Below are 144,179 nucleotides of genomic sequence, written 5' to 3'. Positions count from 1 at the left end.
TGCCACAGACTAGGTGGTCTAAACAACAATTATTTTCTCAGTTTGAAGTCTAGATGTTCCAGATCAAGGACCTGCGAGACTGATGTCCAGTGAGGACTCTCTTCCCGGCGTGCAAACAGCTGCTTTCTTGCTGAGCTCTCACACTGGTGAAAAGAAAGAACGAAGAATGCCTCTTCCTCTTCTTCTATGTGTACCAGCCCAAGCCTGTGATCTCATTTCACCTTCATGACAGGATTCTTCATTATCACTATGTCTAAATACAGTCACATTGGGGGTTAGAGCTTCAACATATGCATTTTGGGGAACACAAACATTCAATCCGTAATAGTCATTGATATAATATTTTCTGTTGATTATTTGACATAGTTTCCTTTACTTCTTTGAACATATTCATACTAGCCACTTTGAAATGTTTATTACTGAGTCAAACATCTGATTCCACTCAGTCAGTTTCTGTTGACTATGTTCTTTCCCTTGAGTACAGACTGCAACTTCCTGTTTTTAGCATGTAATTTTATTAAAAGATTCTATTTATTTATTTGACAGAGAAAGAGAGATCAGGCAGAGAGAGAGGCAGAGAGAGAGGGAGAAGCAGGCTCCCTGCTGAACAGAGAGCCCGATGTGGGGCTTGAACCCAGGCCCCTGAGATCATGACCTGAGCCAAAGGCGCCACCCAGTCGCCCCTGCATGTAATTTTTTTAATGGAAAACCGGACATTTTAGATAATATGAGGATTGGTGATGTTGTTTTAGTAACTGCTCCCTGTTCATGTGCTTCTGGTGACAAACCTGGCTTACGAGGGTGATGTGTGCCTTAGGATGGAGACCTCACGGTACCGTGCTCAGTTCTTGAGGACACCCATTCAGTGTCCCTCACAAGATGTTCTTGTCCCAGAAGAATCTTCACTACACTCTCCCCTGGCATTCTTAGCAACTATCTTCCTTGTTGCAGTTACCCAGTCTTTGAGGTGTGGGGCATTCAGGGCCGGGGTTCAGGAAAGCTCAGGGGCTAATCAGTTTTCCTCAGTTGTTATGTGTGTTCACCACTCATCCCACTGGCTGCTATTGTTGCCACAAATTTACTTCGGTGTTCCCTCATCACAGGGGCTGTAAGGCAGGCATCAAGCACCCAGGTCCTATGGAGGAGAAAGGAGCACATATTCGCCTCTTCTCCGGTGGTGGTACTATGCCCGCCTCTGCCCAGGCCGCTGTGTACCAGATGAACACCCCCTCTCCCTTCCCTAAGAGTAAGTCACTGTCTTTACTTCAGTACTTCAACTTTATACATTTTCCTTGCAGATCTCTGGCATCTCCAAGGTTGTGCTTGGTGAAGGGGCTAGCAATGGGCACTGGTTCACCATCTTTTCAGGACTTCCTACTTCCTTGATTCATGCCTGTCTTCTCTTGTAGACTGATGGCCTCGTGAAGGTTGGCCTTGTCCCTCACTGCTGGGGCCTAGAACAGTGCTCATTACACAGGAGATATTCAATAAAAATGTCCCAAATGAATTGCCTACTTCCTTTCGGAAAGTCTCTGTTGTCTCTTGATTTTTTTTACTCCTTTTCCGGCCCTTCTCAGACTCCCTCCTATCACAGGCCCGGAAGTATTATATCTAGGTTTTTGTCCTAAACTACATCCTTTCTCTTTCCCTGGGAATCTCATCCATATAAATAACTTAAATTACATGATGATGACTCCTGATTCTGGAATTTGTGCAAACTAAATTTCTTTCTTGAATCTAAGACTACAATTTAACAATGATAGGCCTGGCTCATGTCCTACCAATGATCCAAGTTCAATGTGATCAAAACCAAATTAACATATTTCCCTGAAACTGGAATCCATCCTGCCATTCCTGAGTGGGGGGGTCTCCGTGGACTCTTCCCTCTCCGCCATCACTTTCATGTCATGTCTTTCGTGAGCTCATGAAATCCTGTAGACTCAGCCTCCTTTATGAGTTTTGTCTTTATCTCTTTCTCCGCAACCCCATGACCACGGCTTTGGATCTGACCTTGATCATTTTTCACCTAAGTTACTGCATGGACAATAGTCATCTTGCCTTTAGTTATTGCTGCCTCTAGCTCATTCTCCGCATGGGTCCTAAAGAGAACTGTTACAAACGCCATTAATTAATTATGCCTTTATGTGATTAAATCCTATATCACTTGGCGCCCTGTGACCTTTTAGAGAACTTGTAGAGAAACTCCAAAATCTTCATATGTATCTAGGATAACTCTGTGATCTATAAACTAAACTGCAGGAGGGTAGAGAGCATGGCTGTCTCATTGCATTCTTGCACACCACTCCAGCTTCATTTCTTTTTTTTTTTTTTTAAAGATTTTATTTATTTGTTCGACAGAGAGAGAGATAGAGAGACAGAGAGCACAAGCAGGGGAAAGGAGAAGCAGGCTCCCTGTTGAACAGGGAGACCAATGTGGGACCCAATCCCAGGACCCTGGGATCATGACCCGAGCTGAAAGAAGACACTTAAGTGACTAAGCCACCCAGACGTCCCTCCAACTTCATTTCTTGATGTAGCCTCCACTCCACTTTTAACTACACTAAAAATTAGTATACAGTCACATATAGCTGAACACATCATCTTGAGACAGCTGAGATTAGGGACGTCTGGTGCATGGAGTGAGTGATATCTCTCCCCACCCACCCTATATATCTATGGCCACTGATTTAAATGAGGGCAGAGAAGCTCCCTCTGGAAAACACTCAAAATGTGTCTGAAACTGAGCTACACACAGTTCAGGAGTCTTTAGTCATGAGGCTGAGACCAGGTCATGGAGATGTGCTGGTAGAAGGGAGTCACAGTACAAAGAATGGCTCTGAAGCATTTGAGAGAATTCATCAGTGGATCTGTACAAGACAGAGGCGGGTAGTGTTTTTAGGAACAGCCTGGAGGCTGGCATGTAGAGCCAGCCCTTAGGATAAGATGTGAGCTCTGGGAAGGGAAAGACCTCGAGTGCTAATCTGTAGAACAATTCCCTGAACGTCAGCACTTTCCAGCAAGCAAACCCAATAGGGAGCCATTCTCATTCTCCATTCTCAGGGTCTGCCAAGATGTTGGGTCACATCAAGTCTGGGATCCATCAACAGAGATCTACAGTGTGGAGCAGTGGAGGCTGCACAGAAGAGCTGGGCTCAAGGGGGATACAGGTAGTGAGCAGCACTCCAGATTGCCTATGAGGAAGCAACGGACACTGCTTTGGGATTACCAGAAAGGAATGGGATCATGGAAGGGACCTAATAGTGGAGGTGGGAACTGAGAACCATGGTTATTTGGATCTTAGTTCTGTTGCTTGCCTACCTATAGCCACTTTTTCTCTTCTTTTTTGCTAAAGAACCCTGGTTTTGTTCAGTTCAGCATTGGTGGAAGTATACATGCAGAAGTTGGGTTTAGTTGTGGGGGATCAGTCATGGTTGCTTGAGGCATCACAGAACCCCGTTTTTCTTTGGTTCATGGTTCATGAACTGGTAGTGAGTGGGTACATGACTTAGTTCTGGACCATGAAACAAAGAGAGGGACTGCCAGGAGGTGTGATGCTTAATTTTCTGTGCCAACTTGCCTAGGCCATGGGGTGCCCACATTGTTAGCCAAACATTATTCTGGGTGTTTCTGAAATGGTGCTTTTGAATGAGATTAACATTTAAATGAGTAGACTAAGTAAAGCAGATTGCTCTTTGTAATGTGGGTAGGTCTCATCCCATCAACTGAAGGCCAGAATAGAAACAAAAGCCTGCCTGACAATCTTCAAGCTGGAACATTGGCTTTTTCTTGCCTGCAAATTTGAACCCAGACATTGGCTCTTCCTGGATTTCAGAGTCCACCGGCCTTTGAACCAAAACTTACACCATTGACTCTTCTGGTTCTCAGGCCTTCGGTCTTGAACGGGAATGACATCATTGTCTCTCTCCGGTCTCCAGCTTCTGACTCCTTCTGCAGATACTGGCACTTCCCAGCCTCTGGGACTGAGCCAATTCCGTATAATCTTTCTCTCTCTATAGCTAGGTAGATGGGTAAATACGTGTATCTATCTGTCTATCTATTTACATACATATCATATATATTTGGGGAGAAAATTATAATATAATTAATATAATATATGTAATACAATAATATTAATATAATTAATATAATAATATTCTGGGAGAGATTTTCCTCTCTGGTGAAAAGAAAGAGGTGAGGAGAAATGCCCTTTGTTGTCTTTGATTCTGTTGTGGGAGGGTGGGAGGTGCAGACTGTAATGGCCATCTTCTGATGATAAGAATATAAGATGAGGGGCTCCTGGGTGGCTCAGTGGGTTAAAGTCTCTGCCTTCAGCTCAGGTCATGATCTCAGGGTCCTGGGATCGAGTCCCGCATCGGGCTCTCTGCTCAGCAGGGAGCCTGCTTCCCTCCCTCTCTCTCTGCCTGCCTCTCTATCTACTTGTGATCTCTCTCCGTCAAATAAATAAATAAAATCTTAAAAAAAAAAAGAATATAAGATGAGGGGTGAGGGCTAAGGATGGCAGGAAAGAGAGACAGAAAAGCCTGAGCCCGTGGTGACATTGTTGCGCCACCAAACCCATCATGGGACCCCCGATCCAGGTATTTTGCTGGATATTTTAAGACTTCCCCTTGACGTTCAATTCTTGCTGCCCGAGGTGTGGTCCACAGCTCATAGTGATTATATTATCAATTACATTCTGCATTTCTTTCTTTCTTTCTTTCTTTTTTTTTTTTTTTTAAAGATTTTATTTATTTATTTGACACAGAGAGAGAGATCACAAGTAGGCAGAGAGGCAGGCAGAGGGAGACAGTGGGAAGCAAGCTCTCTGCTGAGCAGAGAGCCCGATGTGGACTCAATCCCAGGACCCTGGGACCCTGGGATCACGACCTGAGCCGAAGGCAGAGGCGTTAACCCACTGAGCCACCCAGTCGCCCCTCTTTCTGCATTTCTAATGACCTTGGCCCCACACCAGATCTTCTCACTCCGTATCTTCATTTTAACAAGATCCCTGGTGATTTGTGTGTGCACCGAAGTCTGGAAAACCCTGGCTTGAGTGATTTTAGCTGGGTGTTATTTTTCTCACATCCGAGCACTAATATAATTGATATGACCTCATCTGGATCTACAGACTGGGGTCTGTGACTGGATTATGAAGTGTTCTGGCCGGGTGGTGCCCCTTCTCTCTTGCTTGTTGCTTTGGACAGGCTGGTCTCTCTCTTCCTTCCACTTATTCATGTGCTAACATACCTCCTTCAAGACTCAGCAAGACCTCACCTCCACCAGGAAGCCCACCTGACTCCCACCAGGTTGAATCGGAAGCGCTTCTGATTGAGGGTATGGTGTCATCCTTTCTTTGCATCGGTCCTTCTTTCACTCTCCTAGAACCCGAGTACTTTGAGACAATCTTTATTTACTCTTCGTACCCTCCACGTCTATCTACTGTCGGGCACATATTAACAGCTGAATAAGTGTTTTGGGAAGACTGAAGTGTGCTTGGCCAACCTGCTGCTTGCTGCCATGCCCTGCCCTACAGGGCTCCAGGCATCCGAGGCGCTGACAGGGCGGGCAGCCCAGGCTGGATTAGAGAATTAGGGGGCCTGCTGGCCCAGCAGCTGTCTCTCCCTCCCCTCCCACCCCCTCGCCCTCCTGGGAGCACACTCATCAGAAACAGCTGCTCTCTTTCCCAGGAACAAATGTCACGAGGCACCCCAGTGACAGCTGAGCCAAAGGAAGACCCCACAGATAGGAGCTTCTGGAGCTGGACGGGCTTCTTCTCCTGTCTGCTCCCTGGACTGGAGCCTGTGAGTGCCGCCAAGCCTCTCAGGCTCTGGCTGTCCTTCTAGAAGCAGAGTGGAGTGGTAATAAAAGTTAACGAGGCCGGGGCCATGACAGCACTCTGCCAGTTACACCGTGAGAGCCTAAGTGCGTTTAATGGCACTTTCTTATTAAGAAATGATTAAAAATGGCATCTTTCCCCCTTGCTAGATGCGGTGCACCCATTTTTATGGGCTGAGGTTTTTAATCACAGCAACCTGGCTTTACTGTGGGGTAAGCCTGGGGCCTTGGCCAGGAGCAGGCTCCCAAAGTGGGGGGATGCGGAGCCCAAGTCTGGGCCAGAGCCAAGGGCCTCTCCTGGCCAGGCATCGGTGAGCAGCCTGTATGGCTCATTTCCCAGCGGGCCGTGGCGCCCGTGACTTTGCCTCATTAGCTGGCGTGTGGCGGCCATCTGTGACAGGCACACATGGCAGGGTGTGCTTGGGAAATCAGCTCCTGAGCTGAGCCGCGTCCCCCCAGCTGGTGCCTGCCTAGCCCGATGTGCAGATGTGCTAATGGCCGGGCCTGACTTCAAGCAGGGGAAAGTACAGAGGACTCCGGGTGAAGAAGCATGAGTGTCTTTCCCCAGAGGGGCCCACGTGGAACATTCCTTTGGGAGGCCGTGGACATGGCAAAGCCATGAGTAATTTATTTACTTTCTAAACGTTTTTGGAGTGAGCTGCTGTGAGCAGGAGCCCGGGTCTGTGGTGGGTCATCAGGATTCAAATCTGGAGGTCATGTTCTTTCCCCAAAAGACCCATCCAGCGGGAGGGGGTGGGAGGAGTTGGACAGACAGACTGACAGATCTAAGCTGGTGGGCTAAGTGCTGAGATACAGGTGACCCGAGGGTTTGAGGGGAACAAGGAACCAAGGTCAAGGGGTCCGAGAATGTCCTGAGGAAGGAACACTGAGCTGTTTCTCAAAAAGACAAGGCTGGAGAGGAGGAAACTGACGTCCATGCAGAGCCCGTTACGCCGCTGGAAGCTGGTCTCATCACCCACATCTTGTCCTGTGACCCTCCATAGATGGGGAACCAAGGCTCAGGGGTGCTTCCTGGCCTACCTGAGGCCACAGGGAAAACTCTGGAGCCTTAGGCCATGACATGCTTTCCACCAGTTATGCCAGGGATGAAAGGAAGGACATTCTAGTCTGTTTTAACCACATTTCCTAGTTTCTGTAGTTGATGTTTTGACATCTAGAGCCTTGCTGACCAGAGGAACCAACCCTCCCGGGGTGAGCTGATTCCTAGGGAAGGAAAAAGACGGACCTGGGAGTTTGCCTTCCATATGCAAACCAGTCAATCAAGAGCCCCCAACCCACCCCCTTTTATTGGCTCCCACACTTGGGGCCTCTATCCACCATGCCTGAATTTATTTAAATTAAATTAAATTAAATTAATTAAATTTAAAACACAGGCAAAATGAGTTGCTGGTAAAAGGGAACTAACAAAAGCAAGTCATACACATTCCATGAGCTATTTGTGGGGCTGGAGCCCAAGGGTGTGGGGGGCCCAGGGAGGTGGGCAGGCATCGGTGGCCGTGCTGAGAAGAGTCTTGAACCCAGAGGCATGGAGGTGCCATTGAGGTTGGGAGACAGACCGTGCTTTGTCATAATCCCTTCCTCAGCAGCTAGGAGAATGGTCAGGAGAGAGAGACAGAGAGAGAGGTGAGGACCCTGTGTAGTAACCCTAGTGTAAAAAGAAGGGAGGTTTAACTGGGGCCATGTTGGTGGGAACGAAGTGGCGGGGACAGACCTGAGAACCATGGAGGAGAACACAGGGACCAAAGCTTGGTGACTAGTTTGGTGGAATAAAAGGGAGGACATGAGTTTTGGCAAAGAGATGAATCAATGGTGGCTCCTTACCAAGATTGGAACCGCTGCGTCGACTGCCGCGGACATCCATTTGGTGGGAGCCATAGACCACTGGGCCTCTGGATTCAGAGCTCAGGGAAGCAGATTAAACCAGAAGATTTGAGTTACATGGGAGGCTTGCCCTTTTACATAACAATGTTAAACTCCTTTATCTTTTGTAATTGGTTATTATTAAGCATTTCTCACAAAAATTGAACAGAAAATCTAATTGAAGGAGCTTCACGTATCTTCACACCCGGATCCCCAGAACTGTTAATAACCACGTGACAAAGAACAAGTGTTCCTTATATAGTCTAGTTAGGGAACCGCTACATTCTACATAGGGAGCTCAAAGGTGCTCTTTGTCCGCCATCCTTTAAAAGACTTCCACCACCACGTCAAAGGAGCTGGGAAAGCGGACGTTTGGGAGGCAGAGAATTCTGATTTGTAATCTGAGGTCGATTGGGCAGGCATCCAATACTCTGGAATCACAAACACTCAAAGGTCAGGCAGGCCGAAAATGACTGATGAAGAAGAGAAACATCTGTGTGCTGGTTGGGGATGAAAGGGCCGTGGCGGACACTCGTCGCTGGGTTCCTGTTCTGCACCAACTCCCAAAGCCCTGTAGGAACCGTCCATCCCTGGCACGGGGATCAGGTGTGATATGGGATCCTGGGAACCTACCTCTAGGCCCCGGGACCTGGCGGGGAGCTTCCCAATAGACTCGACAGATTAAAAAACGTGTGTGTGCACAGGTGTCGTGGGAGTAAGCGGGTGTTCATAGAATGTTTTCGTACTAGCGAAAGGGTCCACAGCGGAGAGCCTCCCATACTTGGTGCTTGAGAGGTCCCAAAGCAGGTGATGCCATCCTTATTCCCAAGGACCTTCCAGGCACTCGGAGGTGCTCAGCCCTATGTGAAGGACCTCCAGACACCTCCAGGGTCTAATAAACACGAGTGTGCGGGATCTGTTCTGTAGCTGGAAAGGCCAAAGAAATCGAAAGTGGGAGCCTATCCCCACGGATGGCCCAGGGGACGCGATGGAAAACGATGGACTTCAAAGCAGAGCGTGGCGTCTTTATTACCCTCACGTCCTTCTCGGAGGGGAACCGGGCCTTTTGCAAGGAGTTCTCTGGCCGCGGATGAGTTCAGACCCCTGAGAGCCTGAGCTGTGAAAAGTGTTATTTATAAGCTCTGGCACCTGTAGGGGACAGTAGAGTACCACTCAGACCCGTAGAGGACATCGCCCGCACCTGGGCCTCGGCCAGTTGGAATGGATTTTGCTTGGTGCTTTCTGAGAGGGGAAGGGAGGCACACTAACGCTTTCCGGTCTCCTGAACAATCATGGAGTTCATTTGGTACCTGGAAAACAGAAAAGACAAAAGTAACCGTAAACAAAATGAGAAGGCGGACACACTAGGGAGCAACACTGGCTGCACAATGACAGACGAAGGGTGAGCGTCCTTACTCTGTAAAGCTCATGCAAATGCTCAGGAAAGTAACAAGACTGCAACAGGGCCATGGGCACAGGCATACGTGGGGATGTCTTTTCCCTGCTGGGGAAGCCCACTCTGGAGGCAGAGGCAGAGAAATGCCAGGAAGCCTCACTCGCTGCTTGCCTAGCAGATGTCATATTGGTGTGTGTCCAGCTCTGACCGATGAGACATCATGATGTGGACTCAGGCTTTGGGGAAAGTATAGGAGAAAGAGGTGCAAGTGGGACTCCCTTCCTCTTTCCATCTTGCCGGTGAAGCGGGCTAAGTCAAGGGTCCATCCGCTGGCTGCTTGGAGGGCCACAGCAGCCCGTGACCGTGAGGATATCCCAAAGAAAATCACAGAACGTTTGACCACGCCCTTAAGTCACTGATGCTCCGAACCAAGGTTCCAACAAATGTATGTTGCTGAAGCCGTTTTTAGGTTAAGTATTCTGTTGCTTGGGATGGAGTCATCCTCACTAAAAAAAGATGAAATAGGTAATTTTGGGAGGAGGAAATGACAGTCAGCTCACAAAGATATGCATAGTGTTTTGCCTCACTAACAGTTGAAGGAAATGCAAACCAGAATGACGCTATTATTACTTGATTATCAGATTTTCAAACATAACGATGTATGTGTGCCGGGACGGCTGCCTTATCCACACGTGATGAGAGAGCTCATTGGCACGATGTGTTTGTAGAGCAGTTTTATGATACATATGACGATGTAAAAGTTCTTCCTCTTCGAGTCATATTCTACTGCTGAAAATCATCAGAGATTCGAACGAAGGTGTCTTGACAATCCACTTGACGTCTGTACATCATGTACATGTTTTATGGGCTATTTTAGTTTTCTATTGCTACTGTCGCAAACGATCACAAACGTCGTGGCTTAAAACAATACAAGTGTATTATCTTACAGTTCTGAGGTCGGAAGTCTAAAGTCAGGATGTCGGCAGAGAGCCACCTTCCTTCTGGGAGCTCCAAGGGAGGATCTGTTTCCTTGCCTTTCCAGCTTCTAGAGGCTGCCTCTGTTCCTTGGCTCCTGCCACTTCCTCCCGTCACTTCGACACCCACTTCTATGGCCACAGCTCCTTTATCTCCGGGTTTCCTGCCTCCCTCTTAGAAGAACTCTTGGGTTAGGGATGCCTGGGTGGCTCAGTGGGTTAAGTGTCCGCCTTTGGCGCAGGTCATGATCCGCGGGGCCTGGGGTTGAGTCCTGCAGCAGGCTTCTTGCTGAGTGGGGGAGCCTGCTTTTCCCTCTGCCCGCGACTCCCCCCTGATTGTGCTCTCTCTCTCTCTCCCTGACAAATGAAACCTTAAATAAATAAATAAATAATAAATAATAAATAAAATCTTAACAAAAAGAAAGAACCCTGGGTTACGATGGGCTCACCTCAATGACATCCTCATCTCTAGACCATTAACTGAATCACACCTGCCAAGTCTCTTTGCTGTATAAGGTCGCAGTACAGACTCTGGGGATTAGGGTGCGGACACCATTGGGAAGGCATTGTTCCGTCTGCCACACAGGCATTTCCAACTTAAAATGTAAGAAACTTCGGTTCTGTGTTCTTTTTTGCCCCAAACACTGCCTCTTTTTTGCCTCAAATCTCTGTGCCATGATCTACACAGTGGTCCAGCCCCGCAAACTGAGTGTCAATCCTGGCTCTTCCCTCTCTTGTCCCCCATGTCCTGTTGTCATCTGGGAGTGTAACCTGTGCGGCCAGCACTGTTCTAGGCACAGAGACACAGAGATGAGGGGACACATGGGGTCTCTGCTCAGAGGTGAACACACAAGGAAATATCACTGAGCTATCAAAGCTTTTAAAAATAAAACCGAGGCAGTGCGATGTGTAGATTGGCTGGGGAATACGTGGTCGGAGGAGGTCTCTCTGAAGGTGTAGGATTTAGTCTGGGATTTGATAAGGAGTCAGTCACACAAAAGTCTCAAGGTGGTGTAGCCCAGGTGGGGGAAAGAGCTTGAGCCAAGGCCTGTGGTAGGGACAGGCTTGTGTTGCTCAGGGATCTGGAAGAGCAGAGAGATCAAGGGCAAGGAGAGATGAGGCCAGAGGAGAAGGTAGGACCTGGTAGACCAGAGCAAGGACTATGGACATTACTGTCAGGAAGCAGACCTCTTGCTTCCATCCTACCTCTGCCCTCGTAACCGGACCCACAGCCACCTCTCACCTGACCACCATCATTACCTTCCTCTTGGCCTCCCTCCTTGACCTTTGCCTCCACCGATCCATTTTCTACATGATAGCCAAAGTGATAAAGTACTTTGGCAAATTTAATGTCTGTCCCAACATTCTCCCACTGTATCTTTCTGTCCTGCAGCGGCTTGATAACTGAAGACCCTATTTCCCGGACTCCATGCGTCTTGGCTTCCAGCTTAAATGAGAGCTACTGGTGGACCATGTGAGTCAGCACAAAGAGAGGCAGAGAGAAAGACACACCCTACAGGTGCGGGTCTCCTGGGGTGGATTTCACAGGTGGGTCTCGTACATGTGGGTCTAGTAGGTGTGGCTGACACAGGTGCAGAACGGCTCTGCAGCTACAGTCGAAGCTGTGGCTTGTGGACCCGGGATCGCTGCCTCCACGGTGTGTTCTGGAACCACCAGGTGCCGCCTCACTTGCCCGATTCCACAGCTTCCTGACTGCAGCAGACCCAATGGCTTCCCTGGCGGGCGAGCTCTGTGGTGATGTTCCGGAAACCCCTCGTCTCGCGAGGCCCAGTCCACAGGCTGCCCTTCCAGCGCTTCCAGACGAGATCGGGCGCGTTCAGGGTGGTATGGCCGTAGACCCTTCCAGCGCTTCCAGTAATCTGCAGGCAACTAACTCCCTGGGTTAGATTTCTTTCCACATAAAAGAGCGAGAGTGCTTTCTGGGATCTTCTGTGGACTTGGAATACAAAAGGACCACCCTGATCACATCACTTTCCTGCTTCGTGACCAGAGAATAAACCCCAACATCCAATGCCTATGAGGACCCTCATCTTAATGTCAGCACATTCTCCTTTCCTCTATCTCTACCTGTCAGGTCCCGGCTTAATGTTACTTCCTCCGAGAGGCCTCGCGTCTAGGGCTGCCGTAACCAAGGGGCACAGACGGGGCGGGCGGCTTGAACAGCAGTAATGTACTGTCTCAAGTGCCAAAGGCCAGAAGTCTGCAGCCAAGGCACCGGCGGGACTGGTTCCATCTGAAGGCTGTGAGGGAGAATCTGTTAGCGTTCTCTCCCCTTGGTTGGTAAGTGCTTGTCTTCATGTTCATGTGGCACTCGCCCTGTGTGTGTCTGTGTCCAAATTTCCCCTTTTAATAAGCACACTAGTCATATTGGATGGAGGCCCCACCCCAAAGACCTCATCTTAATTATATCTGCAATGATCTTTCTAAATTCTAATTTCATTCTGGGGTCCTGGGAGTTAGGGCTTCAACATACGTATTTGGGTGGGGGAACACAACTGATATCACGGCAGTCAGCTTTCCAATTAAGCTGTTGTCAAACCCCACCTCTTCATCCAAATGGTCAGCGCAGTGTACGGCAATGTAGGCATTTGGCTGGCTGATGTCTTGCAACCAGACCGTAAACTCCATTGGCTGGGAAGACCGTGTCTGCTTTGTTGGTTGTTGCATCCCAGTGTTTTGCACAGTGACTGGTGCATAACAAGTGAGCAAAAACGATTCATCAAATTAGGAAATTAATGAATTGATAATAATGATTATCTCTAATAGCTAATGAAAGACCTAAGAGGCCAACGATAGGCAAATGGCCAAATCAACCAAGACACAGCTGTTTATTACATAGCTATTATAGCTGTTTATTACATGGCTGTTAACGTCTATTTCTGAAGAATTCCCACCCCCAGCCCTTTTCTGTTAACCATCAGTTTGTTCTTTGTATTTAAAAGTCTGTTTCTTGGTCTCTCTTTTTTTTTCTTTGTTTTGTTTCTAAAGTTCTACATATGAATGAAATGATGTGGTATTTGTTTTTCTCTGACCAGCTTATTTTGCCTAGCAGAATACTTTCTAGCTCCATCCATATAGTTGGCAAATGGCGAGATTTCATTCTTTTTTATGGCTAACATTCTATTGTAAATACTTACCACATCATCTTTATCCATTCCTCTATGGATGGACACTCAGGCTGCTTCCATATCTTGGTTATTGTAAGTAAAGCTACAGTAAACGTTGGATTGCATGGATTTTTTCAAAGTCATATTCTTTGCGTACATATGCAGTAGTAGAATTACTGGATCATATGGTATTTCTATGTATAACTTTTTGAGGAAGCTCCTGTTTTCCACAGTCGTTGTACCAGTTTGCATTCCCACCAACAGAGCATGAGTGTTTCTTTTTCTCCATATCTTCACCAACACCTGTTGTTGCTGAAGAATTTTTAATGTAGGGAAATGCTTACTATTTTTCATTGAGTGACATAATAGAATATAACTGTTTATGCGATATTATTTGAAAAAAGAAGAGGAAAATGAGGTAGAGTCCAGCATTGACCTTGGCAGTAATCGGAAACACTGATATAAACTAGAATCAAGTTTGTAAGTTTCCACATTGAATTTATTCAACAATTCTGATTATTTGCTAGTGCCTTCCAGTCAGAGCAAAAAAATGATTCAGATCCTATTAACTATCCTATATTCTTTGGGGCATAAAATATGGCCCTATGAGGAAATAAATAGGGCCTTGTTTGTACTTCTCTGGGCTAAGAGAATCTTATTTTTAGTCTCTCGTTTTGCCATTAATAAAATAATGTCTGATCATATGTAGAAATGATGGGTTTGAACTCCTTATTTTGCATATCTGTTCCTTAAAATTAAAACTTTTTTTCAGATTTCAGAACTAATATGTGTTTATTATCAAAGATTAAATGTCAAAGTAAAATAGAAATTAAAATATTCTAAAATTCTGCTTCAAAGCAATAATCATTGTATCATAATCCTGGTAATATTCTTCCAGAATGTACTCTTAATATACATATATGCATACATTAACAGCACCCAAGCACTGTGCAGAAAGGAACCCACACTATATGATGGTCTGCAAATTGCTTTTTCATTTTTAAACATTTCTTGGCCACTGTTTCACATCAGTTTCCATGCACCTCTCTGGTTCCTTTTATCCAGGAGAGTCTCAGACTTTGACTTGGTCACTTAGGGTCTGAGAAAACGAACAGGAAGCGACTGGTTGTCTTTCCAAGGGCTGAATGGCCAGGGTCCATGTGCCCAGATTGGTTCATACTCTCTTGCTTATTGCTTTTCCTGGCATGGAGGCCAGGTTCACCAACCACATGTGCTGGTGTGATTGGACGAATCGTGTGTGGAGTCCTTTTTGGGTGGAAGCTATTCCATAAAGTAGCAGAAGAAGAGAACCAGGGCTATCCTGTGCCTGCTGCAGTTTAAATCCTACCACTCTGCAGAATTTTCTGGAGCTTCCCAAGATTGGAGGAGTTATTTCACCATTGTTCAGAACTGTGACCCAGTCTGTGAAACTGTGTAGTGGGGCTAAGAATACAGTCAAATCTTTTAAGTGGTGTGGTGATGCTGTGGGGGGTGTGTGTGTGTGTGCATATGATCTCAGCGTCATGAGGTCGAGCCCTGTGTTGGTCTCCTCATTTGGCATGGGGGTGGGAGTCTTGCTTGAGATTCTCTCTCCCTCTATCTCTCTCTGCCCCTCACTCCTTTCTCTTTCTTTCTAAAATAAATAAATCTTTTTTAAAATAGAGGTTATTATAGTCTGTAAATAGCATTTTTTTTCTCACAAATCTGGAGTAGCGTGAAGCTCCAAGACGGATTTTCTGCTCTGTTTTCCCGTCTCCTCTCTGAGGAAGCGCTTGTGCTGGGAAGACCCAGGGTCACCTTCCCAGGGAATGATGAATCCTGCGACACTCAAGGTAAACAAGGACGGTAGCTTCCAGCAGTGGGAAGACAAATCTCTGTGGAGAGGAAACCTGCAATCTGAAGGTGTTGTGGGGTTTTTTTTTTTAAAATGATTTCATTGCCTTGTATTAAAATATTAATAAGACAATCTATCAATTATCTCATATTAGGACAGTTTTTCACCAATTTAACAGAACAATTCTGTTCACTTTTTTCAGGGTATAGTACAAAGTTTAACAGCCAGCAATTACGACAAAGAGGCTCTGGGGAGCCTTATTTCTGTCCACAATGCATACATCACCCATGTTTATTGGCTTCAACCCCGAAACTAAGCTAGGCGCCAGACATGTCCTTTTATGTCAGAATCAGGAGATGCATTTCCTGGAGCAGCGATCGCACATTATTTCATGCGGTGGAGACTTACGTGAAGCAAGTGACGAGGATGCACAAAGAAGGACCTTGAGCCTGACCCTTGATTTTGAACCCTCACTGACGCATTATGATGGTATTTTCCTTGTCTAGCATCTGGGCAGCAGACCGCTGGAACCTGTCTGCTGGCCCATGTCCTGGGATCGCTCCGCAGTCCACCTTACTGTGAGCCCTGGGGCAGGGAGGGGAGCACTGGCCCAGTCAACCTGCAACTGGAGCAAGGTTCTGAACACAACAGGAGTGTGCTTGGCAAACGTTGCTCTGTCACTTAGTCTTAACTCGCTTGGAATTTCTTTCTGTTTCTAGCATGCTTTCTGAAAGGAGTTCAAGAAACAGAAGCAACTTGAGGCTGGGGTTAAACCTGGCTCCGTCTTCACTGCATGTATTGCTCTGTATGCATTTTTTTAAAAAAGGTTTATTTATTTATTTTGGGAGGGGGAGGGACGGAGACAGAGGGAGAGAGAGAATCTCTAGAGGGAGACACCTTGCTAAGCACGGAGCCCCATGCAGGGCTCGATCTCATGACCCTAAGATCACGACCTTGGGATCATGACCTGAGCCGAAATCAAGAGTCGGATGCTTAACCTACTGAGTCACCCAGGTGCCCCTCAAACAGCTCTTTTTCTACAAGAATTATTTGGAAAGTGGGGGGAGAGTCTCCTGGCTTTGGTATTAGAAGAAATGACGACTCTGATTGTTACCTTCCGTTCAGAGAGGGGGGTGGAGTCGAAGATGAAGGAATGACAGTCAGTGCGCAAATGCTGGGACTGTGGCAGTAGATGAGAACACATTGCATAGTTCAGTGGAAAGTGCAGGAGCCGGAGTTGAATACCAGCTCCTGGTGCCACCTTTTCTGTTTTTTCTTTTTTAAAGATTTTATTTATTTACTAGAGAGAGTCAGAGAGAGTGACAGAGAGCATGAGCGGGAGGAGAGGGAGAAGCAGGCTCCCCACTGAGCAGGGAGCTCCATGCGGGGGCTCAATCCCAGGACCCCGAGATCATGAACTGAGCTGAAGGCAGACGCTTAACCAACTGAGCCAGCCAGGCGCCCCTTTTCTTTTCTTTTTCCTTTTTAAAGATTTTATTTTCATGGTGCCATCTTGATCACTGACAACCACAAGCCTTCTTATGTGGCAGAGCTGTGGTTTGAACACAAGCTTGGCTATGCCAGCCTAAACTTGTTTATGCTGAGACAGGGCCAGTAAAAGCTGAGAAGTTGGCTTAGTCTTCCGGATGATGCAGGCTACACATGCAAGTATATCATAGTTGTTACTTTGGAAGAGGCAATAACTCATTAAAGGAATTTTTTTTATCATTTTATTTATCTATCATTTTTAATCTCATTTTTTTAAAAAAAGATTTTATTTATCTATTTGACAGACAGAGATCACAAGTAGGCAGAGAGGCAGGCAGAGAGAGAGGGAGAAACAGGCTCCCTGCGGAACAGAGAGCCCGATGTGGGGCTCGATCCCGGGACCCTGAGATAATGACCTGAGCTGAAGGCAGCGGCTTAATCCACTGAGCCACCCAGGCGCCCCTTTATCTCTTTTTTAATCACTTTTATCTCATTTATATTTTTATATATTTCTATATAAATATGTATTTATATATAATAAAAAGTATATATTTATCCATCATTATTATCATGATAATATAATGTAATGATATCCATTATTATCATTGATCAATATTATTAATGGAATATTTTAATCTATAACTTCACTATATTCCATGCGAAGTGCTTTCTGTGCCTTATCTCATCTAATACACACATGTACACAAACAGGATCTGGTAAGGCAGATGCAAGCATCATCCCCATTTTACAGGTGGCGAAATTAAGGCTTAAATACTGTATCGCCCAAACAGTCTTGAAAAAGAACAAAGTTGGAGGACTCCCATTCCCTGATTTTAGAACTTACTACAAAGCCGCAGTAATTAAAACAATGTGGTTCTGGCCCAAAAACAGATATGTTGACCGACGGAATAGAATAGAGAGCCCAGAAATAAACTCTTGTGTTTTTGGTCACATGAACTGCTGGCAAGGGAAGCCAAGAGACACGCAGTGAGAGGAAAGACTGTCTTATAGACACATGCTGCTGGGGAAACTGGACATCTGCTTGCCAAAGAATGAACCTGGACCCTTACCTAACGCCATATACAAAAATTAACTCCAGTTGGAGCAAAGGTCTCCACGCAAGAGCTACAATGATAAAACTCTTAGAAGAAAACAGGACAACAGCTTCATGAGGTTGGACTTGGCAATGACTTCTCGGATGCAACACCAGAGTCACAGGCAATTAAAGAATCGTACAAACAGGACTTCGTGAAAATGAAAAAATTGTGTGCATTGAAAGACATGGTCAATGGAGGAATGAGGTAACCCATAAAATGGGAGATGATATTTGCAAATCATAGCTGATAAGGGATTAATACCCAGAATATATATATATATATATATGATTAAAACACAATGACAGCAAAACTCAAACAGCCCAGTGGACAAAGCACTTGAGTAGATGTTTCTCCAAGGAAGATATACAAATGGCTGTTTTTCACATGAAAAGATGGCACTGATTAGTAGGGAAACGCAGATCAAAACCACAACGAGATGACGCTTCACACCTGTTATAGGATAGGATGGCAATTATCAAAAAACAAACAAACAGAAAATAACAAGGGCAGAAGAGGATGTGGGGAGATTGGAGTCCTGTGCCCCTGTGACGTGTTCCAGTCATTGTGCAAAACTAGTCGGTAGTTCCTCCAAAAACTAAATATAGGATTATCATAAGGTCCAGCAATTTCACTTCTGGATATATATAAAAGATCAGGTGAAATCTCCAAAGATCTTTGTTCACTCATGCTCAGAGCAGGATTACTCATAATAGTTAAAAGGCGAAAGCAACCAAAAGTCGAGGAACGGGTATACAGAATGTGGCGTACGCATACAAGGGAATATTAATCAGTCCCCAAAGAGAAGGGAATTCCAACATATGCTACAACATGAATAAACCCGAGTAAAGTAAACAGTAAACCAGTCACCAAAGGGCAAATACGGTATGGTTCCCCATATGGAAAATGCTGAGAGTAGTCAAATTCACAGAGACAGAAAGTAGGACGGTCGTTGCCAGGGGCTGGGAGGAAGGCAGAAGGGGGAGTTAGTATTAATGGTGTGATGGTTAATTTTATGGCCACGGGGCTGCCCAGATATCTGGTTAAACATTATTTCTGGATGTGCCTTCGAAGCTGTGATTCTGTATCTTTGGAGAGCCCGGACTAATATAAATGGATACAGGGTTTCTGTTTTGCAAGACGAGAAGGGTTCTGGAGACGGATGGTGGGGAAGTCTGGATCGCGGATAATGCCACTGAACTGTGCCCTGAAAAATAATTAAAATGCTAAACTTTATGGTATATGTATTTTCCCATAATTAAAAAAAAATTGGGGGAACAAAAGAATAGCGCAATTTGCTCTCAGCCACACAACTAGCAAATGATGGAGTTTGAATTTAAAGTTGGGTCTTTGGAACACTGAAAAAAATAAAATAAAATTAAGATGTTAAAAAAAAATAAAGCCATGGCTTAAACAGCTATGTAAAAAGAATAAAAATTAAAAAAAAAAAAAAAAGTCGGGTCTTTGGGATTCCAAAGTTCTGATTCAACACCAGGCAGTGGGTCTGCCTGTGGGACTGACGCTGATCATATGTTGCTTTATGGCATATTTTGCAGTTGAGGTGGCTGGCTTTGTGGTGTGCTACTCTGAGAACCCTGGGAAACAACCACCCACAAGGCAGAGAGAGCAGGGGGGCTTGGGGAAGTCTGCAGAACCCGAGATGGGAAGCCATAGGGATAGTAAACGGGTGGGGCATGGACCCTGGTCACCATTCCCTCTGTGCTCCCCTCACGTATCTGGAGCTTCCAGAGCACAAGGCTTTATCTGCTATGGCCGGTGGGAGGTGGGGAGGATGGGGGCCATTCCTGACCCCAGGCTCCTCCTCTCTGCAGCTCAGCTGCCGTGCCTTCTGCCCCTGCTGCAGAGCATATAAGAAAGAAATTAGGATCTGGTGGGGGAAATGACCCGAATGAGATAGAAATCCCTCACGGCACCTGGAAAATTCTACTGTCTAAGTGGGAATATGAAGGATGGTGACAGAACAGACACCAAGTTCACAAATGTGGGAAAATGTCTTTCTCTCTCTGTTACCCTTAGTTTTCAGGGACAGACACTGGGGTAAGGTGCCAGTAGCTTTTTAGCAACAACAACAACAACAACAACAAAACAACAACAACAACAACAACAACAAGCTTTTTAGCTTTTTATGAATCTGCTGTGTGTCAGGTAGCCTGTTGTTTGCCCTCTCCCTGGTCTTTCTTCACCTTCAGGAATAGTGGTTGGAAATTACCAGTTGGTTCCTCTCTGCCTTGGATTCCATGACATACCACAGAACTCCCTCAGTAAATTACTTTTTTTTTTTTTTGCTTAAGTCAGTTTAAATGGATTTCTGTTACTTTCAAGGGTCCGTGACTAAAGTGGTTTATACTCATTTTATAGATGATGAACCTGACTCGGGAGGAATGTAAGGATACTCCCAAAGCCAGCAAATGGCGGTACCAGCCTGTGACCCCGGGTCTGTTTGGCACTAAGGTCAGCCTTTTCTGTATGCTGCCTCCCCGAGGGGTTGTCGTCACAGGATGTGGTCCAGTAGACAAATGGCGTCACTGCTCTACCCGGAAGGGAGAGGAATGGCCTGTGCAGGACCTGAGGTAGGCGACTGGCCAGGCCTGCCAGGAGAGAGTGGGTTGGGGGTGGAGGTCCATGAGGGGCATCCAGGGAAAGGCCACCTTGAGGAAGAAACTTCTAAGACAGAGGCTCTTGGCACTCAGAACATTCTGTTCAGCCTTGACCCTTCACCATCAGGGGGAGGCTCCCCTTCTAAGTTATTAATACCACAAGTACTGGCACAGGACTTTCTTGGATGTAGTTTTGAAAGTAGGATTAGCAATCAATATTTTATATGGAAAATCATTAGCTTGAAGGCAGCTTTTGGCTGGCAAGCTCTAGGTGGATTTTGATTTCCCACCTTCCTATTCCCTGCCTTGCGCCCCCCCCCCCCCCACCATACACACCTAAGTGGCAGAGTCCACGGGTGCTGAGGCCAGAATGTCCCGGCTGAAGGACAGACAGCCTATCCGAGGTGCTTTTCCCAAGCATGCAGATTCTACTCTGCAACACGTAAGTCTCAGTCTGGGTTGTTGGCTCCCGGAGGGGACGGGACCACCAACGCTGCCCGCCGGGGGCTCAGGGCGCTCCAAGTGAGGGCAACTGGGGGGCAGCCTTGGAGAGATTTCCCACACCAGAAGGACAGTCTGTGTAGTTGGAGGATACCCGCGCTCTGTGGGAGGAAGCCTGCTTTGCCCGTTTCCTTCAAAGACACCCAGACGTGTCTCTAGATGTGGAGACGGCTTTTCTTACTGGCTGGGGGGGCTTCAGAGGGTTTGCTGAGGTTGGCCTGAGCAGAGTGAACTCCCCCCTTCCCCGGCCTTCTTGCCTGGACTGCTAAACTGGAGACAGAGGCCGTCAGACGCAAGAACCTTTCTGTTGTGGTGAAGCAGGTGACTTCCCTCTCCATTTCCTGCCTCCTGCCTTCGTGCGTTGGTGACTGACCTGGAACCATCTGACCGTTCCGCCCTGTCCTCGGCTGGTACAGATTCCCACCCTACTCTGGTTGGCATTCCGAGATAGACCCATCCTGGCCACTCTGAAGACATGGGGGCATAAAGATATTGTTGTGTAATTAAAATACTGAAAAAAAAAAATCAGTGCCCAAGACTCCATATTTAAATATATTCCATGAACAAAAACAGCTAACGCTGTGGATTCATCAGTCTGACCGTCGGATCTGTGGACCGTGGCCGAATCTCCCCTAATTCACTCGTCCTCAGCCCTGCTGATGTCTCACACTGGCTAGTGCAAGGGGTGGACATCTGAGGTATCCGGGGGCCAAGCAAGCCATTCATTCCCCGCTCCTCGTCCCTCAGGAGGACGAGCCACTTTAATCGGAAGAATCACAAATTGCTGTTTGAATTGAATCCGTAGAGCAAGTCATCTTAGTAGAGAAACCCTTGTGGATTTTAGCTTAAATGGGCCTTTCAGTGATTTTGAATTATGATTCTTGTCACAGTATAGAGTAATCCAGCTTCTGAAGGTTGTTTTTTTTTTTTTTAAAGATTTTATTTCTTTATTTGACAGACAGAGACTCAGTGAGAGGCAACACAAGCAGAGGAGTGGGAGAGGCAGAAGAAAGCTGCCTGCTGAGCAGGGAGCCCGATGTGGGGCTCGATCCCAGGACCCTGGGATCATGACCTGAGCTGAAGACAGACGCTTAACTGACTGAGCCACCCCGGTGCCCCTCTGAAGGTTTTTAAAAAGTATCCGTTTATTTATTCATACAGCAAACGTTTGCTGAGCACCTAGTTGATGTCAGGCGCTATGCTGGGTCCCGTGGCTGGCCCTGTAGCCGGTCAGGGACCATCTGCCCTTGCAGAGGGCTACTGCTTAGGGCAGAGAGCCAAGTAGGAGAACCCTTGCTGGAGGGGATGTGCTCTCCTGGCAAGCATGGGCTGTACGGGTGGCGTAGCTTGAAGGACTCAGGACTCCTGGGAAGGTGTGTGGGGGCTGGGTGTCTGTGTTCAGACCTGACAGGTGACTGGGAGTCAGCGAGCAGCAGGAGGAAGGTGTTACAAGCAGAGGGATGTCAGTGGCAAATGCCCAGAGGTGAGAGAATATGGCGCCCACTTCGGGGACTGAACTCCATTGTTGGTTCTGGGGGGCATGGAGGGTGGGGAGAGGGATAAAATGGTGAGAGCTTCTTCTGGAGAGACAAGCCTGGTCTAGATGACCAAAGGCAGAGAGAACATGGTCAGAAATTTGGACGTTTGTCCTGAGGCCAATGGGGAGTCACTGAAAAGCTCTTAGCCGAGAAGTTATGTGATCTAACTGACATTTTAGGAAGGTTGCTTTGGCTTCAGGATGGGAAGTGGGTTGGAGGTGGTGGGGAAAGTGTGGGTGGGAACCTGGTTAGGAAGCCATTGGAGGGATGTAGGTGGAGGTCTGGGAGCCTGAGCCAGAGAGGAGAGGGACCAGAGTGGGCAGAGGGAATATATTTGCAGCAGGAACCATCCATTAGACCGACGATGGGAGGGAGAAGGGGTGGCGGAGGGTGATCCCAGGACTTCTGTGTGAGCAGATGGATGGAGGTTGGTGTGATTCTCCAGGAGGTGGGACACGAAGAGAATCAGACTGGGGGGGGGGGGGTTGGGCTGGGTTGCCGTGGGGAGACGTAGTCACCCTGGTTTTGGACAGTTGAAGCGCCACATGATAACATCCAGAAGGCAGGCAGGGCTTCTGAGGCCGCAGGAAAGGATGGTGAGATCTATCGCCACAAACCTAATACCTGAAGACATAGGGACAAAGGTGCTGGCCCAGGAGAATGGGTGCATGGAGAAGTGGGGAGACAAAAGCCTCAGACAGGACTTCTCAACCCCAGCACTGCTGACACCTTGGGCTGCGTAAGTCCATGTTGGAGAGTGTCCTATGCATTACAGGGGGTTTAGCAGCATCTTTGGTCTCTACCAGTAGAGCTCCCTACTTGTGATAGACACGATTTCTTCCGGTCATTGCCAGATGCCTCCTGAGGGCTGAAACTGTCCTCTCTCGAGAATCATCGGCCTAGGACAAAATAATGAGAAACATCAATTTTTAGAAAATGGGAGGAACCTGAAAAGGAGAAAAGGAGGAACCTGGAAAGGAGACTGGGGAGAAATGGCCAGAGAAGAGGGAAGAAAATCAGAAGCCCGAGAGTTTGAGGGACTAGAAAGTATTTAGAGGGGGACGAGTGGGTCAGAGCTGTCAAATATGCTGAGAGGCTGGGGACGACGATAAGGACCCACCAGAGGTAGGGTCAGGAAGTGGCCCACCTGTGCACCAGGAGCCCCAAGAGGAAGTGGCCTGAATGGGGCAGTGTGTGGTGGGGACAGAAATCAAGATGGTGAGAGTTTTCTGTCGGGATTGGGGGGGTGGGTAGTGGCTGGGGAGGGTGACTATGGACAGCGCTATCAGGAGGCAGGGTTGGAGACGGGAGACGTGGCTCTGAAGGGGGTGAGGGATCCAGGAGGTTTTGGTTAAGATGAGAGAGACTTGTCCATGGGCCAGTGGTGCTGGGAGGGGTGGGTGATGATCGTGGGGAGAGGGGAGGGGGCGAAGCTGCAGGAGAGATGGCGGCAAAGGACAGGAGGGGATGGGAAGCCAGACGTGGGGGAAGGAAGCCGCCTCTGGGAGGGGAGGATAGGAAGCACAGAGGCTGAGGACATTCCCGTCTGGAGGCTTCTGTTTACCAGAAAAGCAGATGAGCTCATTTGCTGGTGAGGCCACAGAGGGCAGGGTGGGCAGGGGAGTTGGAACAGCTGTTACTGAGAATGGGTGAGAGAACGCAACAGAGAGACCAGAGTTTGTGGGGTGGGGGCGAGGGGGAGGGTCAGAGCTGAGAGGCAGTGCAGCTGGAAGCGGTGGCTTTACAGAGACGCCAACCTTCAGAGTCTGCAGCTTCCTCTAGCGCAGCTCAGTTGCCTAGGGGAAGCATTACCAGCCCAGGGTCCTATGTGCTGTCTGTCCCACTCTGGAAGAGCCGGGGAGCAGAGGGGACCGGGGCCCATGTTAATCATTGGGCTATTCCAGGTGGCTTCCCCATTTGATCAGTTCTGCTTCATGATCCAACTGGTTCACACCTGTAGGTCACGTCTGAAGACCCCACTGGCCAGAGGTGTAAGAGACTCATTCTATGACCTCAGCCTGTCGGATGACCCGAGAGCTGTGGCCAGAACCCAGCCAAGTCTCAACAGCCTGGCCACGTCCAGGGCTTTGTGCCCCAGTGCCTCTCTATTGAAGCCGGAGGGATTCTTCTGAAAGCACTAACCAGAAGGTGCCCGTTCACTACTTAAACCCTCCTGTGGTTTCCCATCGCATCAAGATTGAAATGCAAACCCACCGTCAGGGTTTCCCTGGGCTTGGGCTCCGCTTCTTTTGGATCTTATCTGGCTTACTCTCCACCTCATAGCTGTACTGGCATCCACTGCTCAGTCATCCTACCCCAGGGCCTTTGCATGTGCTGATTCTGCAGGCGGGGACTACTCCCCCATCTTCCCAGGACTGGCTCCTTCTCATTCAGACTGGCTCACATGCCATCTACTCAGAGGCTTCTCTACTCAGCATCATGCCATTCAGAGCCGTCCTCCGCAGCCAGGCAATCCTGATCACATTTCTTGGCTTATTGCCTTTATGGCATTTACTATGCTTAAAATGACCTTGCTTTGTGTTTGCTCATTTACTGATCGTCTGTCTCTTCCATGGGAATGTCAGATCCCTAAGAGCAAGGACCACGTCTAGTTCCATGTTTTGTCCCTAGGGGGGAGCCCAGCTAGGATCACTTAGATGGTTAATGATACTTTCGATAGTGTCTCACACACAGTAGGCACTCAACATATGTGTGGGGGAGATGCTGAGTTATTAAACAGGATTTCCTAGAGTCCAACCCAGCTCTTTGGAATAATCACATTTCCTATGATGACACAAAGCTGTTTGAAGAGCACCCATGAACATCTCATCTTACTTCCAAAGCTCTCCTGGAGGGTGGTTTGGAGGCAGGTTCACTCAGGTGTGAACAGTCAGTCTTCCGGAGGAGAATCAGCACTGCCCTCCTGCCAGCGTCCTGTCCCCCAGGCCTGTTGTCGTTGCCCTGGGAGCACGCTGGAGACAGGGGCAGTTTGCCAGGAACCTTAGCTCCACCCTCTCGCCGTCTAATTCAGTGCATCCAAAGATCAACAGAAATGTCACCAAATCAGAAGCTGTCCTCAAATCCAAGGTTCACAATTAGCGAAGGGGAAGCTTCCTGAGCTGAGTTGGCACGAGGTCTGGAAACAGCCCTGAATGAAGCCACCTAGCGCCTGACAAAGGCAGTCATTTCTAGCCAAATGAAACTGGAAAGATCCGCCAGCTGTAGGCTCTGGAGTTCTCTTCCGTCTGGTGCACCGACTGGGTGTTCGGCTTCCAGCGTTCTTAAGTCCCAACACAGCCTTAGATGTGACCTGCCCTGCTAACTGAGGAGATACGGTTAAGGGGCGGAGATTGCTTCCCTCTGTTGGAGGGCTCAAGGGTGCTCCTGAGATTATCAAAAAAAATGAGGAAGAGCTGTACCATCCCCTGCACTCTTGACCGTGTGTACTGAGAACGCTTTTGCCCTCTAAGATCATTTGTAGGAACAGAATTTGAACATTGGGAAAGCACACCTTGGGAGAGCTATTGATCCCTGAGGACCCGGGAGGACTAGCATCTTGGGATGAACACCCAGTGAGCCGCCCCCTGGGCAAGTGTCCACACCCCCCCACCCCACCCCGCTCATGCCCAGCACTGGTTCTGAGGGTCCCAGACCAGCAGCGGCTCTCTGTTTCCCGCCTGCCCACAGGATGAGACTGTGAACCCAGAGGCTTTGCGTGCTGGCCAGGGCTCTCACGTGGCTGCGACTGTGCTTGCAAGGAGCCGGGAGGGGAGGGGAAGGCATGCCTGCGGCAGCGCACAGCTGTTCATGCGAACTCATCAACCCTGCAAGTGGGGTGGGGGTGGGAACGCAGTGTCCCCCGGGCTCTCAAGACAACACTTGGGGCCCCAGCTGAGGAGTCCTAGCTGTTGGGCGTGGCCCGCATTAGCTGGACTGAGTGGGGGGAGTTAGGACCAAGGTGGACCCTCTCCCAGGAAGGGGCACCAGGGGAGACCCTGCTTAATTGGCCTCGGGTTTGGGTTCATGTAACTGGATTATTGCCCGGGCTGAGCCTTGTTAAACCACAGAGCCTGGTTCCTTTCCTTTGTCACACTGGGGAATGACCCCAGAGGAATGTGGAAACTAGACTAGCAATAAGGTTCAAGGTTGGGGAGAGTAATTGCTCACATAAACCCCAGAGTGTGAAAGAGGGGTGGAGGCTCTTTGTTATTTTATTCTACTTCCTTGTTTTCACTTTGTCCCCTCTAGCCCCACCTACACTATAAGAAAAGGGGTGGCCTTCTCTAGTTTTTAACCCCACAGATTACAAACTGGAGGGCAGGGATGCCACTTCCCCAGATAGGATTGGCACACAGTGATGGCACGGGGCCCCGGGCGGCATGGGCAGTGACAGGCCAGGCAGCCTGGATTCCTGCCCCAGCTCTGTGCGGTTACTGGGCCACTGGTGGGCTGTTATTCTGCCTGCCAGCCTCAGTCTCCTCATCTGGGAAATGGTCCTAACACCACCTGCCCTACCATCTCATAGGACGGCTATGAAGATCAAGGACCTTAAGGATTGTACAAGTGCTCTCTGATGTGTTTCTTTATCTGGTCCCCAAAGAGACGGACAAATATATACAACGGGACAAAAAAGTCAATAAACAAATGAGACAATTGGAGTCAAGGGAAAAAAATGGGCTGGAAAATGTGATAAAATGTGCGGTTGCCCAAGATCCTGTACCGAAGATGGAGGGGGTAAAACGTGGGTGTTTGGGGTGGGCATGGGTGAAGGGGAGAGAGTTCAGGGGTGGTGGGGAGGCAGGACGGAAGGGCTGGTCCTGAGTGGCTGCTGGGGAAGGCAGAGGCTGTCGCGGCTAGAAGGATGCTCAGGTTTCTAGCTTGGGCAACTGGGAACAGTGGAGCAGCAGCCCCGGGCTCAGGGGCAAACCATGAGTTCATTTAGGACATATAGTATTTGAGGTGACCCTAATATTCCTATGGAGCTTCATAGATGGGTCCGGACGGTGCATGCAAATTTTAACGTGAATGATAATTGCAGTGATGTGGCATGGGATCAGAGGGAGGCGAGTGGAAGCCAAGAGAGAAGATTAGCATGGCCCCTGCGCAAGGATGACACGCAAATTCGTGAAGCGTTCCATATTAAAAAAAAAAAAAAAAAAAAAAAAAAGAGAAGAGCGCCCAGGGCTGCACCCAGCATCTACTCCTAGAATGCGTTCATGTCAGCCACCGTCTCCCCCTGCAGGGCTTACGCGAACAGCTAACTCCCATCGCAACTTCTGCGAAAATGGCCTCGCTTCCGTTTCTGCCATTCTGTGTTACACTTGCTCTCCAGATCTGCCTCTCTCACCCTCTGTCCTCTGTCGTTTAAAAAAAGAAAATACTAAATACTAAAAAAAAATACTAATAAAAATATAATACGGCGGCAGCCGTGCTCGGACGTGGACCTGAAGCGTACGGCACTTGGAGAATGAATGAGCAAGTCAAGTGGGTGATTGGAATCTGTGGGTGCTGGGGGGTCAGCAGGCAGGCCACCTGGCTGCCTGCAAAAGGCTCCGTAGATGTTATTAATGTAATATCTGAGAAAGCCAGGAATCCATAAGGACGCTTTCATTTGCAAGAATTCGGGAGGTAGGGGTCATAAAACAAAACAAGATGAAAAGAACAAACAAAAATCACTGGATGTATCTCCCAGGAGAGTACAGAGTGTAATTACTTGCTTGTATGTCTGTTCCTCTAGTAATATTTGTGAGTTTCTTGACGGCAGATAGTGTATTTAAGACACCGTGGGTTCAACCTGTAACAGCAATGCCAGTGACGAGGGAGCCTTTACCCCGCACTTACTGCCTAGCCGGTGTGGTTCTAAGCTCACTCCAGTCTACTAATCTGCGAGATACATGTTACTGTGTACTCCCGTCTTATACCCGAGGAGCCTGGGGCATGGTCAGGTTGAGTGGACCTCAGCTCATTATTTAGTGGGTGGCTGAGCAGGGATTCGAGCCCATATCTGGGACATGGTAGACACTGGATAAGTGTTTGTTGACGAAATGAATGAATGAGTAAACATCTCGTACTTCCCAAACTTGGAGCCTCTACCTCTGTTGGTCCGTAAGTCCCTGGGGAGCTCTCCCAGTCTACTCTGAAGCTGCCTCTGTGCTGGCAGAGGGCAGGGAGGGATCAAGGAAAGGCGTAGGATCACTCCAGATTGGTAGGTGGCAGTTGTAATAAACAAAGGGAATTTACATACAGTCTTGCCTCGAGCAGCAGCAACCGACCACCACCGAATGTTAAATGTTTATAGGTGCAGGTGTTCTCAGCAGCGTGTCACCATCTCAAGGTTATGTCCTCAGAGCATCCCCAGGAGCAGGAAAGGTCAGGAGAGCACACATTCCAAGGACGGGGATGGGGAGGGGAGCCCGAGTTTGCCTGCATCCAGCTCAGCAGTCAACTTGTTTTCAGGTCTTCTGGATGACCTTCCCCAGCAGCCTCTCATCATTGAAATCTCACCACTTAAGACTTGGCTCAAAGTCCCCTTTCTCTGGGAGGCCGTCTGATGTTCTGCCCCATGCCTTTTTGCCCACAGCACTTTGGGAGTCCGCCGGAGTTTCGTTCCTGTGATCACTCAGTGAGTGGCTCACACGTGTCACCGAACAACGACGATAATATCTATATCCCTCTTAGGGCTTAGGGCTAGTGGGTGCTTAATAAACGTTTATTGACTTGAACTAAATTGAAGTTGTAGTAGGAGCCAAGGTATGTATTGGGAGGAATTCAGAGCAGCCAGAACACGAAGATCATTAGCAATGGGGCCCAAGAGGCAAGTGACCTTGGCGGGTGACAAGCGGCGGAGACCTGAGAAGTAACAGGGTGGCAGGAGGACCATAGACAGCTCCTTTCCTCGGAGGTGAAGGAAAGAAAGGCTTCTCTCTGTTAGTGAAGTGGGCTCAGCTCAATATTCAATATTCGGTCTGTGCTCTGAAATGTGTATTTCCATTAACAGTTGCTCTCCAGGGAGCCACGGTTCCTGAGCTCCAAGCAGCAGTTGAGAGGTTTGTATTGTGTTACTTTAATAAGGTTTGATGTTGGTTGAAAATTCATGAGTGCATGGTGTCTTCCACTGTTCTGAGCTCCTTACAAATATCAGCTTCCTCTTTAGTCATTTTGACAACCATCAAAGGAGGTTGCTCTCATCACCATCATCGTCATTTGCATTTTGCAGTTGAGAAAACTGAGGCACACAGAGAGGTTGGGTGATTAGTACAAGGCCACACAGTTTTGAGGGGCAGACTCAAGAAGGCATCCCAGACATTCTGCCTCCAGAGTCCCTGCTCTTAGCTATAATACTTTGCAGGGGCACCTGGGTGGCTCAGTGGGTTAAGCCACTGCCTTTGGCTCAGGTCATGATCTCAGGGTCCTGGGATCGAGCCCCACATTGGGCTCTCTGCTCAGTGGGGAGCCTGCTTCCCCCCAACCCCTCTGCCTGCCTCTCTGCCTACTTGTGATCTCTCTCTGGGCCAAAAAACAAACAAACAAACAAAAAAACTTTACAACTTCTCTAGATTCACCACACAAAAAGATAGCCTATCCCTTGAGTCTACATTTTTCTTGTCATGGTGACTGCTAATGAAATGTACACTGGCTGCTTCCGAGGTCTCAGTGGCCCCCAAGAGAGCTAGTTTCGTTAAGCTGATTCAAGGAGCAGGTGGAGCACAGAGGAGAGGCTGTCTGAGAGAGTGCGCCCACGCTGTCCTCCGGGCTTGCAGACCCTGTGGCAGCACGAGTGTTGAACGAGCTGCTGTGTGAAGCTGCTGGTTCCGGGGCTTCTGTTTGACGCCCCTGGCCTCGGGCATCATGAATTCTCAGAAAGCAGACGATGAGCTCTATGTCACTGTTGCTGTCAGCGACATCCAGCGGTTTGCTAAGGACCTTTGGTCTGAAGAGGTGAAGGAAGAGAAAACAAAGATTAAGAGTAAGAAACAGCAGAGCCCAGTTACATGAGATTTGGGGAGGAAAAATATGAGAGAATGCCCAGATTTCAAAGGCTCTTCTTTACAAACACTTTAGCACTGAACTGAGATCTTAGGTGACACACGTTGGATCTGAATATTTAAATTTATCAGACTTTGGTTGAATAGTCTCATTTTTCTTAAGCATCCCTGGGAATTCTTAAGGTTGTACCCGTGAGCAATCAAATTCAGGAGTAGATGCTCTGATTCTCACCGCCATGGCAACCGCGAGCATCCCAGGAGGGGCTTTTTCCAGGAGTCCACACATCGGGCTCTGAGGCAAGAATTATTCTTCTCAGGCATGCCCCTACACGGTGCATTCTGTTCCGTGCAGCTGGCTAAACTTGCCCCACCAAGAAGGGATGTTCATCTAAAACACAGGTGTCAGGCGAGGGGATGAATTCATCGGCCACCATTGACCCTGTGTGCTAGGCACTCGCTGCTGCCATGGTCTTTTTTTTTTTTTTTTTTAAAGATTTTATTTATTTATTCGACATACAGAGAGAGATCACAAGTAGGCAGAGAGGCAGGCAGAGAGAGAGAGGAGGAAGCAGGCTTCCTGCTGAGCAGAGAGCCCGATGCGGGGCTCGATCCCAGGACTCTGAGATCATGACCTGAGCCAAAGGCAGCGGCTTAACCCACTGAGCCACCCAGGTGTCCCTGCTGCCATGGTCTTATTTAACAGACAAACTCAATGGGTTTGTCACTGTGGGCAAATTGAACTTCTTCAAGCCTCGGTTTTTCAGTCTGTAAAATGGGGAGAATTCTAACAATTCTCTCTCATGGAGAAGGGGAATGCACCCTGTCCTATCATGGGGCCAGGAACGAGGACATGCTCGGGAAGGGGTACCAACACCGTGGGATCCTGGTTCCATGGCACAAGGAGCCTGAGAAAACAGAACAAGAAAATATAAAATGCTTCGGTTCTGAACTGCACACTTTTGCAGTGAATCGTGTAATCTTGGATTCGAGGCAGTTTCCCCTATTTGCCCGCTGAGCTCATGTATGCGACATGACAGAATCAATACATATTTGTCGATCACAGCCCTCGGTGCAAGAGATGCAATCATGAGTTTCCTTGGTCCGGACACTGAAGGAAAGGACAGATGAGTGAGGAATTCATAGCTAGAAGGCAGAGACCTGCTTCTGGGGACCTTTATGCGTTCTATTCTCCAGCACTGAGCACAGGCCCCGAGACACAGAAGGACCTCAGTGAATGCTTTCTGATGATGTGGGGAAGGGAATAATGCAGCAGGTTTGGGATCTCTCCTTGAAAGATAGTCTTCCAAGGGGCGCCTGGGTGGCTCAGTGGCTTAAAGCCTCTGCCTTCGGCTTGGGTCATGATCCCAGGGTCCTGGGATGGAGCCCCGCATCGGGCTCTCTGCTCAGCGGGGAGCCTGCTTCCTCCTCTCTCTCTGCCTGCCTCTCTACCTGCTTGTGATCTCTCTCTCTGTCAAATAAATAAAATAAAATTAAAAAAAAGAAAGTCTTCCACAATTTATTTTTCTCAGCTTTTTTGTTTTGTTTTGTTTTGTTTGGAAGTCTCAAATCACCACATCTCAAACTATTCTGTTTTTCTAACAGGGTATCTTTCCTGATTGCCAGCATCTTATTTGAATGTAGTTAGGGTTAAAGGAGGAAAAGTAAAAAGCTGAGAAAAAGACCTGTGATCCCTACAGGGCCTTTTGCTCCTGTGGACGTTGGAGTAATGACAGATTTGCTTTAGGGCCCACCTCTGAGGCGCTGTGCACCTCTGAGGCGCTGTGCAGGTTTGGGCTCAGAGAGGGAATCAATCACCTGTTTGGTTTGCATCAGAGAATAGATTGGCCTAGCCTGCCATCTACCGGTCAAACTTGTACTTACAGGTTTGTTACATTTTTTTTCTGTCCTCACTTGCATACACCGTACTCATGATTGTTTTTAATTAAAAAAAAAAAAAAAAATCAAGTTCCTCCCCATTACCATCCAGCTCTCATGTCTGGTCACTTCCATCCCCTAGGTCCTGAGAACCAGAAGAAAGTCTTGCCCTCCCTCCCTTCCCTCCTTCTTTCCCCTAACTTACGATTCTTTCTCAGCAGGCTGCCCAGGGAGAAGCACCGACCCCCTCCCATTTCTTTCTTTTGCACTCTGTTTCCTCCTGTTCACTTTCCAACATCAAGCTGCAGCATCTCTCCCAGTTGACCACCACGTTCAAGAACAGAGCCTAGTATTCTGATGATCTAAGACCTAAATACAACATTTCCTCCAGACCCTATGACCAACTTGGTTCCTCTCCAATTGTTAAACGCCTTCAGGGAAGGCATTTCCAAAGGCCTTCCAGGAACTTATTGCCATGGCTTACATTCCTGGAGCTGTGGCGAAGCCCTATTTAAAAATGATCCTCACCAGAGCCTTGAAGACAGGGTAGGTGGGGGTGGGGGGGTGGGGAGTTGGGGGAGGTACAAGTCTCTGGAGGAGGGGGCGTAGTCACATTTATTTCCTCTATAGCAATATGGATGCATGTGACAAACATTCTCACCTACCACTTGGGAAGGACATGTTCACACACAGATTTGAGTAAAGAAGGAGGAGGGAGGACAGTACAAAGATCAATTCTCATTCGCTTAAAAAAAAATTAGCCTCCCATGAAAAGAATCAGTCACAGTTACAAACCTCAATATGGGTGAATATCACAGACCAAAGACTGAAAGTCAACACGCAGAGTACTGGGTGTTGATTCCACTGACACCAAGTTCAAAAACCAGAAACATAAACCTAGGAATCAGGGTATTGCTTCCTTCTGGTCAGGGGGCACGGGTGGGGTGGCCTGGGCACGGGGAGGTGTGCAAAAAATCCCGTGCAGTCAGGATTATTACTGAGAAGCATCCTTAGGGGCCATTTATTGTCATCTTGGGAGAAAGTGTAGCCCCAAGGTCAGTTTCACTCCCCAGAAACCTGCGCTCTGGGGAGAGGTCACTCGGGCAGACCCTGTGCGCGGAAGTCCTGGGGCCCAAGTTGGGGTGTGTGAGCCTTGAGGGGATCTCCTTCGGGTCCTTTAATTTTAAAATTATTTAAAAAAAAATCTCCCCCCCTTGCCCCAGACATCACTATTTTTTTTTTTTGCATGTCAGAAAGAAACTTTATTTATAGTGGCCTCATAATATTCTGTGAGCAGACATCACTTTTCCTTTTTTAAAAAATTAACATATAATATATTATTAGCCCCAGGGGTACAGGTCTGTGAATCGCCAGGTTTACACACTTCCCAGCACTCACCATAGCACATACCCTCCCCAGTGTCCATAACCCCACCGCCCTCTCCTGACCCCTCCCCCAACCCTGGCCATCCTCAGTTTGTTTTGTGAGATTAAGAGTCTCTTATGGTTTGTCTCCCTCCTGATCCCATCTTGTTTCATTTATTCTTTTCCCCCAACCCCCCCCCCCCCATGTTGCTTCTTGACTTCCTCATATCAGGGAGATCATATGATAGTTGGCAGACATCACTTATTTTTATATTAATTTTTAAAATTTTTAAATAAACATATAATGTATTTTTATCTCCAGGGGTACAGGTCAGTGAATCGCCGGGTTTACATACTTCACAGCACTCACCATAGCACATACCCTCCCCAACCAGACATTACTTTTTAAAATGACAATAGTCCGGCTTCAGGGAGGCACCAGTGGCTGCCTTCCTGGAAGTGCTCACAGGTTCATTACCCCTCAGGAACCGGTTGAGAGGGCCCCACCCAGAACCTGAGATCCTCTGAGACACCAACAGTTTAGTGTCTGATTCAGTGTCTTTGGAGCTCGGCTTGGAGAAAACTGGCTCCAGGAATCATCAGCTCATTTTCCAGGACGTGAAAGGCCTTGCAGGGTGTCTGGAATGCTCTCCAGCTGGCCCAGCCCCCGGGCTGGGCCACCCAAGTTAGGCAGAGAGGATGCGGTTTATGCAGTCATTTGTAACCCAAAGTCGTGTCCTGTAAACTTCCCTTCATCAGCATGCTGCCCACGTAACTGCGGCCGGGGCAGAAGCTACGAGCTTTCTATTGGTGCTTCAGGGTGACATTCTGAACGGCCGTAGCGCTTACTCATTTCTGGTTATCAGGGAGCGGTAATGCTTCAAACTGCCAGGGGATGGTCAGAGATAAACGCAGGCCAGTTGCAGACTGAGTGGCGCCCAGGACACGTTTCATGTGTTGAGGATTTCCTTTCCTTTCCTAAAAAAAAAAAAAAAAAAAAAAAAAAGTACAATAATGTATTACTTTACATTAAGTAAATATGCAAATACTTAATGTAAATACTTACATTAAGTAAGTATGCAAGGATAAAAAGAAAAAAAGATCCCCTAAATCTCAGGACACCAGGATCTTACTAATGCGCTGCTCTTTGCTTTTTTTCCCTTCTCTGTACTTGATGGCAGGAGGAGCAGAAAACACAAGTCAGACAGTCCAGGTTTGGGGGTTACTGTGTCCTGGGAGAACAGATCAAGGAGGTCCTTCACACTCCTCGATTTCCCAAGGACGTTGGGCGGGGTGGGGCTGAGGGTGGAGGGGGGGCGTCTGCATGTAGGTTAATTTCTGACGTCAGCGTGAAAGGTAAAGATTGCGTCCAACCACAGTAACCTTTCAAATTCCCTTCAGTCTCTCATCAAGCACACCGAGCAGGTTTTGGGTAAAGAGTTCTGCAGAATAACTCTAGTACACACAGAAATGTGAGAACAGCGGAACTCCATAGGGTGAAATAATTCGGGAACATCGGCAGATTCAAACATGGAAACAGTGCGCCCCAAGCGGTCAGCACGAGACAGAGCCGCAGCGTCCCTCCAGCCCCGGAGAGGAGCTGCCCGCGACGTGGCCGCCACCTGCTGGCCAGAGCCCCGTTGCCAGCCCCGCAGGGCTGCGGCTCACAGAAGCGCAGGTAACACAGCCATGCGACTCCCGGGTCGGTGTGGGGACAGATGGCCCCGCCGCGTTTTACCTCCGCTGCGCTAGCTAAATTAGAGAGGCTGAGATATGCAGAGAAACATCTTCGGGAAGTACACACAGGGAGGGGCAATAAAACACTTCTGGGCTATGTGTGCTGTTTATTTAGCAGTTTGGAAGGTGAAAAACACATCAGAGTAAACCACTATTCCTCCAGATTTTTATCGCGCTCGATTTTATTACTATCTTTGGGCTTTAGAGCACATGGTTCTTTTTCCTTGGATATAGTGTAAATTCGAAGTTGGGTGGGAGGCGATCTCTGCGGAAAACAACTGGCCCATTGCCGACCACCTCCTGGCAGGGCTGTGGGTCCTCATTCTTTTTTTTTTTTTTTTTTTAATATTTTATTTATTTATTTGACAGACATCACAAGTAGGCAGAGAGGCAGGCAGAGAGAGAGGAGGAAGCAGGCTCCCTGCTGAGCAGAGAGCCCAATGCAGGGCTCCATCCCAGCACCCTGGGATCATGACCCGAGTGGAAGGCGGAGGCTTTAACCCGCTGAGCCACTCAGGTGCCCCTGTGGGTCCTCATTCTGGAGGCAGCCTATATGGACCCATTCCTGGCCAGAGCTCCGCGGTCACAACTTATCACGACACGGAGATGCTGGGAATGGCCAGCAGCTGGAGCTGGGGCAGGCCAGCGAAGCTGACTGCGGGGAAGGGGGTGGTGCTGAGCACTTAGAGGGTGGCTGGGCCTGGGCCAGTCCTGGGGCTTCCCCCATCACAGCCCCCCGATCACCCCTTCTGAGTTCACCAGCTGCTCCCTTCTCATTTCTCCACAGGAAGACTAGTTGGTGATTAGGGAGAAAGTAAGGGACGTGTGCTTGGGCCATCGGTCATCTCACTCTACGACAACGCCAAATGTCAGCATGGACGTGGACCTGGCCTTATCGAGCAGCCTTGGAGAAGCTTCTGATGGCTGGTGAGCCTCTGCGCCACGGCCTCGCTGGCTGGTCCGTCACACTATCTGCAAGCAAGAGCTGTCGGCTTCCTGTTCGGGGACTGGGGCAGCACAAGGTGGGCTTGAAGCCAGAAACGGCCCTCCAACTTTCAACCAGTCCCTGCTCCAAGCAGAGAGCCCTCAAGCGATAGTGCACAGAAGCTGGAGTTTCTGAAGATTTGCTGAGGAAGAACCTAATACCCTCCCACAGAGCCAAGTCCCTCATCATCTCTGCAGTCCCCAGGACTGTTCGAAAACTTAAACATGCAACATGTGTTCAAACCAGGTTCTGTTCCTGCAAAACATGTTCTCAGCATCACACACAAGCCAAGGGCAAAGTTCCTGCCCGGGCCGATCTGCAGGGCCCCGTGAACCCAGAAAGTGCCCAGTCACGATGAGTGACTGTCGACCTTGCTGTGAACATCCTGTCACCTCCTGTTCCGCGAACACCCTTCTAGGGGATTCTCTGCTGCTTCCTTCACCCACTGCAAGCTAGAGGTTATCAAGACGCCGGCTTCTCTGTGCCACACTCTGTTCTAGCGGAAGCAGATACGTAAAAGTCACCTGTCCCCTCAGCCTCCAGAGACAACCCCCGGCTCATAGTTTGGGGGCCTGTTCTCCATCGCCCTCCCAGGCCCTCGTGCTCCTATGTTTGATAGGCAGCCGACATCCAGGAAGAAGTGGTGTCGCAGGCTGTTGGGAAAGGCCCTTTAAACAGCGCGCCATGGCTCACCAAGTTTAGTGCTCGTAACCGTCACCCGGAGAGCTTGTAAAACAGATTCCCAGAGCCGCGCCAGGAATTCTGCATTCCACGGGTGCTGAGAGGGGTGGCCTGCCTCGCCCAGCCCAACTGCTTCCAAGTCCCCCTGGCCTCTTCCACCTCCACTTCCCGCAGAGGCCGGGACTTGGTTTGACCTCCTCTGGGCCTTCCCTGAGCAGGAGGGAAAGAGTGTTCGAGCTACCTGCCCAGGCAGGAGTCATGCTCTGTCCCGCACTACCTCTTCCCCGCCCTGTGACCTTGGGCCAGTCACTTCCCCAAGCCCTGCTTTCTCCCTGATGTGAGAGCCGTCACTGCGCCTTCCCCACAGAACAGTGGCTGCATGAGGATATAGCGGGGTCAGCGGTCCTGGGTCTCGGGGCCAACAGAAGAACCATGGCTCAGGGCATGGTGGATTGTGTGTGATCTCAGGCACTTAGGATTCCCCATCTACGAAGTATGGAATGGTGGGCACGAACCTCATGTGTCCGAGGTACCAGTTCCATGAAATAATGTGTATAGAGTGCTGAGTAGAAGCCTAGCCCGTGTTAAGTGAATCATTATTTGCACTGCTTCTTAGCTCCGCGCTGTGCTCCGTAACCAGTCTTTTTATTTTAAAATCTGTATTGCTACAAGGTTCAAGCATGCGCAAACAGACTAGTCCAAGGTCCCCTCTTATACCCATCACCCCAATTCAACAATTTGTCAAGTTTTGCCTCCCAACCACCTTTTCCTTTTCCTGGCTGGCGCCGGGCTCAGGTCTGCTCTGGGGTTTCAGAAGCAGGGTCAGAGGTGGGAGCCCCGGGGCAGGTGTCTGGGGCGAGGGGTGGGGGGTGGGGGAATAGCTCAGAGCAGCAGCTGCTGGGAGAAGGATCTGGAATCAGCAGGAAATGAGGGCAGGGTGAGCAGCCTGTGGGGTTTCTGTGGTTCCCGGCGACCAAAGCATGAATGTGAGCTCAAAACAAGCAAACCCAGAAATGCTTCTCCGTGTACATGAGACTCCGCAGTCATCCCAAACAGCTTGGTGCTTTCCTGCTTCCTTGGAGTGGGTATCAGCGAGGACAGCCTTCACAACCCAGATTTGCCAGTTTTGGGCTCAAGGGATTGATTACGAGGTTTTCCAGCTACCAAAATGTTGTCACATCTTTTCATCAGGACCACAAGGGGTGACGTGAGAGGTGCAGAGGGCTTGGGCCGATTCATGGGTCCCAAGAAGGGCAGAGGCTACACATGGCAGACACCTTCCTGACAAACTGGGGGCAGCGAGGCTGCTGACGGGGCGGGTGCGGTGATGGCCCAGAGCCCAGGATGTGGGGCCTCAGCGGGTTGTTGGGCTGTGATTATGGGCAAACAACTTTAACTCTCCTTCCATAAGATGGCCATACTACTCCTGCCCCGCTGGTCAAAGAAGCCAAATCCACACTTTTATCCAAAGAGCTGAAAAGCAGACGCCTACCCAGTTTGGGACTGCATCCCCTGCCCCTCACCACTCCCCTCCCCTGTCCCGCAAAAGGGAAATTTCCAGATGATTCATAAACTTTTATGTTTTCTACTGAGAATGTTCTACCAAGAAACTTAGTAAAAATGACATGAGCATTAAGTAGCTTTTAGGACCTTACTGATGATAGGACAAAATATATAGGGAGATATTATTAATCTAGTCTAATGTCATTAGAAAAAGAGAGAGGAGGGTAGGACAGTGTGGCCCATGGCAGGGACATCCTTTCCCGGGATAGCAGGCCAGTTGAGGAAGGCTGACTGAGCCCATCCAGAGACCTCTGCCTCACACAGGGCAACAGGATACCACCTGGACTTCTGTTCATGCTTCCACTCCTCTCAGAGCCTCCAGACCAAAGAATGAGTTTGAATTTTGTGGCACGTTTTATGTTTTCTACACGCACACACTTTCCCCGGGAGAAGGAAGCCGTGCCGTCCTTGCAGACATGTTCTGTACTTTTGCCCTCAGAAGTGGCTCGTAGACTGGCTGAGCTAGGCCTCCTCCTTCCTGCTGTAAATAGGATCAAATCTTTCTCCCTAATCCATCTTCTCTGTATAATCTTTAAAAACCATCCTGATCAAAGCATCTCTTTCCTCGAGAGTCCAGGGGCTCCCTATTGCCTTCCACAGACGTTTCCACCACACTGGGCCGGCATTCAGGGCCTCCACAGCCTGCCCTGACCTGGCCTCCCAGACCGGCACCATTGATCACTTCCTTTGGATCCCTCCGGCTCGGACTCTCTCTGCTGGCTCTCCCTCCTCTTCCTGGCCCCTGCTGAAATCCTGCCTGTCAGGCTTCAGCTCAAATGCCACCTGCTCCAGAGCCCTCCTTGAGATTCAGAGAGAAGGGATTCTCTTGGGTTCAGAATCCCTTGGTGCCATTAGCTCTCGAGTGGTCCTTGTGCACACTTCTTGCTCTTTGAGTATGGGGACAGTTGTCTACCTCGTTTCCACATCCGCCTCAAGTGTTTGCTGAATGAGTGGTTCAGAAAAAATGGGTGCTCAGAGAGAGGGTAAGTGATTTGCCCAAAGTTCCTCAAGCTGGTGGGTAGCAGAATCAGATTGAGAACCCGGGTCTGAGAACGCCCGTTGGCATCACCCTCTGCATCTGTCCACACCCAGTGTTTCATCTCAGTTGGATCCAAGGAGGGCCAGGGATGGCCAGTTCATGGAGGACACAGCCTTTGGCGTGACTATTTCATCGTCGGCAGGGAAAGAAGGGCTTGTGTGTATGTGCCAAGCACTCGTAGGTATTTTTAAGCCTTTATTATACAGTTTTCACACATTCCCAAAGGCAGAGCAAATAATGCAACGACCTCCCTTGTGCTCGCCACCCAGCTACGACAGGCATCACTTGACGTCCAGCTTCCCACATCCCGGATTCTGCTGACTACAACCCTGGGTGTCAGTTAACATTTTTTCCTCCTGAGTCCTGAGTTTCCTCTACACTTGTAGTTAGATCTAGAAGCTTGGCTGGGCCTGATTTTCTCTTTCCCTTCCCTTTTCTTTCCTTCCTCCCTTCCTTCTTTCCTCCCTTTTTCTTTCTTTCTTTCTTCCTTCCTTTCTTTCTCTCTTTCCTCCCTCTCACTTTCTCTCCTTCCTTTCTTTCTCTCCTTCCTTCCTTCCTTCCTTCCTTTCTCCCTCCCTTCCTTCCTTTCTCCCTCCCTCTCTTCCTTGCTTTTCCTCTCTCTCTTTTTTAAGAATACTTACTTTACAGATGGTGGTGTTGTTTCCACCAGGAACATGTGATGTTGTGGCCATTTTTGAGTATAACATATTTAAAAGTAGCTCAGTGTTATCACACACATCTGAAAAGTGTAAAAACCGACTTACCCAACAGACCCTGACTGGAACTGGAAATGGTTTACTCTGGGTGGTGTCTTAACAGAAGTTATTGGTAAATCAGATAACAAAGGAAAGAATATAAGAACATTGCTCAGTGATTGGCCTCCTGGAATAAGAAGATTCCAGAGCTGAGTACTGCTCTTACTTCACTATGGCTACCTCCTCACCCAGGGCAGGATGTCAATATTTGGTAACATCGTGGAGCAGCTTTGAGTGATATGTGATGGGTGTGTCCGTAGGAATCAGCACCAGTTTTTTCCAGGAAACATACATGGCTCCTTTTCTCTCTTTCTTTCTTTTCTTATCTCTTTCTCTTTCTTTCTTCTCTCTCTCTTTCTTTTTTTAAAGATTTTTTATTTATTTGAGAGAGAGAATGTGTACCAGCTGGGTAGCGGGGACAGAGGCAGAGGGAGAGAATCCTCAAGCAGACTCCCCACGGAGCTCGCAGCTCGACTTCAGCCTTGACCCCAGGACTCTGAGATCATGACCTGAGCTAAAACCAACAGTCGGACGCTTCACTGACGGAGCCACCGAGGCGCCCCTTCCACGGCTCCTTTTCTACAAGAACAGTTTGGTAGTGTGGGAAGAGTCTTCCTGGCTTTGGTACTAGGTAGAAATGATGATTCTGATCTTCAGTTCAGGGAGGGAGGTGGAGTCGAAGAGAAAGGAGAGACAGGCAGTGTGCAAAGGTTGGGACCCTGGCAGTGGATGAGAACACATTGCGTAGTTCAAAGGAAGGTGCAGAAGCCAGGGCCGGGCTGCCAGCTCATGGCGCCATCTTGATCCTTGACAACCACACACATCTTCTTTGTGCCTTCACTTCTATCTGAAAATTGGGTTAGTCCCCAGGAGACACTGCAATTTTCTGGAACATGGAGGCTTCCTACAGCCTTCATCATAGAGTCCTTATTATTATTATTTCCCCTCTGTGTTGGCCCTGCCTACCCAGCCCAAGAACTCTCTTGAAGTCCTTGCTACGCATCACAATGCATACATAGCTGGGGCTTTGAAATCCCCTCTAGTTTCAAGGAGGCCTAAGTCCTGCACTTGAAGAAAGTTGCTGGAGACCTTCCTTGCAGGATACCAAAGAACTAAAAAAAAGAAAATTCTTGCTGGAACGAGTTTCACTCAAGCGGTACGGGGCCTCCGTGTCTTAGGATGTGCGGGCCATAAAGATAAGCACTAAGCCTCCTCTTCTTGGAAGGAAGGGCTTATCATCAAGTCTTGGGTTTGGGGAAAGCCACCTCCCAGAAAGAGGCTCTCGTTGGCGTCTCCACCACGGGCTTTACTGGGGCCCGGTCCCGGGGCTGTGATGTCAGTTCCCCTGTTCCTGGGGAGGCGTGGTGTTTGGTCACTGAAAGGAGCACGCCCTGGAAGGGGACAGGGAGCGTTGGTCCGGGAGTCGGGCCGCCAGCCAGGGCCCCTCCCCAGGTCCGCCGCACTTGAGATAGCTCGGGGAAACTTTCTCATTATCACTGTGACCTCCAGGGCCCCGGGGTACTGGCTAATCATTGCCAGGGCCGGGTTGTGTTCCGCAGGCTCTCTGACCTGTTTTCGCCGCCCGCCTGGATTTATTACTGGCCAAGGGGCCTTGGCTGGTGTTTGGACTGTGCGCTGATAGGCATCCCAGTTGGCCCCAGTTCAGCCCTGGCTGGATGCAGGAGTTAGGCCCCTCTTGGGAAACTGGAGCATCTGAGTGGTTAGCCGCCCCCTTCTAGGGCTCCTGGGGGGCCCTGGCATGGAGCACCTACATCTCCTCTTGGAGAAAGCCCCAAAATCAAATTGGGGCGCCAGAAGCTGAGGTCTAGAGTAGGATACCTCAGAGGCGGAAGGGCAAAGAGGCCAGGCTGACTTTTATGGTTGTGCTACTCCTCAGGGGGCTTTTTGCTCAGGGTCCAAACAAAGCAGGGGCTGTGAAATCCTTTCCCCTTCATGGTACACCCTTCTCTTTCTCCCTCTGTCCAGGTAGGAGCTGAGACAAGCCGGGGGCGTCCCATGCATGTTATAAAAGCAAGTTGACTTCCCCCAGAAGCACCTCCTAGCTTTCTTGATAATCGTAAGAAAGTTCTTAGTAATTAAATAAAGTAGAGGAAGGTTTCAGGGTCATTTGCCCAAACGACTCCCCCAGAAGCATCCCGGTTTTCCAGGAAGACCACTCTGAACAACATGTGCAGAGTACATTTGGTTCTCCCACCTTTTGGGCCATCTCTCCGTCCCATAACCACAGGGGTGCCACCAACGCCCCCCTCCCCCACCACGTCTGCTTTCCTGCCTCCTCCCCTGACTGACCATGTCCTAGACCCTGTCCTCCCAGCTGGTCTTCTCTAGACTGTCCGTATTCCCAGTCTAACCCGTCCTTCCCCTCCTTCAAAGCTGCATTGAGTGGTGCGCCCCCCACGTATTCCCCCCACCCCTGCCACAGTTCTCAGAGCTGGGGTCTGCAGGAACCCACGTTTTCTCTCATCTGAGGTGACCGGGTTATCCTTGAGGTTCATTCCCCCAGCCTGGGGCTGGGTTTCACCTCCTTTTCTATGGCTGTGGGAGGCACAGGGCCCCTTCCCCAATACAGGGACAGCACAGTGGGTCATGTGAGCTCAAAGCACGCCTCAGTACCACATCTATGTCACTGGGAGACCAGGTCAGGATTAGGTCAGTACCCACGCTTGCTGCATGAGGGAAGGAGAGGGGTTGGGGCTGGCTTGCACCAGGGTGTCCCGGGCCTACTTCCTGCTCCCCGCCGCCCATGCCCCACGTCACCCACTGCTGCCGTCCTTCTGGGGACCCACTGTGTAGATCTGGTGAAAAGTGGGGTGAAAAGGAGCCATCTGGAGAGGCTAGGGAGCACCTCCGCAGTAGGCTTCAGGGCATTGGAGGATGCTGGGACACTGCCTCCCAGGTGGCCTTGTCCCCTTGGAGGGGTGGGCACCGTGTCGGCTGCTATGCGCAGAGAGGAGAAAGGGTGACCAGGGCTGAGTGCGGGGAGGCCAACTGCGGGACTCCGGGTCCTAGCCCCCCGCAGGGCTGGAGCACCACGTGGACCAGGCAATCCTAGTGCCTGGCTGGGGCGAGCCCAGGAAGGGGTGGGGGTGGGAGGCTCAGAAGCATCTTCCTCCAGGTGGAGAGTGTGGAGGGCTTCAGTGAGCACAGACGAGACCAGAAAACCCCTGCTTCCCTCATGTTTTCCTGGAGGGGAGCCTTCCAGCTCTACCAGACCAGGGCATACCACTGAGAGGCAGTTACCTGGAAGCAAGGTGTGGGCTTTTCTCCTAGAGCTGCCCAGTGGTCCCTTCCTCCCAGCCTTCTTTCTGCGCTTTGTGACTCAAAGAGAATTTGTCATTACAAATGAAGCCTGCTTCCTCCCTTTTATTACATAGTTGATAGCATTAGTTTCCTCCATGATTTCTTTTATTACCTTCAATTTTTATTAATACTGTGGTTGCCAGTGATAACGATCTCATAAAATAATAACGGGGTGAGCTCTTGCTGAGAGGCCCCCTTTGATGAGTCGGATAACGCCTCTTTGCTCCCCTGAGGAAGAAGGGTGCCGGGTCCAAGTGCAGGGGCTCGTCCACACATCAGCATCCCCTCAGCTGTTTACAGGGATGCTCTGTGTCTGGAGATGGGCGGGCCCCGTGAGACGGGCGGGCCTCGTGCTTCACAGCAGTGTGAGTCCAGGGGAGGCCCCGCTGTCACCCAGAAACGTCACAGTCCCAGGCACAGCTAATGGGGAAGAAACTGGGGGAGGGTCATCCCCTGGGGACACTGTGAGTCCTGTGTTCCCACAGGGTTTCTGGGCCTGCTCAGCGGCGAGACCAATGGACCCCGTGTGACTAACCCATCAGGACAGCCCCCAGAAAGGGAAACAGCATCTCCCTGTAAGATTTGGTGGTCTACTGGGGAAGCCCCAGTTTTCCACAGAGCTCACCCTTTCCTGTCACTTTGCTTCTGGGGATCCAGACTCACCCTTCCTCTGGCATCCCTCCCTGCCTGCACTGGCCTCGCTACCCCCCCATCCCACAACCACGCCGTGGGGCCTTCAGAAGGAGAGCAAGGAGCCGGTGCAGAGCCTGGGTGGTGCTCCCCAGTGGCAGGAGCACGGACTGACTCGATGGCGGTCCGGGGTAGCTGCTGAGAACAGAGGGAGCAGCACCCCTGGCCAGGCGCCCAGCTTGGCCTTAGCTTTCCCTGTATTTACACCCACTGTCTCCTGAATGGACTGGTTTGAACCGGACGTGGGGCTCACACCTATGAAACATCACAAAGTGGCCTTAGCTGCTTTGCCCGCAGGCAGCCGTCCCCGGGCGTCGAGATGTCATCTCCGAGAACGCCCCACAACCGGGCCGCTGTTCTTCACACTGCTCGGGAGAGTGACCAGGCAGGGCTGCATCTGCGATGTGCCCTCTTTTCTTTCTTCTGCCGCCCCTTCCTCGGGTCTTCAGCAAACTCCAGATGGCCACAGGGATATGTTTAAAAGGAGGCACCCTTCCTACTGGAGACTTGCTCCTTTCTCATTTACAAAGAATAAGGAGGACCGTTAAGGAAATTCACATGGGGTGCCGGAGTCTTGACCGATCACACTTCCCATCGGAACCCACTGAGCTCACGTTCACTGGCGATGAAAGCCCAGCGTGCGCTGAGGAAGAAGAGCCAGCCGGCCAGAGTGCGGTACGAAATCACTAGTTGCTCATGATGGGGCAGGAGGCTGGAGGAAGAGGTGCAGACTAACGCCCACAACCTCCAAGGCCCAGGAGGTGAGGGCTGGGGGCGGTGACGTCATTCTCGCAGCCCCTTGCCCTCCCTGCTCTATGGAAGTGGGTCCTAGGGAGCAAGTGAGCCAAGGCCGGCCCAGGGACAGCAGTGTCTCCCTCCGTGCCGTTCCTGCCCAGCTCTGCAAACTCCCCGGCAGCTCTGCATCCAGATGCTCCCACACTCACTCGGTTCCTGCCTGCAAGCCACATGGCAGACTGCGTTTCAGCAGCAGGTTCTCTCGTTCCCAGATTTTGCACCCACTTTCACTAAGTCAGTACAAACATTCCCTTTTCATACTCACGGCTTGCCTCCCCCAGAGAGAAAAAGAGCCTTATAGATACCTCCGAGTCCAGCTCCTTCCTCATCCCGCCAGGTGGACACACATGTCCTGGAGGAGTCTAGACGCATGTGTTTTACTCGTAACAGCCCAAACCACCAACAGCCCTCACATCCATTGAAAGCAGAATGGGTGATGAGATTGTGTTGCTGTTCCCCAGTGGCTGACAATGCAACAACAGAGACACCTGAATGACAACTACATGCAACCACACGGATGAACCACACACGCCTTGTGTTGAACGAGAAAGGCAGACACACAAAAGAACACACAGCACGATTCTCTTTACGTAAAAGGCTACAGCAGGCAAAGCTCGACCATGGTGTTTGGAGTCAGGATGGTGGTTCCCCTTGGGAGGGGATGACCTGAAAAGGCAGGGGGGCTTCTCGGGTGCCGGCCACACTCCGTCCTGTAGTCTGGGTACAGGGTCCACAGACAGCTTCCCTCGGTGGGAATTAGTCTATCTGCACACTTGTGATGTGTGCGCTTTTCTGTAGGGATGTGGTATTTCAAGGAGAGCGATTCCTGGAAACCACCCTCCCTTCCCCCAACACCAAGTTCACTCCAGATTTGAGGCCATTTAGGAACTTATTATTTCAACCATGTACGTGTTATTTAAGTGACTTATTGCTTCGACTGTGCCCAGGGACTGCTCTGTGATAGACACACAACCCCTGATGGCTTCCGTACCTGCTCATTATGTTCAATACCTTCTTGCTTTTTCATCCTATTCCAAAGCACTCGTAACACCCACTGGCATGATTAACAAGAAAGGCTTTAATTTTCTCTTCTTCCTTGATTGTTTGGGGCCAAGGGGCAGGCGGTAGCAAGAGGCTCATCCCGACGGCATGTCGGGCTCTTTCACGCCAACATGCCATCCCAGCCAGCCCTTGCCTGACCATCACTCTGAGGTGAGGATCCTCAGCCCTAGGAGGGCCATGGCCCCGTCCGAGGCTCTCAGAAAGCCTCTCAGTGACCCCATGGCCCTGCTTGTCAAACCACATTTGTAAAGTAGGGGCTTCTCCGCAGAGACAGTTTTCCAAGATGTGATGAGGAGGCGCATGGTTTTCAGGGGTCTGGCTCTGACAGCGCAACCTCCAAGGAAGACCAGAAGAAAAGGGGATGAGGAAGAGGGGGGAAAGGATGGACCATTGGAGGAAAGATAGGCAGGGACTACCCAAATGAGCCAAGAGCATCCTCCTACCCTAGCTTCCTACCGCCCTTGGGCTCTCTGCTGCCCCCTGCTGGTCTCACTCTCTGTACTTTTGGTGGATGCTCCCAGAGCGGCCCAGGGCACCTGATCTCCCTGGGTTGCAGACGTCCCTCTACCGGCTCCTGAGTCAGTCATTGCTTGCACCCCAACCTGAGCACACTATACTTGGCTTCCAGACGTCAGTCTGGCTTTCCTTTCCCTGGCTCCTTGCTGTTCGTGTATTTCTTCTAAGAAAACAGACTCTAAAAAGTTGATTTCCAGCTGTGTGTCTCGTTTGTACTGGTATCCGGCGGCTCGCCTTTCCTCCAGGGAGTGTGTTTGGGGCCGTGGGTGGAGGTGGTGATGAAGTGACGGAGTTCATCCCTCAGCCGTGGTCCCTTAGTCTTCAAGGTGCCCTTTCTTCTCTGCCCACGAAACCACCACGCCTGGTCCTGATGCCTGTCCTGTGCAGTTCAGAGGTCAGGCGCTGAGCCACACCTGTGCCTGGTGACTGCTCCCACCCGCAGCCGGAGACCCAAGGCCTGGGAGAGCAGGCACTTGTGGGGCAGGCCAAGGGCCGCGGCGGCGGAGCTGGGCGCTCTCCAAGGCCTCTCTTTTGGCCCATGTGGAGGAGCGGGAAGGGAAGATGGAGGGTGAAACTTGTGCACCTGTCTCGAGAGTAGTTCTCACTGGTTACGCATTAACAGGGGACGGGGCGGCGGGGCAGGCCCAGGGCTGCAACCGAAAAGTGCACGGGCGTGTTTACAGCCGGCAGCCCATTACCTCTCCTGCCAAAAATGCACCCTCCCCCCACATTTCATGTCAGCCTTGTCACAAAACTGAAGTGACAGGTGGGCAAACAGCAGGGTGACGAGCTAGGAAAATCCCTGAGCCTCCGCAGGTCCGCAAATCTCCCCTCCGCCTGACCTGAGCTGCTTTATCGCCTGGGAACCGTCTCTGCAGATAATGGGGCCCGCCAAGGGTGGGCTGTGGGGATGGGAGCTGCGGGAGGCCCAGGAGAGGAGAGGAGAGGAGGTACGGGGATGGGAGGCAGTGGGGAAGGAGAAACATGTCACCTCCACGGGGACGGGGCCCTTTTGAGTTTCTTGCCCTAGATGTTGAGAAGCAGTGGGGGAGCAGAAGGGCCCCAGCGGGAGCAGGGTGACAAGGGTTTTGGAGCCGCTGGGACATTTGCTGTGATCATGACCATGGGGCCAGTCAGGGCATGGCAAGGTCTCTGAACCGCCCAGGGCTAGTGAGGACTTGGGTTACCCTCTAGCCCACTGCCGATCTCGGCATTCTGGGTAGTGAGATGAGGGAACGACACATGAAACTCTAAAATAAAACCCCTGTAATTCATGGGAAGTTCAGAGACCCCAGAAGAACCCCCTTGGTTCTCAGGCCATGAGGACACACACAAACTAGGAACTGAGACATACCCTCATGTATCCCCCACCCCCCAAAACTTCTGTATCTTCCCTCCGTGCATCCATTCTGCCTGTTCCTCCATTTCTCTCTCTCTCTCTCTCTCTCCACCTTTCTTTGCCTTCCTTCTCTTTCCTTTCCACAAGTATTTATTAAGCTCTAACTGTGTGCAGGGCCCTGAGTGAGCAGCTGGGAATATGAAGAAAAGTAAACATGATCCCTGCTCTGGGAAGTTCCCAGCCAAGCTGGGAGAGAAACAGGCATGCAGGGCACCCCTGAGCCCACGCAGAGCCTGTGGGATACGGGCACGGTACCCCTCTGGGCAGACACATCCCATGGGCACAGGACTTGGTGGAACTTGTGGCAGTTTTGTACAAATGAGGAAAGGGTGCCCTTCCTCTGAGCACAAGCAGCCCTGCACCAGGCCACTGAACAGGGTACCCCCTTTAGGGCATGGAGTGGGGGACAGCATACCAAGCTTCCTCCCCAGACGAGGATGGCGGCAGTCTACTGTGTCTGAGGGTGCCATATCTAAGGCCAAAACTTTTTAAAAATTGTGGTAAAACACACATAACATTTTATCATCTTACTCATTTTTAAAAAGATTTTTATTTATTTATTTGAGAGAGAGAGAGCACGAGCGAGCAGGGGGAGCAGCAGAGGCAGATGGAGAAGCAGACGTCCTGCTGAGCAGGGAGCCCAACTTGGGGTTCTATCCCAGGACCCCGAGATCATGACCTGAGCCAAAGGCAGACGCTTAACCAACTGAGCCACCCAGGTGCCGCTTAATCATTTTTAAGTGTACGATTCAGTAGTGTCGTGCAAGCAATTTCCAGAATTTTTCACTTTGCAAAACTGAGACTCTGTGCCCATTGAACAATAACTTCTTCCCCAGTTCTCTCTCCCACACTGGTATGAAAGGAAGGTGGGGGGTGCCAAGATCCATGGGTGACACGCTGGGGCTGCATGGCGACCCTGGAGGGGGATGCCTGGTTGAAGACGGGAAACCACAGGGTGTGAATGGTGGCCTGCCCTTCCCTGTCCCCAGCGCATCTGCATAAAGGAACGTGTCACCACCTCAGTGTGTCTCACTCGGTCACATCCAAGCAGGGTCAGGCCTGGGAGGTTCAGGGACAAGTTTCACAGCCGGGTTCCGTGCCCTGACCAGCCATGCTCTGAAACCCCAGATTTGCCCACGACTCTGTTGTCTCACCCGTAAAATGGAGAAAATGGCCCTGACTTGATATGTTTTCTGTGATCGTTAAGTGGACAATACTGAAAGGAAGAGAGTTGCAGTCGTTCAGGGATCTAGGTGGGAGAGGCGAGGGTGGATAGAAGCGGCAGCAGAAGCAGGACGCGCCAAACTCGAGGGCAAAACCCGGCTTCACACCGCATCTTCTTGGACATGAAAAGTGCCTACCAGCTATTTATTCTGAGCTCCAAGCAGCCGACGTGCTGGTGACATGCCGGGAGCAATCGTGGTGCCGGCAAGCTTTCTAAATGCCCCAGCGCCCCGTCTCACGGCTCCCTCCCAGCGATGGGGCCCAAACTGGTTTGATCGTCCTAATTTTTTTTTTAAAGATTTATTTATTTGACAGATAGGGATTACAAGTAGGCAGAGAGGCAGGCAGAGAGAGAGAGAGGAGGAAGCAGGCTCCCAGCCAAGCAGAGAGCCCGATGCGGGGCTCGATCCCAGGACCCTGGGATACATGACCCGAGCTGAAGGCAGAGGCTTTAACCCGCTGAGCCACCCAGGCGCCCCTGATCGTCCTAATTTTATAGATGAGACAATGGAGGCCCATGGTTTGATTCTCAAGTTCACAAGGGTAGTAAGTGTGAGAGCCGGGTGGGGAGCCTGGGCACGTGACAGACTGTGCTCTGGACCACTATACTTCCCTGTTTCTTGACTTGTGGAGAATGCTGGGGCAGCCCCCTGTCCTAGGGGCACCTGGGCACCTGTTCTGCAGGGTGGCCTCCTCCTCACCTCTCTCCCCAACACAGCCCTCCCTGAGAGGCCAGCCCTCTTCTCCTCCGGGAGGTGGTGGTTTCCGGCACTGGCTTTCTGGGGTCTGGAGACAGCAGCAGACGGGGAAGGACACATCTGATGGGGCTTCGTGAATGGCCACTGCTTACTTGAGGGAAATGCTCTGTGAAAATCCATCTCTGGTCCCTTGTCCCAGAAGCATTTGGGGACACTTCAGATATGAACCTAAAGACCATGGCCTATTAACTAAAAGGGTCTTAAGTCTTGTAGAATGATTACTTCATTTCTGCCTACCTTAATGGGTTTTGGCCAAACCACGACTGACCAATGGTGATGACCAGCACTTTGGGACATCTCAGACGCTTCCAAATGTTTTACCCTTGGTGCCCGATTGCATCTGGCCCCCATCTCTACTTCTTCCACTAGCCTAGGCACTCGCATCCCCAGTGACTGGAAGAGTGAAGCCCACCAGAGCCCACATGCTCGTGGAGCCCACCTGCCAGACATCATTCCAGGCAGCTGAAATAGGGACAGATCTTGAAGGCAAGAGCGCCCCCAGCTCCCAATCCTTTAGCACCGCTCCCTGGACCACCATTATCGACAGCTTCAGGTGCCCGGAGCTGGGGCGGGTACATGATGAGGTTGGTCAAGGTGGCCGCTTATCATCCCGACCTCAGAAAAATTGAATGGAAAACCCATAGAAGACGCACAGAGCACTCACACCACTTGAGGGCCCATGTGTAAGGAGGTATAGGAATTTACTTTACGTCCAGCTACAAGACAAGTGTGAGATTGAAGACAGACATGAGCTGAGCTCCCCAACAGATGGCTTCTGAGGAGGTGGACATAGGGGACGTCTCTCCCAGCCTGGCGATCTATGCTTCCATGTGGGGAGTTGCTCAGCCTGGAGGGGTCAGTTCAGCAGGCCTTCCTGAAGGTCTTCCTCCTCCTTTCTCTTTCTTTTATCATGGTTCGTGGGGGAGAAAAAATGAAAGTCCTAGACGTTTTTTCCCAACCACTTCAATTATCCTGTGCCTGTCACCTGTGTCATCTTGAATCCAAGGCACTGTACAGACAAGGGTGTGCCAGTGGTGTGTGAGTTTTCTGCTCTCTCTCTCTCATTGCTCAAACGTGCTGTTCACCTCTCCTGGAAAGTCGGTCCTGTGGCTCAGTCTTTCTTTCCTTCACCTATTCATCATTCAACAAATACTTCTATACTTTTCCTCTTCCTGTCCTAGGCAAACCAACAATGTTCCCTGCCCCGAAGAGTTTCCAGCTACACTTTGTGTATTTCCCTCTCTGACTCCTGGCTCTCCTTCTTTCTTGATTCTTTGAAGACCCCTGGTGGAAGCAACTCAGCTGGTCTGATACTTGCCCCAGAAAGTCAACTAAGAAAATTCTTGGAGTAGGGGAATAGTTCAGACTCTGTCTACGTCTGCTAACCACAGAAAATAAAACAGAAATTAAAGTAAATATCCCAAAATTATAGTTTATGACGTGTTACTAACATGCTACTCCTTTTTCTCTTTTCTAAACTCAATTGCAGGATATCAGTTTACTTTGTGGCAACAAATGACTCTTTATTTCTCCGTGACTGAACTTTTATGGTCACTCTGGCCTAGCCCTTTGCCTTACCCGGCCCCCCTGTGCCCACCCGTATCAGTGCAAGAATCTGCGCCAGGGGAGGGGAGGTGGTTTCTGAATGTGGGTAAGACTCCAAACAGATTCTGCTAATCTCGGGGTTTGGTGAAACTCTTTGCTCAGAAACTTTACAGCCAGTGGGAATTGATGGTTTGTGTTTGCTCTTCAAATAAAGGAACATTGGAGGTAGAGAGGGCATTCTCAGTGGAGCTGCTGACTTTTGAAATCTTGAGCCTTCCTCCTTATCAGGCCTGTTTATTACAGGTTTCATAAATGTTTTATGAGGGTATGGTGAGGCCCTGCTGACTGGGGGGGGGGGGTGGCAGCTGTCTCCAACTTTCCACATTGTTGACAAGATCAAAGGACAGATTTACCACCTCGTAAGATTGGGTGGATAAGATAGGGCGGAATCCCGGGTTGACTCCTTGCCTCCATGCACACGGGCAAACAAAGTGGGCTCAATCCAGGGCTGTGTACTTCCCTTGCCTGAACTGCTTTGCATCGTTTGGTAGAACCCATCTGGACCTCCCAAGCAATTCCTGCCCCCAGAAGCCAACTATTCTTTCTCCTTAACAGTTTAAGAAGTTAAAAAAAAAATGGCATACGTCAAAAAGATTTAAATTATCCGAGCACTTCAGTCTTCATTCATACGAGTGACAGTCATTTAAAAATCCGTACAATGGAAAAGAGGAAACACTGGGTGCCTGAAAATAATTTATGGTCAAATAAATCATCTCTAGAACGTTTATATTTTCAGGTAGAGAAATTGTATTGACTTATTTCCAGCCATTGTTGACATTTTACTGCAATTTCCTTGACAGTCTTTGAGAATGTTCTTTTAATCTCTGTCATTAGTATTGAAGGCTTCTCTTATTGCTGTCAAATTCTTCTTCTTCCTCTTCTTCCTCTCCTCCTCCCCCTCCTCTTCCTTCTTCTTCCCCTTCTCCTCCTTCTCCCCCTCCTCCTCCTCCTTCTCCTCCTCCTCCTCCTTCTTCTTCTTTTTTGACAGAGGGAAGAGTTCTTTCTGAATCAAAAGAAGTTTCTCTGATTTTCCAGAAATACCCATGCCACTCACCTTCTCTGTAACTCAGAGGTTGAGGCCCTGCCTGTGGTCAGACCATCTCTGGGAAGGTTCAGTACGTTCTGGCAGTGGTAGGCACATAGCGAAGTAATTCATTCCAGGGGCTAGAGTCTGTCCCCAGCAATGTACTAAGCGGCTAATTTGTAATGTGCATTGTTCTGGAAGGTTGTACAGCCAATCCTGAGAAAATCGGTGAAGATAGCTGTGCTTACCTTGACTTTGTATTTCCTTCACTCTAAGCTCCGTCCTCCCCATCCCGAGGCTCTCCCCTTCCCCTGAGCTCCCTGATTTCGCCCTACTAGGCTGCCCGCTCTCCCCACGTGCCCACCACCCACGCACTCTTCCCCCACGGCTCTGCTTTCCTTCCAGGGCAGGCTTTCCTCCTTTCTCTGCTCTTCCGAGTGTATCTGCTGTGTGTCCCGAGGCCACTCTAGCCCCCGTGTAGCTGAGGCTGCCGGACAGTTCTCATTTATCATGGCTGCTCAAATTTGTTCACTCGCAGACTGTTGAATGGTAACGGCGGCATTTCCACCGTTAGCTGGGGATCCTGCCATGTGCCCCTCGACCGAGCATGTTAATTCAGACCATTACCCTGTGAAATGCCATTGTCTTTCAAGCCACTTCTGGCCTCTGGCTTTTGCACCCGTGTCCAGGCCCAGGGCACATGAGTGATGGCGCAGACTGAGAAACACGCCCCTCTCCCAGCTCCGGGCGTGGGCTAGGGCCACGTTCCTTCTCCTAACTTGCATTTGGAGGGACAAATGCCTACTTGAGCTTTGTAAATGGTTCTCAGGGGTAATGTGGGATTGCCGTAGGGACTGAACCACCAGCCCTGGGTTGGATCAGGCCTGGAGAGAGAGAGGGGAAAAGGATTTGGGGGAAAGATAAAACAGGAACGGCGGTTTTAAGAGTTCTGTCCGAACGTTCAGAAGCAGCAGTGCATGCCTGGGAGGTAGATTTAATTCACTGTCATGACGCAGCCTCTTCTCTCATCCCACATTTAAAATAATAATAATAATAATAATAATAATAATAATAATAATAAAAAACGAGGACCAACCCCGTGCCCCCTCAGGCACAACACTGGGTGCAGCCCATCTCACTGGAAGCAGGAGATTTCTTTACAATGCAGATTCCTGGTCAGGAGCAAGTGAAGGCGGCTTTGGAGTCTGCACCTGAGCACAGACCCCAGATGGCTCCTGTGCAGGCTGGGGCTGGGGCCTCGTGAATGCCGACCCGGTTCCATGAACAGACCCTGCGTTGGGAGGTGGGAGAGGCGTCTTCGAGTTCCCCCAGCTGCCTCCCTTCAGCAGTGTGACCTTGGACAAGTCATGTTGCCTTGATGGGTTAGGGCCCTCGGATCCTCACAGCCCCCGCCTCTTGTCCCCAACACCGGCTTCAGGATCTCAGGGGTCTGGGCTAGTATCTAGTCATGCTGTCTGGTTCAGACCTGGTGAACACCAGAGCTTCGAGCGGAATCATATCGTATCTACGCTTTCATTGTGAAGGCCGTGTTGGCAAAGGAAGGGCTCTAACCTCTCCCCTATGGCTTTATATGCCAGCCTGACCCTGGGTTCCCGCAGCTCCGAGGCCAGTTGGCCGCCCTGATGCCATTTCTGTTTTGTCAGCTGCACGCGCCTCCCCCACAACTCCAGGAGCAGCACTGCGAGGTCAGGGGCCCCGGCGGGAGAGCGGACCGTCTCTGTCCTTTACCAGCTACCGGACCTGGAGCAAGTCCCTCCGTTTCTCCTAGCCTCAGCACAAGGGGGACAATAACAGAACCTCCCTCTTAGGGTTTGGGGGCTTAAGGGGTTAACATACAGGAGATGCTGAGCCCCGTGCCGGGCACATGGCGAGGAACTGGTAGCAGAGCTGTCAGTGTTTGCCGTCGTTCAGCACCCTACAGTGTACAATGCGTCTCCATGGCTACTACATGTCCATGAGATTTCCGTAAAGACTCTTGCCATAAAGACTCTACTCCACTGTGCACATCAACACACCCGTGACTCAGAGAAGTCGTGAGAGCTGAGGTGCTAATTTCTTGGGACTCCAAGCCTGGGCTTTCTCTGATTCACAAGGATAATGTCTGATCTGCGCTGAGAGTCCCCTGTTGTGAAAGTATCAGGGCTCATGGCTGTGAAGTGTCTCGTGCCCACAATAGTACTGAGCGTCTGCAGGAGCCACGGTGGCGACAGCAGCTGGTACGTGGGGGTGTCCCCTGCAGGTGGGCTGGTGGGATTGCTGTGTCCCTTCCTTCCCTATCCCTCTGTCCCTGCCTCCCCGGCCACCATTCCCTATTCGGATCACAACATGGCAGAGAAGTAGAACCAGGAAGCAGGTGGCTTTGGGTGGGGGTGGGGAGAGATGCCGACCTGGAGTGCAAACTCCAAGCCAGACTTGCTACACTGGGGAACTCAGTGTCTACAGCACTTCCCCTTGGGCTGAGCAGCGGCCTCGGCCCTGACAACCAGGGTTGCGCATGGGGCGCAGGGCCCAGATCTTTGAGAAGAAGGGTGCCTTCGTCTAAAGAGACAAAACCACCATGAGGGCTCGAGGCATCCTGCCTGGGGTTGGAGCGTCTGAGTGACCCAAGGCCCCTGGAAGGTTCTAGATGCTGAGAGGTGGGCACAGGCCATCTCCCTTTCTCTCCAGAACCAGCAAACTTCTCTGATGCAGGCCCTCTGTCCCATAGGTCCCGTTTGTAAACAGTGCCAGGTTGCCTTGGAATGCCTGGTGGTCTTAGTTCCAAGTAAGTCAGGTCAGGAAGTACCAAAGGTTGTGACGCTGTGTTCGGTGTAGGGCACCAGCCCTTGAAGGGCATTAGGGGAGACAGATGGGCCTCACAGCACAGGGGAGTGGATGAGAAGGAAACTGAGCCCCTTCCGTGAGAACAATGGTTCCCTGTGAGGGTGTTGGGCTCAGAAGCATAATAACCGCCCCAGTTCTCCTCTCGGTGGCCACACAGTTGGCCAGAGATGTTCCAGGAGGCAGTTTCTAGGGGCTACGGGTCTGGGCTGCTCTGTCCATCACTTGCCTAAAGGGCATAGAGCAGCTTACATTGCAAAGGCAGGAATTGTCCACTTGCAGGAAGCTCGTGTGCTGAGCAGCCCAGAGTCTGGACGGTCGGGTTCCCTTTCACAGCGTGGCCACCAGAAGCTTCCCAGGCCTGCCTCGCTCAGCCCCAGACAGACAGGCCCCAGGAGCGAGCGGGGGCTGCCGATCGGCTGAGCAGGCCCTAACTCGGCCCTGTGGCCCGGGCTTTTTATGCTCAAATCTGTGGAAGAGGCTGGGCCTGGGCTTGGGGCTGGGGTGCGGGTGTTGATGGAGGCAAAGCAGGCAACTTTTATTATCTGGGGAATTGTTTCCGAAACATTATCAACTCAGATTATTGACCACAAATTTTCACCCGAAATCAGAGAGTAATAGGCTTTTACAGTGCAGTAAAAAGTGTATTAGCTCGTTCTGGGGTGTCTCACCTCTCATTTACTCCACTGTTTTATCAATATCGCCATAACCTGACACTTCTGGGTAGAGGACGATTGTAAAGTGTCCATAGAGCCCGTAAACCACCCTAAATAGAGATTAGTATTACTACTAAGTTTAAACCCTGGTAAAAGATAATCAAATTGATGGATGTGGCTGTAAATCTCCCTTTTATCAAGGGCTTGCTCTCGCGCGGGCGGTCTCGAGCCTTATTATTTTACAAGCATCATTAATGCCCTAGCAGAATGGTGCCGTCTGCTGGTTAGGGAGACAATGAGACGCATCAAACATGCCCCCCGAAACTCTGCAGGCTCTCACTTCCCTTCCCTTCTGGACTGCGGTGCTCGGCTGTGACTCAGGTCTCCGCACGGGGACCAGTGCAGGGAAACAGGGCCGTCCCTCCAGACTACTGTCCTGTGGGGTCCTCCGGCCCGTTATTGGGGAGCTCTTGGTAGTTTTAAAGGGTGCCATTTCCAGTGCTCGTGAATGCAACCCTTTCCCAGGTGCTCCTAAGGGGCCCCTGCTTTCTACAGAGACGACTTAGGGGGCTAAATGATGCTGTTTGGCGGGGAGGGAGGGACGGAGGGGACATAAAACTACCAAACTATGACTCAGGGGAGGCAGCTGAAATACAAACGTAGTTTTTTTTTTTTTTTTAAAGATCTTATTTATTTATTTGACAGACAGAGATCACAAGTTGGCAAAGAGGCAGGCAGAGGGAGAGGGGAAGCAGACTCCCTGCTGAGCAGAGTGCCCGATGCAGGGCTTGATCCCAGGACCCCTGGATCATGACCAGAGCCGGAGGCAGAGGCTTAACCCACTGAGCCACCCAGGGGCCCCATAAACTTAATTAAAAAAAAAAAGATTTATTTATTTCATCCAGAGCAGGGGAAGGGGCAGAGGGACAGGATCCCCAAGCAGACTCCCTGCTGACCCACAAGACCACAACCTGAGCTGAAACCGGGAGTCAGGTGCTCGACCGCTGTGCCAACCGGGGGCCCTGCAAACATACATGTCCATCAGCTAATCCAAGCCTCAGTCAAGGCCCGGGGCGAACCTGTGGGCTTGGGATCCGCTCTGACAGGGGCTGAGCTCCCAAGCAGAGAGTCCAGGAGTGCCAAAAGCTGGCTTGTCCTCCATCTGGTCCCTTCTCTCTGGGGCCACTGGAATGAAGGGACATCTGCTGCTTGCCACCCATCTGTTTCCCTTCCAAGGCAGTTGCATAACCCTCGCAGGTAGAGTAGCTAGCAGCTGGGGTGGGCTTTGTGGCTCTGGTCTTGCCCTGGTCTGGCAGCCACCTTAGGGCTCCAGATGCGCCCAGAGTTAGGTGGTGGCTTCTTTAGGCATTAGCCTTTCTGGGCCTCCCAAAGGCCCCATCTGCCTAAAGAAGGGACTTCCTTAGGTGTTTCCAATGCATTTTGAATCCCAGTTAACCAGCACCCGATTATGTATGGAATAGAGATCCTGGGGGCCAAGACTCTTCTGCGTACCTGCCCCTGACCTTGGCAGTGACTCTGAATTGAGCCTGTGGGTAACCGGGCTTAGGGCTGTGCGACTGCCGTGCCTGACAAGGCCAAGTTCTCGGGCCCCTGGGCGAGCCTCGATCTTTGGCTGGCCTTGACTGCAGAAACGGGAACACGAACAAGGAAATAGTCCCACAGAAGAGTCATCTGGGAGAGACTGGATTTGCTCACAGCAGATAAACACAATTTTTTTTTCTTTTTATTGCCTAAAGCTAAGCGATATGTACCTTGGTTGGAATTAGCCGGCTGAAAGTTCAAGAGATAAGCAGCTTCTCCTGGCATGAGTGATCAGCAGGCTCAGCAGCAGGGTCTTGTTTTGGGAGGCCTCACCTTTTGAACTTGGGGCCCCGATTCCCCTTGGCTGTTTCATAATCTCCAGCAGGAGGGAGTATGAGCAGAGAGGACATGCTGGGCCCTGTCACAGGACCGCACCTCAGCATACAATGCTGGTGTGATTTTGTCCCTGAGTTCACGCTGGGCTGGGCCACTCCACAGGACAGCAGAAGTACTTAGGGTCCTGTTGTGTGTGGGGGCCCCAGGGCTCCAGAAGCTTCTTCAGGCCCAAGGCCTGCCTTAAGCTCAGAACTTAATGGCAAGCTCATAAAGCCTTCCTCTCTTTGTGGGGTTTCTGGAGAAAAGTGGCCTCAGTTTGGATGAGGTCATGTTGAGCACTTGTAATTTCTGGGCGCACTTGTTACGAGGCTGTTTCTTGGGGCTACTCCCCAGGATTGCTGTGCAAAGACCCACATCTACTCAGGTTGGGGAACTTGGCCCTGCAGTGTGAAAACCAAGAACCACAATCTTGGAAGTGAAAAACTCTCCCTCATTTACAGAGAGGCTGATGCAGGCAAGAGAGCTTTGTGTCTTTATGTTGTGCAAACGAGCAGGTGCTTGTCCTTGATGAAGGCACAGTCAGCCGCCAATGAACAGACCTCCCCTGCTTGGGACATTTGAGCATTTTGCTATGACAAGCACGGGGCCGTGAAAACTAGTCTGCAGAAATATATACACAGCACGAAGTACATACCCATCCACTCACAGACTCCTGTGCCCGGGGGAGGCGCTGCGATCACCGAAGGTGAAGAACCAAGCTGAGGCCTGAAGAAGACGATTCTAGAGCCCTTAGCACAAAGAAGTCTGTTCTCAAAAGGTTTTCATAAAAATGATTTCTCTGGTTCAGAGTCTGCTCATTTAGCACCTTGTTCTATGGGTGTTTATGAAATGCCTCTGTGCCAAGCATGCTCCCGGGCTCCCAGGATATCAGTGAACAAGACCCCCCGTCCTGGACCTTGCAGAGCTCCCGGGAGAGCAAGGAGACACGCGAACCTGGCGTGGTGTCACAGACGCCGAGGGCCCTCAGCCAGCCTCCACGCTCCCCATCCTGCTCCGTGTGTGTGTGCATATGTGTGTGTGTGTGTGTGTGTGTGTGCAGTGTGGACACACAGACCCATCGGACTTTCTCACAAGCCCGCTCCTGTCTGCAAACTCCCAGCCTCCTGCCCTGGAAAATTACAACCTGGAAGAATTGAGCGTGGGACACACATTATTTATTTTTTTTCTCTTGTAGGATATTTTCCGATTAAATGAATGTGTGTCACATTTGAAATTAGGCTCCTTGACAGAATAGCCTGTGATCCTTTTCGGGGGGCGGGGTTGGTGGACGTGGAGGGAAAAGGAGAAAGAAAGAACGGAGAGAATCACAGCAATAAGGGAAAACAGTGACAGCCACAAACAGTCCCTCGGGTGCTATGACCCAAGCCAGACTCCGATGGTGGCGGCTGGGGCAGACTTTCAGAGTGCTCTCGGTGCTTAAGCTAATAAACCCGACTATCTTGAAGAGTAAACACCGTGCTGTTTTGCCAACTATTAGATTTTTACTACTCTCCAATAAAGCGAGCGCATTATTCATTTCAAATAATATGCCACTTCTTATTTCCTAAAGATTAGCAATGGAAAGAGATGTCAACAATTTTCACTCTTTAAATTAAGTATAATAGGCTTTTATAGCGCAGTATAAAGATATCGGAGGGAAAGGCTGCAATTGCAAGCTTGATTTTCCCTTTATCTATCCCTACAGCCCCAATTTGACACTTAGGAGCAGAGGAAGCTTGTAAAGAGTCCGCAGACCCCATAAAGCCGGTGACACTTGGATTAGCCTTACGGCTCACTTTGGGCACAGTAAAGTGATAATTTAATTAACTAATGGGGCCGTAAGCACGAGGGTTTATCTAATGAGTTCCCTTCTCCTTTGCCTCCTGGTAATTCCAGCGCTGGGTGTTTACAGATTAGCAGAAGCCTGGGCCCAGGAGCACGCGGAGAAGAGCACCTTGTCCAGGTGTCCCCCCATCCCCTGCAGGGCCCCCTGCATTTCCGTCTGTGCAGCTTCTGGGGAGTCGGGACACCCTGCTGGTCCCGGAAGAAAAAATACAAAGTTTATCAGAGCTTGTTTTGAATCGTTTCATGGCTTCTCTAAGGTATCTAATACGCTTCCCGTGCCTATATTAATGACACAGGTCCTATGGGCTCCATGCTCAGTGCGAAGCTGGCTGGAGATTCTCTGGGTCTCCCTCTGCCCTTTCCCTGGCTCGCACACCCTATCTTTCTAAAATAAATTAAAAATAATAGTAATATAGCTTTCCACTGGTATTGTGTTTCTGTGTGGTTATGTGCCTGTGCCCCTGCGGGGGTGTGTGTGGGTGTGCATATGTGTGCGTGTGTGCATGAGGGAGGACGTGGGAGGAACTTTGAACTCTGCCTATCAGCCTTCCCTCCCACCTGGCTCATGTGGCAGGAGCCGAGAGCCGGGCCAGAGATCACGGCGGGAGAAGGGTGGGGGGAGGGAGAGGGGCTCCCAGAATAGCCCTTTCTTAGCCCCTGGACCCTTGGGTTCTTCGGCATTTCTTTCTTGTCTGTCCCCTGGTTCCACTGTCCTGCAGGCCACTTCTGCCGTTCTGCGGCCAAGCCCACCTCCTGGGGAAGGACTCATTCCACCGCTCTGAACTCCTTGGGGCCTCATTCTACCCCGGAGTGATCGCAGTCACAGCCATGATGCGTCACCCTGATCCCGTGACAAACCTCTGTTCTTCAGGGCCCCAGGAGGCCAGTAGGCCTAGAGGGGTCCGTTTATGGTTCTGGGACCCAGAGACCAAGAGCTCTGTGGGAGGCCTGTGTTCACCTGGGGCCCAGGCCAGCTCACACAGTCACCCTGGAAGGATGGACGCTTCCAGTCGGAACATCGTATGGTCTGGGATGCTGAGCCACTCCTTAGAAGGGAGCTGCTGGTTTTCATCTAGAGTAGGTCTTGCAGGGGGTAGACGGGGCCTACCCAGTGGGCTCACTCCCAGATTTCAGTCCTAAGGGACGCTTTCACCACCGGTTGGCCTCAAAGCCACCATCCACATGGGAATTTCAGTGACTCCTTATATTTGCCTAGAGCTGCTCTCCGCCTCAGAATCCCAGCCACTGAGCAATTCAGAAGCGGAGTTGGGCCAGCAGAGGGCGGAAAGGAGTCTCTTCAAGAGTGTGAGAGACCAGGAGAGGCTCTCCCTGGTGCTCCCTTCTCTGCTTCGCTCTTGAAATGACCACCCCATCCGAGGACTCTCCAAAACATCAGAATTCCTAGGGGAGCTTTTATACTGATGCTTGGGTTCTAGCCCAGGAATGTGGATTTCTCTCATTCTGGTTATTTCTTCTTTTTAAAAAATGTTCTCGAAAATTTGTAAGAGTTAGTTTTTTAAAAATTGCAATGAAATACATCTAACATAAAATTTACATATTGACCATTTGTCGGCGTGCGGTCCAGTGGCCGTAAGTGTATTCACACGGTTGTGCAAACATCACCATCGTCCGGCTCTTGAATTCTTCCGATCATGCAAGGCTGGATCCCTGTCCCCATGAAGCACACGAACTCTTCATCCCCCAACCCCCCACCCCCCGCCTTGGGGCCCCTGGCAACCATTCTTCTGCTTTCTGTCCCTGTGAAGGTGACGACTCCAGGCACCTCCTACAAGTGGAATCATACAGTCTTTGTGCTTTCACGCCCCGCTTATTTCACTTACCGGCCTGTCCTCATGGTTCATCCGGGGAGCAGGTACCGGAACCTGTTCCATTACAGGGCTGAAGAATACTGCATTATATTAGGTATCACAGGGGTTTGTCCTTTTATCTTTTGAGAGGCATTTGGGTTGTTTCCATCTTTTGGCTATTTTGAAGAATGTTGCTATGAAGATGGGTGTGTAAATATCTCTTTGAGTCTTTCTTTCTTTCCTTCTTTCTTTTTTTTAAAGTAGGCTCCACATTCAGCATGTAGCCCAACACTGGGCTTGAACTCACGACCCTGACATCAAGACCTGATCTGAAATCAAGAGTCTGTTGCTTAACTGACTGAGCCGCAGGCACCCGCCTGCTTTCAATTCTTCTGTATATATATCTTACAATGGAATTGCTGCATTGCCCGGGAATTCTATGTTTAGCTTAGGAGGACCTTCCATACCGCTGTCCACAACATTTTACATTCCCACCAATGATGCCCAAAGGATTCTAGTTTCTCTGCTTTTCTTGCCAGAACTTGTTCTTTTCCATTTGTTTGCTTAATAATAATCAGCCTAACAGATGTGAGGTAATACCTCCCTATGATTTTGATTTGCACTGGATAGTAATAATTTTAAAAATTCCCCAGGAGGTGCTAGTGAGCATTCGGAGTTGAGAAGCACTGAGTAAGTGCCCATTATTTATTGAGCACATATTATCAGCGTGGAATTTTTCTCCCATCCAAGTACTAACCAGGCCCGACCCTGCTTAGCTTCCGAGATCAGACGAGATCGGGCGCGTTCAGGGTGGTATGGCCGTAGACCAGCGTGGAATTTTTCTAACTCCTATTTGTTTCCCACAACCACTCCGTGAGGTAGCAGGCACTCTCTTTCCTACAGATGAGAAAATAAAGCTCCCAGAAGTGAAGATCACTCATCCAGTAGGTGATAGGGCTAAAATTCAAGTCCAGATCTTACGGTCCCCAGAGCTCCTGAGCTCATTTGGGGTCTCCCCACTTCCAGAAGAAGAGAAGGTGCCAAGGGCTAAGAGGGAAGCTGCCATTTGCAAGGGCTCAGTGCCATTTGAAAACAATATCAGAATGCGATCTTCGTTAAATTCTTGAAAGGAACTTTTTTTCACCCTCCCCCCCGTTTTTATGTAAGAAGGAGGTTTAATAAAGAAGAGTGTTTCATTTTAAATAATCATAGTTCTTTCCCTTTGAACGACACTTTAATCGTTATTTTAAAGTCATTTATTCAAATAAAACTCAGGCTTCTGAGTTTTTAGAGGGACAGAAAACTAGAATCCATTCTGTGTGTATCTCCCGTACTTACTAAGAGCTTGGAACAGGGCCATGGGTTAGCATTGGCGTGTAACCATACTGCCATCTTGTGGGAAATTAAAGTGTGGTCGTTCACACTTACGGCTACTTAATCCTCAAACCAGAATTAAGAATCTCTGTGCGCAGGCTTGTCTAGTCAAGGTCAGGGCAGGGGCGGGCAGTGTGTGTGGAAAAAACCGTGATCTGTCAGAAGCAATTCATACTATTGAGGGCCAAAGTCAGAATCACGCCCTTGGGTGATGGGACAATGGCAGATACCATCTTTGTTCCCTTTGACGCTCCCAGACTCTACGGTCCAGAGGCTGGAGCCACGGGGGCATCGGGAGGAGGGCTAACTACCCAGAACCAGGGTTCCACCCCACCCACAGAGATAAGGAGGACAAATCTGAGCTTGGGAGGCCTACCCATAATGTCTTGAGCTGAAGAAGGTCTAGAATGGGCAAGAGCTCTCTCCCCCACGCCCCTCCCTTCCCTCCTCCTCCGTCGTCTTCGTAATCACTCTATTGAAATATGTGCTGTACATTTCACACATTTCAAGTGTGTAAATCAGTGGTTTCTCATATATTCACAGAGTTGGGCAACAATCACCATCGTCAGTTTCAGAACATTCTCTTCACCCCAAACAAAAAACCCCAAACATATACCTTTTAGCCATTATTGCCCAATCCTCCCATGTCTCTGAGGCCAAGGCAACCACTGACCAACTTTCCTTTTATTTCTTGTAATTTAAAAAATATGGTTCTCTATGAATTACATTTATTATTTATTTATTTATTTTTAAAGATTTTATTTATTTATTTGAGAGAAAGAGAGAGAGTGCATGCACAAGCAGGGGGAGAGGGCAGAGAAAGAGGGGAAAGCAGACTCCCCACTGAGGAGGGAGTCCCATGCGGGACTCGATTCCAGGACCCCTGGATCATGATCTGAGCAGAAGGCAGACGCTTAACCCACTGAAGTACCAGGCACCCATACATTTGTTTATTTGTTAGTTGAGATCTAAGTGGATGTATAACATATTAGTTCCATGTGTACAACATAATAATCTGATATTTGTATCTATTACAAAATGATCACGCCAAGAAGTCTAGCTAACATCTACAGTTATAGTTATAATTTTTTTTCTTGTGATGAGAACTTTTAAGATCTACTCTCTTAGCAACTTTCAGACATACAGCACATTATTATTAACTCTAGTCACCACACTGCACAGCTCATGCCCAGGTCAACTTTATTTTGTAACTGGAAGTTTGTGCTTCACTAATTTTACCTTCTGTCTCTGTTGATTGTTTATTCTGGACATTGAACGTAAACCAGAATCATAAGATTATGTCGTCTTTTGTGAAGAACTTTCATATACAATGTTTCCAAGGTTCAATCATGTATTGACATGTAGTAATAATTCATTCCTTTCTACTGCTGGATGCTACTTCCTGGGACACATACATATATCACTTTACATTACATTACATTTACATTACATATTTGTTAGTTGCCAGATGTTAATGGAGGGGTTTTTCCCTCCACTTTTTGGCTGCTAAGAGTAATGCTGCTATGAACACAAGTTCTTACGTGAACATATGTTTGCTTTGCTCTCATGTATTCTCCTTGGAGTGGATCTACAGGGTCAAGTAGTAACCCCCTGTTTAATACCTTGAGGAGCTGTCACACTGCTTTCCAAAGTGGCTGCACTGTGGTGCTTGGATGGTTCAGGGGATTAAGTGTTTGCCGTCGGCTCAGGTCATGATCCTAGGGTCCTGTGATCGAATCCCCCATTGGGCTCCCAGTTCAGGTGGAAGACTGCTTCTCCCTCCGCCCCTCCCCTAAAGTGGCTGCACCATTTTCCGACCCCACTGACAGTGTACCAGGTTTCCAACTTTTCGACATTGCTACTTAGGTTTGTTCATCCTAAGTATAATTCTCTTATTAAATGTATGATTTGTATATATATATATATATATATATATATATATATATATATTTTACCATTCAGTGGGCTGTATTTTCACTTTCCTGATGGTGTCCTTTGACGTGCAGACCTGGTTAATGATGAATCAGCAAAATAAAATGATTTATTTTCTCTTTTTTTGCTTTTACTTTAAGCCTTATATTGGAGAAATCTTTGTCAAATCCAAACTCGAGATATATTCTGATCTGTTTTTCTAAGACTTTTATAGTTTTATCTCTCTTTTTTTGATTTGATAAATTTGTATGTTGCAATATGATTACTGTCCCAGTGTTAGTCAACACCTCCATTTTGTCACAGGCTGGTCATTTTATTTTGTGGCCAGAACATTTAAGATCTAGTCTTTTAGCAGCTTTGAAGTATGCAGTACAGTATTGTATCTTCTCCCTTTTTTCTCTTTTTTGTTAGTCTAGCTAGAGGTTTGTCAATTTTGTTTATCCTTACAAAAAACAAGCCCTTAGTTTCATTAATGCTCTATTATTTTTCTGGCCTCTACTTCATTAATTTCTGCTCTGAATTCTGTTATCTCTTTCCTTCTGCTAACTTTGGGCTCAGTCTGTTTTTCTTTTTCTAGTTTCTTGTTTTTTCTTTTTCTAGTGAAGTTAGGTCCTTCATTCTTTATGTAGGCATTCATGGCTATGAACTCCCTAAAAACTGCTTTTACAGCCGCCCTTATATTTTGGTATGTTACGTTTCTACTTTCATTTATTTTGAGATTCTTTAATTTCTCTTTTGATTTCTTCTTTAACCTCTCGGTTGTTCAGGAGTGTGTCATTTAGTTTCAAAATATTTATACATTTCCCAGCTTTGCTCTTGTTGATATCTGTTTTCATACTATTATGGTCAGAAAAGCTATTTGTACAATTTCAGTTTTTCTGAATTTGCTAAGACTTGTTTTGTGGCTGGAGAATGTTCTGTGTGCACCTGAGAAGAATGTGTGTTCTGTCATTGTTGGATGGAATGTTGTTTATATGTCTGTTAGGTCCATTTGCTTTGAAGTATGTTTTCAAGCCCTGCGTTTCCTTGTTGATTTTCTGCCTGGATGATCTATCCACTGCTGAAAGCGGGGAATTGACGTCCTCTGCTGCCATTATTGTTTCTATTTCTCCCTTCAGATCTGTTAATATTTCCTTACTGTATTTAGGCACTCTGATGCTGGTCTGCATATGTTTACAACAGTTACATCTTCTCGATAAGTTGGCCCCTTGATCATTATCTAATGGCTTCTTTGTCTTTTATACCTGTGTTTTGTTTTGTTTTTTTTTTTTTGGTTTAAAGTCTATTTTGTCTGATATAAGTGAAGCTACCCCTGCTTTCTTTTAGTTTCTATTTGCGTGGGATATCTTTTTCCATCCCTTCATGTTGAGCGTGTGTTTGTCCTTAAAGTTGAAGTGGGTCTCTTGGAGGCAGCACATAATTTGATTCTTTTTTTTTTTTTCTTACCCACCCAGTCACTTTGGGCATTTTGATCGGAGAATTCAATCCATTTACATTTAGAGTAATTATTGGTAAGTAAGGGCTTGTTAATGCCATGGTATTAATTACTTTTTGGCTGTCTTGTAGTTCCATTGTTCCTTTTTTCCTCTCTTGCTGCCTACCTTTGTGAATTGGTAATTTTCCTCTGTGGTATGCTCTGATTCCTTTCTCTTTATCTTCTGTAAAGTTGCTATAGGTTTTTGTTTTGTGGTTACCATGAGGCTCACCTAAAACACCTTACAGATAGATATAATGGTCTGTTTTAACCTGATAGCAACTTATTTAACCACATACAAAAATTATCCTTTTACTCCCTCTACTTTTATGTTTCTGATGTAACAATGTACTTTTTTCATACTATGTATTTGTTAACAAATTATAGTAGCTATAGTTACCTTTCATACTCTTTTCCTTTAACCTTTACACCATAGTTAAGTGGTTACATTCATATTACAGAATTAAAGTTCTCTAAGTCTGACTATCCATTTACTTTTACTCTTGTGTGGTATATTTTCATATGTGTTTATGTTACTAATTAGTGGCTTTTCATTTGATTCTGAAGAGCTCCTTTCAGTGTTTCTTGTAAGGCAGGCCTAGTGTGGCTGAACTCCCCAGTTTTTGTTTGTCTGGGGAAGTCTTTATTTCTTCTTCATTTCTGGAGGATAATTTTGCCAGATGGAGTATTTTTGGCTGGCATTTTTTTCTTTCAACACTTTGATTATATCATTCCAGTTTCTCCTGGCCTGTAAGGTTTCTACTAAGAAATCTGACCGCCTAATGAGGGATCCTTTGTAGATTAAAATCTTTTTTCTCTCTCTTGCTGCTCTTAGGACTCTCTCTGTCTTTCATTTTTGACAGTTTCATTATAATGTGTCTTGGAGAAGAATCTTTTGAATTGAATAATGGGATGGTCTATTAGATTCATAAACTTGGATTTCCAAGTCTCTTCCCAGGTTAAGAAAGTTCTCAGCTATTATTTCTTAAAATTAATATTTTTCCTCCTCTTCCTCTCTTCTTCCTCTGTAACGTTAATAAGTCTGGTATTCATCCTTTTTGATGGTGTCCTATAGAACACTTAGGCTTTTTTTTTTTTTTTCCACTCCTTTTCATTTTTCTCCCTTGTTCTCCTCCTACTGGGTTATTTCAAAGTTCCTATCCTCTGACTCACTGATTATATCTTCTGTTTGGTTCATTCTGATGTTAATGCTCTCTGTTGCATTTTTCATTTCATTTATTCAATTCTTCAGCTTCAGAATTCCTGTTTGATTCTTTTTTTTTTTCCATTTTATTTATTTTTTTCAGGGTAACAGTATTCATTGTTTTTGCACAACACCCAGTGCTCCATGCAAAACGTGCCCTCCCTATTACCCACCACCTGTTCCCCCAACCTCCCACCCCTCACCCTTCAAAACCCTCAGGTTGTTTTTCAGAGTCCATAGTCTCTTATGGTTCTCCTCCCCTCCCCAATGTCCATAGCACCCTACCCCTCTCCCAATCCCACCTCCCCCCAGCAACCCCCAGTTTGTTTTGTGAGATTAAGAGTCATTTATGGTTTGTCTCCCTCCCAATTCCATCTTGTTTCATTTATTCTTCTCCTATCCCCCTAACCCCCCATGTTGCTTCTCCATGTCCTCATATCAGGGAGATCATATGATAGTTGTTTTTATCCGATTGACTTATTTCACTAAGCATGATACGCTCTAGTTCCATCCACGTCGTCGCAAATGGCAAGATTTCATTTCTTTTGATGGCTGCATAGTATTCCATTGTGTATATATACCACCTCTTCTTTATCCATTCATCTGTTGATGGACATCTAGGTTCTTTCCATAGTTTGGCTATTGTAGATATTGCTGCTATAAACATTCGGGTACACGTGCCCCTTCGGATCACTATGTTTGTATCTTTAGGGTAAATACCCAGTAGTGCAATTGCTGGGTCATAGGGTAGTTCTATTTTCAACCTTTTGAGGAATCTCCATGCTGTTTTCCAGAGTGGTTGCACCAGCTTGCATTCCCACCAACAGTGGAGGAGGGTTCCCCTTTCTCCGCATCCTCGCCAGCATCTGTCATTTCCTGACTTGTTAATTTTAGCCATTCTGACTGGTGTGAGGTGATATCTCATTGTGGTTTTGATTTGTATTTCCCTGATGCCGAGTGACGTGGAGCACTTTTTCATGTGTCTGTTGGCCATCTGGATGTCTTCTTTGCAGAAATGTCTGTTCATGTCCTCTGCCCATTTCTTGATTGGATTGTTTGTTCTTTGGGTGTTGCGTTTGCTAAGTTCCTTATAGATTTTGGATACTAGCCCTTTATCTGATATGTCGTTTGCAAATATCTTCTCCCATTCTGTCAGTTGTCTTTGGTTTTGTTAACTGTTTCCTTTGCTGTGCAAAAGCTTTTGATCTTGATGAAATCCCAATAGTTCATTTTTGCCCTTGCTTCCCTTGCCTTTGCCGTTGTTCCTAGGAAGATGTTGCTACGGCTGAGGTCGAAGAGGTTGCTGCCTGCATTCTCCTCAAGGATTTTGATGGATTCTTTTCTCACATTGAGGTCCTTCATCCATTTGGAGTCTATTTTCGTGTGTGGTGTAAGGAAGTGGTCCAATTTCATTTTTCTGCATGTGGCTGTCCAATTTTCCCAGCACCATTTATTGAAGAGGCTGTCTTTTTTCCATTGGACATTCTTTCCTGCTTTGTCGAAGATTAGTTGACCATAGAGTTGAGGGTCGATTTCTGGGCTCTCTATTCTGTTCCACTGATCGATGTGTCTGTTTTTGTGCCAGTACCATGCTGTCTTGATGATGACAGCTTTGTAATAGAGCTTGAAGTCCGGAATTGTGATGCCACCAACTTTGGCTTTCTTTTTCAATATTCCTTTGGCTATTCGAGGTCTCTTCTGGTTCCATATAAATTTTAGGATTATTTGTTCCATTTCTTTGAAAAAAAATGGATGGTATTTTGATAGGGATTGCATTAAATGTGTAGATTGCTTTAGGTAGCATGGACATTTTCACAATATTTATTCTTCCAATCCAGGAGCATGGAACATTTTTCCATTTCTTTGTGTCTTCCTCAATTTCTTTCATGAGTACTTTATAATTTTCTGTGTATAGATTCTTAGCCTCTTTGGTTAGGTTTATTCCTAGGTATCTTAGAGTTTTGGGTACAATTGTAAATGGGATTGACTCCTTAATTTCTCTTTCTTCTGTCTTGTTGTTGGTGTACAGAAATGTAACTGATTTCTGTGCATTGATTTTATATCCTGACACTTTACTGAATTCCTGTACAAGTTTTAGCAGTTTTGGAGTGGAGTCTTTTGGGTTTTCCACATATAGTATCATATCATCTGCGAAGAGTGATAGTTTGACTTCTTCTTTACCAATTTGGATGCCTTTAATTTCTTTTTGTTGTCTGATTGCTGAGGCTAGGACTTCTAGTACTGTGTTGAATAGCAGTGGTGATAATGGACATCCCTGCCGTGTTCCTGACCTTAGCGGAAAAGCTTTCAGTTTTTCTCCATTGAGAATGATATTTGCGGTGGGTTTTTCATAGATGGCTTTGATAATATTGAGGTATGTGCCCTCTATCCCTACACTTTGAAGAGTTTTGATCAGGAAGGGATGCTGTACTTTGTCAAATGCTTTTTCAGCATCTATTGAGAGTATCATATGGTTCTTGTTCTTTCTTTTATTAATGTGTTCTATCACATTGATTGATTTGCGGATGTTGAACCAACCCTGCAGCCCTGGAATAAATCCCACTTGATCGTGGTGAATAATCCTTTTAATGTACTGTTGAATCCTATTGTCTAGTATTTTGGCGAGAATTTTTGCGTCCGTGTTCATCAAGGATATTGGTCTGTAGTTCTCTTTTTTGGTGGGATCCTTGTCTGGTTTTGGGATCAAGGTGATGCTGGCCTCATAAAATGAGTTTGGAAGTTATCCTTCCATTTCTATTTTTTGGAACAGTTTCAGGAGAATAGGAATTAGTTCTTCTTTAAATGTTTGGTAGAATTCCCCTGGGAAGCCATCTGGCCCTGGGCTTTTGTTTGTTTGGAGATTTTGGATGACTGTTTCAATCTCCTTACTGGTTATGGGCCTGTTCAGGTTTTCTATTTCTTCCTGGTTCAGTTGTGGTAGTTTATATGTCTCTAGGAATGCATCCATTTCTTCCAGATTGTCCAGTTTGTTGGCGTAGAGTTGCTCATAGTATGTTCTTATAATTGTCTGTATTTCTTTGGTGTTAGTTGTGATCTCTCCTCTTTCATTCATGATTTTATTGATTTGGGTCCTTTCTCTTTTCTTTTTGATGAGTCTGGCCAGGGGTTTATCAATCTTATTGATTCTTTCAAAGAACCAGCTCCTAGTTTCATTGATTTTTTCTATTTTTTTTTGGTTTCTATTTCATTGATTTCTGCTCTGATCTTTATGATTTCTCTTCTCCTGCTGGGTTTAGGGTTTCTTTCTTGTTCTTTCTCCAGCTCCTTTAGGTGTAGGGTTAGGTTGTGTACTTGAGACCTTTCTTGTTTCTTGAGAAAGGCTTGTACCGCTATATATTTTCCTCTCAGGACTGCCTTTGCTGTGTCCCACAGATTTTGAACTGTTGTGTTTTCATTATCATTTGTTTCCATGAATTTTTTCAGTTCTTCTTTAATTTCCTGGTTGACCCATTCATTCTTTAGAAGGATGCTCTTTAGTCTCCATGTATTTGGGTTCTTTCCAGCTTTCCTCTTGTGATTGAGTTCTAGCTTCAGAGCATTGTGGTCTGAAAATATGCAGGGCATGATCCCAATCTTTTGATACCGGTTGAGACCTGATTTGTGACCCAGGATGTGATCTATTCTGGAGAAGGTTCCAGGTGCACTAAAGAAGAATGTGTATTCTGTTGCTTTGGGATGAAATGTTCTGAATATATCTGTGATGTCCATCTGGTCCAGTGTGTCATTTAAGGCCTTTATTTCCTTGTTGATCTTTTGCTTGGATGATCTGTCCATTTCAGTGAGGGGAGTGTTAAAGTCCCCTACTATTATTGTATTATTATTGTTGTGTTTCTTTGATTTTGTTATTAATTGGTTGATATAGTTGGCTGCTCCCAAGTTAGGGGCATAGGTATTTAAAATTGTTAGATCTTCTTGTTGGACAGACCCTTTGAGTAGGATATAGTGTCCTTCCTCATCTCTTATTATAGTCTTTGGCTTAAAATCGAATTGATCTGATATAAGGATTGCCACCCCAGATTTCTTCTGATGCCCATTAGCATGGTACATTGTTTTCCACCCCCTCACTTTAAATCTGGAGGTGTCTTCGCGTCTAAAATGAGTTTCTTGTAGGCAACATACTGATGGGTTTTGTTTTTTTATCCATTCTGATACCCTGTGTCTTTTGATTGGGGCATTTAGCCCGTTCACATTCAGGGTAACTATTGAGAGATATGAATTTAGTGCCATTATTAGCCTGTAAGGTGACTGTTCCTGTATATTGTCTCTGTACCTTTCTGATCTACTACTTTTAGGCTCTCTCTTTGCTTAGAGGACCCCTTTCAATATTTCCTGTAGAGCTGGTTTGGTGTTTGCAAATTCTTTCCGTTTTTGTTTGTCCTGGAAGCTTTTGATCTCTCCTTCTATTTTCAATGATAGCCTAGCTGGATAGAGTGTTCTTGGCTGCATGTTTTTCTCGTTTAGTGCTCTGAATATATCATGCCAGCTCTTCCTGGCCTGCAAGGTCTCTGTGGATAAGTCTGCTGCCAATCTAATATTTTTACTATTGTATGTTACAGACTTCTTTTCTCGGGCTGCTTTCAGGATTTTCTCTTTGTCACTAAGACTTGTCAATTTTACTATTAGGTGATGGGGTGTGGACCTATTCTTGTTGACTTTGAGGGGGGTTCTCTGCATCTCCTGGATTTTGATGCTTGTTCCCTTTTCCATATTAGGGAAATTCTCTCCAATAATTCTCTCCAATAGACCTTCTGCTCCCCTCTCTGTTTCTTCTTCTTCTGGAATCCCAATTATTCTAATGTTGTTTCATCTTATGGTGTCACTTATCTCTCGAATTCTCCCCTCATGGTCCAGTAGCTGTTTGTCCCTCTTTTGTTCGGCTTCTTTATTCTCTGTCATTTGGTCTTCTATATCACTAATTCTTTCTTCTGCCTCATTTATCCTAGCAGCGAGAGCTTCCATTTTTGATTGCACCTCATTAATAGCTTTTTTGATTTCAACTTGGTTAGATTTTGGTTCTTTAATTTCTCCAGAAAGGGCTTTAATATCTCCAGAGAGGGTTTCTCTAATATCTTCCATGCCTTTTTCGAGCCCGGCTAGAATGTTCAGAATCGTCATTCTGAACTCTTGATCTGACATATTACCAATGTCTGTGTTGATTAGGTCCCTAGCCTTCGGTACTGCCTCTTGTTCTTTTGTTTGTGGTGATTTTTTCCGCCTTGTCATTTTGTCCAGATAAGAGGATATGGAGGAGCAAATAAAATACTAAAAGGGTGGCAAAGACCCCAGAAAAATGCGCTGTAACCAAATGAGAAGAGACCCCAAATTGTGGGGGGGAGAAAAGGGATAAAAAGATGTTCAGAAAAAAAAAGAAAAAAATTTAAAAAATAAAACAAATAAAGAAAAAATATAAAAAAAGAAAGAAAAAATATATATTTAGATAAACTAGTCAAAAAACGTTAAAAAAGAAAAGGGTAAAAGTTTTAAAAAATTTAGCAGAAGAAGAAAAAAGAAAAAAAATTGAAAAAAGGAAAAAAAAATTGAAGTAGCCGCAAGACTAAAGAATCATGGGGAGAAAGCCATGAGTTCCGTGCTTTGCTTTCTCCTCCTCTGGAATTGCTCTGCTGTCTTAGGAATTGAACCTGCTTTCTCCTTGATAGATGAACTTCGTCCTGGCTGGATATTTTGTTGATCTTCTGGGGGAGGGGCCTGTTGTAGTGACTCTCAAGTGTCTTTGCCGGAGGCGGGATTGCACCGCCCTTACCGGCGGCCGGACTAAGTAATCGGCTCGGGTTCGCTTTTGGGAGCTTCTGTTCCCTGAACGCTTTCCGTAGAGTTCCGGAGGACGGGAATGAAAATGGTGGCCTCCTAGTCTCCGGCCCGGAGGAGACGAGAGTCTGGGGCCCCACTCCTCAGTGCGCCCCCAGAGGACAGCACCCAATCACTCCCGTATCCCCAGCCTCCAGCCGTGCTCCGAGCTCACCCAGCCCGCGACCAGTTCAAGGTAACCCCGAGCTGAGAGTTCAGTCCTCGGCTCTGTCTCTGTAGCCGGCTTCTCCGTTCTAAAACCTGCGAGCTCTGCGACACTCCGACACCCCCGATCCTTCTGTGACCCTGCGGGACCTGGGGCCACACTGACCCCGCGTGAGCTTCACCCTGGTTTAGCCTCTGGAGCAATGTCCCTCAGTGGAACAGACTTTTAAAAGTCCTGATTTTGTGCTCCGTTGCTCCGCCGCTTGCCGGGAGCCGGCCCCTCCCCCACGGTCTATCTTCCCGTCGTCTTAGATTCACTTCTCCGCCAGTCCTACCTTTCAGAAAGTGGTTGATTTTCTGTTTCTAGAGTTGCTGTTCTTCTTCTCTTCGATCTCCCATTGGATTTGTAGGTGTTTGCAATGTTTAGATAAGCTATGGAGCTGATCTCCTGCTACCTGATGTAGTCTCAGCCTGCTGCTTCTCCGCCATCTTGACTCCTCCTGTTTGATTCTTTTTTGTGTGTGATTTCTATCTCTTAGTTAAATTTCTCATTTTGTTCATGTATTGTTTTCCTGACTTTGTTGAATTGTCTTTCTCTGTATTCTTGTAACTCACTGAGTTTCTCCAGAACAACTATCTTGAATTTCTTACTGGATAAATCATAGGTCACAATGTCTTGGGATTTGATGTCTGCAGGATGATCTTTTGGTGGAGTCATGTTTTCTTGGTTCCTCAGGTTCCTTGGGGTTTCATGTTGCTATTTTTGCATTTAAAGTAACACTCTCCTCCTCCAGTCTTTACTAACTGCTTCAGGTGGGAGATACTTTTCTTTTTTTTTTTTTTTTTTTTTTTTTTTTTTTCTCATTTTATTTATTTTTTCAGTGTAACAGTATTCATTCTTTTTGCACAACACCCAGTGCTCCATGCAAAACGTGCCCTCCCCATTACCCACCACCTGTTCCCCCAACCTCCCACCCCTGACCCTTCAAAACCCTCAGGTTGCCCCAACCTCCCACCCCTGACCCTTCAAAACCCTCAGGTTGTTTTTCAGAGTCCATAGTCTCTTATGGTTCGCTTCCCCTCCCCAATGTCCATAGCCCGCTCCCCCTCCCCCAATCCCACCTCCCCGCAGCAACCCCCAGTTTGTTTTGTGAGATTAAGAGTCATTTATGGTTTGTCTCCCTCCCAATTCCATCTTGTTTCATTTATTCTTCTCCTATCTCCTACCCCCCCATGTTGCTTCTCCATGTCCTCATATCAGGGAGATCATATGATAGTTGTCTTTCTCCGATTGACTTATTTCACTAAGCATGATACGCTCTAGTTCCATCCACGTCGTCGCAAATGGCAAGATTTCATTTCTTTTGATGGCTGCATAGTATTCCATTGTGTATATATACCACATCTTCTTTATCCATTCATCTGTTGATGGACATCTAGGTTCTTTCCATAGTCTGGCTATTGTAGACATTGCTGCTATAAACATTCGGGTACACGTGCCCCTTCGGATCACTATGTTTGTATCTTTAGGGTAAATACCCAGTAGTGCAATTGCTGGGTCATAGGGTAGTTCTATTTTCAACATTTTGAGGAACCTCCATGCTGTTTTCCAGAGTGGTTGCACCAGCTTGCATTCCCACCAACAGTGGAGGAGGGTTCCCCTTTCTCCACATCCTCTCCAGCATCTGTCATTTCCTGACTTGTTCATTTTAGCCATTCTGACTGGTGTGAGGTGATATCTCATTGTGGTTTTGATTTGTATTTCCCTGATGGCGAGTGACGTGGAGCATTTTTTCATGTGTCTGTTGGCCATCTGGATGTCTTCTTTGCAGAAATGTCTGTTCATGTCCTCTGCCCATTTCTTGATTGGATTGTTTGTTCTTTGGGTGTTGAGTTTGCTAAGTTCCTTATAGATTTTGGATACTAGCCCTTTATCTGATATGTCGTTTGCAAATATCTTCTCCCATTCTGTCAGTTGTCTTTTGGTTTTGTTAACTGTTTCCTTTGCTGTGCAAAAGCTTTTGATCTTGATGAAATCCCAACAGTTCATTTTTGCCCTTGCTTTCAGGTGGGAGATACTTTTCATTGGTCTTACTTGTGTCTGGAGATTTTTTTTTACTTTGGATGTACCTGCTCCATGCCTCTTGTTCCCTTTTGTGGCTGAATTCTTCAGCTTGTGTGTGTTCTTTCTTACAACAGACCAGGCTGACTGTTGGAAACTACTCTTTTTTTTTTTTTTTTTCCCCAGAAGGTGGCACTACAGCTCAAGATGGTAATTTCTTCTTAGCTTGTAGATTCTGGCTTATTTTCCACGTGTTCTCCTGGTCCACTCCACCTCGCTCTCACTGTTGCCCCCAGGAGTGACCCCAGAAGCTGCCTGCAGAGCCAGGAGAGGTGTGAGTGTGGCACTTAGCATGTTGGGGATGCCCATGGGCCAGGTGGGAAGATCCTTGGGTGAGGTTTTCTCAGCAGCTCATGGGTAGGCTTTCCGCTGGAGTCCAAAATGCAGTTAGCAGGAATTGTGTTTCTTTAATGCCCTTGGATATTTGTCTCTGCCACTTTCCCAATCTCCTCCCTACCCCCTCAGCCCATCTTGGAGAGAGAGATGTGAGAAAGATGGGTTTCTTCAGCAGCACGCTGTACAGCCAAGAAGCTGGATGCTGACACTCACTGCGTTTCCCTTTTCTCCACAGGAGAGATCTCTGGTGTCCTATAGCTCTGGTAATGTTCCTCTTACCGACTCCAAGGGGCCCGGACATATTTTTCTCTTTTTTACACAGTGGAGTGCTGGAAAGCATTCTCTGTAAAACCTGGTCTTCTACAAAGGATCTCTTGTTCATGGGCATCTGCCTAAGTCAGTGTTCCTAGTTATGCCCAGAATGAGCCCAAGAGGACTGAAGCCAGTTTACAGGCAACTGTCAGTACCATAGCCTGTACTGTTCTTTCTGCTTATTACCTGATTCACAGGTGGGTGAGACTCTTCTGGGACCCTTGGCATGTGGTATTAGATCCCACAAGTCCCACAGAGACACTCTTGGTCATGGATGGATGCTGAATTTTAGCTGTTGAAGTTGGGACAAAAGGGATGGACATCTTACGCAACCATGATGCTGACCTCTCTGACTTTATCTCTTACATTTAGGTCTTTGACCCCTTTTGAGTTATTTTTTGTGTGTTCAGTATGGGGTAAAAGTCCAACTTCATTCTTTTGAGTGTGGATATCCAGTTGTCTCAGCACATTTGTTGAAAAGACTATTCGTTCCCCCGTTGAATTGTTTTGTACTCTTGATGAGAATCAATTGACTATAATTGTGAGGGTTTATTTCTGGACTGTCATTTTTTCCCCCACTGATGTATATATCCTTCCTATGCCAATTCCACTCAACCTTAATTACTTTAGTTTTGTAGTAAGTTTTGAAATAAAAAAGTGTGACTTCTACTGCCTTGTTTTTCTTTTTCAAGATTGTTTTGGCTTTTCTGGGTTGCCTGAATTTTCTTATAGATATTAGGATCATCTTATCAATTTCTGCAATGACACTAACTGAGATTTTGATAGTGGTCTTATTGAATCTCTAGATTACTTGAGGGAATATTACCATTTTAACAATATTTTAAGTCTTCTGATTTGTGAATATAGAATGTTTTTCAATATATTTGTATCTTAATTTTTTTCCAACAATGCTTCATGGTTTTTAAAATATAAGTTTTGCACTTTTTGGTTAAATTTAGTCTTAAGTATTTTATTCTTCTTGTTACTATTGTAAGTGGTATTGTGTTTTTTCATTTCATTTTTGGATTGATCACTGCAAATATATAGAAATACAATTGATTTCAGCATATCAGGGTTGTGTCCTACAACCTTGCTGAGTTACCCTCTTACTTCTAAAAGATTTTAGCCAGTTCCATAGGATTTTCTATATAAAAGACTTTGGAGTGTCCTGCCTGGCTCAGTTAGTGGAGCATGCAACTCTTGATCTTGGGGTTGTGAGTTCGAGCCCCACACTGGTTATAGAGATTACTTAAAAAAAAAAAAAAAGACATGTCATCCGTGCTAGACAGTTTTAGTTCTTCCTCTCCAATCCATGTTTCCTCTATTGTCTTGTCCAAATGCCTGGCTAGAACCTCCAGTACCAGGTTGAATAGAAATGGCACAGTAATCTTTCTTGAGGCCTACCTGTGGTCCCATCAAAGTATGTCACCTGCTGATATGTGACATCTTTGAGAATTGAGTGGATCAGAACAGTATCAGGAACTGGCCCATGGCACAATGGCAAAAGATTTTTCTCATTTGGTATACATAAATCTTTTAATCAATAGTCTGAGTATGACAGAAAGAGTTAATATACATACCTGTATCACTATTCTAAATTCCTTTATTTTGACCAAAAATATTCTCCATGAAATGTTGTCAATTATCTTCCTGAAGACCACAAACATTATGTCTGTAGATATTGTCATCTACCAGTCTAGTGACTTGATAGGCTCTCAAGAAAGGAAATTAACACACACAAACACACACACACACACGCACACACACACACACACCACTCTTCCCTCTGCCTTCTCAAGTCCCCCAAAGCTGGACCAGGTTCCGCTGAAGATCTGTTCATTCTCTTTTCCAAATTAATCTGAATATGGAATAAACTGTATTTGATGCTGGTGTTGGGGTTCTTCAGGGTCATTAGCATGTGAGGCCACTGAAAGATAGGAACTCATCTACCTTGTTCATTTCTGTACAGGGTTTTCCACACAAGTGGCACTTGTTAGGCAGAGTTGCCCCTTGAAAAATGTGGAGGTCAGGGATGCTGACTCCCATGTAGTCAAAAATCTGCGTATAAGTTTGACTCTCCCCAAACATAACTATTAATAGCCTACTATTGACTGGAAGCCTTAATAATAACATAAACAGTTGATTAACACATATTTTGTATGTTACACATATTATATTTGTACAATAAAGTAAGCCAGAAAAAAAAGTGCTAATAAGGAAATCATTAGGAAGAGAAAATACAATAACATACCGTTCCATATTTATTGAAAAAAATCTGCATATAAGTAGATCAGTGCAGCTCAAGGGTCAATTGTATTTGCTAAGTGAGCAAGTGAAAAGGGCTTTTTAGGCATAGGGAGGGGGTAATGATGGGATGATTGTGGGCTGGGCGAGTGTCAGGTAGAAATGGAGCCAAATGGACTCAGGAGTGAACCTTGGTGGGAGAAGGAAAAGAGGCAAGGACCATGTCGGTTCTTCACCACTCTGTCTTCTGTGCTTCATGTGCAGTACATGATGCTCAATAGATACTATGTTCATAAAGTCATGAATGTAAGAAACAGAGCAGAGAGTAGAGAAACTAAAAGAAGAGCAAAGCAGAAATGTACTCAAAAGGTGAAAGAAACAAACAAACAAAAAATCTGCAACCACAATAGGTTCCCATCACAGCTCATTTAAAAAAAAAAAAGTCTCTAGGACCTGCTTATGAAGTCAAGATTTTGCAGGGAGAGTATACTGGGGTGATCTGGCCAGATGACTAATATTTGCTCCTCTTGGTCATAGAATTTGCCCTTTATCTCTCCTTCTTTCTTACCCTAGTGAGCTGGGCTGAACCGCATTTTTTCTCTCTTTCTCTTAAAGACCATAGCTCCCATGGTCCTTGCTTCTTGGTTCCACTGCTCTGGGCCTCCCTCTGGTGTAGTTCAGATTCTTAGGGAACTTCCAAGCAGGTGACACACCAAACCCAAAATTTATATCGAGAATGTTAGGAGAGATGGACACCAGAGCTCAAAACCCTCAAAAGGACAAAGGTCCAAAACCAAGTCTGTCCCTCCACCCCCATTTTCTTGGCCAAGACATCCTTCTTTGTTTCACTGATACTCAATGTTATAATCTCTTATTACCAAAGGCTCTCCTGCACTTAAGGATTTGGAAACAAAGTTTTCCCCTCCAATGTCTCAAGCGGTGGTAGAGGAAGCAGGTCCGCAGTGGGGAATGAGACAGGTAAGAGGGAAGTTGGAAGAGCATAGCATCAAAAGAAGAGAGTTTTGAAAGGGCAGGAAGTCTCCACAGTACCAAGTGCAGAGAGGAGTTAAGAAAGATGGAGACTAAAGAGTGGGAGTTTGGGGATCTAGGGCCCTTGTTTATGAAAACAGTTCCCATTCTCATGGAGCTGGGGTGGAATAAAGGTAATAGTAGGTTAGGAGTGACTAGGAAATGAGGCAAGGGGGAAAATGCTTATATATTCCCAAGGTCAGAGGACTGCAAGGCCGTTTGATGAGATTGAACAAGAGTGAGGCAGATAATTCAGGAACAGCGTTCACAAGTAAGAACTAGCTTTTGGGAAGAACAGGAGAAAAAGCAGAAATGCTGGGCTGGACTGAGAGCTCCAAGGGCAGTGTGGCTGGTGGGGTCTGAGAAAGTCTGCATGGGTTGGTGCCCTTGTGAAATGTGGCGATCTTCTTGGGGAGGGACCTGGTGCAGTGACTCTCAAATGTCTTTGCCGGAGACAGAATTGCGCTGCGTTGCCAGGGACCAAGCTAAGTAATCTGCTGGGTTCGCTCTTCTGTAGAGCTCTGGAGGACGGGAATGAAAATGGTGGCCTCCCAGTCTCGGAGCCCAGAGCGCAGGGCCCCACTCCTCAGTGAGCCCTCGGAGAAAAGTGCTCAATCACTCCCGTCTCCCTGGTCTCCGGCCACGCTCCGAGCTCACCTGGGCTGTGACCCAGCGTTTCTGTCTCTGGCCCCGCCTGGAGTCTCCAAAGCCAGCGGATTCCTGCTATGGGCTCCCGGAGGAGGAAGGTGAGTCTCCACAGATCTGTCACTTATGGGGTGCCTACTCAAAGAGCAGTGGCCTGACTGTGTCACGGATCACAGTTTAAGGTAACCCCGAGCTGAGAGCTCACTCCTCGGCTCCGTCTCTGTGGCCGGCTTCCCCGCTCTAATACCTGCGAGCTCTGCGACACTCAGACACCCCCGATCCTTCTGTGACCCCGCGGGACCTGAGACCACACTGTCCCTGCTAGGGCTCCACCCCCGCTTAGCCTCTGGGGTGCCATCCCTCAGTGGAGCAGACTTCTACCAGTTCCATTTTGTGCTCCGCTGCTCTACCATTTGCCGGGAACCAGCCCCTCCCCCCACGGTCTCTCGACCGTAGATCACCTCAGACTCACTTCCCCGGTACATTCTACCTTCCAGAAAGCGGCTGATTTTCTGCTCTTCTCTTCGATCTCCTGTTGAGTTTGAAGGTGTTCAGAGCGGTTTGATAACGATCTAGCTGAGCTCCTGTGACCCCGTGATCTCTAGGTCTCCTGCTCCTTCACCATTTTGCTGCTCCAGCTGTTTTCTGAATTCTGAACCACCCGCCAACAGCTCGAGGTCCAGCTAGCGCCCTCCTTGAAAAGAACAGGAGCCAGCAGGGTGAGCGGACTTGGCCACAGCAGGAGGGGGCCCAGGGAGAGCTGCTGATTCTGATTAGATTTCCCTGATGTCAACCCCAGGGCCAGCCGATGGGTCATCTGTCTGTGTCACTGCAGGGTTCTGGGCCCCCTGGAAGCTGTGGCCATTTTCTTGGACTCTTAATGGGGTGGAGAGCTGCTGGGAGAGGTTCCTCCTAAAGGAGGCCTGGTGAGACCTGTTGTGGCAGGTGCACAGCCCCAGACAAAGAACCCAGGGGGAGCATCCCTGGCTCCTAAAACCAGAGGCTGAGGTGTCTGTGACAGGAATGCCACGCCCTGCACACCACCGTGTACCCCTGCGTGGCTGGCCCTTCACCTCACACTCCTGCATGTCCACAGCGTCTGGATGGCTTTCCCCCAGTCCATCTCAGCTTTTCTCTGAGCACGGAGGAGGTCAGGACCATGGTCCCTATCTTAGACACACCGGCACTGCCATGGGAAGTGAGCACCACCAGCAAACTGGCCTGCACTCCCTGCTCCTGGCCCCAAACCCAGAAGCTTCTCTCTTCAGAGAAACTCTAATTCCTCTGCTCCTGTGCCCTGACCTGACTATCTCCCTTGGGCTTCAGGGCACACCCTGGCCTGTTTTGTAATATGAGGGCCTGGGAGGTGTGGATTGAGTGAGTCAGCCATGGAGGACTGGGGGTGGCATTTCCAGGCAGGAGTGTCCTGCGCAACCCTCCCTCTCTCCTTTCCTTCCATCCATCCTTCCTTCATTCCTTCTGACATTTGGTGCACAACCAACACCCACCCCCCGCCATGGCAGCTTTCCTTCCTTCTCACTGATCATTTAAGCAAAGTATTTTCCCACTTATTAAAGCCCCTTCCTCCAGGTTGGATGCAGACTCCTGCCGAGGAGTCTGGTGTGGAATCAGGCACCTGTCCAGTGTTAGCCCTCACGTCCCCCCAGACTGGTACGATTGTGCAGTGCATAGACTGCACAACCATATGTGTCAATCCTGAGAGCTGCTACTGCTCCAAGGCCCTGACGCGGACAAATATATGACATATTTATCTCCCAGTGGTCACCGTCCTGGCTAGAACACACTTCGGACCCAGTATCCTAATAGTGGCCCCTTTTATTGAGGATCGCCATGTGTTAAAGTCTGATTTATGCTTGCATTAGCTCACTTAAGTCAGGACCTTTGCACCTTGCTGCTGTCCCTGGTTCCAGGGTTCAAGCTTCTTGTTGTGCCCGCTAAGACCGGACACTGAGATTTCAGCTCCCCTCCGAAGCAGATGGAATCTGTCTTTAAGAAGGAGGCATGTGCTCATTTCGTTGTTTGACTCTTAACTCAGACTTGCCTTTTGTTTTGTTTTGTTTTGTTTTCGGCATTGGCTTCAAGGACAAGAAAATGAACATTGTTCATTGACCTTTGACTGTGAACCTGATACAGTCATTCACATAATCCTCACGTCAGTCCTTTGAGGGAGCAGTTGCCAATCCCTTTTTGTACACGCACAAGTGTGGGGAGGTTTCTAGCTTCCCCAAGCCACGCAACCAGTATCCAACCCCAGACGTCCTGACCTCACAGGCTGGTTCCCAGCCACCACCCCTGGCCATGACTTTGTGATCTGCTAGCATGGAAACTTGGAAGATGGACATTTTCTTTCTTTAGGGATTCTTTAAATAGGAAAAATGAGGTTGAGAAGAAGAAATATCAGTTAAAAGAAACACAGGGAGTGTAAGTATGTACTTGCCCAGGTTACCCAGACGCAGGTGCCACTGTGCCACTTAAAATCACGCGGCTTTGTGCAAGTGACTGAACTTCTTCCTGCCTCAGCATGTTCATCTGTTAAGTGGGCTTAATAATGGTACCTTCGGGATATGGCTGTTGTGAGGAGTAAGGGAGAAAATTCAGGTCAAGTGCTGAATACAGAGTTTGGCCCATATTAAAGGCCCAGTCGTGACTGCTCTTGCTATTATTCTTATGAACATAGCCCTCCCCCCTGATAACACCTGATTGCCTGACAGCTCCAAACAGCCTATGAGGGCGTCCTATACTCTCCTGTGTCTTGGGTATGATGGCTGGCTATTATGGGGTTGAAGACATTGCCCTGAGTCAATGACAAAATTTCTAGGAAGGGGCCAGCGGCTTTCACCACCTCCACTTGCAAAAAAAAAATAATAATAATTTCATTAGAAACCCCTGTAAGGTCCCCCAAATCAGCAATACTGTGGCCTTCCTCCTCAATGTTGTACGGCTCTGAATTGTTTTATAGGATGGTGGTCGGAAAGAGGCTGGCAGGCCACCCATGTTTCTCGAGAAAGAGGCCCACCAAACCCCAGAGTTTCACCACCAACTCTGGAAGATGATATCCTTGAGCATTCCTTAAATAAATTCATTTTCAACTCAAGACTCCGCAGCTGAGTGTGGAACAGTTACCACAGGCCACCACCAGAGGGTGCCCCAAAGCCATCTGTAAATGTCGCCCACACCCCTGCAGGCAGGAGACCAAGGTTTCAGGATATTTCTCATTGAAAAGTAAAAACACGCCAGGATACAACCTGCCATCTTAATCTATTTGTGCACATTCTAAAAGCCTGTAAGTGTGCAGTCTTCTTTTCTTGCTATACTCGGCCCTCCAGAGAAAGGATTGGAAAATGGATTGAGAAATAGTTATTAATAACCAATAATTAATGATCCTGTTTTAGGTAGTGGGAGAGACATTTTTTATTCATTGCCTACAATTCTTTTTTTTTTGTTTTTTTTGTTTTTTTTTCCCATTTTATTTATTTTTTCAGCGTAACAGTATTCATTCTTTTTGCACAACACCCAGTGCTCCATGCAAAACGTGCCCTCCCCATTACCCACCACCTGTTCCCCCAACCTCCCACCCCTGACCCTTCAAAACCCTCAGGTTGTTTTTCAGAGTCCATAGTCTCTTATGGTTCGCCTCCCCTCCCCAATGTCCATAGCCTGCTCCCCCTCTCCCAATCCCACCTCCCCCCAGCAACCCCCAGTTTGTTTTGTGAGATTATCATTGCCTATAATTCTTACAGCCACCTTGTCTGGGAGATGCTGGTATGCTCTTTTCCTTTTTCCTTCTTTCCAGGTATGTTATAGAAAGCATGGGAATGGCGAGGGGGCGGACAACACGACCTTAGATTTACCTATTATTATATGTATGTTTTCCAGGGCACTTCATTCCTTCTTATATGCTTCCACCTGGGATCATTTTCTTTCTGTCTAAAGAATATTATTTAGTTGGTGTGTGCTGGAAACACATTTTCTCAGGTTTTGGTGTCTGGAAATATTACAAGTTTACCTTAAATTTTGAAGAATATTTTTGGTGTCTACTGAAGGATGCTAGGTTTCAGCTGTTTTCTTTCAGTGTTTTGAAGATACGATTCCATGTCTTTGCGGTTCTAGTGTTTCTGATGGAAGTTAGTGGTCAATCTTATTTTTGGTGTTGGAGGGTGACATTCCCTCCACCCCCACCCCCAGTTTCTCAGAACTTTTTCTCTTTGTCTTTGGTTATATTATCATATATGCTTGGGCTTCCTCTTCTTGAGTCTGTAGTTCTATGTCTTCAATCAGTTTTAAGTATCTCTTTAAATATTGCTTCTTCATTATTTCTCCTTTCTCCATCTAGGATTCCATTTCACATATTTTATTTTATTAAAAATTTTTTATTGTCTTATGTTAATCACCCTACAATACATCATTAGTTTTCGATGCAGTGTTCCATGATTCATTGTTTACGTATAACACCCAGTGCTCCATGAAGTACCTGCCCTCCTTAATACCGACCACCAGGCTTACCCAACCCCCTCCCCCCACCACCCCAGTAAAACCCTCGGTTTGTTTCTCAGAGTCCACAGTCTCTCATGGTTCATCTTCCCCTCCAATTCCCCTTCACTTTTCCTTTCCTTTTCATAATGTCCTCCGTGTTATTCCTTATGTTCCACAAGTAAGTGAAACCATATGATAATTGACTTTCTCTGCTTGACTTACTGCACTCAGCATAATCTCCTCCAGTCCCATCTATGTTGATGCAAAAATTGGGTATTCATCCTTTCTGATGGCTGAGTAATATTCCATTGTGTAAATGGACCACATCTTCTTTATCCATTAGTTTGTTGAAGGACATCTTGGCTCTTTCCACAGTTTGGCTATGAACATTGGAGTACATATGACCCTTCTTTTCACTACATCTGTATCTTCAGGGTAAATACCCAGTAGTGCAATTGCTGGGTCATAGGGTAGCTCTATTTTTAATTTTTTGAGGAATCTCCACACTCTTTTCCAAAGTGGCTACATCAGCTTGCATTCCCACCAACAGTGTAAGAGGCTACCCTTTCTCCACATCCTCTCCAATATTTGTTGTTTCTTGCCTTGTTAATCCACTACACATATTTTAAATCTTGTTTTACTTGACTAATATATATCTCTTATGCTCTTTTCTGTGTTCCTATCTCTTTTTTCTCCATGCTTTGGCCTGGATATGTTATTCTGATATTCTTGACTAATTCTCTCTAAACCTAGGATTGAATTTTTGATTATAGTAGTCATCCTTTTGTTTTTTTATACTTTGCAGTTTACTGCTAAAATTCACCATCTTAGTATTTATTTCTTTTAAAGATTTATTTATTTATTTGACAGACAGAGATCACAAGTAGGCAGAGAGGCAGGCAGAGAGAGAGGAGGAAGCAGGCTCCCTGCTGAGCAGAGAGCCCAATGCTGGGCTCAATCCCAGGAACTTGAGATCATGACCTGAGCTGAAGGCAGAGGCTTTAACCCACTGAGCCACCCAGGCATTTAATTCCTTGGGCTTTTGATCACAGTGATTTAAAGATGCATGGTTGAATACTCCACTTTGTGTCTGGATCTCTTGGGGCTCAGTTTCTATGGCCTGGTTGTCGAGGAGGCTGTTGTCCATCTCAGATTGAGGGGAAATCCCTCTAGCCAAAAGCACCAATAGGCCTTTTAGCCTATACTGTTTCAAGTCACTTAGGCCCACCCTAATTTCTTCTAATATTACACTCAGATTGCTTTTTACTGGTTTAATTTTCAAAACTTGTTATTTCAATTCAAAGTATCCTCACCAAGGACCAAATTGAAGCACAAAGCAGCTCCAGGATTTTGCCTAATATCACACAGCATTCAGTGGCATTAGTGGACATTTATTAACTTGACTGCAGCCCGGCTTGTCAAAGCCCATCTTATGTTTGGGGCACAGGAGTCAGAGCTTGGGATATTCTCTCTGCACAGACACATGACCCCTGCCTTGGTCAACCAGATGTTCCCCCTGGGACTTAACATCTGGAGGGAGTAAGGTAGATGTGTAGGAAAGCCCACTGACCTCATGCCGGTGTTGGTGGTTGTTCTGATCCAGCAGCAGGAGGTATGGCTTGCCTGCCAGATTTGTCCCACTGCATGAGTTCCGGTGTCCTTGTAGCCACCTGCCCCCTGGCTCCTTGGTTCTAGCCTCTTTCTGAGACTTCCTTTTAATTTTGTGAGTTATCTGATACCCTTTCAATCCATTCCTGTTGTGTAGAAGCTAACCAGAGTGGGTTTTTATTGTTTGCAGCCACGGATCATGACTAATTCAGTGACCAAGCAGTTGAGAGCTTGAGAGGACCAGGTGGCTGCTCCATCCTTTGCTGCAGACTCAGCTGAGAGATGGCTGCGTTTCAGACCCAGAAACCTGGCGTGATTCAGTCTCCTGCCCAGGAAGATTGTAAGGGATGCTGAGCATGCTACGGAGTACTCACTAAATTGTGTGCAATTTCCCTGAAAAAGTAAAATAATAATTTAGGCCCTTTCACAAGCGTGAAAGGACTCATTAGGGAGAGAACAATGAGAAACAAATTAGGGAGAGAACAATGCATGGGATTGTTCTGTGGTTGATACAGATGGAGCCTGGGCCTGGGCATTGACCTGGCTTGGCTGGCCTGGTAGGCTATGAGCCGTGGGCTGAACAGCCATGGAGGAGGTGACGGAACCTTCCTCATCAGGGCCACCCCTCTTGAGAGGCTTCTGTGGGTCATCTCTAATGCCTTTGTGGAGATCAGTGTTCTTGGGACAGCCAGGCTCTGGCAGCCTCCATTAGCCAGGGACTTGGCTCAGTTCCTGACCCTCAACCTGACCCTCAGCTGCACTGCGCCTGCCTGGTTACCCCATAAAGAGGGCTAAACTCAGTTTCCATTGCTCGGATGAATGAAGGCTATGAGATGTATAGCAGGTGCCTCTGTCCTGCCTCTCCATCCAGACATGAGTTCCAGAAACACAGGGCCAAGTTCTTATATCTCCTTATATACCGTGCACTCAGTAGGTTTTAATAAATGTTATTTGGCAGTGATGTGGCTGGCAGGTTTCTCCTTCTTCTCTTTGCTAACCCTTACTTCCAAATTGCCATGTTGTTCGCAGGTGGATTCCAGGGGACAAGTACATGTGAAGTGAGAATGTTGCTTCCTGTCAGATGTTCTGAATTTGGGGGTGACAGGGAGAGGAGGACTTTGCAGGAGGATGGGTAAGTCTTTTTTCTTTTTATAAGGCCAATTCTTGGCTTTGTGCTGCTATAGACATGTTGATGTCTACTTGATAGTCTACACATTGATGGTGTACTTGAAGGTTCTGTCATATATTCTCATCTACATTCAGGATGCCTTTGCCCCATGTATTCCAGATGCAGTCTGGGGGTGTTCTCCCACTTGCTCCATATTGACATAAGCCCGGGCTTCTCACTCAGGGGAGAAGCGCATATAAACCAAAAGTAGCCTTCCAATACGTTTCCCACCTTCACTTTTGCCTAAGGTGGCTATTTAAAGCATAAATCAGATCAAATAGCCCCACAGTTGAACACTCTCCCAGGGCTTCTTCTAATTCTGGGTGCTCTTCACCATGGCTTTTTAAAAAGCCTGTAGAAGCTGGTCTCTTTCTCTCTCTGTTGCCATTCCTTGCCTTTTACTTCCTTGCTCACAACTCTCCAGACATACTGGCCTCCATCCTACCTTTTGAACTCTTTAAACCTCAGGACCTTTGCGTCTGCTGTGCTCTATGCCTGGAACACCACCCATAGGTCATCTCACATCTTGTTGCTTCTTCTTGTCACTCAGATCTCAGCTCAAATGTCACTGCCTTCCTGGCCATCCATCTAATTTAGCCATCCCTCCCTCCAGTCACTATGTATACTTTGCTCAGTTTTAGTTCCTTTACAACACTTATCCTTTCCTAAAATTATCGTATTCATTTATTTGTACACCTAGAACCATGCATGGTGCATGTTTGTTCCTTGGTAACATTTTGTTGAGTAAATGAATCAAGGAAAGAACTAGTGGGAAATGTTTTTAATGTCTATAGGTATATTTTAAAAATTTAACATAAAATTTTCAGTCGACTTCAAAACCTTTATGTTAATTTACTATAAAACTATAATTTAAACTACCTATGGGGTAAAAATACTTAGCATATGGCAAATTGAGTAAATTGATGATTCAACAAATGAACAGATTTACTATTGAATGAATGAATGGATGAATGAATGAAAAGTTGATGCCCCAGAGATGTGCACCATTTTTATCCTGTGGCAGCTTGCACATCCTGGCACCATGCTGGTACACAGACCCAAGAAGAACACAGTCTTGTGAACTTGAAGGAAACGTGCTGCTCTGTTGGTCTCCTTCCTCCTTATGGAGAAGGAAGATTCTCTGAGTCACAGAGTGCTTCCCAAAGCCAAAAGAAGCAAGACTTTCAGATTGTTTTCTCCTTGGGATTTCACAACTCTCTATGGGTTCAGATCACGAAGAACCAGGTTCATGATCATTATCATCACCGATCCAGACTTTCCACAGAGCAGAAGGAACAAAGTTCCCACCCCTGCAGAAGCACTCATGTCCAATCCCTCTCTTCCTGGGTGGGCAACTCTGAAGGAGACCCCTTCATGGTCTCTGCCCCAGCAAGTTTTCTAGCCAGCTCTCCATCCCCTGCACTGAATCAGCTGCCTTTTAGGTCACTTTCAAGAAAATTACACCTGCCGGATTGATTGTCCCCTTGCACCCAACATCCTTGGGATGGTCCTTCCTCCCAGGCATATGTTCAAGAAATCTCTCCATGCAGAGATCACTGGCATATTGTTTAATAGAATCATATGAGGGAAATTCTGTGGGGAAAAATCAGTTTGTGTCCTTAATCAACTGGAAATGCCCTTTATCTTTTTAGTTGGATAGAATGCAGTCTTTCTCACTTTGCAACTTCTCATTTATACATTTTTATAGCTTTTTGGAGGCGATTTTCCATGGTTCTTTTGCTTTTTTGTGTGTCTTATTAGCAGAGGCAATGGTAGCCTTTGTTCTGGATGAGTTTTCAAGGACGTTTGTATAGTAAACAACTTTGAAATGTAAAAAAAGTGACCCCCTCTGAACACAAAGCACATTATCTCCATCCAAGGCAAAGTGTGGACAGATTTGCCAGGAGTCTCTTATAGAATTGAGGGTTTCTTAACTAAGCATAGTGACAGAGACCCACTGTGAGTTCATCGCCCACTGGACTGCTCCACTGTGCCCCATGAACTTGGGGGAGTGGTTCAGGGGAACATGCTTCTTGATGTGCTATGAGTAATTAAGTCCTTTTTCTGTGACGCTACGGTCTCATGTCTTCTGCTCACATCCATGGAACTGAGGCAGGCTAATTTAATGGGAAAGCAGGGTAAAGTCTCACACCCATCTTGATACTCCTCTGGTTTATACTCTGTAACTTAACTATACGTAGGTATTATTAGTATACATTGTACATAAAATGGACTGAATTTCAAATAAGTGTGTCTTATCTCCTCAAAGGGAAGCAGATGCACTCTCCAAACTATCTAATAAACATGGGTAGGTAACTGTGATAAGTACCCTGTATCTTCTTGCTGTCGTTTCATCCTTTGGATGGCCTGTAGTTGGGGATGTGCCTCTACTATGTCCACAAGGGCCACCACTGAACATTGACTCTGTGGTGGTGGTAGTGGGTCTCCCAGTTTTTAGGGTTCTTCAAATTTAACCTTAGGTCATCTTCTCCACTACTCTGTACCGTTTCCCAACCACCCAGTGAGTCAAAGAGTGCCAGGTGGAGTGGCAGGAGAGGGTAGTTAATAAGAACAGACCCAGATGAATGGAACAGGAGCTCCAGGGCATGAGTCAATGAGGCGAATGCTGAGACATGATGTGCTGAGAGAAAACATCAAATCCCAGCTCCAAATAAAGGGCTAATGTCCAGACATCCAGGAGGCCACTCTGCCTGGGAAACAGAAACCCATTACCCTGGATATCAAGAATACTAAGAATAGGAGACCTGGGATCAAGGCCAAGTCTGGATCCATTCCAGGCTGTCCCTTGGCACGAGACACAGGCCTTCAGTGAAACAGAAAGGAACCAACATAAGGAAACCACCAAGCCCATCTCTGAATCAGGATTTGGCAGCTTCTCATTCCTCTTTTCATTGTGTTATCCTCTATGATGCTATAGATAGAAGAAGCAATGATCATGATTTTATAAAAGCAAAAGAAAACACATAACTGCTACCAAATGTAACTCTTGCAGAGAGAGTTGGCGGGCAGAGGAACGGGCCTTGAGTCTGGAGCCAGAAGTTCTGAATGTGGGTTTTGGTTCTGCCCGCTGTGCCCAGAGGGGACCCATTTGCCACCTATAAAAAGGAGGACCAGAACATGACACTAGGCATTGTGTGTGCAAGAGCTCTTGGGTTGGGGTGCAGAAGTGGGCATAGAGCAGAGGGCTCAGGTGAGGTGGAGGGAAGGGAAAATTAGCCCTCAAGGGGTCCACTGAGAACACCAATGAAGTCCCCTTCTAAAAATCTTTCCCCCAAAAACGAGATCCCACACTTCCTGGTTCTCAGTCACAGTAATATTAATAGTAAAGGCCATGATTTAGTCAGTGTGTGTGACAAGCCAGATGTTTCACACATACGTGATGTTATTTCTAATCTTGAATCATTATAATAGTTGAAATATTTACAAAAATGCTGAACTATTCTCCTATTCCAAATGGAGAAACGGGTTCTCAAGAAACATGCAATGCATGGCCAAGGTCCCACAGAGAGCTTAGAGCTGGGAATCACACGCAGGAACGTCTGACTATGAAGATATCCAGAGAGGGAGAAGCCCTAGTCCTGGGATAGTTCTACAGCTGCCCAGAGTGACACTCAGTGGAAGAATGTGGTTTTCTCCTCGGCAGCCATACCCCTAACACTGGTACCACGGTTTGTTAGAATGAGAAGTCCTTTTCCAGGTGTTGACTATTTAACCCTCACATCCGTCCTGCTGGGTGGTTTTACTAGCACAGGAGCTAGTGTGGCTCCTGGAGGACTGTGCCAGCAGCAGAGTCTGCAAGGAGACGCAGAGGGCAACCAAGAAGTCCTGCCAGGATGGGGACAATGATGTGGCCAGTCATGTAGATGGGGCTGTGGATGCTTGGGGGGGTGGTGGTGGGACAAGTATCCCAAGGGGACTGGTCTTGACCTTGTGGACAGAATAATAGCATATTTTTGCCAAATATGTCCTGTGTTTCAGGCCTGGTCTGGCCCTGCCTCTCCTCACCATTGCTGCCCTCCACCCCCAGCTTGGAGCTGGCCAGAGAAACAAGGCAGCATGTTGCTTGGGCTCCCTGACACAGCAGATGTAGGGTCCAGGCTCCAGGTAAACTGGAAGATAACCTGGGGGCCCAGAACATGGTTCTGGAATAAGAAGTACCAACCTCTGACACAATCTTTCTCATTCCTCAGGATGCTCTAGACTTGCCCTTGGCCCACAGATGGACCCAGAAGGTATTCAAGGTCACCTTAAAGGCAGGCAGCCTCATCCATTGGCTCTCAGAGCCTAGGAATTGTTTATTCTTCTTCTTATTTTGTAGACTAGGAACCTGAGGTTTAAAGAAACTATCTTGCTTCCTCTCTTTCCTTGCCCATAGCACCATCAACACTTCAGGCATTGGCCAGGGAGGTGAGCTGACCTCAGTGGTTCATGAAGATGAGCATGTGTTCCTGAATTGATGGGCCTAAAGTCAGACTCTAATGGGGAAGCTGTGCGGTTTGGTTGTGTCAGGGTAGGAGGCAAGGCTGAGCAAGAGAGAGAAGGCAGCCTTAGGCAGCAAACTGGAAACCTGGGCAACAAAACGGGCAGATCTTAGCAGGGAGCCTAATCGTACAACTTTACTGGGGGTGGAGGGTCTGGAAGGGTGCCTGGGGACACCGTTATTCTTTTCTTGGATTGATGGAGCCCAGGAGATGGACGGAATCATGGGAGAGGGCATTCCCGCAGACAGGGAAGAATGTGGAAGCAGGACCATAGACCCAAATGTGGGTGGGCTTGGAATCTATAAGAAATGGGTTCACTGTTCCCCCAGAACTGTGGTTTCAACTTTGCTTGCCCACTGAAATTGCTTGAGCAGCTTTAAAAATACTCATCCTTGGTACCCACAGAAATTCAGATGCAATCAGTCTGAGTTGAGAGCTGGGTATTGGTATTTTTAAAAGCTCCTATTGTGATTCTGATGTGCAGCCCCGGTTGAGAACTGCTGGCTTAGAGAGGGAAGGTAATTGCGCATGTCACAGACTGGGCCTGGGGTGGGAGATGGACGTGCTGTGCAAGGAAGAGGTAACTTAAATGACCAGTCTGTGGATTCTTAAAACAGGAATTAGATTTCCTAAACAAAATCCTACTAAAATGGCCCAAAAATATCTTAAAGCGGCCCTGCGGTGGAAAAAAATGGAAGAATCACCTAGTTTATTCCTTCAGTACGATGAGATTTGCATCCATTTGTCTTTTTCGTGATGTATCCTTGGAAAGAGAGGAACAGTTGGATGCCCATGGGTTTAAATTTGTGGGGCCAGCCTTCAGCTCATCTCGTACAGTTCCTAAAATCATGTGCAAAATAAGTTTGTTTGAAATGCAAACCCCCCACCTCTGGGCCCAAAGATCGGAAAGCACTAATGTTTTGTTTTGTTTTAAGATTTTATTTATTTGAGAGAGAGAGAGAGAGAGAGAGCACACATATGCATGCACACGCAAGTGTGGGGCTGTGGGCAGAGGGAGAGTGAGAAGCAGAACCCCGCTGAGAAGGGAGCCTGATGTGGGGCTCGATCCCAGGACCCCAGGATCATGACCTGAACTGAACCCAGACGCTTAACCAACTGAGCCATCTGGGCACCCTGGCACTAATGTTTTTAGATGGAACCTAGAAAAGCTGTGTCTAACAAATTAACAAACTCCCCAGATGACTGCGTGACAAAGATGATCTGTGGCCCCATATTGAGATATGCTGATTTAGGGACAGGGATATAGGCTTAATGTATTTGGTTTTCTTAAGAGCTCTCTAAGCCACCCGATCAGCATCCCCTGTGAAGAATATTCACAGGTTAATGGAAGCTGGAGGGAGGAAAATCAATTCCTAGTGCTCTAATCTAAGTGTCTATCTAGAGCGAGTGCAAAGGATGTCCCATTAGGTAAGTCCTCACATACCATAAAACTCATGCCGGCGCCTGCGTGCGGAGCTTCAGCCTGTCAAGAAGCATTTTACACTCCACAGCCCAAGGCGGCCTCATATCTGAAACACTGTCGGAAATGCTGCAAGCTCTCCAGAGCCTTCCACCTGAGGCTGGGGGACATGGGGCAGCTGGCATTCTTTTTTTTTTTTTTTTTTTCTCATTTTATTTATTTTTTCAGCGTAACAGTATTCATTCTTTTTGCACAACACCCAGTGCTCCATGCAAAACGTGCCCTCTCCATTACCCACCACCTGTTCCCCCAACCTCCCACCCCTGACCCTTCAAAACCCTCAGGTTGCCCCAACCTCCCACCCCTGACCCTTCAAAACCCTCAGGTTGTTTTTCAGAGTCCATAGTCTCTTATGGTTCGCTTCCCCTCCCCAATGTCCATAGCCCGCTCCCCCTCCCCCAATCCCACCTCCCCGCAGCAACCCCCAGTTTGTTTTGTGAGATTAAGAGTCATTTATGGTTTGTCTCCCTCCCAATCCCATCTTGTTTCATTTACTCTTCTCCTATCTCCTACCCCCCCATGTTGCTTCTCCATGTCCTCATATCAGGGAGATCATATGATAGTTGTCTTTCTCCGATTGACTTATTTCACTAAGCATGATACGCTCTAGTTCCATCCACATCGTCGCAAATGGCAAGATTTCATTTCTTTTGATGGCTGCATAGTATTCCATTGTGTATATATACCACATCTTCTTGATCCATTCATCTGTTGATGGACATCTAGGTTCTTTCCATAGTCTGGCTATTGTAGACATTGCTGCTATAAACATTCGGGTACACGTGCCCCTTCGGATCACTATGTTTGTATCTTTAGGGTAAATACCCAGTAGTGCAATTGCTGGGTCATAGGGTAGTTCTATTTTCAACATTTTGAGGAACCTCCATGCTGTTTTCCAGAGTGGTTGCACCAGCTTGCATTCCCACCAACAGTGGAGGAGGGTTCCCCTTTCTCCACATCCTCTCCAGCATCTGTCATTTCCTGACTTGTTCATTTTAGCCATTCTGACTGGTGTGAGGTGATATCTCATTGTGGTTTTGATTTGTATTTCCCTGATGGCGAGTGACGTGGAGCACTTTTTCATGTGTCTGTTGGCCATCTGGATGTCTTCTTTGCAGAAATGTCTGTTCATGTCCTCTGCCCATTTCTTGATTGGATTGTTTGTTCTTTGGGTGTTGAGTTTGCTAAGTTCTTTATAGATTTTGGATACTAGCCCTTTATCTGATATGTCGTTTGCAAATATCTTCTCCCATTCTGTCAGTTGTCTTTTGGTTTTGTTAACTGTTTCCTTTGCTGTGCAAAAGCTTTTGATCTTGATGAAATCCCAACAGTTCATTTTTGCCCTTGCTTCCCTTGCCTTTGCCGTTGTTCCTAGGAAGATGTTGCTACGGCTGAGGTCGAAGAGGTTGCTGCCTGCATTCTCCTCAAGGATTTTGATGGATTCCTTTCTCACATTGAGGTCCTTCAACCATTTGGAGTCTATTTTTGTGTGTGGTGTAAGGAAGTGGTCCAATTTCATTTTTCTGCATGTGGCTGTCCAATTTTCCCAGCACCATTTATTGAAGAGGCTGTCTTTTTTCCATTGGACATTCTTTCCTGCTTTGTCAAAGATTAGTTGACCATAGAGTTGAGGGTCGATTTCTGGGCTCTCTATTCTTTTCCACTGATCTATGTGTCTGTTTTTGTGCCAGTACCATGCTGTCTTGATGATGACAGCTTTGTAATAGAGCTTGAAGTCCGGAATTGTAATGCCACCAACTTTGGCTTTGTTCTTCAATATTCCTTTGGCTATTCGAGGTCTTTTCTGGTTCCATATAAATTTTAGGATTATTTGTTCCATTTCTTTGAAAAAAATGGATGGTATTTTGATAGGGATTGCATTAAATGTGTAGATTGCTTTAGGTAGCATAGACATTTTCACAATATTTATTCTTCCAATCCAGGAGCATGGAACATTTTTCCATTTTTTTGTGTCTTCCTCAATTTCTTTCATGAGTACTTTATAGTTTTCTGTGTATAGATTCTTAGTCTCTTTGGTTAGGTTTATTCCTAGACCCTAAACCCAGCAGGAGAAGAGAAATCATAAAGATCAGAGCAGAAATCAATGAAATAGAAACCAAAAAAACAATAGAAAAAATCAATGAAACTAGGAGCTGGTTCTTTGAAAGAATCAATAAGATTGATAAACCCCTGGCCAGACTCATCAAAAAGAAAAGAGAAAGGACCCAAATCAATAAAATCATGAATGAAAGAGGAGAGATCACAACTAACACCAAAGAAATACAGACAATTATAAGAACATACTATGAGCAACTTTACGCCAACAAATTGGACAATCTGGAAGAAATGGATGCATTCCTAGAGACATATATACTACCACAACTGAACCAGGAAGAAATAGAAAACCTGAACAGGCCCATAACCAGTAAGGAGATTGAAACAGTCATCAAAAATCTCCAAACAAACAAAAGCCCAGGGCCAGACGGCTTCCCAGGGGAATTCTACCAAACATTTAAAGAAGAACTCATTCCTATTCTCCTGAAACTGTTCCAAAAAATAGAAATGGAAGGAAAACTTCCAAACTCATTTTATGAGGCCAGCATCACCTTGATCCCAAAACCAGACAAGGACCCCACCAAAAAAGAGAACTACAGACCAATATCCTTGATGAACACAGACGCAAAAATTCTCGCCAAAATACTAGCCAATAGGATTCAACAGTACATTAAAAGGATTATTCACCATGATCAAGTGGGATTTATTCCAGGGCTGCAGGGTTGGTTCAACATCCGCAAATCAATCAATGTGATAGAACACATTAATAAAAGAAAGAACAAGAACCATATGATACTCTCAATAGATGCTGAAAAAGCATTTGACAAAGTACAGCATCCCTTCCTGATCAAAACTCTTCAAAGTGTAGGGATAGAGGGCACATACCTCAATATTATCAAAGCCATCTATGAAAAACCCACCGCAAATATCATTCTCAATGGAGAAAAACTGAAAGCTTTTCCGTTAAGGTCAGGAACACGGCAGGGATGTCCATTATCACCACTGCTATTCAACATAGTACTAGAAGTCCTAGCCTCAGCAATCAGACAACAAAAAGAAATTAAAGGCATCCAAATTGGTAAAGAAGAAGTCAAACTATCACTCTTCGCAGATGATATGATACTATATGTGGAAAACCCAAAAGACTCCACTCCAAAACTGCTAGAACTTGTTCAGGAATTCAGTAAAGTGTCAGGATATAAAATCAATGCACAGAAATCAGTTGCATTTCTGTACACCAACAACAAGACTGAAGAAAGAGAAATTAAGGAGTCAATCCCATTTACAATTGTACCCAAAACTATAAGATACCTAGGAATAAACCTAACCAAAGAGGCAGCTGGCATTCTGCTTCACCTTTGCTTAAGGCCCGTGGTCTCAGAGGGAAGCTCTAAAGATGGAGGGTTGCCTAGGAGTTACGATGAGGACACTTTATGGTTGGGATACTCCACGAGCATTCCCTCAGCACCCACAAGGTTTCTAAGCTGACCAGAATAGTGGGGATGTGTTCATGAGCCCTCATGCACAATAGAAAAGCAGGCCCATGCTAAAGAAAGAGAGACAGGTCTGCTTCAGGGGGGAGTCATCTTGTTTTCAGTTAGGGATAATCATCTCATTTTATTGTTTCATTGGGGGTATTATAAACCTCCCTAACTATGAGAGCACATGTCAGACATGGTCTTGAACAGAAGAATGCCAGGCTAAAGGGAGGAGACACAAAAGAACAGTAATGGGATTCGGGAAGGGAGTTAGGTAGCCAACCCCACTGCAGGTCTTCGACGTGGTTCCTATTGGCATCTTACTTTTCCCTCATTGAAAGGATTCATGCTGGCTGTCGCTGCACCTTTGGGGGTTAAGGAGATCATGCCATCCTTCCACAAATCATGTTAGCTGCAAAGAATGGGGACCAGAAAGTGAGTTGTACACTGGAGAAGATCTTTGCTGATGCTGTGACTCTTGTTCGAAGATCAAGAGACCATGACAGAGCAGCAAAATCTCTCTAGGAGCAAACCAGGCTCTCAAGAGGAGCGGAAGTAATGAAGCAATATTAGGAAGAAATTCAAGAACTGAATGAATATTCAAGATACTGGCGAAGGCACAGCCGAGATCAGATGGAGACGGGTAGCAGGAGCACAGAGAACTTCATACATCCCTGGAGGGACATCAGTAGGCTTTGGGACTTCCAATGAGCAAGTACTGAGGCAAATGTTTGGGTTGCTAGTGGCAATCCTAAAGGATGACCTTGGTATAATAATGAAATTTAATGAGCATCACTCGAAGATACTACGAGCCCGTGCTGACCAGGTAATGGAAATAGCAGCAATAATGAGGAAAGCCACTGAGATGGGTGAGCACTAGGGTTGCATGAAGTAGGGAAAGAATTTTCATCTTAAACAGGAAATCAAGGATTTGAGGGAAATCCTTCAAACTCGAGATCCAAGTTTTAACCTCAAGGAAGATGATACGTAAGAAAGTACACTCTTTGTCAAGTTATCAGTCTCTGTCAATTCGTGCCAATTGGTCTGAACCTGAGAAGGACTGAACATTTCTGTGACATGGCTCCAAAAAAGCCCCAGGGCTGGCCTGCTACATTAATTAATTAGTGGAATAATAGTGAAGAAAGAAATCACCACCTGAATCATTTATTACTTTTAGATTATGTACAATACACTGGCAAATGATATTTTTAAAAGATCATCTCTGAAAATGCATAATAAATTAACAAGGCATTATTCTTATTAAAATATAATAGAAAAATAATCCAATATAGTAAAAGTTCTCAAGATGATATCATAGGGCAATTCCATGTTTATTTTTTGAGGAATTGCTGCTCTCCAAAGTGGCTGTACCATTTTACATTCCCATCGTGATGCAGGAAAGTTTCAATCTCCCCACATCTTTATTATTTTCTCTTTCTTTTTAGAACCATCCTATGAACTGTGAAGTGGTACCTTCCTGTGGTTTTGATTAGCATTTCCCTAATGATTAGTAATATGCATTTTTTTCCCATGTGTCTATTGAAACAATGTGTCTTCATGTATCTTCCTTGGAGAGATATCTGTTCATATCCTTTGCCCATTTTTATTTATTTTTTTAAACAGATTGGTCTTTTATTTTTTTTTAAGGCTTTATTTATTTATTTGACAGACAGAGATTACATTAGGCAGAGAGGCAGGCAGAGAAAAAGGGGGAAGCAGGCTCCCTGCTGAGCAGAGAGCCCAATGCTGGGCTTGATCCCAGGATCCTGAGATCATGACCTGAGCCGAAGGCAGAGGCCTAACCCACTGAGCCATCCAGGTGTCCCCCTTTGCCCATTTTTAAAGCGGCATGTGATTTCAAAGATACAAATTCATCTTCTTGTTACGGAGTGGTGAGAGTTCTTTACATATTCTGGGTACAAGTCCATTAACAGATAAGTGATTTGCAACTACTGTTTCTGAGTCTGTGGAATGTCATTTTTTTTTTCTTTCTGATTGTATTTCAAGTTCTTTCCCAAACGTGGCTCTAGGAATGGCCAGATTCAAGTATATCCATAGGCTTGGTCCACTACTGTCTTGTATTCATGCTTAAGTATTCATTCGCCAACATCAAGCTCCAGGACGGAAGATGTGACAAAACGGGACCCTCCTCCATGGCGGGAGTCCTTCGCTGATTTCAGAGATGGCAGTGGCAGCCGGTATGGAAAACACACTGGAACGTCTCCCTGGAGCTGGGCTGTGATGGGATGTGTCTGCCACGGACATCATCATCTTTTCCCTGAGCTCTCTGAAGCTTCTGAAGACATGGCAGAAAATAATCTTCTTTGAAGATACTGTATAACAACTGCAAAAAGCAAAAAAAAAAAAAATGCTTCCAACACATTGTGCTTACTGATAACTTGGGTTTGGTTCAGTTGTCGAATGAGCTGATTGATGCATTTATCTGGAGAGCCGGGTGAGCCCACCCTCTTGAGGAATCCCAGTCTATTCTCTGTAGGAGGACAGGCTACTGTCAAGATCATGAGATGGAAAGGGTGCAAGAACCCTGACACTACCTGGAAATTTTTCCCTAGAAAGGCAATTTCACGAATGATGTTTTTTAAACAAATGACACCAACCTTCCTCAGGTAGGTTGTCTGTCAAAGAGATGCTTTTATTCTTGACCTTGGCTTGTCTGCATTTCAAGATGAATTCTCAGAAAAACTTCATATTGGGAAATCCCCAGGTCACATAAGATTCCCATGAGCAGCATTTTTATGGCCCGGGGGATTGCTTTGACAAATACACTACTGAAAATAGTCTTCAGGAGAAGCCTTGCAGTGGTCCCCTGCACCAGTAAACTCACCCCATTAATCCCTTGGATGCAAAAAACAAAGGCCAAGGGATATTTATGTGGCATTTCCAAGACATAAAGGCTGCACTTTTAATCATCTTAGGTGCACCTTGTCATCTTGTTGCCTCCAGGAACCATGTAGGAACAAGTCTAGTCATTTAAACTTGACCCCTTTCCCTTTCTTTTGCTCCTTCTTTTCCAAAAGTGCCTGCCTTGCTTAAGTAGCTTTGAGGGCTTGATAAGACTTTTTTTTTTTTTTTTTTTTTTTTTTTCAGATTTTCTGGAACTAAAGGGATTATGTGTCTTTACTCTTGCTCCATCATCTTTCCCCCTTTTTATGTTCTTAATGGTATTGTTTGAAGTATAAATGTTTTTAGTTCAATGAAGTCCAATTCACCTACTTCTGCAGCTTTTGCTTTTGGTGTCATATTTAAGAAAACATTGCCCATCCCAGGGCCATTAAAACTTACTTTTGTACTTTCCTGTGAAAGTTTTAGTTCCAGCTTATACATTTAGGGCTACCATCTCTTTTTGAGTTAATTATTGCATATCGCGTGGGGTTAACGGTCCAAGGTCATTCTTTTGTATGTGGGCATCTAGGTGTTCTAGCACTATTTGGGGAAAAAACTATTTTTTCCCCAATAAAATGTCTTCGTATCTTTTTTAAAAATAAGCTGGCCATAAATGTAAGGGCTTCTTTCTGGATTCTCAATTCTAGTCCATTTACGTATCTGTCCTTACACCAGTAGAACGTTGTCTTGATCACTACAGCTTTGTAGTAAGTTTTGAAATCAGGAATTATCAGTCCTCCCAACCTGGCTGTTCCTTCAATGATTATTTTGGCTACTTGGGTCCATATGAGATCTAGGATTGGTTTGTCAATTTCTGCAAGAGAAGCCAACTGGGATTTTGAATCGGTAGAGTAATTGGGAGGATATTGCCATTTTAATAATATTAAGTCTCAGCATCCCAGCTCTGACAGATTCACTGAATACATCTATGTATCACGAGTCACCAGTTACCTCAAGAAAGGACACCGAGCACACATCCAGTATTTTCTTTTCATCCAAATTCAGGTTGCAACACTGAAAAGTTACAGAGACACCACTGGGTGAAGTAAACAGATTGTGCTTTGATTTTTAAAAGGAATTGAGAGAGATTGTTTGAAAATCTTCCGCCTTTTCATCATGTCCATTGGTTCTGGGTTCTGTGTGTGTGTATGTGTGTGTGTGTGTTTTGTTTTTTTAGTTTCCCTCTGTGCCTGCACGGTGCTAGTCATTACAAAAAGCCAGTTTATAATGGACAGGCTTTGGCTGTTCTCGGTGGTTGATAATAACGAATCACTGGCACCCGGGCAGGACAATATTGAAAATGGAAATGTGACTGTTTTATTTATTTTTTTCTCCAGACTGCGGTGTTTGTTACTCATCTGTTACAGGTCAGTGTTTGTAGCTCCCAGGAGAAAATTGCTTTTCCCTGAAAATTCACTGGCCCTGGACACAAGTAGGCAGTCTGCTGGAGTGAGGCGGAAAACCCCAAGGGAGGTTAAGAGCGGGAGTCCATGTCCCCACCGCACTTGCGTGAGGTGGGGGAGGGGAGTAGGTGCAGCGGAAAGCTGCAGTGAGAGGCATCATCCACTCTCCCCGCACCTTAACGAAACAACACTCTGAGACACAAGAGGTGTGAATGTGGTTGAATTTGTAGAAGCCACAGTTCCTGACCTCATCAGGAGGTGTTAATGTTTTTGCCTTGGACTTGCCAATGTCCGCTCAATACAGGCTCAGACCTTTCCTCCTCACTGGCTTCCCTCCGGAAAGTCAACAATGTTGTGATTCTTAGAATGGGAACTTCTTACCCAGGCTTTGCAGGGGCAGCCGTTTGATGGTTTCATCCCTCAGCTGGGTGGCTGATGGTGGTGATGCTTCCAGGAACTCTTCCCTGCACTTGACTTAGGGAGGACCCTGCAGAGGGCTTGGCACGGAGCCAGTGAGGTGGAGAAAGAACGATGTGCTGGATACAGGTCTGCAGTCTTTGGCTGGATGAGCCGGAGTCTTTCCGGACCAGAGTCAGGGCCTGTTTAAGAACCATTCTTGATTCCACTCCAGGGTCTCAGTGTGAGCTGAGGATTTGGGATCTAGCCACACACATTCTCTTGAGAATTTTTAAATGTTCTAATTAATACAATAACCAGATATATTGCCAACATAGCAATTTATATGCGACCAGATGTTCACCTTCTTTTCCTCTCTGAAAGCAGGATGTAGGAAGAAGGGCTAGACTGGTTAGTGAAGGTTTGAGGGTCAGAGGTGGGGGGTCTGGCTTTCTGGAGGCCACCCCAGTCCTTCCCGTGCAGCTCAGTTGCACCTACAAAGGAGGGAGCACGGGTCCACTGAGGAAGCCCTGATTCCCTGAAGCATGCCGGGCTTGGGTGGGCCTGATAACGGATGGAGAGCAGGATTGTTAGTAAGTCATGAGGCAAAAACTATGAAGGGCCACTAAAGTAGAGTTAGACTCTGTACCTTTGTTTTCATAAAACCAAGAGTTATTTAGGGAGGAGAAAATCACTGAATGTAAAGTGAGCAATTCCCGGGCACTGGGGTCCGTTCCAATCACTGGGTAACAGTGATGGTAAGAGAAACAGTCACCACCCTCACGGGCTGGTGATTGTCTAAGCTAGAGATATGGTAGAGGTGGAAACCAATGCAGAGCCTTTGGGCAGATAGACAGGGCTAGAAGAACACAGGCAGCCATACAGGGCTCTAGCCAGAGTGCTAAAGCTAGTCAGGGCAGAACTTGTATTCATTGAGATCCTCAAACAGGTGGTTCGTGTGGAATATCTCACGAAACGCCCCATGCGGGGAGCAATCCCATCCTCCGAATGGACTCGGTAAAGCCGAGGCTCCCAGAGGCCAAGATAACATCTCCTCCCCCACTCACCAACCTCCGGGGCTGTGCAGAAAGTTATTGAACGATCTGGTTCAATTCCGGGTCCTCGGGCCCCAGACCCTGTGCTCTTTCCATTATGCTGCCCACCCAGGACCCTCTTCCAGCCCCTCATTTTACAAAGGGTCTCCAAATGAGCTCATGGGGAAGCTGAAATCCGGAAACTTCCACCGCGCTGTGTGCCCTGAAACCCTCTCTGTTTTGCCTCATTGTGGGAGTGAATCAGAATGGGCTGCAGTCGAAATCTAGCAGCAAGACCTTGTCCCAAGGTCAGGGCGTCCAAGAAAAAAGTCCTTCAGTTCTCACAGAGGAGTCCTGGGGCCCCAAGGAGCTCCCGAACTTCTCCAACCGTGCCTGGCTGCCTCCCTCCCACCGCCTCCCTGACTGCCAGACAATGGCTCTCAGGCTCCCAGCTGTCCCCATCACACCCTGAGTGTCGGTGCTATTTTTAAACCTCTCTTTTCTGTGCCCTTTTAATCTGACAGGTGAAGAATTGCTGTCATTTTCACACTGAATAACATTCATTATTTAATATCTGTGGTGAAAGACCTGATTTACTACCGGGGTACTTCGTCCTAAACCATGCCCAGGAGGCTGTTTTAATACGGACAGGGAACAGGTTGGGTTTTAGACCTGCTGACGTGTGACAATAAATGAAGGATGGACCTCTATGTTTAGGGGCAGGGGAAGGGCTCCGCCGACTCAGGGGGTGGGCCCTGAGTCATGCCCAAGGAAGAAAGGGCTTTCAGGAACATCTGAGGCTATCAGGATCAGCAGCCCAGAATTACCCTCTGTGTCTGGAATGCGGTCACCAAATAAGGACAGTGACTTCACAGAATAATAAGAGTTATTCAATTTAGTGTGCCAAGTTCGTTTACTGGCTTATACAGAAGAACATCCCATCGCTACGAGGTCTGTAAGCATGCGCCTATCAAATGTCAGGCATTTGAGCAGTTTCCTCTTGCCCTGCCTCATGTGGCACAAACCCAGTCGCCGTCCAGTGAACGTGTGTTAAGAGCGTCAGGAGCCCACCTTCCCAGGTGGGAGAAGTTGCCCCCGGGGGGACTGTAGTGTTCTGTGGCTGGCATGGGGTACCCTGATGGAGGGCCCTTGCTGCAGCCCTGTGGGGTGCTGACTTTAACTCCTGGCCCGACTTTTCTGAGGACAGGTCTCTGGGTGGGACTCCCGAGCAACCCAGCTTTCCTGTCTCATGCCTGAGACTCCCGGGCCACGTGACCGTCAGCATTCATCTATCCCGGAGCCCAGGCACACTCGACGGGTGCTTTGTAAAGCAGCCCACATCTCAGAGCGTGCTCTCGCTGTTTGGCTTCCCAGGCTGCAGCGGGCTGTACAGATCCAGATTTGAACTTCACACACTGTGCTTTCGGGCTTGCCAGCTGCCAAAATAGTGCAGGAGGGGAAGAGCGGGTAGAAGGAGAGCTGGTTCTTCTTCTGAAATCTGTGGCTAGACTCAGCTCTCTTCTTGCTTTTCCCTCCTCTGCCAAGGCCTCTAACGGATGTGGCTGCTTTGGTCATGGCCATGGTGAGTGCTGTGGGCACAGACACCTGTTAGGGAACACTGTGGTACTGCTTGCTCAGACCAGCGAATGGTGGGGGGCGGAGGGAATGTCCCCTGTGAATGTCCGAGATGCTGAACCAGATCAGTGGCTCAGGATCCTGGCACGGAGCTGACCAGAGCTGTGGGGCAGAGGGTCAGATCCCCGCTGCACAGACCATAGGTCCGCGAGTGAAACAAAACACACGGCATCCTTGCTTTTGGCTTTCGATGACCTAGAGGCATTGGGGTCATTCTGTCCCGTGCCTGCTATGATGTGTTCCAGAAAGAGTTTGCTCTACAAACAGAGGCAGCAAAATGATTTGGAAACTGTCTTGACTTTTCATGTGAGTGGTATGTTTCCATAGGATAAAAATGAGTTGTTTGTGCCTTCACTATAAAATGCTAATCTAATTATTTTCATTTCTGACACCAGAAGTAAAATCCAAATATTAACAAATATCTGTTTGTTAACTCAGTGGTCTTGTGTTAAAACACAGCCCCCAAGGTCTTGTTTTTTGGTCACTGTATACTTCTATATAAGCATCGGCTTTGGGCGGTTGCTTGAATGCAGTTTCAGGGAGCCGTGCTTCTGTATTTTCTCCTGCGGTCTGGATTTTCAGCTCTCTCCCATTAGAGCTGTTACTGCACGAGGCCCCTTGGGCTGCTGTCTCCAGGAGCCATCAAGCAGCTACAAGAAAGAGCAGTCGGACATTCTGAGCCCTACCCGTGCCTCCTGCTACTTCATAGCCTGCCTTGCTCCCCGGATACTGCCCGCTGTACTTCTATGGCTCTTACCCAGGCATAGGTGGAGACTGGGCACTCACCCACTTGACTGCAGGCATGAAAGCGGACATTTACGGAGTGCTTACTGTCTGTTAGTGCCTTTATTAATTCCTTCAGTTCTCAACATGACTCAGGAGCTGTGCTTGTCACCCCCACTTCTCAGACAAGGAAAATGAAACTTAAAGAAGCCAGGGGACTTGTCCAAGGGCAAGCAGATTGAAAGGGGGGAGCTGGGATTTGGGGCCAAGGCTTTGAGACTCCAAAGACCCACCTTTCCCAGGTCATCACAGCATCCTGGTTTTCTAGAGTAGGTGGAGAGGAGAGCAGAGAGCCTTCCTCATGGCTGTACAGGTGAGATGCTCATGAGCCCGAAACCCCTGCCTTGGTCATGATCTCCTTTGAGGAAAGCGGCCATGGGTAATTTCCCCCCCAGTGCATCATGGCGTGTGTCAATCAAAATGACTTCTGCTATGCTGGTTACAACTGAATGAGTTCACCAAGCTCTGTGAGAGTGGAAGAGTGTCTCTTAACTGTTGGTGAAGCTCCAGTACCTAGCACATAATAGGTGCTCAATAAATACTTGTTGAGTGAATGAATAAATGAATGGATGGACCCTGGATCCGAAATTGGTGCCCAGCCTATGGCAACCACCTCTAGGTTACAAAAACATGATCTCTGAGGTGGACCAACACAGAACTTTACTAATAAATGGTCCACATTGGATGGTGACAAATTGATGACATGATATCTTTAGAAAGTATGAAAGCCAGGTGTATTCTGAGGGGGCATGTCCTTTCCACAGAGCTTGTTGTAGGTCCCAGTCTGGAGAGGGCAGGAACCCAGAAGGACAGCAGAGCACCGATGTCCCCGGCCACGCGGGTTTCTGATATCTTTCACTGAACAGCCATCATCAAAGGTGATCGCATTCTCAGAACATTGACAAGCATGTGCAGGACTTGTCCATCTGCAGAGAAACTGAAGAAGTTTCTAGGTGAAACTTAGGCTCTAGTTGAACCATATCTTCCCCCAGAAGGGCATGGGGAAGGCAGGGGCCCATCTCTGTCCACCTGCTTCTTCCCTTCAATTGATCAAGAAAATTCAGTGCCCCAGTAGCCGTGTGTGTGCACGTATGTGTGTGTGCATGTGTGTGTGCAAACACGTGTGTAGTAGGGTGGAATGACTGTCCATTCTTTGTGTCCCAGAGACACAGGACGATGACAGAATAGTGGTGACATCTTTGAGAATGAAAAGAAGGTAGGACATTATGTCCTCAAACACCTGGCCAGCCCTCTGTCAGTGGGAAATGTTCTCACACTCACTCACGTAGCAGAGAGCACATCCCTTGTTTATGATATGTGGGGCCATGTGGTCCCAGGGACCCATGTGGTCCCTCAGTCCTGAGCTGTGGGAACCCACCGAAGGAAGAAAAATGACTACAAAGGAAAACAAAAATGTTAGTAAACATAAGTTAAGCTAACACACCATTTGTGAGCTCCTTAGAGGTACTATTGTACAGACTAATGGTTTTCTTTTTAGCTTTCATCAGGGTTGGCAAATTCCCATTAGCACTAGTCTTGGGTAATTTGGTTTCGTATTTTAGAATAATATGTACTGTCTGTGATCAGCACCCTAGGCTTCCCATTGTTATGGATCCCCTGGGCTTGATTGGATCAGCAAGTGGGCAGGGATCACAAGGCAATTTTCTGGCTTATTCCTGAGCCTGTAGGCTATTGCTTTCTGTTGTTGTTGCTGCCATTACAAGTACTGGGTCGCAATCTGGCACAGAACATAAAGCCTCATCCTGCAGGCACCACTTCTTACAGTTGCCAGAGTCTTCTATCAAGGATAAACCCTAATGATGTTTCCTGTAGGTGGCTGGCCCACTGAGCCCACTAGGGTCCCGCTGGCCTCCTGGTTTTGCCCAGAGGAGACACAGGGATATCAAGACACTGCGGGCCAGACATTCCGCAGTTGGTCCCTTCCCAGAGCACAGGCACATTGCATCAAGAATGGGGTTGGATACATTATATGTTAATAAAAAAATAAGAAATAAATAAAAAATTAAAAAAAATATATACTATAAAAAAAAGAATGGGGTTGGGATGACACATCCTATTTAAAGGCTGAAGAAATAATTCTGTGTTGTGACTATAGCATCAGCTGCCAATGTGGCTTGTGCACCATCTCATCCTGTTTTTCAAATGTCAAAAAATGTAAGCGTACAAGTATGGCAGTGCCTATAGCTGGGGAGGAGAGGGCTTTCATCTCAGGATTGGCTCTGAGGATCAGTAGTGGCTGCCTGCAGGGCTTATCAGGCTGAGTCCAGGCTCTGCTGGCAAGAGGTCCAGATTGATTAATCATGTCTGCCGTCAGAGCAGGCATGTGGACAGTGGGGTGGTTTTGCGATATTTTGCCAATGTGGTTTATAATGTGGACTTATAAGAGGGATTCTGTAATGCCACTGTAATGGCAGTGACCAACTCTCCCTCCTCATCCCTTTCACAAAAATATTCCAAAGATTTTGCTCATTAGATGAAACTGAGTCCGTCCTTACTAATTGTCCCTGCAAAACAAAGAGCAGCCCGAGAAAAGGCTAGGGAATCATGGCTACCTCTGAGATTGTCTGACGTTCCTCAGTAGGGCCATGCTGCGCATTCAAGGGGCTGGTTAACGGGAAGAGTGCAAGCTTTGTGTTTGAATCCTGATCCACCATAGCTGAGTGACCTTGAGCAGGTTACTTCACCTCTCTGAGTCTGTTTCTCCATCCGTAACATGGAACAAACAATTCCTACCATCCTGAGTGGACGTGAAAATTAGAACTTGCTTATGCAAAGACTACGGAATTGTGCTGAGTCCTGGAGGAATGACAAAGCTAAGCATGACTGAGGAATGGGGGGCTCTGGTTCATACAACATTCTAGTAACTGGTCTCCACACCATAACTGAATAACCACTTTTCCCTCGGATCTTTGGGTGGCATAATGGGAAAAGCCATGGGATGAAAGTCAGAAGACTGAGCACGCATTCCAGGTTAACTACTTCCCAACTGGGGGATCTTAAACAACTGACCTTACCGAGTTTTAAGGTCTCCTTCAGTGACACCGTGAATGCTAACATTCCCACCATCAGGATGGTTCCAACCATACAATCATTATGAAAGTGCCGGCTTCACAGCCGTTGCTCAGAAACTATATATCAAATCTTTAATTTTTTAAAACTTTCATTTGGTAATACACTGCATCTTTTTTAAAGAACAGTTTCCAGATTTATTAAAAAAACTGAGGACATAGTACAGAGAGCTCCCATATCCGCCTCCCACGGTTTCCCCTATTATTAACATCTTACACTGGTATGGTGCATCTGTTAGGATTAACGGATCAATATGGACCCATTATCATTAACCCAAGTTCATGATTCATTCAGATTCCCTTAGTTTTTACCTAGTGACCCTTTCCCGTTCCCGAATTACACGTTATATTCTGTTGGCTTGTCTCCTTAGGCTCCTCTTGGCTGTGACAGCTTCTCAGAATTTTCCTTGCTTCCAACAACCTTTATGGTTTAGGAGTGTTGGTCAGTATTTTGTAAGATGTCCGTCTTTTGGAATTTGTCTGATTTTTCTCATGATTAGACTGGGGATGAAGACCACAGAGGAAGGAGGCATCCTCCTCACACCATTGCAAGGGCACATTCATGATTTATCACTGCCTATATTGCACTTGATCATAAGGCTGAGGGAGTGTTTGTTAGAGTTCTCTAATGCAAAGTTACTCTTTTTCTCCCATTCCATATGTTACCCTTTGCAAGGAAGTCACTATGCAAAATCCAAGCTTAAGGAAAGAATTATGTTTTAACTCCTTGAGGGTGGAGTATCTATATAAATTATTTAGAATTGTCCTACAAGAGAGGGTTGTCTCTTCTCTCCATTTATTTATTTTTCAGTCATTTGTCTATATTCGTACAAACTCATGGGTATTTATTTTATACTTCAAATCATAATTCAAAACTATTTTACTTATTTTGTTGTCCACACTGCTCCAGGTTTGGCCTTTGAGAGCTCTTTCTGTTGGCTGCTGTGTGCCCTGACATACCACCATCAGTGTACATTTTTTTAAAACACTTCCTTGCTTTCTGATGCTGCAAGACATGTTTTGTGCCTTTTCTCTCACTCTGTTTTCTCTCTCTCAAATAAATAAATAAATTTTTTTTAAAAAAAGAAGTCTTTTAGCTCTTTAATTTGAAATAATCATAGATTCAAGGAAAACTACAAAGAATTGTACAGGGAAGTTCCATGCGTCTTTTTTTCCAGTCTTCCCCAAAGTTAACATCTGGTGCAACAAGATAAAACCCAGGAAGTTGACATTTGTACAATCCACAGAGTTGTTTTGGATTTCTGCAATTACACATACACTTGTGTGTGTGTGTCTGTGTGTCTGTGTATGCGTGGATTCTGTGCAATTTAATCACACGTGTAGCGTAATGTAACCACCGCCACAATCAAGATCAGGGGCTATTCAATCACCACATGGCTCCCTTTATAATGAGTTCCTCCCCTATCCATCCTTCACTTCTGACACCAGTGATCTGTTCTCCATCTCTGTAGTTTTGTTGTTTCAAGAACATGACATAAATGAATCACACAATAAACAACACTTGGGATCGGCTGTTTTCATTCAGCCAGTTCCCTTGAGATAAACCCCCGGCTGTTATGTTTATCAATCGCTCCTGCCTTTTATTGCTGTATTGTATTCCACGACATGGCTGTTTACCTTAATCATTAGTTTAAACATTCCCCGTTGAAGGATCAAAATGGCTGTGCCATTGTACATTCCCACCAGTGATATCTAAGTGATCCAATTTCTTTGCATCCTTGACAGCATTTGGTGTTGGCACTATATTTTTTAAAGATTTTATTTATTCATTTGACAGACAGAGACCACAAGTAGGCAGAGAGACAGGCAGAGAGAGAGGGGGAAGCAGGCACCTCACTGTGCAGAAAGCCCGTTGTGGGGCTCCATCCCAGGACCCTGGGATCATGACCCGAGCCGAAGGCAGCCCCTTAACGACTGAGCCACCACCCAGGCGTCCCTGGTGTTGTCACTATTTTTTTAATTTTATTTTATTTATTTGACAGAGAGAAATCACAACTAGGCAGAGAGGCAGGCAGAGAGAGAGGGGGAAGCAGGCTCCCTGCTGAGCAGAGAGCCCGATGCGGGGCTCGATCCCAGGACCCTGGGATCATGACCTGAGCCGAAGGCAGAGGCTTTAACCCACTGAGCCACCCAGGCGCCCCATGTTGTCACTATTTTTTATTTAGTTTATTTATTTATTTATTTAGATACTACTGTATCTCTCTATGCCTTTAACTAATGTTTCCTTAACGTTGGACATCTTTTCATGTGCTTACTTGTGAATCTTTTAAGTTTTTAAACGACACAAATAAAGTAACGAATATATATTGTCAAATTACTTGAACATGGGCGAATTTTTCTTAGAGTCAGAAAGTATCTACTTAGGGCTCTTTGGATTGTTTTTTTTTAGGAACCTAGAACCTTCCAGCAGGCTGCTGAACATGCAGAAGATAAAGGAGATTGAGCCCAGGGGTTTCCTCGGTTGAGGTAACAGTGGGTGTTAGTGGAACACTTTATACCAAGTGAGACCAGGCACTTGCATCTCATTGAACGCTCCCACCAATCTGCAGTGAGGTAAAAGAGAGCGACACTTGCCATTTGCCCAAACAGATAGCAATTCAAACAACCGGAATTTAAAACCAGGCCAGTGAGACTCCTCTTGTACTCTCTATCAGAGAATTTTCCAGTGACAGTCTGGAGCAGAATAGGGACCAAGATTTTGGATGATTGAACTTTACTTTACGGTTACATATTTGGCTCCTTCAGTCTCTGGCCCCAGTTGGGTGAACATAAAATGAATTAAAATGCATTTTATCTACAGTTGCTGATCCACCTTTTATCACTTTGCTTCCTGAGGCACCAGAAAAGATTCGGATTCCTATTACCCAACCCTTCATCTCTCATTAAACAAAGCCTATTAAGGGCAGTTTATCATCTTTCCTCAGATTTTTACATCAGAGACACATTCGGCCACTCAAGGCAGGCTCCCTTCTAAGGCATCCCACAGCTTCGCATGAGCATCCCTGCTATGGGCCCCAGGGGAGTGGACCTGGCAGTGAGCCCCGGGAAGGCGTGTGGGACAAACAGTCACTGGGCCCCCAGGGCTATGCAGAGCCGCCACACTCGCTCAGGCTTTTCTGAGAGACAGTAATAGACTTCCTCCTTGTTTAAGCCGCTGTTCTTCTGGGTCTCTGTCACACACCTGCATCTAGCCATGCAGATAGTAGTCCAGGGAGCAGCCCTGTCTCCCATACCTCCTTTCTCTGCCCCCTGAAGACAAGACTAATCTCTCCATCCAGGGGCACCCTCATGAACTCAGTGTTCCAGACACTACCAACCATTTGGAGCTGCCCCATGAAATGAACCCAATGCCATTCCTTTCTGCACATGAAAGAGGCCATGACCATGTCCCAAAGACTCCCTCTCCACTGACAAGCATGTGGCCCTATTGGTCTATGAAGTAACCCGTGGCCTTCAAGGTGGCCTACTCTTGCTGCCTTTGAAGAGGAGGGTACAGAAGGAGAGAGACTCTTAATGGTGCCCAGGAATCTGGCCTTGCCCACTTGAGGACACCCAGTCATGGCTCAGGAATAGATTTTGCATTCAGGATTTATATTCTTCTGGGTCTGCTGCTCAATGTTCTGCAGCAAAAGGAAGGTACCCCTTGGAACAAAGATGTATCTTCCAAACCCCTTGCCCCACCGTTGGCTCCTCACAGAATTTCTTGAAACAGTTTTTTGAAAAGAGGAAAGGAGAGAGACAGGCACCCACAGAGTGGGTTGTATTATTGTTTGGAGGCAGATTGATTTTCCTACCTCTGGGCTGCTTTCCTACCTCTGTTCGTGCTCTTAGAATGCACGAACAGACACATCCTGGGGGCCATCCAGGCTCTGAGGAGTATGGTGGAATGACAAAGAGTGTCAAGTTCCTTCATGAGAAGAAGCATCAGTTTGGAGCCCTACTCGTCACAGGTATTTGGATGTGAAGCTTCTGTGGGATTAGATCCACTGATCTAGGTAGCAGTGATACTGTGATCTCCAGTAGGAAATATACATTAGGTCTTCCTGTGGTTCTGGCACAGAGCTCCTAAAATCCTTGGAATTTCCTAAGAGGGCCCCAGCTGGTGTCTTTTGTTATGCTAATGAGGGCACTTTGGGAATGTGCCAAAGGATGAGAGCAGTTCCCAGGAAGTAGACCAAGGGATTAGAGGGTTGGAGATTTCAGTCCCTCTCCTTGATCTCTGGGAAGGGAGAGGGGCTGGAGGTTGAATCAATCACTAATGGGCAATGATTTAATCAATCATGCCTATCTAATGAACCTCCCATAAACCCCCAAAAGGATAAGGTCTGGAGAACTTCCGGCTTGGAAGCTTTGGAGGCAGTGCTCCACTCAAATAGAGCATGGCTTTCCCTATACCTTGCCCTGTGCGTCTCTTCCATATGGCTGTTCTTGATTTAGAGCCTTTAAATCTCGTCAGTAACATGTTTCTCTGAGCTTCGCGTGCCACTCTAGCAGCTCTAGCAAATGAACCAAACTCAAGGTGGGGGTCATGGGCCCTCTGACCTACAGCCGGTCCATCAGAACCTGGAGTTGTGATTGGCACATCTGAAATGAAGGGAAGTCTTGTGGGACTTAGTCCTCAACGCATGGAATCCAGTGCTGCCCCCCGGTAGATACAGCGTCAGAACTGAGTTGAACCGTTGGACACTCAGCTGGTGCTGTGAAGCATTCCTTGGGTGTGTGCTGAAACCCCCTTCTTCCACCTCCCCACACATTAGAAATCGGATGTCAGAACCTCTGAGAGCCAACCGTCTATAAGCAGAGCATCGCTAGAACGTGGGAAAAGAAGGTTTCTTCTCAGGATAACACAGTTGCAATGTCAGGTCAGCCGAATTATGCCAAAGCCCCTAAGGTTTTGGTTTTATTTTTCATGCACCATCAAAAGTAAAATTTTACATGAGTACCAAAGCAATGGAATCTTGACTTTGGTTTTCCCAACTTACAAAGCTGCTTTCTTGTGCCTTCAACAGTTTTATTCCAGGGACTTTTGTCAGTTAAAAAATTGCTTTGGGAAGCTCTCCTATTTCCCCACCGAAAGCTACCATTGGGACCGCATCGATGCAGTAACAGTATGTACGGGGAATCACTCCTTGTGGGAGGGACCCAGCAGACAAGTCAGTAAGACGTGCCCCCAGATCACAGGATTGACCAAGCACTCGTGTTCAGATACAACTCCCTGACCCCCAGGGTCATCTCGGTGGTGTTGAGAGAAGATAAGTAAGAAGGCAGCCTGGTCAAGGAATATCAGGGTCAGAGCTCCCAAGTCAAGCTTCTACCTCACAAGGCATGGGCTGGACTTGTGCGGGAGTCCTTAAGTTCGGGGCCACACAAGAAGAGTCTGATGTCATAAATGAGCAGAAAACGTGCAGACGGGGCAGTAATGGCAGGCCAGGCTGACTTGGGGGGCACTGGCTTTTACTCAGATCCTGGCTGCGAGCCCTTCATTCAAGCCTCCGAAGTCCTGGGCAAGCAGCAGCCCTTGTGTCCCCCGAGCATTCCCGTCTGGGTCCTACTTGTCCCTCTCACGGACCCCTCATCCTGTCAGAACCACAGTTGTGTCACTTCTGCATTCAACTTAGAGACACCTGCCTGCCACCCTCCAGGAGGAGCCACACGAGGAAAGGTCTAGCAGCCGTGGACACTGCGGAGGGCTGTCCGTGGCTCAGGCCCTCTGGCCCTCGGTGCTGTCTCTCAAGGCTTAGTCGGTGTGACAGTCTTCCTGCAACGAAAGGCTTGTTTGTGGGCAGGGGGGAAGCCAGCCTGTGAACAACTCCCTCCTCAGCCAACCGGTAGCCCAGCCCTGGCTCAGGCTGATGCCCACCAGCCTCTCTCTCTGTCTTCTGAGGGCCACCCACTTGTGCTTACACTTCTCAGAACCTCACCGTCCACAGCCTGGAGAAATCTGATGAGCTCTCTTTCCTATTGGCCTCTTGCATTAGAGGAATCTTGACCCTCAGATGCCAGCAGGGCTTACAGAGCAAAGCAGAGGCACTGGGACGTCCCTTACCCACTAAACCCATTTCCAACCTTATCGTCATCCAGAACCCTCTCCCCAGAATTACTACTTTTTGCTAGCATCTTGTCCAAATGCCATATCCGTGTCATACAGGAAAGAATAGTTTTGTTGCAGTGACCTCCCTTTTGGGGCAGACACTGGTTAACTTAGCTCTGTTTTCCATGGCTGGTCTCGCTTAGCATCAGGTTCTGTCTGTGCCTGCCGCTGCATCTCAGAGCTCTCTCCCGACAATGACAATGACCCTAGATGCAACAGTCCCCTCTTATCACCCGGGGTAACTTCCAGCACCCCCAGCGGATGCCTGAAACCAAGGATAGAACCGAACCCCCCCTTACACTATGTGTTTTTCCAGTACATACATACCTATTATAAACTTCAGTTTATATGAGGCACACGAAGAGATTAACAATAATTAATAATAAAACAATATACAACAATTATAATAACAATATACAAAAAGTTAAATGAATGTGGTCTCCCTCTCTCTAAATACATTATTGTACTGCACTCCCCCTTCTTCCCTTGATGATGTAAGCTGGCAAAATGCCTACTCATGAGACCGAGCAAGGTCAATTATGTGGGCATTGTGACTTTCTGACTCAGAAGGAGGACTGTCTGCTTCTGAACCATGGTTGACCACAGCTAACTGAAATGACACAAAGCAAAACCCTGGAAACGAGGACCTACTGTTCCACAAAGGCAGTTCTCCTCCAGCTCCTCATAAAGGAGAAGGGAATCCACAGACTGATACCTAAGTGGGCTTACCTGCCCTCTTGGGTCCAGGATCTAGAAAGTGGGACTCTCATTTTAACTGCTAAATGATTGGCTTCTAATTAGTTTGTGTCATCGGAAGAGAGTGTGCACTTTTATCACATTATACTGAGTGTTATTCATACCACATACGGTATTTTCCTGTGGTTTTTCACACATGGAATCAATGAAATTTATTGGCAGTAGGGGGAGAAGGTGGATACCACCTTGAAGAAAGAAATCCTTACGCATTTTGAGACTCCAATGAGAGATTCTTCAGAAAAGAAACAGTAGTCTTGAAAGCCAGACGTCATTGGTGCAGAAAAGTTCTAAATTCAAAAGCTTCTATTTATATGAGCTGAACAAGGATTGGCCATGGGCCATGTCAATATGGAGTGTTGCCATAAGATGCAGAATATGGGGAAAGCCGGAAGTGGTGTCCGGGGACAGCCTGCCACCCAGAAGGGGAAAATCCCTCCTGGCACTGGAAGATACTTAGAGAAGTCTGAAGGAGATGCTTCCTGAATTAAGATGTTGCTTGGGCCTCCATGAAGGGTTGAGTGAAAGGAACCAGATAATAAAAATCTCAAGGGACATCTCAGCTAGGTCTGGAGCAAGCATAAGAGCACCAGGCTGATTCTCCTGGTAGTACCCCTACCCCGGAAGAAGGTGGCATTTGATAAGTCTGAGAAGGGACCACACACAGCTCGTGGAGGGGAGAGGAGGGATCTGCCAGTTGTTGGGCTCCACCCTGGAAAGGGGTGAGAGCGCAAGGATCTGAAGGTGAAGACTGGCATGGTGTCAAGAAAGCCCGCAGGTATATGGCCTCAGGTGAAGCAAAGGTGCAGACCTAGGACTGTAGCCTTGAATGCCAGCCCCATATTTCAAAGGCTACATGCCCAGGAACCACGCTGTCAGGACTCAGACTTGGGACTGAGGCTGTTGAACAGAAGAGGTGGTTCTGAACGGAAAGACACTAACAGTGTTGCAGGGAGAGGTGAATGTCTCACAAGCCAGCCCCCCTCAACTGTAAAAATATGGGCTCCTGAGCAAGACAGGCACAGGCACCATCCTGATCTTGACAAAAGCTCGCCTTCGCTGCGAGGTGATCTGGGACCAGCTCTCCAGAGCAGCTCTACGTCATCACAGCCCCTTCCCATCCTCTGCTTCTGAGCCCCTAGTTTGTCTACTTGGAGTTTAGGTACCTTCACAGGCCTGGCCTGCAGCAGTGGGGGGTGGGGGGGTCCCAGAGCTCAGCTGGAAGAGGCATAGTCTCTGTGGCCTGGAAACAGGAGGCGGGCAGTAGGGTGTTGAGAAAGGACCAGCAGTGGGGAGCACATCAACAAGGCAGAGGAGGATGAGGCCCAGGGGCAGGAGATCTCCTCCCATACCATTTTACTGCTCTGGCCAGTCTGCCTTGGAGCAGTTTCTGGCTCCAGCTGGTTTATCTAAAAGCAAGGCTGGAGGTGGTGCACCTTGCCGTGGAGACTTTTGGACCTGATTTGATTGTTCCCTCTTTGGGTCCCCAGGCCTTGGCTGATAGCACTTGACCCTGAGCTGTGCTCCTTCGTGGTCCTTCCACATGTCCTGAGTAGCCTCATACATATATCTTGACTCTTTTGAAGCACTATCTGGCTCCCATGCACACATGTTTTGGCTTCTTTCTTGTGCACAAACTCCTTTGGTCTTATTTCCATCCTCACTGAGATTACCCTGGCTCATGCCCGGGCCCTTCTCCTCCACCGCATACTCCAGGAGGGGAGACACTGCCGTGGTGGGCAGGGGGAGGAGGGGTTCTCACTGTTTATTCGAAGGCTGTACAGTGCTAGCCAGAGTGGGGCTCTGTAAGTCTCTGTAGAATGAATGCGGGGTTGCGGGGGGTTGTTGCGGGACCCTATTTTCTCAGATGGTGTCTAATTTCTGAAAGTATTGTCTGAACTGAAGAGGACCTTAGAGACTCACCTCATCTACAGAAAACTGCCCCCCAGAGGTAAGTCAGAGTTCTTTACTCTTTCGACCGGAAAGTCGATCTCTTCTGGTATATCAATTCTCCAACCTCCTGAGCCTGAAATTCTTCTGCTTTCTCCATCATGAATCATTATAGGCAGAAAAATATGTATGCTTCTGCCTTTCCGCCAAAATGATCATTTCAATGCGTTTCTAAGAAACCCTAGTTTCCAGCTCAGCGGATCCACTTCTGCTACCGTAGCACGCCATCTTGGGGCTCCTCAGGCAGAGAAGGTCTGGTCTGTCTTTCTTCCTTTCTCCCTGTCGTTCACACCCCCCATCACCATCCCTTTCTCCTCTCTCTTCTCTCTCCTTCCCTCCCTCCTTCTTTGCCTCCTTCCTCTCTCTCCCTCCCTTCCCTTCCTTCCCCAAATACCTAGAATATACTCAACATGATTAAACATATGGGAGGGCATAAACAAAATAAAATGTAAATGCCTCTGTCCTTATAATTCCATCTCTGGACTCATTCTGGGGAAGTTGACTGTCTTTTTTTCTCTTGCCTTATTTTCTAAAGCTCTTATGATCATTCCGTATAGCTCTGTTTCTTTTTTTTTTTTTTCGTATAGCTCTGTTTCTTATCTTTCAAAGAAGATTGTCCACAGATTGAGAATAGTATCTGCAGACAATCTGCTTTGAAAGATAAGGGATTTACCTTATACTACTTCTCACCATCTCCTCTCTTTCTCAGTTTTGTTATGGCGCTATCTTTATTCTTCGTAATAGTTAATTACCTGTATGACTTTAAATAATGTGCATAATCCCCAATTTCTTGATTCATTTACCTAAGATTTTATCTATAGACTTACAGAATTAGGGGATAAGAAGTAAGTACAGTTAGTTATATCAACTTTACATCCTCCAGGCTTGCAAACTTTACACATTCGGTTTTGTGACTAAATACGTCCTTCATACTTCATCTTTAAGTTGATTTTAAACATCGAAATTGCATAGATAGATCTATACTATTACACTATAAGAACCATTGCATAAATGAAAGTGTTATTGGATGTCTAGGAAAGGAAATAGAATTTTTTGCCAACAGAGTCTTCCTCTTAAAGAAGAATCATCCGAGCATCAAGTTGAAATGGTTTTCTTGGATCCGTATCTAATTCAGTGACTACTGCATATTTTCCCATGTCATTCTCCATCCTTGATTCATTTTTTATTTTGCTGGTGTGTGTCCATGAATAATTTTGTTTGTAAAAGTTTGTAAAAATGTGCAACTTTATCTGAATGCTTGCATACCCCGAATATCTATCATTTACTCCCATTTGTTTGACAGTTTCTTTTTGCTTTCATTTTGGGGGGTTATTACCGTATCATTCACACATTGTAAGGAAAAAAGACCTTGAGTGCATATAGCAGGATGAACTTTTGTATGGGACCACCACCTGTATTAAGATACAGAACATTTCCATTACCCAGAGAGTTCCCTGCTGGGTCAAAGCAATTGCCTCATCAATTCAGAAAACTATTGTGGTTTCTCTTGCCATGAATTTGTTCTGCCTGTTCTGAAGTCACATAAATCGATGAATTTCTACTCCATATTTGTCTTCTTTCATTCACTGTATTAATTGTGAGACTATGCCATGTTGTTTTGTGTACCAGTAGTGTGTGTTTTTAAAATTGCTTGGTAGTGAGGTGTGTATCCATTCTCCTGTTGATGGACATTTGGACTGTTTCCAGGGTTTGGCTATTACGAATGAGTGTGCTATGAACATTCATGCATATGTCTTTTTGTGGACATCTCTCAGATAGAGAGTAGATACAGTCAGTTTTCCAACATGGGTGAACCATTCCCATTCCACCAGCAAGATGAGATTTGCAGTCAACCCACTTCACTGATGCTCGGTAGCGGCAGCTCTTACTTTCTGTCATCCCCATGGGCATCTCATTGTGGCTTTGGTTTGCATTAAGTAAAGATGCTAAGGACCTATTCATACGTTTACTGGGCACTTGGATATTCTTTCTTTGATCACTGGACTGGAGATACAATCCTAAACTCAAAATAACTTTCAGAACATTGAAGGAAATTTTTGGTGGCAATTTTAGTCTTGTTTTTATTAAGTCCCTTGCTTTCATCTTGCTAGAGAGTTTCAAACTATTTCCCCATTGTTGAAGTCCTGTAGTTTTAGTAGGATGAGAGTGGATGGGGGGAGGCATTTCATTAAAATTGTTTGGTTTTCGGTGAATCCTCTCAATGTGAAAACTCCTATGCTTGTTCAGCTCAGGAAATGTTCTGTTCTTAGTGACTTCTGTCTCACATCCATCTTCTTCTTCTTTTTTTTTTTCTTAAAGATTTTATTTATTTATTTGATACAGAGAGAATGAACATGAGCCAGGGGAGGGACAGAGGGAGTGGGACAAACACTCCCCACTGAGCAGGGAACTTGATTCAGGGCTCGATCCCAGGACTCTGGGATCATGACCTGATCTGAAGGCAGATGCTTAACGGACTGAGCCACCCAGACACCCCATCCCCTCCATCTTCTTTAGTGGAAATGCCTATTAGATGTTAGGTAACCTGGATGCATCCTCTACCTGTTTTAACTTTCGTCTCATTTTTCTCTCTCATGTTTTATCTTTCTGCTTTAAGTCCTGGGAGATCCCTTGACTTTATGTGTAGCATAGTCATGAAGTCGAATGAACTTGTGTCCTCCAAGAGACCCTTGGAAGATGAATCTGTGGTTCCTTCTGGGCCAAAGAGCCATGGGGTTTAAAAAAAAAGCCTATCATTCTCCACATTCTCTCAGCTCGGAGATAAGAAAGACAGAGAACAAAGCCTAGGCCAAAGGCATTAGCTACTTGGTCAAGGCCATCCAGTGGTGAGTAGCCGAGTCAGGGCAAGATCACCAAATGTTATTTTTCCATTACAACAAGTGAATGACCCCAGAGGGGAAACCACTTTAGCGGGAGCCCTTCGTGGCCCCACTAGATACATTATCCAGTCAGGCCTCTTTCTACAGAAACCCTCTCCCAGCAGCTGGGCCTCTGTCATCACCCACTTTGCTCGTCGCCCTGGAGCACGTACCTTCCCACATGCTCTAACATCTACACTAATTGACAGGCATGTAAGGCATTGGCTTATTCTTGGACAATTCTGCCTGAATATCTTCTCAAAGGCAGAGATTCACATTCTTCTTCTTGTCCCTTCATAACATAGCAATGGCTCCACGGAGGGGGTGACAGATATATTTGGAACTCTCTGGGCTCCTACAGGTGGGAACATATCTTATTCAACCCCAAACACCAACCAACCCAGCAGGATGCTTGAGGCATAGCAGACACCCTATGTGTCTTTATTTATTTATTTTTTAAAAAATTTATTTATTTGAGATAGAGAGCATGAATGAGAGGAAGGGCGGGGTGGGGGGAGAGAGAGAGAGAGAGAAGCAGACTCCCCACTGAGTGTGCAGCCCGACATGGGGCTCAATCTCATGACCCAAGATCAAGACCTGAGCCAAAACCAAGAGTTGAACACTTCAATGACTGAGCCACACGGCCACCCTCCTACCCCCACCCCATGTATCTTTATTGACTGAGAGAGTTTCCCATCAGTGTGAACCAGAAGATCATACATATACCGTTTTTTCTTAAGACCAAATTTTCAACTCTGGGATTCCATGTGACACAGTTAGTTAAAAACAAGTTGGCTTTGGGGACAGGGACATCCTTCTCTTATTATCTCTGGATTTTCAAGCAACCTATAAAACTGTCTGACCCTCTTGTGAAGCAGGACATTTCCAGGAGACCCAGGCAGGGAGAGTGGTAGGGGAGAGGCTGCTACCGTGTAGGACTGTCGCAAGGGAAAAATGGGATGGAGACGTAGAATGTCTGTGGGTTGTAGATCACTAAAAAAGCCAGTTCCCTTCTTTTTCCTTTCCTTGTCCACACATCCATCACCACCAGCCCATCTCCTCTCTCCTCAGCCCCTTACACATGAGTTAAAAGGAAAGGCTTTGCTACAAATTAAATGGACATGTCTTGAGCGATCAATCCACAGAGCGTTGCTGCAAGAAGGGCTGTTAAAATTTAGAGCCCTTATACTGTTACGCTGAAAAAATAAATAAAATGGGAAAAAAAAATTTAGAGCCCTTCACTTTCTTCTTAATGAGCTACCTGGGACTGGAGGGGGTGATAAATACAGCCGTTCTCATACATTGGACTCAGTTGGCTACAGTAAGATTTTTAAAACTCATTCTAATTAAGCATTTGCATGGGCTGTACTCAATATTCATTCAGGTCTTCCCCTTTCTAATAAGCTACAACTTTCACTGCTGCAGGCTCCAGGGCAGAAGCCTCCAGGGACCTCACCGTCCTACTTGAAAGCAGGAGGCAGTCCCTGCCCCACTGAGGAACCTATGTTCATTCCCTGCCCACTTTAGGGACTGGCACTGACCTGCTGTCTGGTGAGCCCGGATACGCAACTATCTCTTAGTCCCCTCCTTGCTAGGGGACGCAGCAGTCTGAAAGGCAGGTCAGGGCCACAAAGCCACCCATTTATATTTCGAACAAGAACAGGCCCCCCACTTTGCTGCCTTCTGACGGAGGAGGCTGGAGGGAGGTGGAGTCGGGTTTTGTATTTTTGATTCCCTTCTGTCAAAATGTGGGTGGGAGTTTCCAAAATGACACACGCAGATTCAATCAAAAAGGATTTTCTGAGCACCAGCAGAAATCCCTGTCACCTCACTCTCAAAATCTTTACAGGGAACATTCCAAGCTTTCTCCTCTGTTCCTAACCTCAGCTGACTTCCTCACCTCCAGGTTTGTGAAGAAGATGGTTAGAAACTCTCAAAGCTCTTATCCCCAAGTCAGGGCAGCTAATGGCCACTCCCAGCTGGTCTCCCTTCCTCTCCCTTCCACAGGGGGCAAAAGCTACTTCCCCTCCTAGCTCTGGTTCCCAGTCTCTTGCACTTTCTCAGGGACATGGGGTCTTTGGTTGTGTCTCCCCACCCTCAGTCGTCCTCTCTTCACATAACTTCCTCTTCACTGCCACCCCCCACTGCATTTCCGGAGCACCCAGTGTGGAGGTGGGCTCCACTTCCACACTGGGTAGAGTCTCCCAAGTCCCCCTCCACCCCCAGACTGACTCTTAGTCTGCCCTTCTCAGGCAAACTTCTCAAAGGACGTGTCAGCTGGGCCTGGTGATCGGCAGACCCTGTGTTTGCTGGTCTTGCATGGGCTTCTGACGTTCTGATTGCATTCTACAAAAGAGTCACAGACATTTTGAATAACATGATCAAATTCCATAGGTTAGCCAATTGGCTTATAGGCATTTAAAACTGAATCAGTTAAGCTATTACTACCTCAAATTACATTGCATTCATGCTATATTCATTAATTTTCTGTCTGTCTTCCCTACAAGATGAACCTAAGTCCCACGAGGATGTTGATTTTGTGTGTCCTTGTCACCAGTGTATCTCTGGGCGCAGAGCAGTGTCTGGTCCCTATGGTTCATTCTCAATAAAGATTTGTCTCTAAATTGTTTAAATCATAAATGAACACAAAACTGCCAATACTATCAAAAGACATTAACCACTCAGTCCACCACCACATGTTAAAATTGGTGAAATCAGGTGAAGAATACCCAGGTGTTCATCAAACTCTTCTATTCATTTCTCCATAAGCTTGAAATTAAAAAAAAAAAAAATCAGTGGAAAAAAACCACCCCACCTAAAATAGTATCTCTGTTTCAGAGCTATTTTTCATGACTGAAATTAATATTCCAGTAGGAGGTTTTAGAAAATCACCTTCATCTTTTTATTCATACTTGAGAACTAAAAACTGAGCAACAAAATTAATTTTTCACATCTTTTCTTTCTTTCTTCTTTTTTTTTTATTCCTATGGCATGAACTCATTTTCTCTTCACAAAGTCAGGAACATGCTGCCACTGTTGTTAGAACTACAAACCAGGCACTGTTTTCTCTGTCTGGCACCTTTGGTGGGCCAGAAGTCAAAACTCCCAGAGGATCTTAGGATACTCTCCATGAGAAATGAAGTACTTGTCAGGGTCTGGTATACTATGTTTCATGTCTGTCCACATTCCTGTAGAATCGCTTTCCTCCTTGGGCTCAGACACAGCATGTTTGATTGTGATTCCTTTTAGTTAATCTGGGGGGCTTTGCCAAGCCCATGTCAGTTCCCCTTATCACCAGTAGGAAAGAGCAGTGAACACGGCCAATCTGTTTATGGTAGCATATGGTGTAAGATCAGTTTTCCAGAAGAGTGGAGACATGTTCTGAAGCAAGTTTTAGGTTTCTCATTGCTTTCTTGGACATGGTTGTAAAAAAAGGTGGAATTAAAATGGGATCCACTAACCAGTGGCGAAGTATATCAAACGAGCATGGCTAATAAAAACCACAAAGCAACATAAGCTCAGGGCATTAATGACCCAATAATTGAGAGACCGCTTTCACTTCCCTCAATCCAATCCCAGGCCTATGAATCAGTGGGGGTTTACATGGGCATCCAGGAGACAATACAAAATAGGTCATAGGTCCTGATCACAGACAAGTTATCAGAGGAGGAGCAAGGACTCAGGAGTGTCAGAATGCAAGTCTCAACTAGAAGGTCACCTTGAGAGTATACAGAGGAAGAAAAGGAAAGGGCCAAAGGAAAACTTGATAAACTAGATAGACAAAGATAAACAAGGAAAGAGGAACCCTTAAAGAGTACTTTTAGCAAGTGCACAGGGGGGTAATGAGAAAACTAGAAAGGAGAGGCATCTCAGAAGCCACGGGAAGGAACATAGGAGGTTCGAATGGAGGGAACAATGAATATGGGCTCTGGGTTGATAGGGAAGGAACTGAAGCCAAGGGGCAGCTGATGACTCAGAGAATAGGACTTGATGATGAGATGGATGATAAATAAATATGAGGATAAGATGGGAGAAGAAAGGTATCAGTAGTAAAAAAAGTAAAAGGGCTAGAAGGAGGAGGTCAGTATGAAGATGGGAGGCTGGCGTCACAGCTCACAGACGGAACAGTGCTAGTGAGTAAGCAGAGAACAGGGAGTCCCCTAAAGTGGTTGCTGAGATCACCTGGAACTTCCAGGAAGTCGGTATCCTGATAGATAAAGAATCCCTCCCAAGGGAGGGCAGATTCCAGGGCAGAGACTACACCCAAGAGCCAAGATGAGTGTGGACGCAGAGAATAGCAATGCAAACCACTCTCAACATTTCCCTGTTCTCTTTCCAACCTTCCAGGTTACTGATTGTCTATACGACCCCACTAAACTGTGAGCTCTTTTGCGGGCCGGCATATTTTCTTCTTATGTAACTTACAGCATCAGGAGCAGTCCCATTGAAGCAGAAACACACTGAGTGAGAGGTGGGAATGTCACGATAAACCCACCAGCCTGTGCCCTTGGCTTTCAAGTTTGTCCCTGTGACCCTCTATTGCTGACAAGAGCAAAGCTGCATTTAAATTCAGTTGGGCTTGAGATTAAGAATCAGAGAGCCCTTTTCTATAATTGTTTTCCCTCTTGTCAGTTTGTCTACCTGTGATGAACATGGGCACCTCCCCACCTTCACCCAAGATCATTTCCCCCAGGTTCATCTCCAGAAATAAAACATTTCTGGCTTTATTTAGACTTTAGGATTTGTCTTTAGACTATCTTCCAGTTCCCTAGTCCAGTCTCAGCCAGAACACTCAAGAGCTGTTGCTAATTTTCTCCTGGTATCCTACAATACCACTGTCCTTTGGAAACAAAAGAGGTAATAAAAGGTACCCTCTTTTTCCATGACAGAATTCTCTAACCCACACTCACACCCAGGAACATATTTTTACATTCACTATCTCAGTTGTCCGAAGTGAGCACTTTTGTGCAGGAGCTTGGAATTCACATTTCGTCCCTTGCTTAAGAAAAGGTAAGGGTGGGGGCGCCTGGGTGGCTCAGTGTGTTAAACCTCTGCCTTCAGCTCAGGTCATGATCTCAGAGCCCTGGGATCGAGCCCCACATCTGGTCTCTCTGCTCAGCAGGAAGCCTGCTCCCACTTTCTCTCTGCCTGCCTCTCTGCCTACTTGTGATCTCTCTCTCTCTTTGTCAAATAAATAAATAAATAAAATATTTAAAACAAAAAAAGAAAAAGAAAAGGTTAGGGTGAATCCAGGGTCCCTTTAATAGCAGGGAGTTGCAGTTCTCAGGGAATTGGCATCCCATATTAAAAAAAAGCACCTTTATTAAAGGCAGTCAAATGCAAAAGAGTGTGTTTGGGGGAAATGAAAGTGAGAGTGGAGGGAAAGAGGAAAAAAAGATTTATGAGGGTTTGGGGATGGGCGTATTCGGGCTGGTGAGCACAGTGGTAAGTGATTTATGTGGAACAGGAGCTTTCTTGAGCTTGAATTTTAATGTCAGAAGAGCCAGAGGAAACCGTCAGTTCACACTGCACCATCTTTGTGGTTTTGCCTGTGTACACCCAGTTTGGAGCCTTCTATTTCCACATCTCCATGACAACCGAGGATTACCGAAATTCATTCAGTCACAATTCTGGGCTGACAAGTGCCAAGCAAACATTTCATTCCTGTTTTTTTAGCTGATGGTGGACAGTGTTGGGTTCTGTGTCAAGAGCCAGATTTTGGTGAGCTGGAAAACAAAAGCAGTTTCATCAGGCAAAACTCACAGCCCATTACCCTGGGGGAGCAGAGAATGGTCCTTCTGGGGAGCAGGAAGGTTGGCTAAAAATCCAGAAAACCCCACTACTGCTGCCAGGTGGGATGCCTCTGCCAGGGACAGCTAAAACGGGAAAGAAACTTGGATACATTCAAGGCTATTGTTTGTCCCAGCTGAACTCAGCTCTGTTTTAGCAAAGGAAAATTTCACCTTCCAGGACCTCCGTCTGCATCAGCCTGCTGACTCCTCAGTGCTGCCCTGACAAGCCATCCTCCTCCTTTCTCTTTCTGCTCACTAACACCTCCCTAGCCCCCTAGCGAGGGGGCCTCTCACTACCCATCTTTCCTCTTTGATATGCAGTGGTGAATCATAGCGAATAATGTCACATCACGTAACAGTTCCCCTGTAAGACTAAAGCTCTGAGCCCTGATTTTATGCAGATGGAGTCACTATGAATCACACTTTAAAATGTTTCTGAGTCTCATTTTCTCAAGAGAGAACAGTAGAAGGAAGATATGTACATCTGAGTCCCAGTCTCGGGGCCACTTAATGTGCCTAGGAACTGGGACACTTGTCGGTTGGTCTCCTTACCTCTGGCTAGATCACGCTCAGAAGAATAATTCCTTAGATGTCCCCCCCTTTATTGAAGAATGCCTTTGTCCCACCTAGTGCAGTGATTGTGAATCCTGGACCGGAATTTGTTTGCAAGAGGTTAGCTTACTCCACGGGCTTAGAATTAGGTCATTGGGAGAACACAAAGTAACTTATGTAAATTAACATACTCCAATATGCAGAAATATGACAAATCCATTTTTCCAAAATTCTTGAAAAATAGTATCTTGTCAGTTTCTCAGCATGTCAGTCTTTCAGTTTGGCAGATATATTTAGATTATATCAACTAAAATGTATTCAATGCCCAGTATGTGTTAGGTGTTGTCCCATACCGAAATTCATTTATTTATTTATTTATTTATTTTAAAGATTTTTATTTATTTATTTGACAGAGTGAGAGAGAGATCACAGGTAGGCAGATCAGCAAGGAGAGAGAGAGGGGGAAACAGGTTCCCCGCTGAGCAGAGAGCCCCAGTGGGGCTTGATCCTAGGACCTTGGGATCATGACCTGAGCCAAAGGCAGTAGCTTAACCCACTGAGCCACCCAGGTGCCCCCTGAATTTCATTTAATTCCTGCAAAGACCAATGTCGTCCTCATTTTGCAAATGATGCATCTGAAGGTAAGTGGCTGGTCTGAGGTCAGATGGAGATGGGGGTCTTGGGCTTCCCATCCTGTGCTCTCCAACCTCCACACATCTCTGCATAGATGCCTCCCTGACCAGTAAAGGGACCTCCTTGTCTGGGGTCTATTTGAAGGGCTCTTCCAGAGTCCGAGTCCTGACTTTGGTGTTTAGTACCTACATAGTGCAAAGCTCTATACCAAATCTGCCAACTTCCCACCCAGTGGATGGTGACCCAAGTGGTTCTCAAAGCTGCCTGCTCTGCAGTGCTGGGGGAAGGAGTGATACCAGACTAATGGGCCTGGGATCCCAGGGTGCTCCTTTGACTGTTCAAGTGTATCAGACCCTCCTACTCACTTCTCTGTGGGACAAGTCCTCAAACTGCACCTTTAACAGAAATCACTAACTTTTTAGTTCTGATAATCTTGTGGTCATACTAAATAAAAGTCTGTATCTTTAAAAGATACATACCAAAGTATCTACAGATGTAGTAATAGAATTATTATTTCAACATTATCCAGGGAGGGGGAATGGGTGGGATGATAGATGAAGCATTCATTTTGTTGACGCTTGCTAATGGATATATAAGGGTTTGTTACATCACTCTTTCTATTTGAGATAGGTTTGGAATTTTCCAAAGTTATAGATAGATAGGCAGATAACCAGACAGAGATAAATAAGGGTACAAGCAAAAAAAGGTCCTTGTCCCAGGACTACCCTCTTTCCCTCTCTCAACGTATAGTTCCTTTTTTTTTTTTTTAAAGATTTATTTATTTGACAGATAGAGATTACAAGTAGGCAGAGAGGCAGGCAGAGAGAGAGAGGAGGAAGCAGACTCCCAGCTAAGCAGAGAGCTCGATGCGGGGCTCGATCCCAAGACCCTGGGATCACGACCGGAGCTGAAGGCAGAGGCTTTAACCCGCTGAGCCACCCAGGCACCCTGTATAGTTCCTTTTTAAAAAAAATTTTATTTATTTATTTGACAGAGAGAGATCACAAGTAGGCATAGAGGCAGGCAGAGAGAGGAAGGGAAGCAGGATCCCTGCTGAGCAGAGAGCCCGATATGGGGCTTGATCTCAGGACACTGAGATCATCCCAGGACCCTGAGATCATAACCTGAGCTGAAGGCTGAGGCTCAGCCCACTGAATCACCCAGGCCCCCTCAACTTATAGTTCCTTAAGGATCTACTCTACTTCTCTTTGGCAGGGTCTAGTCCTTTTTCTGGAATAGGTAAAGCCTTTGGACCTGGCTCTCTGACTTGTTAACTAGGATTTTGCCTCAACTCAAAGCTTTGCCTGCAGCTCTTATTTTGGCCCTGCCCACAGCTTAGAGTACAATATGATTGTCCACAAAGCTTTGGGGCAGAAACTCTCTGATTCACCCTGGGAGAGGCGAACAATCAAAACATGATTTCCAAAGCTCAGAAACTTTCATGATCTCATATTTAAAAGATGAGAAAACAGAGCCTTAAGTTAGCCACCCAGTATCACATCACTAGAGGACTGGTAGAACCAGCCTTGTGAACACAACCAGTCACACACACACATACATAAAAAGAAAAGCTACATTTCACCTCATTAGTGCTGCCAACATACACAACAATGCATGCTCATGGAAATGGCCTCTGACGCTCAGCAAATATTATTTGGAGAAAGAAGAGACTGGAAGAAATGTAACAGCCTCAGGTGCTGACTTGTCTTCTTTACTTGGCCTGTTTTGCCACTTAATAATTCAACAGCAGTTGTGAAAACAGCTCTTCCTTCTGTGAATTTCTTCATAATCCTCTGCAATTGCCCCCTCAGTCTGAGAAAAAAATCTCTTTCAAGTTATTAAGTCTTGATCATATCTTTTTTTTCTTAAAAAACTGTAATTTTGTTCTAATTATAAATTTAATGAAAACATGCAAATTATAGAAAATCTGTAAAACGGGAAAGTTTTTAAAAGGGAATGAAAGTAATTTGCAGTCCTGTCATCTCAAAAGCTCACTCTTTGATGTGTCCTACTCTTACCACATATATAAAACAAAATTGCTACCACACTATATTCAGTTTGGTAGCCTGACACGTTTCCATTCAACATTGTATTGTGAGGAGTCAAAAGGTCATTAGATATTTTCCAAAAATAATTTTTTTAAGATTTTGTTTTTAAGTAATCTCTATACCCAACATGGGGCTCAAACTCACAACCCTGAGATCAGAGTTCCATCCTCTACTGACTGGCCCAGTTAAATGCCCCTAAAAATGATTTTTAATATTTGTATAATATTATATAATTATAATATGCAATATATAATTATATAATATTTAGATAATATTACCTAAGTATATCACCATTTATTTTTTGGTTTTCTTAATGTTAGCTATCTAGATTGTTTTCAAGTTTTCACTGTTATAAATAACACCTCAGGGGACATACTAGTCCATTTATTTGCGGAAACTCAATTTAAGTAACAGGAGAAGCAGTGTGTTCTTAAGGACAAAGGCTCCACAGTGGGAATCTTACAGGACCAGGAGCTGGCTGGGTTTGTGATAGTGTGACTCCAACAAAGGCATGCCATGTCTCTGAACCTCAGTTTCCTCATATTAAAACAAAGAGTCTAACTAAATGATCTTTCCAGGTCCTTTCAAAGCTAGCATTTTATAAGTATAAGCGAAAGCCAAAACTTTCTACTTATGAACATTACACTTCCTCAGATCGCCATAGAATTTTATAGTTTTTATTATTCTTGCTTTCATACATGTCAAGTGAGAATATATATGGGAACATTTAGTGATGATAATGAGAGAATGACTCTTGAAGCTCGTTATATGTGGAACGTCTAAGCTGTGCTCATTAGCAAGCACAGTAGAGTTAGATTACTGTGAGCAATTAAGAGGAGAAAACAATAATTAAGCAAGCAGAATCACACGAGATGAAACAGTCTATACCATCTACAGAGTATCTGTACATGGATACAGAATATATGGTGGGAGAGGTGGACATTTTTTGTGGCAAGTTTGAAATAGTAAATCGAAAATTTCTGGCTGAAAGTCTCTCTGCATTCAAGGGCAACTAAAGATAATACAGGGGAAAAGAAAATAAGAACTGGAGTAATTGAGGCTGCCAGAAATCCCCCAAGGTCTAGTGCAAAGGCTATTATTAAACCTAGTTATTGTCATGCTTTAATACCCTCCAAAATTCTGGCACAGAACTGACCCTGCTGGGTCACTGGTGGGTTATTTCACAAAGCCCAGAGAAAGGATATAAGCCTCGGTAACGTTTTCTCCTTGGTTATGAAAATATCTAAATATAAGCAGAGAACAAAATGATTCCATATGTTCCCCTTTGATAATAGCACTATCCTAGTTCTGGCTTTGCTAGCCTGGCAATCACCTGAACGTTTTTCCTAGAGTCACAGGAAGAAAAGAGGTAGGCATTTTTGTATTCACAGTGTCATAGAGCCAAAATAACAGATGAGGTAGAACAGGGTGCAATGGGCCACATTTGGAAAGGCTTTGCAGGACATGGTGAAGACTTCGGCCTTTTATTCCAAGTGATGGGAATTCATTAGCTCAGTTGAGTAGAGGAGTGACCATAATGTAATTTATGTTTTAAGATGATCTCTCTGACTGCCTTGTGGAAGATAAACTGGGGCAGAAAATGGGGTAGGCAAAACAGAAGTGGAGACCACATAGGGCCTAGCAATAGTCTAAGTGAGAGAGACAGTGCTTTGGAGTAGATGGTAATGGGTTGGAGGGGGATGAAATATGTTTGAATACATGTTTTAAAGGTAAATGAAGAGCTTACAGTATGTGTTGATTGGATATGTAGTTTAAGAGCAAGAAAGGTTTGAGAATGCACACGAGTCTTTTGGCTTGAGCAGCTGAATGAATGGTACATAATTTACTGAGATAGGAAGCTGCAGAGGGAGATTTGGGAAAAGCCAAGAGCCAATTTTGGGGCATGCTAAATTTGGGAAGCCTATTGGATGACAAGGTAGGCAGAATAGTGACCCCCTACAGATGCCTACACCCTAATCTCCAGAACCTGTGAATATGTTTTTTAATATGGTCAGGGAAAATTAAGGTTGAAGATGAAATTAAAGCCGTTAATCAGCTGACTTTAGAATAGGACTATCTCGGATTATACGGTCGGGCCCAATATGATTATGGGAGTCAAATGAGAAAGAGGAAGGCAAAATCAGTGTCAGAATTATAAGATGTGAACAAGACCAGCCCATCACCAATGGCTTTGAAGATGGAAGGGGCCATGAGCCAAGAACGTGGGCAGCCCGTTGAAGCTGGAAGAGTCAACAAAAAGGATTCTCCCCTACAGCCTCCAGAAAAGAATTCAGCTTTCTGACACCTCGAATTTAGCTCAGTGAGACTCACTTTGGACTTTTGACCTCCAGAACTGTAAAATAATAAATTTGTGTTGTTTTAAGCCACTAAGTTAGTTGTAATTTGCTACAGCAGCCAAGGGAAATTAAAGCAAGTGGCCAAACAATATATTGTCCAAGCTGGGACAATTTTAAATGGAAGACGTGCTATTAATACTTAACAGTCATAAATCAGAACTATCCTAGAAAAATGGATTTGGGGTCATCCCATCCTTCTGTCATGTGATTGGAAATGTCAGGAGTGGTGTCTTTTGTTGAGGAGAGAAGTGGGGGAAGATTTGGGGATTTGGGGTCATCCCATCCTTCTGTCATGTGATTGGAAATGTCAGGAGTGGTGTCTTTTGTTGAGGAGAGAAGTGGGGGAAGAAGAGAATTAAATTTGGCAAGTGCCTTCATGTAGATGGTATTTAAAGCCATGGAACTGGGTGAAATCACAAGGGAGTGAATATACAGAGAAAAGAGAAAATAACCAAAGATGGAACCTACTTTTAAAGGTTTGTAAGAAGGGGAGGATCCAGTAGAGAAGACTAAGAAGGCATAGCCAGGGAGGTAGAAGGAAGGCCAGGAAAAAGAACAAATAAAACCAAATGAATAAAGTGTTTCGAGGAGGCAGGATTGATCAATTGCCTCAAAGAGTGGGTGAAGTGTCAAGAAAGAAGAGGAATGAAAACTGATCCCTGAATTTGCAATGTGGAGATCATCAGTGGTCTTTAAAAACTGATGTGAGTAGGGTGGTGAGGCAAAGCCCTGGCAGGAGTGGGTCAGAGAGAGAATGGAGACAGAAAACATAGCTACCCTTTTCAAGTTTGCTATAAAAGAGAACAGAGAAACTGGGACAGTCACTATAGGATATAGGCTAGGGAAGGTTTCTATTAGATGGGAAACATTAGGGCACATTTTTATGCACAGGAAAGATTTGGTAGAGGGAAAATATTCAATGCAGAGAGAATGTAACTCCTGGAGCAAAATGTTTAAACAGAGGGGAGGAAATGGTCCCTGGAGCAAAGGTGAAGGATTTGGTCTTTAGTAGTCATGTGGACAAATCTTCCACCGAGGAGGAAGAAAGGATATAAAGACATTTATATTGGTACTTTTTTGTTGTTGTTGGAATGATAAGGAAGTTCTTTTTTTATTGTTTTCAACTCAGTGAAATAAGAAGTGAGGCCATCAGCTAAGAGTGGTAGGGGAAGGAGTAGAGAGAAAGAGTTGTGAATTTAAGAAAGGCTGAGAAAAAGGAAGAAAAACATGTGAGAGTAGAAGAACTTGATTCTTCTTGAATTATCAATGACATGGTAAAATTGACAACAACAACAACAAAACAAAACCCTCAAAACAAAAAGCAAAACACCACAGAAAATAAACTACAACATTTTGAAGCGTAAGAGATATAAATTATACATTGTTTTGGTCAGTGTAAAGAAGAGACATTTTAAGGAGAAAGTAAAAACAAAGACAAACTATCAGCACTTAAGAACAGCTGAGAATCTCACTTCAGTCTTTCTATTTCTGCCTGTAGCTGGCATTGCCAGTCTGTGTGGATGTGTTTGTTCAAGTTGACACTTGCACATACAATCCTTCCTCTCCTCCAGGGGTTCACTAGGAAATTTGGGTTGTGGTTTCTTTCCGTTAACACCAAATGATTTGGATATGACAGCAATTTCTGTTTTCCATAGGAGTACATCTCTTTATCTTTCTCTCCTTCCATTTTTGTCATTCTCCTATTATTTATATCTTATAGCCTCTCTCCTTTCCCCATAAGATATCTGGTAACTTGGTTTCTGCTTTGCCCCAGGGTTTGGACATGGTGCAATTTTCAGCAGCACCATGTCAGGACCACGGACAGCAGCCCTGCCCTCTTCCCACCTTCTCTCCCCACTGCATCCCAAAGAGAGTGTTTTGGTCATAGTCAGTCTGTATTACTCTGTGCCAGGAACTGTAATGGTTGTTTGAATAACAATAGGTCCTTGTCTTCAAAAAGATTTGAAGTACAGAGAGGGAAACAGGCTACAAACACAAGTAAGATAGAGAGAAGTATAATGCATAGCCATAGAGCACTACGGCAGTACTCAGAAAAGGAGAGCCCCTAATTTAGTCTTTGGACATAGGATGGCATAAGAGAAAGCTTCCTGAAATAAGCTTTGATAAGTTGGAATCTTAAGGCACTACTTGGCCAGGGGAGATGGGTAAGGAAGAGTGCTTTTGGCAGAGGCAACGGTGTATGCAAAAGCCTCAAGGCAAGAGGGCATGGCTCACCTAGAGAAATGCAATTAGTATTGTGCAGTTAGAATGTTGGAAAAATAAGATGCCAGGGAGGAAGGAAGAAAGGCCTTGTGCTGTGTGATAGATATAGGCATGTGTACAGTGCTAGAGGAACACAGCTGAGGGAGTAATTAATTCTCATGGGGTGAGGATGAGGGGACAGAAAGCTATAGTGAGACAATGATATTTAAATTTGTCATCCATAATATGCAGGAGTTTTCTAGATCTCCCCATGAGGATAAGGGGAGGAGAGAAGAATAGACAACATTTTGGTGAGAGCTGTGCTATCCATATGGTAGCCACGTTGCCTCTTGAAATTTAAATTAAATTTTATTTTTAAAATTTATTCAAATTCAATTTAATTAACCATATTATTAGTGAGTAAACTGTATTATTAGTTTCAGAGGTAGAATTCAGTGATTCATCAGTTGCATATAACACCCAGTGCTCATTACTTGAAATTCCCTTATTAATGCCCTTCACACAGTTACCTCATTCCCTCACCCATCTCCCTTCCAGCAACCCTTGGTTCAACCCCAAAGTTAAGAATCTTTTATGGTTTGCCTCCATCTCTGTTTTAATATTATTTTATTTTTCCTGGGTGGCTTGTCAGTCAAGCATCTGTCTTCGGCTCTGGTTATAATCTCAGGGTCCTGGGATCAAGCCCTGGCTCAGCTCCCCAGTCAGTGGAGAGTCTGCTTGTCCCTCTCCTTTTGTCCCTTTCCCTACTCTGTAATCTCTCTCTCACACAAACAAACAAATAAATAAAATCTAAAAAAATTGTTATTTAAAATTAGGTAACATTAGAAATTCAGTTCCTTAGGTATAATGGTCATATTTCAAGTGGTTAGAACCCACATATGGTTAGAGGCTACCATGTTGGACATTTTCATCACTGCACAAATTCTATTGGACAGTGTTGGGTTGGGGGGAATAGCACATGCAAAGGCTCAGAAACTTGCATGTATGTGGTGTGTTCAGGAAATAATGACCAGATATGGGGGCTATAGCAGAAGGTAAGTGGAAGGAAGTGGCTGGAGATGCCACAGAGAGATTAGCTGGAACTGGGTGGCAAAAGGCATTTGAAGTCTTTCTAAAGGAGGGTGGACTTGACGTATCTATGATTGGCACTGGGAAGCTGAGAGGGACAGGAGGAGATCTAAATTCATAAAGTTAATTCAAGTAGCATTTACAAGGTATGAAAGGAATAGAGAGTAAACAGAAGGCATGAAGAATAAGCCAATTGGTTTTTGCCAAATAAATTTTGATAAAACAACACTTTTTATCACTTCACCTTATTTTTATGTTTCCATTTCTCCAAACTAAATTCAATTTTCTGTCTGGTTTTGAAGTCTTTACCTTGTCGCTCCCTATTATCCAACACATCAGCTCTACTCCAATGAGGACAATAGTCCTCCCTGTCATGTGAAAATTAACTTCTGTCTCTCTTCCTTATAGTTCCTGAGTGGACTGAAAACTCCTTGACAGTAGAACCATGTCTTAGAGTAGGAAGCCCATTTGAGTAGCTTATACAGTTCATAGGATAGTCAGCAGTCATAGCTGGGATGGCCCTTCCAGGCTGTGGTTCTCATAGGTCAAAGACAAGAGTCTGTGTAAGTACACTGGTAAAATGTTAATTTATTGATCAGTTATGAAGGTGCTGACTAGCAATATTGCAATTCTCCCACTGGTCCTTACCTCACTCAGTCCATCAGCCAAGATCCTAGAAGGAAACAGAACTCTATTAAAATGTATAACCAAAAAATTAATAAAGGACCACTTATAGAGGTGTGGGCAGTTAAGGTTGCTAAGCATCCCAGGTATTAGCAGTCTTGAGAAGCTATTACTACTTCTGGTCTAGACGGAAAACAGGAAAACACAGCATTATTAGAGTCCAGTGAAAAAATAGAGACAAAGAGGCAAAGCCCCCTGGCAAGAAATGTAGTATAAAAAGGAGCAAACTGCTATATCAAGGCACTGAAGCATGGAGTAAGCATGGAAGAAAAATATCCTTTTCTTCTCTCTCAACTCTTGCCCTCTATTCTCTTGGCAGTACCTCCCATTGGCTAGATATAGTCAAAAGCCAGAGGGCAAGGGAGACAAGCAATGTAGCCCATTGGATCTGGTTAGGAACAGACGTAAAATAATCACCACAATTATGATTATGACTGACTGCATCCACAGACAACTGGGATAATAACAGCTTAACAATTTAGAAGTCTGTCTCATATAAGTGAAGTCCAAGATTAATATGTCAGCTCCCAAAGAAAGGAGACTCAGGCTTCTAGCTAGCTACTCACTTTCCTTAGCATATTACCTCAAGGCACAAGATGGCTGCTTGAGCTCCAGAAATCGTGTTGGCATTCCAACATGCGGGAAGTTGAAAGAAAAAGGAAGAAGCAAGGGCACACTTTCTAACTTTAAGGGCACTTATTTGAAGTCACACGTGACAAGTCCATTTACATCTAATTGTCCAGAATTTAGTCACATAAGCACACCTACGTCCAAAGGGGGCTAGAAATGTGTTAGGTATGCCAGGAAGTATTGTGTGAAGCTAAAAATCAAGAGTACTGTTACTAAGTAAAAGGAGGAGACTGGATACTGGAGGACAACTAGATCTTTGTTACAATCTCAGGGAAAAGAAAAAGTCCGTGATCTACTAGAGATATTACAAGACTGAGCCCGAGCCTTGCCAATTTTTAGTACCCGAGAGAATGAACACACTAATGACAATGACAATGTGTATCACGACATATCACATGTACTGTCACTACATGATAGTTACTTATACACCAACTTCTTAGGGAAAATCAATTTTGCTGTGCATGATAAGGCACATCTGATGGGGAAATGCCAGTTAGAATCATTTGCCAAAAGAGATTCAAAGACTCATTCCTGGAAAATATGCTGTCCTTAGATACTGTGAAGCCAGCTGGTTTGATACAAAAGCAACAGATCGTGTTTTTGGAGTTGAAGGACAAATCTGCATTTAACACAATACTCTAAACTATGACTCACTGATTCTTATGGAAAAGAACCCCGGTGGCTGCCACATTTACAGCATGCATGCCAATTGACTGGGCTCCAGAGCCCTTCCTTGGGGGCACTAGTCTCTTTCTCAGGTACCCAAGTATGTCCCCAGCCTGTGCAGCCTGCTTAGGCACTCAGAGGGAGCTGTCCCGGATTGCCTGTGAGCCGCCTCCACTCTCTTCAGCCTGAGACAGTCCCTGGCCCGCCACCACCTTGCATTGCTCCCAAGACATGCAGGCAGAAGACGTCTCTCTACTTCTCCCTTCTAGCAGCCCTTGGAGGCCTTGGTCAGTCTGTTCAGAGAAGAAGAAGAAGAAGTCTTGGCCTCTCATTCATTCAACCAACTTTTTGGAAGCCAAATTTGCACCCCTATAGGCATATCGAGAGGGGGTCAGGATGAAGCAGTGTGAGGACTTACAGTCTAGTCTACGTGGATAGGAGTTCCACACATGGAGTTAATCATCCATGATATCATAAAACTGCAGCATCTCATGAATAGCAGAGGTTGTCAGTCTCATATGTTTATGGATGGACAGAGATACTGTGAGTTGAATGCTCAAGGAGGATCCATAGACAAAGTCACCATTGGACAGCACATTGGCATGATGGGTAAGAGTTGGCTCATGGGAAGTGACTGGGAGCATGAACAGAAATGCAGAAGTAGGAATGAGCTTGCATGCTCAGAGATAGATACGAGACCAGCCTAACTGGGTGAATGGTTGTGTAGCCGAGTGCTGAGAAAGGAAGAGAGGCAGGCTTTGGAGGGTCTTGCTGCCAAGCTAAGGAGAATGGCATGCTAAAAGGAGCCAACTCTCTGAGCAGAGGAACCACAGAAAGAAAACAGTGTTTGGTGGGGCACCTGGGTATGTCAGTGGTTTAAAGCCTCTGCCTTCCGCTCAGGCCCAGGCCCAGGGCCCTGCGATCAAGCCCCGAATTGGGCTCTCTGTTCAGCGGGGAGCCTGCTTCCCCCTCACTCTCTGCCTGCCTCTCTGCCTACTCGTGATCTCTGTCTGTCAAATAAATAAATAAAATCTTTAAAAAAAAAGAAAACAGTGTTTGGTAAGTGCTATCTGGCAGTAGCAGGAAACTACCTTAATTGTGTAGTGAGGGAACTGGGCTACATACATAATTTTCTGAGTTAGACCAACAGTAATCCAGTTGAGTATTCTGTTCATGACTTTCAGTAATAGCTCCCATGAGGCAAATGGTATCCCTTTATTCAACAAATGTGTGCAGATGTTGCTTTTTGACAGGTACTGGGTTTCAAGTGACCAACATATGCATGGCCCCTGCCTTCTTCACCCCGAGGCTGAGGGCTTGTCTGGAGTGAGGTGCATGAAGCTGAGCTGGAGGGTGCAGGAAGGAGATGCATCTTGGGAGACACAGAAGGAGAAGGGGATTACCACCATAAACCAAGCCCCAAATGGGGCAGAACAAAACTACAGTCAAACTCTGGAAGTGAGATTCTTGTTTGAGGGAGCAAGATTGGACAGGGCTTCAGAGATCCAGGTTGGAGGTGATGGGGTCCTGATGCAGAGCTGGATCATGTCCAGGAAAGACTGACCAAAGGAAGTGCGGTAGGGGGACAGTGGCACCATATTCTGGAAATGGGACTGGTTGGAGAGAAGTGGGAATTCAAGCTCTAGCCTAGAAGGATGGATGCTGTCAGCATCCTTCACATCCCCCCTCCAGTCAGTGACCTGGAAACTCATCTAAACCCTTCTTGAGCTTGAATACATCTTGAGCCCACACAAATTTGTGCTCTAACCCATTCCACACACATGCTACCCACACACATCCTCATGCCCCTCTGCTCATTCTCCCTTCTCTCTGAAAAAGAGCATGCTCTCTGCTCTCTGGAGCCCCATGCCTGGTCTCAGCAGGACAGCTCCACTGGCCCACAGGGCTTTAGGCTTATGCCTGGAATAAGGATGCAGACACTCTCTCAAGCAGAGGCTAGATTTTTTCATTTTATTTTATTTATTTGAGAGGGAGTGAAGGAGAGAAAGAGAGAGAGAGAGAGCACCAGAGCAGGGGAGGGGAGAGCATACTCCTTGCTGAGCAGGAACCCTGATGCAGGGCTCAGGGATGCTGGGATCATGACCTGAGTCCAAGGCAGATGCTTCACCAGTGGAGCCACCCAGACACCCCATGCAGAGGCTAGATTGATGTTTAAGCTTGAGATGCCAACCAGGGCCAAGGAACAAAGAAGGAATCAATCCTCTTCAAGCTGGCAGCTTAGGGATCAAGCCCATTTCTATAGTTAAAGACCCATTGATTTTCTGATTAGTGAAACAACCAGGTATTCAGCTCTTAAATCCTGGTTATTTGATTAAACAGACAGGCCAGGCAACATTTTAAGTTGTGGTGTCTGTGAAGACGTAGCCTGAGCCCCAGCTGGGCAGTACAACCGCCCGCAGTGGGCTCTGCCATAGAAACGGCCAACTCATGAAAACCCCCGTCCCACTCAGCACCTTCCGGGATAATCAGCAGCCGTGGGGAGGGGAGTGGAGCTCACCTGCACCTTGCAGCGGCCTTCACACCACCCCTGGACGGAGGCCGCCCCTTGCAGGCCGATTGCTGTTTACGTTTTGCCCTACATTAGTACATTAGGAAGCGAGGAGGTCCTTCTGAAGCTCATTACGTGTCGGCTTTCTTCAGCGTCATGTAATCCCAACCACCTGGAAAAGGACATGGTAATTAAGCGTCATTGATTTGCCCTCCTGAAGGTGAGATCCATCAGCTGCTGAGGAGTCCAGTTTAGAACAGCACTGAACAGCCAAAGCAGGCGCTCTTCCTTGGAGGGTATTTGAATGTTCTGGCAGCTTCCTCATTCGGTGGCACTAACTGAGCCCTTAGGGATACAGAGCATGAATGTGAGCCACAGTCCCTTCCCTCAAGGACCCTGGGATCCAAAATGAGCAGCAGTAACAGAAATGCCGGAAGGGAAACAATAGTAGCGCCAGGTGTGTGGGGTTTCAGTCTAATGGATTGTGCCATTTTCATCCATTGGGCCCCAGGATGTCGGCTGCCCCCTAGCTATACCCATAATGCTCAGCTCAAGGAACGCGAATGCTCAGAGCCAGGAGCCCTCGAAGGAGGCCCAGGACTGCTGAGGCCCAGCCAATCTCCCTGCCACCTCACTGGTCAGAATGGGCTGCACTGAAGCCCTGAGGCTCCTTCCTGCCCTAGGAATTAGCACCTTGGCCTCAGGCTAGCGAAGCTCTTGTGAACGCCAACTGTCCCTTCTTCCCCATGGATAACTGAGAGATGATTGTCAATAGAAAGTAAAACTTGCTTTAACTGCATGACAAGTGAGAAGAAGCAGAGGCTAGAGAAGCTAAGAACCCACAAGCATTTCCTATCAAAATTCTTAGAATTCTGGTATTAGAGAGCTGGAAGAACGTTGTTTTTTTTTTTTTTTTAAAGATTTTATTTCTTTATTTGACAGACAGAGATCACAAGTAGGCAGAGAGGCAGGCAGAGAGAGAGGAAGGGAAGCAGGCTCTCCCGATGAGGGGCTCGATCCCAGGACTCTGGGATCATGACCTGAGCCGAAGGCAGAGGCTTTAACCCACTGAGCCACCAGGTGCCCCTGGAAGAACTTTTTTTTTTTTTAATATTTTATTTATTTATTTGTCAGAGAGAGCGAGCGAGAGCTAGCACAGGCAGACAGAGAGGCAGGCAGAGGCAGAGAGAGAAGCAGGCTCCTTGCCAAGCACGGAGCCTGATGTGGGACTCGATCCCAGGACACTGGGATCATGACCTGAGCCGAAGGCAGCTGCTTAACCAACTGAGCCACCCAGGCGTCCCGCCCCTGGAAGAACTTTTTTAAAATTATCTGATCCAACACCCTCATTTGCCAGATAAGAAAACCAAGGGCCAGAGAAATAAAGGACTTGTCTGTGGTCCCACAACGAGAACATGACAGTCAGAATCTGAACCTAGATCTGACACCCAGTTTAATTCTATTACGACTACACTGTGCTGATTTCCCCCATGGTATTATGAAAAAGAAAAAAAAAAACACAACAACAAACCTGGAAATTTGTTGTTTCATCTGAACAAAAGTATGGTGGGTAGAATCATCCATAAGAGTTTATGGTGAAAGTTAAGCCAGTCTCACTGGCAATATTCTATGCCAGGCACAAGGCCCAGCTTTGCTATGTGCTCAATGCCTGAGATCTTGTCTGTACACTTCCCACATTCAGATGGCTGCTGAGGGCAGCAGCTGTCAGGGTCTGGTGAGAAGCTTGGAATATGTTCTAGCCAGAGTTCCTCTCTGACAGGTGAGACAGGAGAAGCCCCAAGAGCCCCCTGCCTTTAGCTTCCTCCTCTGCAAAGTGGAGCTCATCTACTTACTTTTGTTTTGTTTTTGAAGATTTTATTTATTTATTTGGCAGACAGAGATCACAAGTAGGCAGAGAGGCAGGCCAAGAGAAGGGGAAGCAGGCTCCTTGCAGAGCAGAGAGCCCGATGCGGGGCTCGATCCCAGGACCCCAAGATCATGACCTGAGCCGAAGGCAGAGGCTCAACTCACTGAGCCACCCAGGCGCCCCTCATCTATTTACTTTGAACAAAAACAAGATCAGATATGGGGCTTGTCTTGATCAGAGTAGAAGATCAAATAGACAACGGGATTAGTACTCAATAAGAAGAGACACGAAGGCATCCAAAGGTTTGAAGTCAGAACCAATTAAGAATAAACCCCTTAATTTTGAGCAAAAGAGTCTGTGTCTTTTCTTAAGATACCTATGGAACTTTTGTTTTTTAAGATTAAAAATAATTATTTTTTCATGGATTAAAATTAAAATTAAACATTTTAAAGGGACCGTATCAGCTTGCTTAGGATTGCCATCACAAGTACCAACAGACTGGGTGGCTTGAACACCGGAAATGGACCTTCTCAACGTTCTGGAAGCAGGAAGTCTGCAGTTAAGGTCCAGCAGGCTTGGCTCCTCCTGAGGCGTCTCTCCTTGGCTTGTGGATGTCACTTTCCCCTCCTGTGGGTGCATCTATGTCTAAATTTCCTCCTCATCCAAGGATGCTAGTCAGATTGGATGAGAGCCCCCCCACCCCGATGACCTCACTTTTACTTAATTACCTTTTTAATAACCAAGTTATGTCCAAATACAGTCACATTCTGAAGTATGATATATGGAGGGGGGCAGATACAATTCAGCCTGTAATAGGGACTAAGGTGAAGAGGTAAAAAGTAAAAAAGAAAAAGCAAAAAAAAAAAAAAAAGCCCCAGGACTCCAAGTTCTAGAACCCATGTTAAAACACCATCCCAGGGAAGCCTAGCCAGGAAGGCACCCATGATCCAGCTTCAGCATCAAGAGTTGAATTCTCATTGGAGATTATTACTTTCTGTTAACTGTGAAAATGATTACAAATTGTTGAGTGGCACTGATCCACGGAAAGGCACTCTGACAGTTTACCAAACAAGGAACGCTGGTGTACAGCACATAATGTGTACACACACAAACACACACACAGAGAATGAGGACTGTGCTCTGCTTCTAGATGCTTCTCCAGACCTGTGTGATGATCTGTGAGCAAGAGCCTCCAGAAAGCATCACTACAGGGATGTTCTGCTTGAATGAGAGGAGGTTTGGGCATGGGTCCTTGAGCAAGACCAGGGTGGGGAAAAGAGGTACCAGGGCCCGGTGCCCAGCGACTTGGGTCTGAGCCCTGGGGAAAGTGACTGCAGAGTGACACTGAAGAAGTGGCTTCCAGGGACCATTCTGGAGAGGCCTGTCCCCAGCAGTAAGGAAGGAGGGGATGTCTCCTGCCCCATGAGGCCCAGGGAATGCAGACTGCCCCAGCACCTCCAAAGCTGGATGATCAGAATACAAGAACGAGGACCCCAGGGAAGCATCAGGGGTGAGGCTTTGAGAACAGCAGAGAACAGCCCTGGGATAAAGGATGATGAAGGCCTATTCGTTATGTCAATTGAGGTATCCTCAGGGATGCACTTGAAGGAGTGGTTAAAACCTTAGGAGGGGCCCATGGTGGGGCTAATACAGTGACAGTCTTATCATTACTCTTGGTGTGATCCCACGGGTACCACAAGCTGGTGGGGGGCTGGGAAACAGACTCAGGAATAGTGTGCCTACTGGGGTGTGGAGGACGTCCACCAACACTTGGGGATCTCTGAGACGCACTTACAAGTAATGCAGTATAGAAGGAGCCGTCTGGTTGCTAGTCCATGCAAATCCTGTGTGCCCCACGGTGACACTGAGTATAATTGGCATCTGATATCCTTGCGAAGATCCACATGTCTCTCTGCAGAGAAGCCGACCCCACAGGTGCTGATGATTGTAAGAGGAAAGCTCCAGGCTCTCCGTTCAGATCGACTCAAGGTGAGAAAGGACTGCCAGGTGTCATCAAAATACAGAAAGTCCTTTCAGATATGAAAGAGTGGGCAGGTGGCCCTTTGGTGGCTCCCTGACTGCTGAGCCACAGTTCATCTGTTCAGGCTTTCCCAGGACAGACTGCCCACTGAGCCACAGGAGCCTGCAGGGACTTTCAACTCCACCCCAGATCCCCTGTCTGGGGAAAACCTCCTGGACCCACACTGCTCCTTTGACACACCCTGACAGTGCAGGTTCTCCTGGGGCCCTGGGAGGGAGTGCAGAGGCCCCTGGGTCTGCAATGAGTGGTGTCTGCCTAAGGAGCAAGTGCCATTTTTCTAATTAAAAACCAAACCAAATCAAACCAAAAACAAACGAAAAAACCCAAAACCCCAAAATAAAAGAAAGTCCCTATTAAGATAGAAATAAAAACAAATATGTACTGGAAACCAGGCACTGCCTTAGGGCCCTCTCATCTCCTTTACTCTGTTCTAATTTTTCTTTCTTTGCATGCCAGGGATCACCTTCTAAAATACTCCGCATTCCCTCCTGTTGGTGGAGGGCTGACTGCCGGGTTTCCCAGACTAGCCGCTGCCAGGCCCGAACCTCGGTCCGTTGTGCTCACCGACGCCCCCCAGCGACGGTGTCGGAGCCTGGCCCAGAGAGGGGCTCCGCGTCTGTGTAATGAATGCGACGCAGTCTCACGGTCAAGGGGTTCCTTCCCTGAGCTCGGGATAGCCAGAGGCACAGGAGTGCCGACGAAGGACAGTCCACAGGTAGGTTCTACAGCCGTGAGCCCAGCCGACTTCGGGAGAGTCCATGAGGTCGGCGCTGTTTAAACTGGTGCGCGAGGAAGCGGTGGAGGTGAAGGGGGTGGGAGAGAAGACGTTTCCAGAAGCAGCCATGGACACGAGAGCATTGACCGTGAAGTCGCCCACGCTGCAACCAGACCACATGGCGGGGGATGGTCTCTCGGGTGCAGCGACCTGCGGAGCCTCTGAGAGAGGGTGGAGGACCAGACGTGCTCACACAGGGCCATGTCACATGCAGT

At 46.7% G+C, this 144,179-nt stretch overlaps 1 long non-coding RNA gene and 2 pseudogenes across 1 annotated transcript in view; 2 read left to right on the top strand and 1 right to left on the bottom strand.

Moving 5' to 3' along the window:
• LOC123925279 overlaps positions 1–322 on the top strand; it is a 19,505-nt gene extending 19,183 nt beyond the window's left edge. Inside the window, exon 3 of the long non-coding RNA XR_006814938.1 lies at positions 63–322. This is a non-coding gene — a long non-coding RNA (uncharacterized LOC123925279). The remainder of the gene's footprint in view (positions 1–62) is intronic.
• Positions 323–27,353: 27,031 nt separating this feature from the next.
• On the top strand, positions 27,354–27,432 carry LOC123925372 (annotated as a pseudogene).
• Positions 27,433–55,837: 28,405 nt separating this feature from the next.
• LOC123925273 lies at positions 55,838–100,337 on the bottom strand (annotated as a pseudogene).
• Between the last annotated feature and the right edge of the window lie 43,842 nt (positions 100,338–144,179).

Source organism: Meles meles, chromosome 14, assembly GCF_922984935.1.
Source record: "Meles meles chromosome 14, mMelMel3.1 paternal haplotype, whole genome shotgun sequence".
Classification (NCBI taxonomy): domain Eukaryota; kingdom Metazoa; phylum Chordata; class Mammalia; order Carnivora; family Mustelidae; genus Meles; species Meles meles.
This window is presented reverse-complemented; position numbering and strand designations above follow the sequence as displayed.